Source organism: Dasypus novemcinctus, chromosome 29 (assembly GCF_030445035.2).
Source record: "Dasypus novemcinctus isolate mDasNov1 chromosome 29, mDasNov1.1.hap2, whole genome shotgun sequence".
In the NCBI taxonomy this organism is placed as follows: Eukaryota; Metazoa; Chordata; class Mammalia; order Cingulata; family Dasypodidae; genus Dasypus; species Dasypus novemcinctus.
Window position 1 is genome coordinate 24,123,256 of NC_080701.1, and position 144,179 is coordinate 24,267,434.

General features: G+C 39.8%; 2 protein-coding genes, 1 long non-coding RNA gene and 2 pseudogenes across 4 annotated transcripts; 4 read left to right on the top strand and 1 right to left on the bottom strand.

Moving 5' to 3' along the window:
* Positions 1-16,056: 16,056 nt before the first annotated feature.
* On the top strand, positions 16,057-32,791 carry LOC101435095 (indoleamine 2,3-dioxygenase 1). The gene is made up of 10 exons (XM_058289927.2): positions 16,057-16,203; positions 18,671-18,766; positions 18,885-19,004; positions 22,059-22,177; positions 23,341-23,355; positions 24,914-25,013; positions 25,534-25,651; positions 26,822-26,873; positions 27,305-27,450; positions 29,103-32,791. Exons 1-10 carry the CDS (start codon positions 16,105-16,107, stop codon positions 29,438-29,440), a joined length of 1,203 nt encoding a protein of 400 aa, XP_058145910.1. The 5' UTR covers positions 16,057-16,104; the 3' UTR covers positions 29,441-32,791.
* Positions 32,792-33,107: 316 nt separating this feature from the next.
* On the top strand, positions 33,108-34,232 carry LOC101435532 (serine/threonine-protein kinase PLK4-like; annotated as a pseudogene).
* A 905-nt stretch (positions 34,233-35,137) lies between these two features.
* On the top strand, positions 35,138-35,952 carry LOC139436161 (serine/threonine-protein kinase PLK4-like; annotated as a pseudogene).
* Positions 35,953-45,044: 9,092 nt separating this feature from the next.
* Positions 45,045-99,577, top strand: IDO2 (indoleamine 2,3-dioxygenase 2). 2 transcript variants are annotated; one of them, XM_004468687.5, is made up of 10 exons: positions 45,045-45,363; positions 66,556-66,651; positions 76,456-76,575; positions 78,644-78,762; positions 80,634-80,648; positions 82,019-82,118; positions 83,049-83,166; positions 87,416-87,467; positions 95,007-95,155; positions 96,311-99,577. In XM_004468687.5, the coding sequence occupies exons 1-10, from the start codon at positions 45,265-45,267 to the stop codon at positions 96,667-96,669; spliced, it is 1,227 nt and encodes a 408-aa protein (XP_004468744.2). In that variant the 5' UTR covers positions 45,045-45,264; the 3' UTR covers positions 96,670-99,577. The 2 variants fall into 2 exon arrangements, with proteins under 2 accessions (XP_004468744.2, XP_004468747.2); XM_004468690.5 differs by lacking the exon at positions 66,556-66,651.
* LOC131276579 (uncharacterized) lies at positions 47,957-117,934 on the bottom strand. Its single transcript, XR_011647756.1, has 3 exons — positions 116,377-117,934; positions 49,240-49,333; positions 47,957-48,459 (listed from the first exon to the last, which is right to left on the bottom strand). It is a non-coding gene; the product is annotated as an uncharacterized lncRNA (long non-coding RNA).
* Between the last annotated feature and the right edge of the window lie 26,245 nt (positions 117,935-144,179).

Genomic DNA, 144,179 nt, shown 5'->3' on the forward strand with positions numbered 1-144,179 from the left:
AGGAGATTGGCCGCCCAATTGGCCTCTCTCTCCCACCTTAACCAATTTAAGGGGCATAGGCCAGAGTCAAAACCCTGAAAAAAGCTCGAAATTACTAACCTGGAAGGATAAAGAAGGAAATCAGGGAACTATACAACCCCATGTGATATCGGGACTCCCCATTAATCTTTGGGGAAGGGATTTGCTTTCTCAAATAGGGCTTCTCATGTGTAGGCCCAACGATATAGTCACAGCTCAAATGCTCTTGCAAGGGTTTAAACCGGGAAAAGGTTTAGGAAAATCCGAATCAGGCATTGCTCAACCCCTATCTATAAAGGGACAAAATAGCAAAAGGGGCCTGGGAAATTTAGCCTAGGGGTCATTGATCTTCCTGTACCCCATGCAGACCAAATCACCTGGCTTTCAGACGAACCTGTATGGGTCGATCAATGGCCTTTATCCTCAGACAAGTTACAAGCTGCACAGCGGTTAGTACAGGAACAGCTAGCGGCAAGACATATCACAGAAAGTGACTCTCCCTGGAACATACCTATTTTTGTCATTAAAAAGAAATCTGGGAAATGGCATTTATTGCAGGACTTATGGGCAGTGAACAAAACCATGGTACATATGGGAGCTGTGCAACCTGGTCTTCCATCTCCTGTTGCTATTCCTTTTGGCTATTATAAAATCATTATAGATCTGAAAGATTGCTTTTTTACTATCCTATTACACCTGGCTGATCAAAAGCATTTTGTGTTTAGCCTCTCCTCTGTGAATTTCAAAGAACCTATGAGGAGATATCACTGGAAGGTCTTACCCCAAGGCATGACAAATAGCCCCACCTTATGGGCTTATGCCAAAAGTTTGTAGACATAGCCATACGAAATGTTAGGACTAAATGGAAAAATCTCTATATCATACATTATATGGATGACATTTTGATGGCTGGTAAAAATGGACAAGATGTCCTAAAATGTTACCATGATATGGAAAAAGCCTTAAAGGCACACGGGCTTCAAATTGCCCCTGATAAGGTACAGTTACAAGACCCTTACACCTACCTAGGCTTCCATATGGCAGGAAATAAAATAACTACTCAGAAGGCCAACCTCAGACTAGATAGACTAAAAACCCTAAATGACTTCCAAAAGCTCTTAGGTGACATAAATTGGCTCTGCCCCTACATAAAACTAACCACAGGAGACTTAAAACCCCTATTTAACATATTACAAGGAGACTCTAACCCCAACTCTCCTAGGAGTATTACTCAGGAAGGACTCCAAGCCCTTAAGATGGTTGAACAACCTATACAATCACAATTTGTCACTACCATGGACTATAGCCAACCCTTGTTTTTTGTCATATGTAAAACTTCTCTTACTCCCATGGCGGTATTCTGGCAAACAGCCCCCATAATGTGGGTGCATTTACCCGCGTCACTCGCTAAGGTAATTTATCCTTACTACCAAGCTATCGCAGATACTGTCTGCCTGGAGAGAGAACAAGGCAAATGTTATTTTGGTAAAGAACCCGATACCATTATTCAGCCATATACTAAGGAACAAATCAGCTGGCTGTTGCAGACAACTGACAGCTGGCCTATTGCTTGTGCATTTTATGCCAGACAAATAGACAACCATTACCCCAATGATAAGCTACTACAATTTTTGAGTACGCATGACTTCATTTTCCCCTTCACCACTTCTCTCCAACCCATCACTGGAGCCCTGTCAGTATTCACTGACGGGTCCTCCTCGGGAATGGCTGCTATGTCTTTAATGACAAAACTGTCCAGTTTCAAACTCATTCAAAATCTGCGCAGCTTACAGAACTACAAGCTGTCATAGCTGTGTTCTCTGCATTCTGAAGTGCCCCTTTTAACCTCTTCACGGATAGCGCTTATATAGCTCAGTCAGTCCGTTTACTTGAAACAGCCGCTCAAATAAAAAACATCTCAGAGGTGGCTATTTGGTTCACTCAACTACAATCTCTTATTCCTAAAAGGAATCACCCCTTTTTTATTGGTCACCTCAGAGCTCATTCCAATCTTCAGGGTCCCCTCACCCAAGGAAACCATTTGGCTGATCAGGCCACTCGGCTACTGTGCTATGTTAACCAGGGCATGCACGACAACTCGAGTAACCTTAACAAGGCTGTCAAAGCCCACCAGTTACATCACATTAATGCACATACTTTAAGGCTTATGCTCAGAATTACCAGAGAACAAGCTCGTCAGATTGTTAAAGGATGCCCTTCCTGTGTAACCCTTTTACCTACACCTCATTTAGGAGTAAACCCCCACGGTCTGATACCTAATGCCCTCTGGCAAATGGATGTAACTCATATTCCTGACTTTGGTAATCTGAAATATGTGCACGTCACAGTTGACACCTTTAGCGGCTTTATCTTGACCACCCCACAAACAGGGGAAGCAGGAAAAACGTTATCGCACATGTGTTAACTGCCATGTCAGTATTAGGAACCCCACAACAGATAAAGACAGATAATGGCCCCGGATATACTGGCCATGCATTCGCCACATTTTGCCAGCATCTAGGCATAAAACACACCACCGGCATTCCATATAACCCTCAAGGGCAAGGTATAGTCGAAAGAGCGCATCTGTCTCTAAAAAATACCATCGAAAAAATAAAAAAGGGGGAGTGGTATCCTGTCAGAGGATCCTCCAAAAATCTATTATCCCACTCTCTTTTCATTTTAAATTTTTTAAGCTTAGACCAAAAGGGACACTCTGCAGCTGAGCGCTTCTGGCACTCTAACACCGGCACTAACCATGCCACAGTTCTTTGGAAAGACCCAATGGATAATACCTGGCATGGACCCGATCCTGTCCTAATATGGGGCAGAGGATCAGTTTGCATCTATTCAAAAGAACTAGATGCAGCCAGGTGGCTGCTGGAACAATTGGTTAAACAAATGGATAATAACAATCTATCCAGGGTAGAGGACTCTCCCTGAGATGAATACTGCTTTCTTGCAGGACAGTAACCAACGCTAAAACCAATGCAGCTGTGCAGCCCCCCTGGAATCCTTCTATGCAGCTTCGTCACCATTGTTGGAGCCCTTCTGTTATACGCCAGCACTCCGAGTGACTGGACCACGCTGGACAGATCCCTTCTACTTACTTTCTTTGTAACGTATATTTGCCTTCTTCTCGCTATCGCCTATTGTGTATAACCCACCCACCATGTGCCTGAAAATCTGGGCGCTAAGCTGTCTTCTAGCTATCTCTCAGGGAGATTTTGGGCCTCCTCCCAACCATCAAATGCTAATAGAAGCCCTCTATGGTAAACCTTGTGATTTTGGAGGGGGCCAGGTTGCCGTTCCGCCCTCTGTGTATACACAAGAGGTGCACTGTGGCACTAAGGTAGCTTACTTAGAGGCTCCGGACAGTAGCACCGGAGGATACTAAAACCAACAGTGGGTCTGCAGAAATACCCCAAAGGTGATTCCCTCCATAGGTGGTCGTCCAGGACATTGCCCCTGTACGTCTATATACCCATCTATGCACAGCACTTGTTACACTGAGGTCCAAACATGCTCCATAAACAGTAAAACCTATTACACTGCCATCCTAGATCGGCAGAAGCACGGCATTGCTGGAGGAGATTGGAGCCTCAATCCAGTTGTCGTGGAGGACAGTAAATTAACCCAGTCCTCCTGCCAGGGCCAGGTAGGACAACCAGTTTGCTGGAATCAAGTCCCTCCTGTAGATGTATCTGACTGAGGGGGCCCACAAGACCAAGTCCGGCAGATAATGATCCATGAGAGAATCGAGGAAATCATAAAGAGCTCATTTCCACAAATTGAATATCATCCCTTAGCTTTACCTAAGACTGGAGACTTAAATATAGATGCTCAAACTTTGGATATCCTTGAAGGTACCTTTAAATTGCTCAATGATTCCCAACCTTATACTGCACAGGACTGCTGGCTATGCTTACATATAGGGACCCCTGTACCTCTAGCCTTAACTACAGCTAAGAATTCCTATCATCCTAATAATACCTGTACCATTATCTGCCCATTAGAGTACAACCTATCTTTACTTATGCTGACACTTGCCTGCACTCTCCGTCTACCAATGACAGTGGTGAGATTCACTTAGGACATCTCACTTTCGCCCAGTGTAACTCAACATCCATTACGTCTGACGCCCTTTGCGCAGGCAACAGCTCAGTGTTCGTTTGTGGCGGTAATCTTGCTTATACCTTCTTGCCGTCTGACTGGACGGGGACATGCACTCTTGCTATCCTCCTCCCCGATGTTAATGTTATTAACGGAACTGAACCTGTACCTATTCCCAACATGGACTATATTGCCGGCTGCTCTAGAAGGGCTGTGCAGTTGATCCCACTTTTTGTTACATTAGGCATTTCCGGAGCCCTGGCCACTGGTACAGCAGGGTTGGGAATTTCTCTTACTCAATATACAAAATTATCTAAGCAATTAATTGATGATGTCCAAGCTTTGTCGAGCACTATACAAGATATTCAAGATCAAATAGACTGTCTAGCTGAGGTAGTACTGCAGAACAGGAGAGGGTTAGATCTGCTTACAGCAGAACGTGGAGGAATATGCTTGGCTCTGCAGGAACAGTGCTGCTTTTATGCCAACAAGTCTGGCATTGTTCGAGGTAAAGTTAAGAAGCTTCAAGAAGACCTGGAGAAAAGAAGAAAGGAGCTGGCCAACAACCCCCTGTGGAGTGGGATGAATGGACTATTGCCCTATCTACTCCCTTTCTTGGGACCTTTGCTTGGTTTGATAATGCTTGTGTCACTAGGACCTATCCTATTTAACAAGGTTATGGCATTTTTAAAACAACAGCTGGAGGCCATAAGAATGCAGCCTCTCCAGGTCCATTACCACCGACTAGACATGGCCGATTGTGAAAATTATGATGAGCCTACTCAAAGGCCATAGCACAATCATCATAATAAAATCTAGGGGTGCTGGGCTGGCTAGTCAATGACAGGCAACTGGGCTGGTCAGTTAAGCAGACAAAAACCACCTAAGACAGAGACATGGCCTTCGCTGCCGATGAATTTCAATGACGGGTAAGGTGAAAAGCTGCTTTTCAGTCACCCGCCCTGACCTAAGACAGGCACAGCCCACTCCTAGTCCAGATACATTGTCAGTCGCTCGCCTCCTTGTAATAATATAAGGAAGGGAGAACTGTGGGAGGCCGCTTTTGGCACCAGTATCAGTTGCAGCCATCTCGTGAAATAACGCTTAACCCAGTTAAGTTTCTATTTCCCCACCCTCGCTGAAGTAATTAAGTTTCTATCCTCATGCCACTCCCCTGGGCTCCAATTGGGCACTTCCTAAAGCACACGAAAGTCTTTCCGCGGACATTGCCAAACAACCATCTGCACATGCGTGTGGTGCAAAAATCGAAAATCTAGTTACCCAATCATTTACTGACACATGCGCTGTCGTCAGTACGTACCACCTCCTTCATCCCTGGCTATAAATACCCCTGACTGACCCTCAATAAATGAGACTCAATCAGAATCCTGTCTTGTCTCCATTCTTTGTGTCTCTTGTCCCTTTCATTCCCGCTCCCTCCCTCAGTTCTTGGTTCGACTGACCCACGGGTTGGGTCACTAATTCTTTGAAAGTCATCCAATTTCAGATTACATTCTTGATTTTTAATACTATGCTATGAAGTTCTAGAACCTGTTGAAATCCTCTGGGGAATATTGATTTTTTTATTGTTCTGTGTTTAATGGAAAAACTGGTTGGGTTCTGTCTGCAAGTTCTATTTCATTTTTGGTGAGAAATAGTTCCAATGTCAGTTCACCATTCAAAGGATTTTCTATGGTGCTGGGGTTGACTGACACATGTACTAATCAAGGCTTAATCTGGGATTTGGACAGTCATTCATATCACAGTTCAGTTCTGGAAACATTTACTGCATTTTTTATTTTTCCCATGTATGCACATCTTCGTGTATAGCCCAGAACTTTTGTCAGTTCATACCAGAATTAGGGGATTCTTGAGCATCTCTGTGATTTCTCCCAAACTTCTGTGTTATGGCTCTTCTTTGACACTTGGTTTGTCATTATTTCTGAGCCAAAACTGTGTCAGGGATCCTCATATTTTTTGAATGTAACATTAAAAAAAAAATTTTTTTTAAATATTTAAAAAATTTATTTTACTGTTGGCTCCCCAAGGATGCACTTTCTTGACCTTCCCAGCAGATGGTGCTCTTTGGCTAACTGTGTCACACAGCGCTAAGAAGGCAGTGTGTTTTTAAACCTTTGCTGGCTCTGCCCCTGTCAGAGGCAGGGCCAAAACAATGACATGGCAGCCCCTGTCCAGGGCAGGCTAAAATAGTGGGACCAATAGTCCAGTTCACCGATCAGAGTCCAGATGGTCATTCAGCTGTGCTCCCCACCTCCATTCACAGGTAGAAGGGCTTCCACATCCCTCCCTTCACAGAAGCAAGCCGGGGATTGGATCTGAGGTTGCACGCCTCAGAGTGGGGAATGAGCTCCAGGAGCCACAGTGGGACTAGTCACGCACAGTTTTTCATGCAGCTTCTCCTCTTCACCCTGCTCTTCCCTGGTTACTACACAGTGCTCTCCTGGCCTCAGGAGCTCCAGAGATGTTGTTTTAGACAGTCTCTGCCTGTCCCCCAGCCATTGCCAGAAGAGGTGTGTTCCTGCTGCTCCCTATTCCTCTATCTTCCCAGAAGTGCCCCGTTTTCTTTTTGTTAATCCTGTTTAATAACCTTTTTGAAACACCTATTTTTATGTCTTCTCTTGGATTACTTAAGATATTTTATTAATGAGTTTTTGCCATCTATTGGGTTGTTGTTTATAAATGCACCATTTTCAAAATTATTTACTCTAAAGAATACAACAAACATCTGTGTTATGGACTGAATCATGTCCCCACAAAGACATCTAAGACATCTTCAAGTCCTAACACCCCATCTTGGGGATGTGAGCGCACTTGGATCCTCAAAGATCTGTTAAGATAAGGCCAAATGGAATCAGGATGGGTCTTAATCCAATATGACTGGAACCCTTATAAGCAGAGGAAATTTGGACACAGTAGAAGACAGTAGGAGACCATCAGGGAGAGAGATGGCCATGTGGCAGGCAGAGACTGGGTTATGGATTATCAGCAAGGCACCACCAGAATGCTGCAGGCTTCAGAGAAAGCATGGGCTATGGAGATGACAACTGGGTTTTGACTTCTAGCCTCAAAACCTATGAGACAATGGATTCCTGTTTATTAAGGCAACCAGACTGTGATATTTGTTACAGCAGACCTGGAAAACTAAAACATGTAACTTTTGAAAATCCTATATAAATTAGATCTTATTTCTCTGTCCAGAAATTTAACATCTGCAAGAAATTTAACATCATATATATTCCTCCTCAGTTTCATGCTATTGTTGTGATATATTTTCGTTCTATTTTCTATCTATCTATATCTATCTATCTATATCTACTTATCCTCTATTTGTTAACTATCTAAATAAAACTCTACAACTGCTTTTTATTATTGGAATTAATGTTATTATTTTATAGACATTCATTTAAATTCAACCAGTTAATTATCCCTTTCAGTGCTTTTCATTTGTTGCTACTTCTGCAATTATTTTCCCTCTTAAAAAAATAAAATAAAACTTAAAAGCTTTAATATTTCCTTGGCTTGTTGTTGGTGATAAATACTTAATTTTTGTTTGCTTAAAATACTTTTATTTTATCAATAATGTTGAATAGTATTTTCTATGAATATAAATTTCTTGTTTGCCTGCTATTTTTCTCAGCGCTTTTAAAATGTCATTTCATTGTTTTCAGGACTCAACTGCTTCTTTGAGATTTCAGCTGCCAGTCTATTATTCCTTTGAAAGTAAACTTTTATTTTTTTCTAGATATTTTTAATATGTTAAAGATTTTTTACTTTGATTTTAAACAGTTTTACTATATTAGATGTGATTTTCATTTCCTTTAACCCATTTGAAATATGTAGTGTTTTGTTTATTTGTGCCTTAGTGTCTTTCATCATGTTTTGAAATTTTTCAGCCCTTATTGCTTAATGTATTTCTTCATCCCACATTCTTCTCCTCCTCTGAGACTCAGATTACATTTATGTTAGATTTCCTTACAGCATACTCTGTGTCTCTTATTCTTTCCCTCCCCACATCTGTATTTTTCATCTTTTAAAAAAAATCACTTACTGGCTTTATTCTGTATTTTTTTTTCAGACAAATATGAAATTTCATGAATTCTCTCAATTATGCTAATCCCAGGATATCCATTTGCCCTGTTCTTCTTTACTTTTTTCTACTTTCTGCAAAATTTTCAAATCTTGTTCTTTATTTTTTTTAATATATTAAATAGACAAATTCTAAAGTCTGTATGATGTTTCTTTAATCTAATCCCCTGTGGTTCCATTTAATAGAATGTTGTTTTCCATTGTATCATATAATTTGACTATCATTTTAGTGACTGTTCAATGTATATAAAATCTGTAGAAGTACTTTGAAGTCTAAGATGATGCTTTCTTCCATAAGACTGCATTTAATTTTGTTTTGTGCAGGTAGTTAGAGAATCCTGAATGTTAGAAAATCCTGAATTACCCTAATTCTGCTTCAGGAATATCATGAAATTTTCCTCAAAGACAGTTATAAATATTAAATTAGTTACTATAAGCAAAGATTTTAGAAAATTCCTGACACTAGTTAAGTGCTCAGAAAAATTGTTGGATATTATTAATTTGTACATTAAAAAGTGGAAAACGTGATTACCAAAATATTAATAAATGTCAGTGAATGTTGGTATTTCAATGATTTGTTTCATTCTTTTTTGGTATGTTCTGTATCATTTATTTTTTAACTGATGTAACAGAAAGAAAGGGAATTGGATGCTTTGTACAGGATGCCATATTACAAGGGAAGAATTTTGTGTTTATCATGGCTCTGGATAAAAGTCCTTCTGAAAGACCCCTCATAATAGGAAATGAAAGAGGCTAACAAGATATACAGATGAAATGTTCACCAGGCATTGTAAATGTAGTCTATAGCTGTGAAGATAAGTCATCATAGAGAAGAGATGGTCCAAGCCATGAAAACAGGTGATACATACAAGGGAGATAGATTCATATATTCTTGGCTCTAGAAGGCTGTAAAACAAGACTCCATTATGGCCCTGAGGAGCTCTCTGTCATGATGACCTGGGCACAGGTAAAGAGCCAAAGAAGAAAATAAAGAATCTGTCCAAGGAGATGAGGGTGAAGACCACACATTTGAGGAAGAAAAGGAAGAAATGAGAGGAGTTGCAGAAAGTGGACCAGGTAAAAGAAAGAGACTATTTTCTAAAGAATTATGACGTAGGGTGTATGGATTTGGGAATGACAAGAATCCTTACACAAAGCCAGTAGATATTCTTGAAGACCTTGTTAAAGAGTTCATTCCTGAAATGACTCACAAGGCAATGTCAATAGGAAAGCAAGATCAAGTACAAGGTGAAGATCTGTCTCCTGCGCTCTTAAGAGCCCATGGAAGTTTGTTAGGGTTGAAGACTGACTTACTACGCATGAAGAACTGAAAAGAGCTAGAAAAGCATTTGATGATACAAACCATGATTTCAATACTTTTTGTACTTTCTGAAGCTTCCTTATCTTCTAGGACAAACCATATACAGTAACGGCATATTTCCTGTGGTAAGGTCTTGATATCTAACGAAGAAAATGAAAGTTGAAGAAACAGTTTGGAGTCTTTATTTTCATGTCTTTGATTTTTCTCAACTTTTTAGACCAAAGTAATCTGAGCGATTATTGAAATAGTTGAACCTGTTTGTTTTTCTCTTAAATAGAAAATGATATAGAAAATACAATTAAAAAATGTTTAGGTGTCTTAATAGGTGATTTGTTTTAATATTCTTCAGATAGCAAGAGTGGTATATATTTTTTCTTTCTTGAGAAACTGCAGTTTTCATGTAAATACCTCAGTTCTGGAAGGCTTCTTTTGATGTAAAGCCTTTGAGGCTTATGTGTACTGTTCTCAAATATTAGAACTATTTTCTCAGATCAGACTGAGGTTTATAAAAATAAATGCTTTAAGTAGCATGGATGGTATTTATACTTGACTAAAACCATATGTAGCCATGGAAATCACTTGTAGTTCAGGATATATAGATCATGTATGTGTATTTAGTTATATTGTATTAAATTATTATTGCATTTAAAATAAGCATTGATGTATTTAAAGGTATCACTGAAGGAAGCAGATGTGGCTCAAGTGATAGGGCTTCCGCCTACCATATGGGAGAAACTGGGTTTGATCCCTGGGGCCTACAGCTGAAACAGAAGAAGAAAAAGTGTGCCTGTGCAGTGAGGCAGTGCCTGTGTAGTGAATCAGCGCCCACGTGGCAAGCCAGTGCCCATGTTGTGAGCTGAGAGCCTGCACGGCAAGCTGAGTGCCCATGTGGTGAGCTAGTGACTACACAAGTGAGTCACGCAGCAAGATGTTGATACAACAAAAGAGAGATGAAGGGGAGAGTCAAGGAGAAATGCAGCAGAAACCAGGAACTGAGGTAGCAGAGCTGACAGGGAATCTCTCTCCACATCAGAGGTCCCCAGGGTAGAATCCCAGAGAATTCTAGAGGATTAAAAATAAGAAGAGAAGACCAAAAGAAAAGAAAAAAAAAAGAGAGAGAGAGAGAGTGGGAAGCAGCTGTGGCTCAATCAGTTGGGCTCCCATCTACCATATGGGAGGTCCTGGGTTTGCGTCCTGGGGCCTCCTTGTGAAGGCAGGCTCGCCTGCATCCTGTGGAGCACCGCCCAGCCTGCAATGTCATGGACAGCCAACTCAGCAAGGTGATGCAACAAAAAAGGGAGACAAGCAGAAACACAGACGAGTGTGCAGTGAATGGACACAGAGAGCAGACAGCATGCAAAAAGCCACAAAGGGGGGGGGGGCAGATAAAAAAAAGAGTGAGAATTAGATACAGAAGATCACACAGTGAATGGATACAGACAGCAAAGACAGCAGGGCAGGGGGCGGGGAATGGGGGAGGGGAAGGGGATGAGGAGAGGGGACAGGAGGGGAGGGGGAAAATAAACAAATAAAATAAAAAGGAACATACATTAAAAAAACAAAAGTTTCATTTAATGCTACTTCTGTGAAACTGCATGTTTTGCATGCTGATTTTTCAAGTTATCTATAAATCAGTACTTAGTAAAATTCTATTTTCTTAACCTATTGATGCAGGGAATAAAACATGAAAAATTAAACCAAAAATCTAATTTGTCTGAGACAGTAAGATGTTCCTCTGAAACCATGTGTTCACGGGTTTTCAAGGATATATGGTTATTGCTGAAGAAAACAAAATGAAAGAAGGCTAAGGATCAATTCAGAATGTAGTTTCGGAAATAGGAAAGGGGCAGAAGTATGAGGGAAGATTTTTTAAAAAGGTAGAGATGGAATTGGGCTAATAACACATTATTATTTTTGAAGTCAATGATAGAATAGATTTAGCAAGGTAACTGGATAAGCAGTCAAAAGAAAATTTTTTCAAGCCAGAATTTTTTTATTTCTTATAGAATCAATCCTGAGAGATTTTTCCAAGTCAGAATCATCTAAAACTTCATTACATGACTTTATTTTGACTCACTTGCATAAAAATTCAGGTGTAAAGAATATAAAATGGGAGGTCATCAGAGGGGTCACGCTTACACACGTCTCAGCAGAATCCCAGAGACAGCCAAAGTACATACAACCTCAGGCAGTGGTGCTCCTGAGTGCTATGGAGACACACAAGTTCTACGGTCATGGCAGATTGCTCTGGAGTTCGGTGCCTTGCCAGTGGGCCCTACTTTGGAGTTTGTGTTCCTGAGTGTGATGGAGTTGGACTCAGATGTGACCTTTCTACATGTGCCTCTTCTGTCACTTTTACTGAACCTGTGGTTGGCATGGGGGTTGGTATATACTCAGGAGATTTGAACCTCTGGTCTGTCCGTGTGCCATCTGGATCCTGAACCTCAGAAGAGTTGCAAAACCTACTCTCTGGTTTGTTGGACTTACCCAGGTCAGCTAACAAGGAGGTGAGATGGTCAACCACCACACCAAGGAACTGAGAGAGTCTACAACTGCAAGCAGGAGAATCCCATCCATCAGCTATGTGGGATCTGAGCTCCCTCTCAATTTAGAGGTGGAATTGGCATCACCATCCCAGGGTCTTCAGGATGGAGAAATAAAATATGGATTAGGGTGGACTTACTGGTATTCTACTATAGAATTATTGTGACTCTAGCAATGGAAAAAAGTATATCATTGATGTGGAGACAGTGGACAAGGAATTTGCTGAAGGCAGGGAGAGGGAAAAAGAGATGTGATATGGGGGCACTTTGGGGACTTGGAGTTGTCCTGAATGATATTGCAGGGACAGATGCAGGACATTACATATCCTGCCATAACCCACTGAATGGACTGGGAGAGAGTGTAAACTACAATGTAAACTATAATTGATGCTGTGTAGCAGTGCTCCAAAATGCATTCAGCAAATGCAATGAATGTACCACACTAATGAAAGAAGTTGTTGATGTGGGAAGAATGGGGGGTGTGGGAAGGGGGTATCTGGGAACCGCTTTTATTTTTTATTTTTTTTTAAGATTTATTTTATTTATTTCTCTCTCCTTCTCCCCCATTGTCTGTGCTCTGTGTCCATTCACTATGTGTTCTTCATCTGCTTGCATTATCTGGCGGCACTAGGAAACTGCATCTCTTTTGCGTTGCGTCATTTTGTTGTGTCAGCTCTCTGTGTGTGCAGTGCCACTCCTGGGCAGGCTGCACTTTATTCATGTGGGGCAGCTCTCTGTGCAGGGCACATTCCTTGCATGTGGGGCACCCCTACACAGGGGCATCTCTGCATGGCAGGGCACTCCTTGCATGTGTCAGCACTGAGCATGGGCCAGCTCACCATGCTGGTCAGGAGGCCCTGAGGATCAAACTCTGGACCCCCCATATGGTAGGTGAATGCTCGATCAGTTGAGCCATGTCTGCTTCCCTCTTTTATTTTTTAATGTAACATTGCATGTGATCTATGTAACTTTTAAAAAAAAGAAAGATAATTAAAAAACACACACATAAAAAAAGAATATTAAATGATAGGACCACCCATGGATCTTCTAATACTCAATACTTTTTTTTTTTGGTACTTTTCGACTTCAATATAGATATTGTGGGCCTTCATAATATTTTTATTTCTTTTCCCTTATGTATTGTTCCAAAATACCAGCACTATGATTCACTGTTTGAAAAGAATCATAGATATTTTATTATGATTGCTGTGTGATTTTGGTTTCAGTTTCTCATATCCTTACTGTAAAACTATGTGTTTCAAAAAAGAAGAGGGAGAGAAGGAGAGAGAAAGAACATAATGTGATAGAAAGGAACAATCTTTGAGTTAATTTAAAATATAGCCAAAGCCATGTGCTATTAAAGTTAATTTATTTCAAGTATGGATAAGCTACATGACATACTCTATTGTGGTTTTTGTTTGTTTGAACAATTTATTTATTTTTAATTCTTTTAAATTCTTTTATTTATTCTCCCCCCTTGTTGTTTGCACTTGCTGTCTGCCGTCATCTCTCCACAGTGACGTGGGCCAACTTGCCTTTATGGTAAATGGGAACTCAGTCATCCAAGCATTGTTTTTGATGTACTGAAAACTAACTCTTTCTCTTTTATTCTTTTGATCAAAAGGAAATATTTTGCTTCTGCTTTTGCTTCCGCTATATTAGTAAGGTTGAACAATGCCTCTGCACGACCATATAGCTGTATGCACCTGTATTAGTCTGCCTAAGGGGTGCCAATGCAAAGCACCAGATACCTGTTGGCTTTTATAAATGGTATTGATTTGGGGTAAAAACTTACAGTCCCAAGGCTGTGGAAAGTCAACACAAAGCACCATAAGAGGTACTTTCTCACCAAAGTCAACTTTGTTGAAGCAAGATGGCGGTCGATCTCTGCCTGGTAGCTCCTTCCCGTCTGAGCCTCTTCCTCTAGAGTTCTGTGGGCCCAGCCTCTTGAGGCTTCCTGCTTAAGTGATCCTAAAGTCCTCTCTCTCCTGGCATAAGGCTTATTTCTTTCGAGGCCTTCTATATCAGTCCAGTTGTTCTGCTCGCTTCTCCATTTCAGCAGTAAGCTATCAGGCAAAATGGCCCATCTCTCCCTGGGGCCTCAGCTATTTGAGCTTTCTCCTTTCTGTCAGGATAAAAAATGGCAGAGCTCTTTCTTCCTGTGTGTCTGTCTTTGTGAGTGTCTATTTACATCAGACCCAGCAAGGGGGTGGGGACTCAACCTGGGTCCTGCCTTACTGGCTTAGTCAAATCAAAAAAATCCCTAAAAGTAATCTTAACAGATAACCTAATCAAAGGCCCCTCTACTGACTTTAATCCAATCAAAGGTATCATACCCAGAGGAACAGATAAGTTTACACAAATAATCTTTCTCTCAAACTGCCACAGCACCTGAAAATCATTAATCAAATGCAGTCTTCCTTCCCATTTTGAGAGAAACACATTTTCAAGTTATTTTATCCTTTGCTTCAACTTTTAGTATATTACAAAGTTTCCAAATGTGCAATATTATTGCTTCATCAATTCCTGGCTGTCAGTTATGGTAGAGATAAAGGAAAATTTTTCCAGAAGTTACCTATTGTGAATAGGAAGAGGAGAGAATAGTACCACTGTGAAGACAGATAAAAGTCTTCTTAAGAAAAATGGAGAAATGAAGATGTATCATTGTTCAAAATTCTTCACGATTTCCTTTTTTTTTCTATTTTAGAGCCATTGAATAACTTCAGGGTCATTTGGTGGTTTGAAACTGTGTGCATCCCAGAAAGACATATTCTGAAAGTTAATCCACTCCTGTGGGTGTGAACCCATCGTAAGCCTTTTCATGAGGCTGCTTCAGTTGAGACCCATCTCATTCAGGATAGGTCTTAATCCTCTTACCGCAGTCCTTTTAAGAGGAATGGAGAGAGAGAGAGAGAGAAACAGAAAGAACTAGTCATGGAGGCAAGAAGCTGAAATCAGTGAAATGGGAAGAGATGGGAGAGACCAGCAGATGTGCCTGGTCATGTGGCAGAGAAGTCAAGGATCACCAGCTACCAGCCTTCAGAAAGCAACATTGTCTTGATGATGACTTGATTTGGACATTTTTGTGGCCTCAAAGTGCAAGTTAATAATTTCCGATCATTTAGGCTAAACTATTTCATGATATTTGCAGCCAAGGAAATTAAAACAGTGTACCAGAGGTTGTATCTCATGCCTGCTGAAACAAGACACTAATAGTTTCAAAGAAACTTAAATGTTTAAACAAAAGCCAATGACAACAATAATTAAAGGGTAATTTGGGACTTCAGACCTGGTCAAATTCTTCATTTAAATTCCTTTTTTTTTTCAAGATTAATTGATTGGTTGATTGATTCTGCCTCCTTGTGGCTTGTTTTTTTTGTTTTGTTTTGTTTTTCCTAAGTTCTAGAGTTCCTTAGAGTTCCTAAGTTCTCTAAGACCATTTGCTGCATTTTTTCTGTTTTTGCTTATCTCCTTTTTCTGCATCATCTTGCTGGATCAGCTCTCAGTGGCACACGGGCCATCACAAGGAGGCCCTGGGACACGAACCCAGAGCCTCCCATAGGGTAGACGAGATCCCAGCTAATTGAGCCACAGCCACTTCCCCATCATTTAAATTCAAAGTTCTAAAGTTTCCATAAAAAGTTCTTCTCTGGACACAAGTTTTCATGTACTCTTTCTGTTTTGTTTTGTTTTGTTTTTGTTTTTGTTTTTCCCATCAAGCCCTTTCTGGTTTCCCGTTTGGCAGTAAGCAAATGGTCTTCCTAGTAATAATTATTTGATATGGAATAACTACTTTCAGTTCTTCATATGATGAATAGAGATGCTTTTGTGGTTTCATTATTACCAAATTACACATAAAGAAAGTAGAAAATGAAACCATTCCAAAAGTGGAAGTCATTCCTTACTGCCTACGTGCAATGTTGTGGTCATTGGACATAGCAACCATCATATAAAAAGAGATGCTCTGAAACTTTGCAGGGACCGGAGGAGCAGACTCCAGAAATGGCCTGTGACCAAGCATCTCCTATGGAAAGTCCTTGGCGAATCCGTGAGGAATTCCACATCAATGAAGATGTGGGCTTTGCTCTGCCTGATCCCCTGGTAAGAGAGGGCACTGAAATATGAGCATAGGTATTTTCTTCTTATTGCTTATTTATACAAGTTAACTTCTCCTGAATCAATGTGGCTCAGTAACTTTTAACAAACAATGGATAAAGCTCTGCCGAAATTAGAAATGGAATTTGAATAACCTGGATCTCACCTTTTAAAAAAATTTCTCCCTGGATATTTAGTCAGAGATGTACTTCCAATTGACCTTACACAGAAATGGAGAGTGCAGAGGTAAGTAAACTATAAAGAGCATTTTAACTCTACAAAAGAATCGTCCTATAGAAATCAAAATTTTATTTAATCCAAATGCATTTTCAGAAAGCATTTTGAAAAAGCCAAAGATATAAATAGCCTATTAGTCAAAGGGAAACCCCTGTGCCTGCTGATATAATTTAAATTGGGCAAAGCATTGTTCCTAATGTGTTTAGATTTCTAAGATGGCACATCAAACTATTGCTGTGTTGTATTTATATTACTTGTTTACTGAGCATAAGATTCAAGAGAGAGTCTGAGCTACATTGTTTTGCATTAATTTTAGCTAAATAAATACAAACGAAGTATGGTAAATATGTCTGAAATTACATTTCCCTAATTTGTCTTTGAAAGTATACCATGTAAACCAACTTATCTTCAATATTTCAATTCTCAAACATGTATATATAGCATTTTTCTAAGCAACTTACAAATATCAACCCATTCCATTCTCATAACCATCCTAAAAGGTAAGTGTGTTATTTTTCCTCCTTTTCCTGATGAGAAAGAAATGGCATGCAGAATTTAGTTAATGGAGCACAGGATTTGTGTGGACAAGGAGAAAAGTTCACAGCAAATAAGAAAGGCAGCTAATCTAGTGAGGAGGCTGCCTGGGTTTTCATTAAAATCAGTCTGACCTGATTAAGACTGGGCAGTAGCATACAGAAGTAGAGCAGGTTTGGTTTTACATTACACTTTTCTTCCTGTTTTATAGCTTACTTATAACCTTAACTTAGTTTTGAAGCTTAAAACTTTCCCCACCTTGGTTTGAGTTAATCTCTTCGTTGGTCCTCAGTCCCCGCAGTTCAGCATTTAGGGCTAGAGGCTTACCAAGAAGCAGCTTGACAAGGAGGAGAGGGAGAGGGTGTAGAGGAAGTTGTTTAGGGACCTGTATCTCATTTCAGGGAATTTCCTAGCCCTTTTTTTTTTTTTTTTTAAGATTTATTTTCATTTATTTAATTCCCCTCTCCTCCCCCGGTTGTCTGTTTTCTGTGTCTTTTTGCTGCGTCTTGTTTCTTTGTCCGCTTCTGTTGTCGTCAGCGGCACAAGAAGTGTGGGCGGCGCCTTTCCTAGGCAGGCTGAATTTTCCTTCGCGCTGGGCGGCTCTCCTTACGGGGCGCACTCGTTGCGTGTGGGGCTCCCCTACGCGGGGGACACCCCTGCGTGGCACGGCACTCCTTGCGCGCATCAGCACTGCGCATGGGCCAGCTCCACACGGGTCAAGGAGGCCCAGGGTTTGAACTGCGGACCTCCCATGTGGTAGACGGACGCCCTAACCACTGCGCCAAAGTCCGTTTCCTCCTAGCCCTTTTGTTTTTGTTTCCCCTGGAGATGAGATCATAAATATGATTGAATCTCAGCAGACACTTTTAAATTTAGATTTCCTTTGCATTTACTGGGGAAAAGATAAGACTATAATAAAACCAAAGCTTGTATATCTACAGCTTCTCCTATATGTCCAGTTCTGTGACAGGTTCAGGGAGAGATCCAGAATTAAAATGCAGTTCTTTCCCTCAGGTGGTGAGATGGGTAAAAAGGCCCTGGGTTTTGACAGCAGGAAACAATCTTTTTGAATTCCAATAAACTATACATGCCAAACAAGTTATATAAACTCTCCTCCAAGCCTGTTTCCCTATCTGTGATATGTGACATTTTGCTATGTGTGACATAAAAATCAGTGTTGTTTTTTTTTTTAGTTTTTTAAGAATTAAATGGGAAATATATGTGAAATCATTGAGCAAATTGCCTAGTCCACTACTGACTTTCAAGAAATCTCATTTTTCTTGCATTCAAATAACTGAAAACGTAGCTGGGAAGGGAAAAAAAAAAAACAGATAAAAACAAATTACTTACCAATGTGCAAAAGCCTAATCCAAAGGAGTCACGACACGGTGTGCATGTGTGTAGAGGGCTGTATAATGGTGCAGTCAGGAAGGATTGTTTTAGTGGAGAGTTGGAGGTGAAATTTGAAAAAGAGACAGATGAGAGTATGTGAACAGAAGGGTAGGGCAGGTGGTAGTGCAGCCTTCCGCCCTGCGTCTAGACTCGCCATGGGTGGGCTGGCCTTACCTGGGGAGTAGGTGTGTGCCGGGACAGAGCTGCCCAGAACGCACTTAGAGGCAAGGCGGGCTACTCGTGGGAAGCCAATCTTATTGTACAGTAACAGACACTAATGAATAAAAAGTCCCTTTTTTTTTTTTTCTAGGAGGAGTTGCCTAAGAAATATGCCGACTGGATGTTCATTGCTCAAAACTTGCCTGACCTGATTAAGACTGGCAAGTTACGCGAGGAAGTCGAAAAGGTTTGATTTATGTCCTACCCTGGTCTTCTCCTTTTACAGTGTCTCCACAGCATTCTTCACGTGTTTTGAAGCCTGGAATTCACCCATGTTGATTGACTGTCTCTCCATTTGTCCTCAGTTGCCAGAGCTCAGCATTGATGACCTCGAAGGACACAAACTGCAGCGCCTGGCCCACCTGGTCTTGGGGTACATCACCATGGCCTACGTGTGGGATCGAGGTGACCAAGATGTCCGTAAGGTCGGAGATCGGCTCAACTCTCTTGTGCTGTAGGACAGGCGTTCTGGTTTACAGTGAACGTGAAACATTCTCCAAGTATTATAACTGCATTTGGCAAAGTTTGGGTAACAGGAAAAAAAAAAGGAAAATGATAGTCACTCACTGACTTAACATGTCAACGGTTATCATTGTAATTTTAGTCTTTTGCTCTATCTTATGGTACCGTTGTGTTATACTGCATTCTCATATATACCCTGCCTCTTTCCCTTGAGTAATGCTGTAAGCAATTGTCAGTTACTACATCAGACTTCCTAGTTATTCTATGAAGTGGCTCTTTAATTATTCTTTGAGTTCCTGAAATTTAGTCTACTTACTCAATTCTCTGTTGATAAATACTTTTTTTAAATATTTTACTGTTATAAATACACTACAGGGAAAGTCTGTGAACATGAAACATTTTTCTCTATATATGATTTTTGGGAGGTATGACTATTTTATGGCTTTTCTTATGTAATGCTAATGTGCTATCTTATATCTGTCAATACAGAAAAATATATTGATTACATTGTATTCTCATCAGCATTGGATAACTGAAGATTAAATAATGTCTTCTTAGCACTTAGTTGGATGTTAGTCATAGTTTTATTTGTATATAAAGGTAACATGTATGAATAGATAGCCATTACAAATTAGTCCTTGATAACAATTTCACTCTAAGACCACCTGAAATAACCTCTTCCCAGGAAATATTATAGGGCAGGTGAATGGAGGAGATCCAATGATGTTTATCAACTGCCTGCCTCTGTTCATTCTCTACGAGGCAGTGCATCTGAAATCCATGTCTTCTCATTCTATGTAGGGTTGCCACATTTGCAAGTAAAAACATAGGAGGCCCAGTTAAATTTGAATTTCAGATAAACAATGAATATATTTCCATGCATGTATGACGATGCAATATGCAAACTTACCCAGGCATTCTATATTTTATCTGGCAATCCTAATCCTTTGAAAACAGTACAGACTGAAATGCTTACTCTTCAAATTAGACACAAAGAAATAAAATAGATTCCAGAAACATCTTTTCATTTAGTGAAAGTTTTATTTTCTCTGTTGATAAAGGTTATCAGTCTTTCCGGGTTATTTTTCCTTCTGCACCCTGTTTAAAAACAGATCAACAGAATCTACCTCTGTGATGAGTCATCTCCTGATATGCAGAGAAGAGGAAGGAGTTGCTATGTATCATCATGGGAACACACTGTACTTTCTTACCATCATTAAACTTCTCATGTCTAGTGCATTATGCTAAATTCTGGGATGACACAAAAAAATTCCAGTCATACAATCTAACTTAAAATTCAGCTGAGTGCAGTCTCACTAGCCTTCTAGAACTTAAAAGTCTAGCTAAGTATGTAGCAACTGTATGTTAAGAGTGTCAATAATGAAGGGCAGCATATGCTAGGTAGAAAAGAGTAAGAGTGAATTTAGAGAATCCCAATAGTTGGGATGACCATGAAATGCTTCTAGGAGGAAGTGGGACTTGGATTGCTTCTTCAAAGATGGATAGAACTTATGCCAGAAGGGAGGAGCAGAACAGAAAGCATTAGCATTAGCAGAAAATGTGGAGACCAGAGTGTACATGGCATAATTGGAAGGTAATAAATTTACCAGACTTGAGAATGAAACTCTAAAAAGGAAGCATAAAAATGTACTTCTAATTTACTTAGTTTTTGTATACCACATCATTTTATAAAAGATATGGAGAACTGGCAGTAAAAAATACAAGATAGGGGAGCATATGTAGCTCAAGTGACGGAGTTCCTGCTTCCTATGTACAAGGTTCCAGGTTTGATACACTGTATCTCCTAAAAACAAAACAAACAAATGGGGGGGAAAAAAAAACAATTCTCATTGAGGAGCAGATGTAGCTCAGTGGTTGAGTACCTTTTTCCCATGTATGAGGTCCTGGGTTCTATTCCTGATACTACCTTAAAAAAAAAAAGAAAGAAATAAAACCTTTAAGTGAGGAAATTGTAGGAAAGAGAAAATGGGTAAAAAATGAGTCAATATAAGGCACATTTTATTTGATAATGGGCAAGTAATTAGCATCTGAATTTCTTAGCAGTTGCATATTTTGTCTATAAAACATAAAGATGTGTTTGACCATTTCCTTTCTCTAAGTTGTATCAAGTTAATGATTAAATTAATTTTCTTCCACTTCATTTTATTTATTTATTTATTTATTTATTTATTTTTTATTGTATTTTTTTGCAGAAAAATAGATCACAAAAAATGTTACATTCAAACATGTAAGAGGTTCCCATATACCCCACATCCCACCTCCCTCCCCCCCCCCCCCCACTTTCTTCCACTTTAATTCCTCTTTGGTCTTTTCTCTAAATCAAAGAGAGCAAAATGTCTTTGCTTTTGAAACTTGTAAATAATTTGCAAATACTTCCATTCCCAGAGGCATAAGTTCAACCACAGGAAGCAACTAACTATTTAGGTGGGACTTCAACACAAGGCCAAGCACCAATGTCACTTTAAGTAAAGCTTTTTATAAAATGTGCAGGCAAGAGAGTTTCCTTCTGTACTGTGCTGCAAAGCACTTTATTCACACTTCTAATGTGCATCAAAACCTAATAGGATTTTGAATCATATTCAAAGGTCTTAATTGCAATTGACTTTGAGCTTCTTTGAGACAATTGATTTATCTTTGTATGGCCAGTAGCTACTGTGCTGCTATGCATAGAGCAGTTGCTTAATAAATATTCGTAGGATAGCAGATGAATGAATGAGTGCAAGGCCACTAGAAAGTCAGGGGTGCAGGCTATGTATGTTCTTGCCTTCTATCTCTTTGTTCTCTCTGTAGTCAGATTATATCCACATCAATGGAGATCCAAAACATGAGAATTTAACAATGACTAGCCTTAAGTTCTGAAATGAAGAAGAGAAAAAAAGTACGTGCTTGGTTTCAAAGTGTCATTTTATAGAAGAGCTAATTTTTTGTCACCCAGGAGGTGGAAGAAAAGCTAAGACACTTCCAAGATGAATCCTAAATATGATGTTCTTAATTAGGTCCTGCCAAGAAATATTGCCATTCCTTACTGCCGAATCTCGGAGATGCTGAAACTGCCTCCTATTCTGTCGTATGCAGATTGTGTCTTGGCAAACTGGAAGAAAAAGGACCCCAGTGGGTAAGTAAAGTGTGATTAAAATAGGGTTTGAAAGAGCCCATGCTGTTTAAATCCAGAAGGAGTTAGGTATTTGTTTAATCTTTGCCAGCACAGCTTTCCTATCTGCAGTTGGGTATAGTTTCTTTGACTACTCTATCTATAACTACAAATGTATTGTATATATATATGAGAGAGGCATATAATTAACATATATGAGAGAAATGTACAAATCTTAGGTGCTCACTTTGATGACTATTCTATACAAATGTGTGACAATCACCCCCAAACAAGATATAGAAAATTTCTCTCACCTCAGAAAATTCCTTTGTGCATCTTTCTTTTCAGTTCCCCTGTGTCTCCAGGCAAATGTGTTCTGATTTGTCTCTCCAAAAATTACCTTCGTTTGTTAATGGTCTTCACATGAATGAAATTGTAGGGTATATTCTCTTTTGTGTCTGATGTTTTTTTGATTAATAATGCTTTTGAGATTCTAGAAATTTAATTTTTTTTTAAATTTTATTTTATTAATAAAAAACAAAACCAAATATTCAAACAATGAGCCACATTGGCTTCCCTGAGTTGGTTTTATCGTTTGTTTTGCTTGTTGTCTTGCTTTTTTTGTTGTTTGTTTTTTCAGGAGGCACTGGGAACTGAACCCAGAGACTCTCATGTGGGAGGTGGGAATGCAATGGCTTGAGCCACATCTGTTCCAAAGAAATTTAATTTTTAAGTAGCTAGTTGAGTTTAAGAGTTAACAACAGAAGTGATGATTTCAGGGCTCTCAGAGCAGAAATGAAAAGCCTGCTCAGAGTTAGGCTCCTCTTAACCATTTGGTGATAGGATCTGCTATAGTACAGGAACAAGAGAATCTGGACATGAGAATACCACAAAATGAAAGTGTTTGATTTAAATAATATCCTTATTTGTTACAAGTAGTTTTTTAAAAATCATATCCAAATTATCCATCCATGATCCTTGCATGTTTAATTTTTATTTCACTTATAAAATCCTAATTTATGTGTTTGTAATGCCTACTTAAAGGAAAAAAATAAACATATTTTTCCACCTTGCTATGTCTTACTTATGGTAAAATCTAAAAAGAGTAACTCAAAACTATTGGATTTTTAAGTTGTTTTTTTTTTCTCTCTTCCAATTGGCACATTGCTTCGTGGCTGCTTCCTAAGGCCCATGACTTATGAGTAAGTATTTGCTTCTTATTTTATTCAAAGAACTATTAGTTATGCAAAGTGAATGTAGGCTTATCAACATCCCCCAAATAGATTTTTTTAAATTCAGCCAATAAGCAATTCTAGTAATTATTTAAAGAACAAATAATCCCAGTCAAGGACTGTCATGTAGATACATATCACTGCATCTATACAAAGGCATGAATATGTTTGTTTGGCATTATAGGTAGGTATATAATGTAATTAAGATGCATAAATACAAAATGCTCATATATCTGTATATCTATGACTTAATAATCTCTGTGAACAAAATCAGTTACCAGAGTAAGTAATTAACCATACACAAACCTATTCCTTTTGATCCATTCCTTACTCTGTTTCTGACTTTTGAGCTAAGGTTCTGAACTCAGAGATGACTTAACCTCCACAAAATTCATATCATATATACATAGAAACTTGTTCCAATAGGGAGGAAAGATAATATATGAAAATTATATAAATTGTTATATGATGAAGAGAAGGGGTAAAAAGATAAATACCTTATTAAACAAATAAAATGGGTGAAGGGAGACATTTCTGAGGCGAGTTATGTAAGCCCAGCCCTGAAGAGTGAGAAGGAAAAGACGTGAACTATTCCTACTGGAGAGAAAGATGTAGAGTGTTCCTAGTGGAGAGAAGAACAACCATGAAAACCTCAAGGTGACAAAAATCTTGTCTCATCACCAGAACTGCCAAGGATGACTAGTGTAGAAAATGAATGATGAAAAGAGGAGCATGCGAAGAGACAAAGAAAAAAACATGTAGGATTCTGTCACCTGTGATAAGGAGTCTGAAGAACACCTTAAAGGAGACTCTAAGGAAGCATTTTAAGCAGGAGGATGATATATAATTAGTCTCATTTTACAGAAGAGAACAGAGGCGGAGACAGGTGGGATAGCTTGCTCAAGGTCGCACAGCAAGGAAGCTGGAGAGGTGATCTGATTTCAGAGATTACTTTAACCATCATGAAACTCATAATATAAGGTCACTGACACCATGTTTGCACAGATGCCAAAACATCAACTGAACAGACAAATGGGGTCTAACCAGTCATTTGACTTTACCACAGTCAATTTCTTTATAGAGCAGATAAGCCATTGAGAAATGGAGTCAGCTACACAGATTAAAATATGACTATACTTACTTATTTAGAGAAAAAGACTACCTCTTAAAACTATACTTCATAGATCTCACTATAAACATTGATTATCTATGGTAAGTGTGCATATGTTTACATGTAAATAATTAATGGGGTAATGCAACTAGAACTAGTCTTGGAGTCATGAGAATGGAATTTTAAGTCTCAGCTTAACCTACCATAAATTATATGATCTCAGACAACTAACCTACCATAGCTGGGTCTTCACATTCCCAACAATATAATGGAGAAAATACAACCTGTTATACTTACCCCATAAAAATATTTTGAAAATAAAATAGGATAAATAAAAATGCTTCAAATGGACAAAGTATTCTACAGATATGCAGAGATATTATGTTAAATCCCTTCTCTCTCTACTAATATTCTTAGGAACATGGAAATCCTGTTCTCTTTCCCTGGTGGGGACTGCGGAAAAGGTTTCTTCCTGGTGTCACTACTTGTGGAAATAGCAGCTGCTTCTGCTATCAAAGTATGTCCATCCAAACTGGAAAATGAGCCTCTCGATTTACTGTAGGAGAACAAACATTTAACAACAGAAACATATTAAGCATGAATTAACTTAACCCTGACTAAATCTAGCATTTGATCGTTTAATCATGGATAGCAGAACATCTGATACAAATAAATATATATTTATTTCTGTGACAACTCAAAATACAAAATGTAGGAGCCATATATTTAGAATCAACTTTGAAACCCCAAAAGAGAAAAAAAGTTTTCAGTGTATTTGGCACTAGAGCTATACTACATAGTGATATAAATCCAATAGTTTGACTATTAGGGCTATCAATATATATATAGAAAAATATTAAGAAAGATCTATATAATATATCTCTAGATGCTAAATCAATAAAGTCAAATCCAAACATGTTTAAGTGTGAAGAAACCAGCCAAATTTAATTTAAGGATTAAGACTTAGGAGACTTTTATTCTATGCTAATGTTAAATGCTGGGAAATCTTAAGGGTTTGCCTTTTTCTTTTTTTTAAGGAAATTCCCATCGTAATCAATGCTATACAACATCAGGACCAAGCAACTGTGAAAACAGAACTGGAAAAAATAACTGGCTGCCTGAAGGAAGCCTTGGAAGTATTTAACCAAATTCACAGTAAGTGGTGTGGGTAGGACAACATTCTAGACTAGCAGTCAGAGGTTTTTGATTATTCGAGGTATAAAGATATTGAGGATAAAGAAGTAAGAGTTACTATCACTTAGGGCCTTTCCCTTTACTTTTTTGGTGTGTGTTTTTTTGAGGTACCGGGTCAGAGATTGAACTCAAGACCTCTTCCTTGGGAAGCTGCACTCCACCCTTGGGCCACTGCAGCTCCCCTCTCTTTCCGTATTTTATCTTACCTAATCATTGCCCTTTCTGTGAGGTAGATGTTGTTATCTCCATTTTACTGATAAGGGAAGCTAAATACCCATAGATAAGAAAATAACCTAGGATTATACAAGTCATCAAACAGTCATGCTAGGATTCTACACCAGGTCTATTTAACTCTGAGGAACTTTGCTCCCTTCCCCTTAAAAACCCTGGAGGAACTTGCCAAAAGTGCAGGCCGTTTTACATTCTGAAAAACTTAGTTGCTCCTTGAAAGGAGCTTCTGCTTATTCTATGGTTTTACACTTAAGCTAGAAGCCTCATAGTAAAACCACTGCGATCAAAAGTAATCAAAAAATTTAAGAGTGGAAGATAGCAGTAAGGGGGTGGGGATGGGGGATGAGTTCATAAGCAAGGATTTGCAAAAGGAAACAAAAGGCAATGTGCCCTACGAGGCAGCAGCCTTAACAGATATGTGACTGTTTATTCCTGGGCTTTGAGTAATTGCTGACTTGTCCTTGGTGAGGAAATTGAATGCCAAACAAAAACCCTTAGCCGGATTTGGGAAGGAATAAACAGCGATGTGCTTCATCCATAAGGCAGCTGTTATTTTTGTATTTTTGTGTTTTATGTAACTCTTTTATCGGCCCTGTCATTAAGCACAAAGGGTACCGCTACAGGAATGGTGACAGCTTAATTGTTTGGTCTCCTAATGATAAGGAGAGGTAGGCCAAGGCTCTTAGTTTTGAGTTTGGGTCATATGATAGACCTCGTGGAGACTGTGAGAGAGGATTATCTGGAACTCGGAGGTAAACGAAGGCTAGTCCACAGGCACTGTGTAGCACAAAGAGTAACTCAAAGCCTTTTCTGTAGCCTGGGTAGTAGTCCAAGATTAGTTGATAACCACATCTTGCTTTGCCCCTACAAGTCAGCTAAACACATTCCATCTTTTTACAGAATACGTGGACCCAAATGACTTTTTCAATATTCTTCGCATCTACTTATCTGGGTATGTAGTCTTATGGGTGAATTTGCTTCCTCCTAAAAAAAAAAATTAATGTAGAGAACACACCAACTTTCCTTTGATGGTCCCTACCATCCATCAGGGTTAGGTCATTTATATCCTAAAATGCATGTGACTTGGGCACAGATGCAGTGGAGGGGGAAAAGAAATCAAGTCATTTCAGGGAGTGTGGAATGACTTGGGCTCGTGGCAAATTTCAAGTTCCCTTCTGAGAATACCGTTGTCAAATTTCCTCAGAGCCATGTTGCTATTTATTATTCTAATATATGAAAATTAGGAGGGTGGGTCGGGAGTGTGGAAGAAAAGTCCTGAAATCGATCCCATGCTACCTTCCATTCATCTTCTGTTGCAAGATTTTACATCTGAAAATTGACAACTAATTCAAAGAACTATTTTTTCTTTCCTTCCTGGTCTAGTTGGAAAAACAGCTCCAAGCTGCCAGAAGGCCTGCTGTATGAGGGGGTCTGGGACACCCCGAAGCAATTTGCGGGGGGCAGTGCAGGCCAGAGCAGCACCTTTCAGTGCTTTGATATTCTGCTGGGCATCCGACAGATTGCTGGAGGTTAGTGGAACATGACAAATAATAGTCATCTGTCGGGTTCCTCGAATAGGATTTTAATATTTTAAGGTGCCTCCACACCAGTTTCCCCTCTGAGCTTATCTGATCCTTTTAGAAGAATCAGTGAAGTAAGGACTTGATTGCCATCATTGCCTTGCACAGATGAAGAAGCAGAAGCTTAAAGACGATTAGTGGCTGGCTCCCAGTCAACCCACTGCGAGGCAGCACAGGCAGAATGCAAACACTAGTCCATCACAGGCTCCATCTTGAGATCTGAACAGGTAGTTAAGGGCATAATTGACTCTGGTGAAGTCAATATCACTTGTAAGATTCAAACAGAAAAAGCCAACTGCACATAAGACAAGACAGGGAGTAGAAGTTGGGGAGTGGGAGACCTGAGGGTCCAGGACAGATTTAGCATGGTTCTTTTCCAGCCATTCTGTTATCCCAGTGGACCCAAGGACTATGTCTGCACCCAAGTGTGATGATGTGTCACCTTCATTCATTCCTTTTCACCTTCATTCGTTCCTTTTTGCCATTTACCAAGGGGAGAGGAAGAAGCTCCAGGAAGAACTTCTTTCTACTTTTCTCCATGTCTTAGTGTGCTAAAGGCTGCTGAGGCAAAATACCAGACATGGGTTGGCTTTTATAATGGGAATTTATTAGATTGAAACCTTACAGTTCTGAGGCTGTGAAAATATACCAATGAAGGCGTCATCAGAGATGCTGTTTCACTGAAGGTCAGCTGCTGGGGACCCTGGACTCCTACCACACCGCAAGGCAAAAGGGCAGCTGGTCTCTGCCTTCTCCTCAGGCTTGCTTTCTCCCTGAGCTTAGTGATCAGGTGCATGGCAGTGTCTGCTGCTCTCTCCCTCCCCTCCAAGTCTCATTGCTTCAGCTTCGGCTGCTCCACTGACTCCAGCCTCCTGCTTCTCTCTCAGCCTCTTGGGGTTTCTCTTTCTTTCTTCACCTGAGATCCTGGGGTCCTCTCTCATGTGGCAGGGTAAAATAGTGCTCTCTTTATCTGCGTGTCTTTGCATGATTCTCCCATTTATAAAGGGGTTGAGATCTACCCTGGGTCATGTGTCACAGAAGTACTCCAGGCAAAGCTTCCAACTGCATTCAATCCAATCAGAAGGTTCCACACCCACAGCAATGGACCAATTTAAGAACATAATATTCTGGGTCCACATAAAGGACTCAGACCAACACATGCTGTTTCCCTAAACTTGTATTTAACAGGAGAAAGGAAAAACATTGGGTTGGGAGAAAAGCTTTTTTTTTTTTTTCTTGGTCACTTATTTAAACATGATCTCTTAAAGTCTCTTGGGCTTGGTGTCATGTTATCTGCCATCGGCAGATTATGTATGCTCTACCTATATCATCGGCTTCTTAGAAGGGTCAAACATGATGACAAAGGGAGAAAAAAGCACTAAACAAAGTTTTTATTATGAAACAATGAGTTTTGCTAATCTGGTTTTCAGAAATAATATTTTGTAATAATAACTTTGCTAGTAGTAAGACTAATAGCCGATTTGCCTTCAAATTGGGCAGCTGTAACCTCACTGCCTATTCTAACCTCGGTGCTCTGTCCTCCTCTGGACTGGGGGATGCTTTGGCCTTCCTACGACCTCACATTTCTCTTGTTCTTTTAGGACAAGAGGCTGAGTTCCTCCAGGAAATGAGAACATACATGCCACCAGCTCACCAGGCCTTTCTTCGCTCATTAGAGTCAGCCCCATCCGTCCGCAAGTTTGTCCAGTCCAGTGGAGATCCTGGCCTGCTTGCAGCTTATGATGAGTGTGTGAATGCTATGGTCTCCCTGAGGGACTACCATCTGCAGATAGTGGCTAAGTACATTGTGATACCTAATAAGACCTCTGAAGGTCCCTCGGAAACGGAAAACAAAGGAACTGGAGGGTCCGCCAATGTCGTGCATTTCCTAAAGACTATTAGAAACACAACCAAGACATTCCTTTTGAAGGAAGGTTGACATAACGCAAACTAGGGTCCATGTTGTCATGGGGCAGACCTCTAGTATATATTCCAGGCACTGCCCTGTATAAATTACAAACTGGAATGCTTTGCAAATTGCACAGTATAAGAAATTTCAATCTGAATTTTTTTCTGATATCTATCCCAGAATTCCTCATACATATATATCCCCAACAACAAAAAATTTAAAAAGAATGGAAAAGAATACTTAAAAAACAATAATGAAGGAATGTGTATATTGAAATATAATCATAAATTTAATAAATAAAACTAATATAAGATAGAATATGTAAAAGCTTGCTTTATTCATGAGTATAATTAAAACTTCCTCTGGAATTTTTTATGGAGACATACCCCATATGTCTACCTTTGAATTACCCCTTTACTTCCCTTCTGGTAATATCATATGCTTTCACAAGTATGCTCACTTGTCTGAATTCTGATTAGATGATAAACTTCATTTCCTTTAGATCATAAGCTATAGGAATTCTGTATTTTTGCCACACCCATGCATCCTCAATTCTTAGTATATAGTAGATACTTAGCAAATATCAATTGAATGAATATACAAAATAATGAGAGAATGTATAGAATAAATTTATATAGCCCAAAAAGAAAAGGTCATCTTTGAAATACAATTTCTTCTGGGAGATAAGGGTTATCAGGCACTCACACTCAGGCATGAATTTATTTCATAATGGAATCCTAGAAAGTTCTGTAACTTAAAATATCCAAGCCAAACTCTTTCTTTTAAAGATGACGGAGTTGAGGCTCAGAAGGGTGAAGTTACTCACTTAAGGTCATGCAATGAGAGATATTAAATTTTTTGATGATTCATCTTTTTTTTTTTTTCTACTCAACTTGGAACAGAACAAGTTAGACAGGAAAGGGATTTTGGAAGGGTGAAGGGAGGAAATAAGATCACTTGCAAAGATCTTATTCTTATGAGAGAGTAAACGGTTAGCCAAAAATCAGCCTTGCAATGGAAGATGAGAGGAAAACAAAGGTGCAATGTCCAGATGGATGTGGGATGAGCAAATACTTTCAATTTATGAAACCCCAGCTTTGAGGATATGGGAAAATCCCAGTGAACACACATCATGTAGCCTTGAAGAGGGAAACATAGCCTATATGCTAAGGAATTCACGGGCTTACATAAGAAGCCATCTCCCAGCCCTCCACACCCCCTCCCATCCCCATCCACCAACAGAAACCGGTAACAAGTAGTCCCCTATGCTAATCAGGCATGGATTCTCAGGGACAGACCCCCCTCCAGGATGGATAAATATCACACTCAAGCAATATAGATTTGTCTCTTTTCTCCAATGTAGAGTATGCAGAGTGTCATTTACTGATCTTGACCCGTGCAGTTTTGGCCACCCCAAGAAATTGACCTCAATAGGATCCCTTCCTCGGCTCTTTTGGGTCCTTTGTCCTGTCTAAGTAATAAAGTGGTCAGAACATCACATATATTCTGTCTCCAGAGGAGGGAAAGGAGGTAGAAAGGAAGCAAAGTGCATTGGCACTGACATTGTAGCCAGTAGGTGATGGAAGGACTGAAACATGGGTTTCAAGTTCTCTACAGGGGGTTTGGACACCCACTCCACAAGAGTCTATTCTCTTCTATCCAGACAAATATAGAAACCAAGATTCCTGATTTTCCTCTAATTAAATCATCTCTGGACTGGGTGAGGCACAACAAAATTCTGGTTATTTTTCTAAAAAAGTACTGCCACTTCCCCCATCCCATTCCATGTTGTCTCTGTTCATCACAGAGATGGCTCAGAACCTCAATCTCTGGTGGGGGGTCATTGGGCAGCAAAGACAGGCTCCTGTAGGGGAAGGCTTAACCCCAGATGTAATAAATTCTTACTGACATGGATCCTATTAAATTTAAATTGGATTAAGGATTATTCCATCCCAGTATATTCCTAGTAAAACCAGAAATTCGTAATGCTATATTCTTCTGCATGGTGTTCTCCATGAGTAAGGGGAATTTAGGTTAAATTATTTATCTTTTTCATATTAAAGATTCAGAAGATTAAATATTCATAAGTCCTGACTTCTAGAATTAGTTTTACACATTAAACAGCTGATGAAATTTCTTAAATATTATATATGTTATTTTTCCCTCATTCTAAGATGTTAAACATAATATTGCATGGTATGGAGAACAATTTTTGTCAATTCACCTGATTCTCAACTTCTCATCACCTTTTATACAAAGACTTAGACACTTGATATTGGTCAGTCTTGACCTCAAAATAGAAATGTATTCATTTCCACAAAATTGTTTCACATGGCAGTAAACAACAGAATTGTTTTAAATTCAGAGAGGTCGAAAACTTAGAAACATGCACTTGATGGGCTCTGCGGTCCTTGCCAACTCTAAGGCAGTGGTGGCTCACACAATGCATGGCCCCCCTCTTCAATGTTTCTGGCAATTTTAGCAAACATTTATTTAGGGCTTATGCCACAAATTACTTCTCCAACTGGGCTTGATACTTTAACTCATTTAGTCTGTAGAGCAAGTCTATGAAGTAGACATTACTCTCCCCATTTTACAGGTAAGGAAAATGAGGTGAAAAAGGGTCAAGAAATTTGTTCAAGAATACACAATAAGTAAGCGGCAAAATCAGATATAAACCCAGGCAATAGGGCTCCAAAGATTGAGCTCTCAGTCACCACAGAAAAAGAAATTAGCCAGGCTTTGATGGGAATATATTTAGAAAAAGGAAATCTTAATACACATGTAGCTTGAATCACTTTTGTATAGGTACTGTTCTAGAAGCTTGGGATTTAAAAACATAATAAATTACATTCCTTCATCTCAACCAATACATGTTCTGACAGAAAAGACATCATATTTTGATTCTGTTGGCTGATTACCTTTATAATTGTTAGATGAATAGCAAAAATAATATGTTTTGAAGGCACAGAATGGATGATTCATCCTGCCTGGGAGAGCTGAGGAAAGTTTCATACAGGAAGTAAACATTTGATACTTACCTTTAAAGATGAATTGCTTGTTAAAGAAAATTTTCTATGGAATTTCTGTTTTTAAATAAACAAGCAAACACCTAACTTTGATGATATTACTTTGCACTTTGATCCAGGCTCATACAATTCAAGAAGTAAGTTAAACTATGTGAATTCTACAAATGAGCACCAGAATTATCTAATATATGGGATCTTTTGATATTTTCTAAATATGTATAAGCTTTCCTAATTATCTATAAGCTATTAGCAATCATTAATGCTTAATTCGTCTATGTACTTGTGACTGTTCAAAAATTTCACATGTATTAATTCATTTCATTATTACAATAAACTTATGATTTAAGTACTATTATCAGCACTTTTTCATATAAGGAAATTGAGACCCAGGGGAGGCTTTCAAAATTTATACAGGTAGTTTATGGCAAAGCAACAGGTTGAACCCAAGAAATCTGATTCCAGAATGTCAAACTGCTACATGGCCCAGCCTTCCTTTAAGGAAAGATTTCCCTTGCAAGGGAACTCTGTTCCTTTTGTCCTTTGCTATCAAGATGTTACATACTTGATAGATGGTTGTCCCTTCTCCAAATTCCCAACTCGTATCTGACTTTTGATTAGTCAGAAAGGGGATGGTGGTGAGAAGACTTATTTTTGTCCCAGTTAATACCATGTGGGACAATCAGCCAGAGTTTTTCAAAATAGGAGCTTGGAGGCACCTCTTTGAATTTAGAAAGTGCCCTGGAGACCTTTCCAATGGCTGTACTTTTGTCTTTAGGAACCGCAGTTCAGAGCAAGACCAAGTAGCAGAAGAGGCTGGGGCCCAAGTGTAACAACCAGCATTAGAGAGAAGTTGGAAAATTTTAAAGCTGGAAATCTGCTCAGTAAACGCTCATTTGCTGGTGTCTACAGGACTTAGTCCATTATGTAAACGCACTTGAAATTATTCAAATTATGTAAATGGGTTTGAAAGTTGTACTCCAAGTGACAGAGTAGAAAGCTGGAATGATACAGAGTCGAAAATGAGGTGAAAATACATACACTGCCAATTGAAACATTCTTCCACCTCAGCACTTTATAACTATGTTGAAGATTAAAGTATGTATACCTGCTTTTAGTAATGTGCAATCAGGGGAATGAACAGGTATCTAAAGAACAGAATAAAATCCTCAGAAAGCAAAACTTGACACTTCAAGCACCAGATTGTCACTGGGATACTGCATCTTCATTATCATGGAGTTTTAAGCTGGGAACTCACACTTTCTGACCTCTTGTGTATAAAATGAACATCAAGAATGCCAATTTGGGGCCAGCAACTCAATGGAAAACACCATATTAAAAATCACTATACTTTATGTGGAACTCCTAATTACATTTCCCCAGAAATTGCAAATCAAAGTGCACTCAGACTTGAGTCTAATTTTTGGCCAGGGATAGTATTTTGTCCATGGACTATATGTTTTATGTAATAGTTACTGAAACACAACCTTTTAATATTGACACAGTCAGAAACACATCAAGTAAAGTAATATTGGCAGTTTATGAAACGTCAACTTTTTGGTCTAAAGAGACAAGGACCTTCTTCATCAGTTGCTTCATGGAAATCCAGCAGATCATTTAAGTTTGTCTTTAGTATTTTATTATCATTTCATGTGCAAAGTTCTTCAATAAAAATTTAAGATTTAGTAGCTGTAAAAGACTCAACTGATAGAGAACATGCCGCAATTTCTATTATAATCACAGCTTCTTCCAGTGTTAACATAAGCAGTAGTTTATTTGATAGGTTTTTTTCTTAACATAAAGTCTTTTACTTAAGGCCTAAATTTTTTGTTGTTGTTGTTTTAGTTTTCTCCCTCCCCTGCCCTGCTCTTTGTTGCTGTCTGTGTCTATTTGCTGTGTGATCTTCTGCATCTATTTCTCTTTTTGTCTTCTTGTCACTCTCCTCTAGGATTCACGGGGTTTCAATCCTGGGGACCTCTGATGTGGAGAGAGGTTCCCTGTCAATTGCGCCACCTCAGTTCCTGGTCTCTGCTGTGCTTCACCTTGACTTTTCCTTCCCTTCAACCCTCTTTTGTTGTGTCATTATCTTGCTATGTGACACTTGCGCAGGCACTGGCTCACTGCGCAGGCACTCGGTTTGCTGCACGGGCATTGGCTCACCATGTGGGCACTGGCTCATCATGTGGGCACTGGCTCACCACGCAGGCACTTGACTCACCATGCATGCACTCACACAGGCACTTGGCTCACTGTGTAGACACTGGTTTGCCACTCAGGCACTAGCTCACCATGCAGACAGTCACATGGGTTCTTGGGCTCACCATGTGGGCACTCACACAGGCATTCGGCTTACCACATGGGTACTCGGCTCACCATACAGGCACTCAGCCTATCCTGTGGGCACTCACATGGGCACTCGGCTCACTACATGGGCACTCAGCTCTCTGCACGGGCACCCATGTGGGCACTTGGCTCACTGAGTGGGCATTTGGTTCACCTTGCAGGCACTTGGCTCGCCAAATGTGCACTGGCTCATTGAGCAGACATGCTTTCTCTTCTCCTTTTTCACCAGGAGGTGATAGGATTTTTGATTGCCCAACCACTCACAATAAAATGACTATATTTCCAAACGATAAAATTTCAAGTAATTTTTCTTCTCAAGAAATGGAAGTGGATAAATAAAAATCAAGTGTATAAATAAATGGATCATTTAAGAGAACTTTCTGAACACAGCACCATTAGCCCAGAGATTTCCAAAATCATCCATATCTGTAGGACACATCGAGAAACATATGGTCTTATATAAGAACTAAAAAGAACTCTGCCAAAGTACGTATTCTAAAACTGCTGAAAACCATGAAATATATGACTAGAATTCACAGTAAACCTGATCTACTCTTTGGCTTAAATCCTCTTTCTGAACAGAGGACGACTGTGAATATGGAGCCTTCATTGGGTTATCAGAAATATACCTTATAATGCATTAGATCTTTAATCTTTCAAAGGCTAAAATCAATGAGACTGAAAAATCAAAACATCAGTGGTGAACATCCTTGATTCAGAGGATGTATGTGTGTGAAGGATTTAAAAGAGAATGTAAAATATGTGAAAGAAAATATTTCACAATATGCCAAAGAAAAAAATATCTGAAAGAAGTTCTTCAAATATCTGATGATGGAAATATTATTACTACTTATTATCCAACAAATGGAAGAGGTTCTCTCTTGCTGATAGACCATACCCATAAACTGACAATATCTGAAGATATAGCTTTGAAATTTAACAGAAAATTACTAAAGGAAACATCAGTATGCTTCCATATTTGTTCAGGTTCTAAGATCTCCAAAAGTCACCCATTATACAAAATAGTCTAAGTTTGTTTTGATGGAAAATTTCCCTGATGCTGATTTTGAGGTTTGGTTTTATGATGTAGAAAAAAAAAAAATCCCAAAAATGAAAACTAAAACTAAAACAACAGAAAGAAAACCTATAGGATTTTTAATAGACTTATTTTGAAGAGTTCTGCTTCTCTAAACAAGTACCATTTTGTAATTATTCTATTAATCTGTTATGAAGAATCTAGCCTCATAGCTACAGCTACTGGACAATCATCTCTTCTAGTAGTCTAAAAGATTGCTATCCAAAATTAGCACAAAATTTGGTTCAGTTTAATGATGGATCTCAGTTTATCACACAGGTAAGATATCTCCTATCATTTATACTTCACTGTCCCAGTTAGTCTTTTGTGGATCTCAGAAAATTATGTTCTTAAGTTAACCCATCCCTGTGCACATAAACACAGTGTAGATGGGACCCTTTGATAGCTTCAGTTAAGGGACTATGATTAGATGACTTTTGACTGGACTACATCAGTGAGGCATAACACAAGTTGGGTCCCTGTCTTCTTGCTGGGTCTTATATAAAATGAGGACACACAGAGAGACACAGAGAAAGGAAACCACCATTTTTACACTGCCATATGAGAGAGGATTCGAGGGTCACTAGCAGCTGAAGCTGAGCAGGAAGTCCCCAAGAGGCTGGATCCGTGGAGGAGCTCAAGACTGAAGGGCCAAACCATTTACTTGATTGCCCAAAGCTGAGCTCTGGGAGATGATGAGCCTTGAGGAGAAGGCTCAGCCCCATCATGCTTCACCATGCAGCAGGACACCAGGATCACAGTAGCTGACTGGTGAGAAAACATCTCTGATGGTGCCTTGATTTGGACATATTCACAACCTCTGAGCTGTATGCTTTTATCCTAATAAAGTTCGCATTATAAAAGCCAACACATTTCTGGTACTTTGCATTGGCAGCCCTATAACAAATTAAGACACTTACCAAAAGATCAAATAACTACATGTGGAGAAAACAAAACAAATTGCCAGTACACATCAAACAAAATTACACTTTTTTCTATCCTTTCAGTGTGTTCTAATCTAAACCCTAGTTTTCATTGACTGGGGTCATGCTTATGCAAGTCTTAGTAGGACCTCATTGACAGCCAAAGTAGATACAACCCCAGGTACTGGTGCTCCTGAGGACTATGGAGACACCCAGCTCCTATGGTCATGGCAGATGACTCTGGAGTTCAGTCCTTGCCAGTGGGTCCTACTTTGGAATTTGTGCTCTGGAGTGTGATAGACTTGGACTCAGATGTGACCTCTCTACACATACCTCTTCTGTTACTTTTATTGAACCTGTGGTTGGAGCTGGGGTTGGTGTATGTCCAGGTGACTTGAATCTCTGGGTTGTCCATGTGTCAGCTGGGCCCTGAGCTTCAGCAATGTTGCAGTACCTACTTTCCAGTTTGTTGGACTTACCTAAGTCAACTGTCAAGGAGGTGAAGATGGACAACTATTACACCAAAGAACCAAGAAAGTCTACAGTTGTGGGCATTAAATTCCCATCCACCAGCCATGTGGGAATGAAGGCCCCTTTCAATTGAGAGGTGGAGTGGACATCACCATCCCAGGGTCCTCAGGATGGAGGAATAGAATATGGATTAGAGTGGACTTGCTGGTTTTCTACTATAGAATTACTGTGACTCTAGCAACAGAAGAAATTGTATCATTGATGTGGAGACAGTGGCCACAAGAGTTGCTGAAGGCAGGGAGAGGGAAAAGGAGTGTGATATGGGGGCATTTTAGGGACTTGGAGTTGTCCTGAATGATATTGCAGGGATAGATGCAGGAGATTATATATCCTGCCATAATCTACTGAATGGACTAGGGGAGAGTGTAAACTACAATATAAACTGTAATCCATGCTGTGTAGCAGTGCTCCAAAATATATTCATCAGATGCAATGAATATACCACACAAATTAAAGAAGTTGCTGATGTGGGAAAAGTGGGGGATGTGGGGCATGGGGCATATGGGAACCTCCTATATTTTTTAATGTAACATTTTGTGTGATCTATGTATCTTATAAAAATAAATTAAAAAAATATTTTTTAAAATCCCATTTAGTTATTTAAGTTTCCTAAGTGAATTTTTGTTGGCTTTCAAGTGAAGTGGCTTTTTAATTTTATATAACTTTATTTCAGGAAGCCATTCTACTAAAGACAAATTTAATCCATACTGTAACAGCTATATTCCAATAAGGGAACAAAGCACAAGGGAGCTTGCATCCCACATTGAATAAAATAGCCAAAAAGTAAAATAGCTAGGTTACATAACTTTGCTCTTAGATCATGCCCCAAGTGTATTATATTCATATATTTGTAATGAGCAAAAATATAAAGAACATGTGCTATATTTGTTCTATTATTTTTCCCCTACTTTTCAGATATGCTGAGAATCATGAAAAAAGATGCTGGAGTTTGTGAATATGTAAATAATTTGTATTTACATTACAAGTGACATTGTACTTTTAATATTTATTTTTTGTACTGGCAATTTCTGATGAAACATTTCTGCCAATGCATTTTACAAAAAATGAAACAAAATGCCAATGTGAGTTACTTTATCCCTTGATTTATTTCATTAAATTATTACTTTAAAATAAGTTATAATGAACTCATTTTAAAAAACTGCTCAGTGACCCTAGATAATTCACTTAAACTCTGTGGTCCTTTATTGCTCATATAAAATGTTCAGAGAGAAATTAATGATTCTTAAGGTGCCTTTCAATTCTGTGAATCAATCATATACATAATCTTCGTATATTATATATGATGAAAATTAGTTGATATGCTAGGTGAATCATAATGAAACATTTAAACAACAAAAAGCCAACATGTATTCCTAAATGGAATAATGCTTAGATTTCTATAAGGACAATGAGTTTGATATAACAATAAATATTTTTATAGATTTACATGTTTTAAAAGTTAAAAAGTATTTTCATTCAATTTCATTGTTTCCTATCTACAGTGCTATCAAGAAGCCAGATTGGGAGTTATTCTCCTTATTTTACAGTGACTTCCGAAGATGTTAGAGGCAGGGTGTCTTCATTTTCCAGGCATCTATGACAAATACCACACAACAAGTTGCCTTCAACAATGGGAATTTATTGTCTCATGGTTTCAGATGTAGAGGCTTGCTTCCTTCCAGTTGGTTACATCCTGGTGGGCTGGCAATCCTTGGGTTCCTTGACTTTCCTGCCATACAGTAATGCTCTCTCCTTTCTGTCTCGAGCCTGGCTTCCATCTCCTTCCTGTGACTATCTCTCTGCATGTCTGAATTTCTTCTGCTTATAAAGGACTCTAGTAGTGTGGATGAAGGGGCACCTTAACTAACATCTTCAAGGGATGACTTGACTACACAATTCAATCCACCATACAGAGTGAATAAGGAAAGGAGAAAGGCAGAATTACTTGAGTGTCTTTTGTAGAATGTACAGGTCCTTTAACTCTCCAAGGTTTAGTAGAGACTCCAGGCCCTGGGAAGATCTCCAATGATCATGCTGCTACAACCACCTCCTACTCACCCATTTCTATATGAGAACCACTATTCTAGGTCATTTTCTAGTACAAACTGAAGAACTAACTTATAGGGGATTCTCTCTCAACTCTGTCTCCAAAGATTTTTTTTTTTAACTTGCTTTCAATACATGTTGCTTTTGCTCTGATATAGTTAGAATTGAAAACTGATTCAAATAAGACTATCACAATGTTAGTTTTCCAATTCTGTAAAAATATTTAGCTTTTACAGTTTATAATCTGACATTACCACCAGCACCATTTATAAAGAGCAACTTTGCAGCAGTATATTTGAAGCACTTTTTAACAACATAAAACTGCAAGTATAAACCATATTTAAAAGCTCATTTTGTTATATTTTTATGTACTTTTTAGGGCTAGTTTTTAAAGTTTAGATTATATGTCCACCTATCTTAAGTGTACAGTTAATAATTACCTTATTGATGATTGCCTGATGCTTTACAGACCAGGAGCCCTTAAAGCAGACTAAGGGGAAATAGAGGGAGGCTGGATCTACAAAGTGGAGTGGCAGGAAGAAGGGGAGGGTTGGAAAGGGTGTATGGCAAGACTAAGTCTTCCTAGATGAGGTCACATGTGAACTCAGCTTTAAAGGATCATTAGCATATGTGTTAGTGAAAAGAAAAGTTGGAAAATTCCAAGCATAGAGAGAAGGGTGTGAAAAAGATAGATTTAGAAGCACAGTCTATTTGAGGACATGTACATAATAGTTGTATAGCTAAAACATAGAAGAATAAGAAGAGTGAGTGGGGTGGTAGATCCAAACCCTGACTGTCTCCCAGAGCCATGCAATGGACTAGTTAAATTTATCCTAAAAACAAAGAGAAAGATTTTAAGCAGAGGAATGACTTTTATATTAGTATATTTAAATTATCTTTCGGGCAGTAGTTGGAAAGAAAAATTGCAGGGCAGTATAACATGAAGAGTAACAGTAAAGGCAGGACCACCAGTGAGGAGGCTCTAAAAGCAGTCCAGGTCCAAAATCGAGGGAAAGAAGAGTGGGATTAGATTTGAGGCGGAGAGACCAGTCAGGAGTTTCTTGCAATGTAATATTCCAATAGTAATTGGCAAGGGACTGAAAATGGCAGCAGTAGGACTAGAGATAAAAGGAAACAGGAGAAATATGAAGGCAACAAGACTGACAAAGTTAACGTTCTGTTGGACATGACCCTGCTGAAGAGGTGGCTTCTAGGTCTCTAAGTGTTTGCAGACCTAGGACTGAAGTCACAGGCATTCAGCTCGTGCTCAGAAAGGACCATTGACCATGAGGTGCAGCAGTGCTCAGAGATGTATTCACCAAGCGCAATGAATGTCTCATGATGATGGAGGAGGTTGTTGTTATGGGGGGAGGAGTGGGGTGAGGGTGGTGGGGGGTATATTGGGACCTCATATTTTTTGAATGTAACATTAAAAAATAAATAAAGACAAAAAAATAGTACTAAAAAAAAAAAAAAAGAGGAGAGTTAAAAAAAAAATGGAAGTATGCTGATTGCCAGATGCCTGAACATTCAAACAAAGAGGGGAACAGAAAGTTCCTTGAACTTTGAAACAAAGAAGCAATTAATGAGCTGGACAATAACAATTGATGATCCAGAATTGCTTGCACAAGTGTTTTGCCATTTAGATTTAGGACTTCAGCAATTTTGAAACTGAAACAAGGTTTATCTGATGGCATTATCAGTAAATACATAAACAATGTCATAACAATTTCAAGTGTGAATATTTTCTTTTTTTTTCCTAAAAATCCTTGGTCCATTTCAATAAGGCCCTAAAACTACAGCCTAGAGGGAGAAACTGAAGCCTAAGAGAAACTACAGCCTAAGAGAAACTGAAGTATCAGTTGTTAGTCTGATACTATTGTATTTTATGAAAAAAACTGATTATTATAGAATCCAGCCCTGATGCTGTTTCTGGGTACAATTATATCTAACCCACTTCCTTTTGGTAAACAGGAAAGATGCTGATAGGACTTCATGGAGGGTTTGGCTCCTGTGTTCCTTACCACAAGGTAAATCTCTGGGGGCCTAAAGTGGGGCAAAAGACATCGCTAGCATTCAAAGCTGAAACACAAAGCCCCCAAGAGGCTGGGCCCAAGGAGCACCTCAAGGCTGAAGAAAGGAGCCAGACTCTTGATAGCTCACAGGTGAACTTGGGAAGAAAGCAGAGCAGCCAAGACTGAGAGAAGTGACCCAGAAAAAGACAAGTCCTATTCTACTTGGCATTGTCCAGACCCTCATTCTGAAAGTATGTGATTCACAATAAGACTGAGAGACCATCCATTTAACAAACATTTGCTGAGTGCTAGCCAATGAGCTAGCAACTAAAGAAAATACAAACTTGGTTTAGATGTACGTTCTGTTCTCAAGTTGCTCACAACCTAACAAGAACGAGGAGATGAATATGTTCATAATAAGCAAGGTAGCACTTGAAAAGTGATGTGAAAGAAGACATAGTGATTGTAGAATTTTCTAGCAAGAGAGAATTCGCATTTTAGGGAAATTCAAGCAAGTATTGGTATTTGAGATGAGTCTTAGAAGAAAGTGGACATTAGATGTGTGGAGAAGGTCAAGAAAATATTTTGGAAAGAGGAGATATAAAATATTCAGGATAAAGGGACAATGGTACAGGAGTGCTAGTTGTCTCAGGAGCCCCAAATCATTTTTGGAGTCCGGAGCATAGGTCTTGGGTATGACTGGAAAGGTGCTTAGGAGTCAGAGGTACATCCTGAATGCCAGGCCATGGAATTTGAACTGAACTTCACTTACTCTGAGGAGCTCTTGGAAGTTTTTGTGGCAGGACCTGAGGTGCTCACTGATCCACGAGCAACAGGGGCCTGGACCTTGGAGCAAGAAAAGTCAAGACTGAATACACGGAGTGACAGTTTGAGGTTATTTTAGGAATCCCCCCAAAATTATGTTCTTGAAGTACTCCATTCCTGTGGGTGTGGGGCCCTTTTGATTGGACTATGTCAGTGAGACATGACTTGGGTGGGGTCTCCACCTACTTACTGGAGCTTTACATAAATGGAGACCACCAAAGGGGGTGGGTGGAAGCTGCCATTTTGACCCTGCCACGTGAGAGGACTCGAGGATCGCTGAAAGCACAAAACCCCCCAAGAGACTGGGCCCATGGACCAACTCAGCTGATACCTGATTGCCCACAGCTGAACTCAGGAAGAAAGCAGAGCAGCCAAGATTGAAGGAGGTGACCTGAAAACAGACAAGCCCTATGGCTGGTCACCCACAGCTGAGCTCCAGGAGACAGTAGATTCTGGAGGGGAAGGCAGGGATCTCGGCCAAGATTGGCCTCCATTTTGCTTCACCTCATGGCAGGACACCAGGATCACCAGTAGCTGACTTTGGTGAGAGAAAGCATCTCAGATGGTGTTTGATTTGAACATTTCACAGCCTCTGGACTGTAAGCCTTTAGTCTAAAGAAAATTCCCATTATAAAAGCCAACCCTTTTCTGGTACTTTGTATTGGCAGCCCTATGGCAAACTAAGTCACACAGACTTGGAAACCTAAGGATAGAATTGATAGCTAGGAACTTAAAGAAATAGATGAGAACACTGAAGGGGCGAGTATAGCTAAAGACATGGTCACAGTGACACCGTACATATATAGTTAGGGTTGAAACAGAAAAAGGAATCCAAATCTGTTTTAGTTTCCTTGGCTGCCAAACCAAATACCATCCAAAGGGTCAGCTTAAACAATGGGGATTTATTTGCTCACAGTTTGAGGCAGGAAAGAGACCAAATAAAGGTGTCATTAAGGAAATGATCAAGTTTTCTTGAAGACCGCGGTGTTCTGAAGCTGGCTGCTGGTCATCCTCGATCCTTAGCTTGACGTGTGGCTAGGGCATGGTAGAGTCTTCTGGTCTCTTCCTTCTTTTCTGGGTTCTCTTGATGTTCAGCTTCTGGCTGCTCCTCTGTGGCTCTTTCCCTCCCTCTGTCTGAATTTCATTCTGCTTATAAAGGACTTCAGTAATAGGAGTAAGACCCATCCTGATCGAGGTGGGCCACACCCTAACTGAAGTAGCCTCATCAAAAGGTCCTACCTACAAAGGGATTCACACCCACAAAAATTGATTAGGTTTACTTAAGAACATGTTATTCTGAGATATAGACAGCTCCAAACCACCACAATATCTGAAACAGAAAAGGTAGAGTCAGAGATAGAAAGTATGATATTAGGAAAGGGTTTCTTTCCAGAAGGACAGAAGAAGAGTGTGAGGAAAAATAACATTTATTGTTATATGGTAGGTGCTCCCCTCATGGTTTCTCAGTTATTCACAAAATTTCCCTGGGATAAATATTGCTATTTCTTGCAGGTGTTGAAAGAAGCTCAGCATTTTAAGCCACTTATTGGAGCCCACATAGCTAATAGTTGGTAGAGATGAACACTCAGGAAGGTCTGACATGAGTTAAAGAGGGAAACCCTTGGACTGAATGATAGCAAGTCAGGATTCTCGTCCAATACAAATGCCAACTCCCTGGATGAAATCTGATAAGTTATTTCACTCTCATAAATCTTAGGTGTCCCATAGGCTTGATGAATTAGATTGTTGAATTAGATTGTTTATTATATAATGTTCCTTTCAGTTCTGGTAGTTTATGATTCTATTGTTTTGTAATGTTACAATGAAGTCTTAAGTGGGAGTAAAGGGAATGGATAAAAAAATAACATACCCAGCATAAAAAATTAACTAAGCTATCTTTTTATCTGAGGCTAAAGGACAAAACAGGGAAGATGATTGAACAGAGTTTGAGGCATGAGAAACTGAACTTCGAAACTGTTGGATATTGGATTGAGGGGAAGTAGATAATTAAGGGTGACACTTGGGTGTCTCATGATAAAATATAAATCAGTTAAGCTGCTTTGGGCACACAGCCTTCAAGATTGAAACCTCCATGGGAGCAGTTAAATGAATTAGCAGGACACTTCCGGCTCTTAATTTTTCTATTAATTTTAGACTATGTGGAGGAAGGAGATGTGTTTTGGTGACTTTAGTTTCATAATAGATCTCTTTACAATCTGCTGCCCTACGTTCAGGGTCAATTGGGTAAATGACAGCATCTTTAGAATTTCCTTAGTGCAGACGTATGGCCTGGACTTTATCTTGCTGGATTCCATATTAAAGTGAATTCAAATCTTAGTCTCATTTTTTTGTAGGCAACATGGCAGCCTTATCTAGTGAACAGAACAACGGCTTGGAAATCAAGATACATTAGTCCTAATTCTACTTATAATTAGTGGAGTGGCATTGGATATGATTATTCACATGCATGTGCCCCACTTTACTGATTTATAAAATGGAGTTGACATTACCTACTTCATAGGAATAGTAAAAATCTCCTGCTTATGTGGTAGGTCCTCCAATGTGGCTTAATAAAAGATTGTTGAATCAAATGAGTCATCCTGCCCACACCATTTACCACCTGAAATAACTGTAAAGGTTAATTTCTAGTTTTAATGATCTACTCCTTTGGGAGAAGAACCCAACAAATCAAAGTTCATCATGGACCATGAAAGGAAGTCTGGCTCATTTCCCCCCTTTTGGAAAAATTTTGTCTCTGGGTTTAAAAAATCAGTATTCCCATATCACAGGTGAATGAAAGGGAAGGAGGACTTTCCTCTGAGGTAGTTTTGTCTGCCTGTTTGTTTTAACCAGCAGTCTTTAACTGTTTACTCAGTCTTGCTCAGAAAGAGTCTATGGCAATCTGGAATTCAACCTCAGACCAAGGTTCTCCCCCATTGCTGAGACACCACACAACCAACTGCACAACTCACAGAAGCCGTTTTGAAGCGCTCTTAACCTGGAAATTTAATGTATTTAGAGCAGCTGTTTCTTCAGGAGGAGTATCACTGCACATACTTCAAGCCAAAGTATGGAGCCTCAAAATCAGAATCTGAAGACAACACTGCCACTGTCTTTAGGAAGATTTCACATTTCTGAAGATTATGGCTTTCTTCTTCCAAATCCTCTGGTAAGAATGGAGCCGTGTACCAGGTTGGAATGGGTTTCTTGAGATGCTGGTTTGTAATGTTTTTTGTTTTTGTTTTTGTTTTTACGTTTATGTGGTTGTTCAAGGGGATGAATGTAACTATCAATTCATTGAACTCAGAAAGACGCTACAAATGAAACAAAATGTAATTGCCCTCAAAAGAGAACTGACAGCCACAGCAGAGGATACTTCGAATGGAATGCTTTGTGCCAGTTTATTTAAAAAGATTGCCATGTAAGCCAGGAAGCCAATAAGCAAATCTGTGTTTATCAACAAAATGACAGAAGTTAGATGTAGATAAATGATGTGGGCAAGTGTGAGTCTCAGCTATCGCGGTATTTCCATGTACCAAGTTCTACCACATCTTGTAAGGTGCCAACGAAGAATAAAGGGAATTCCTCTATTACAGATTCAATCCTTTTTGTTATATACATGTGTGCAATGCAATTACCTCCAGGAGGAACGGCTTATAAACTGTGCTAAGTCACTACTACTAATAACTTGCTGTGAATTAGTTTATCCTGACTTGCAAGTGGGAGAGAAAAGAATGTATGTGAGTGCTTAGGTATTTTGGGCATTGGTAGATTTGTAAAGCGTTAAGAACCGCTGGTTAAAACAAAACCACCTCAGAGAAAAGTCCTCCTTCCCTGACATTTCTGAGGAGAGGAAGGAAACCTTGAGAATAAACAATACTTATTTCTTACTTCTACTTAGCAGTAATGCAATTCTGTTCTGCAACTTGTAATGCAATTCTGTTTTGTCAGATAACCCTTATCAAGGTTGTTTTTCTCTTTGAATGTGGTCTGAGGTCTAGAAACTCAAAACTTCTAAGACATAACCTTAAAAGCCATCTGGTCTCAGTCCCCTCCTTTCACATTTGGGCTAGGTTAAGTCCAGAAGAAGTGATTTACCCAAAGACCTATCAGTGGTAAAAATGGAACTAAAACTCGGGACACTTGACATCCTTTTTCTACTATACCATAAATCACAGGCAAGAGCCCTCAGTTAGAAAGTTAGTTCTAATACAATGTTGCAATGACTCCAAACATTGAATTCTTTGATTTTTAACTGAGGGCTCTTGCCTGTGATTTATCAAAAATTCAATGTTTGGAGTCATTGCAACATTGTATTAGAACTAACTTTCTTTTCCCCACATGTCTAATGTTTAATTTGTCATTTAACTGCGATTAAAGAATGTTCTGGAATTCAGTGAGGTGGAATTCAGTGATGCTTGTTTTCTTCTAAGTGTAATTAGAAAGATTGTAAATGAAGATAAGATCTACACCCTGCTGTCAAAAGCTCTTTGTGGTAAGAACTATTACTTGTAAAAGCAAGTCACAGATCTGCAAGGAACCTGAGCAGTAAACACAACCACAATTTTGTAAATGTTCAGCAAACTTTACTGTCTTTGTCAGAAAATCATATTTGGGAGTCCTACTAGTATTGCCTGGTATCTGAAAAAAATATCAAATAGTACCCAGACATGAGTTCTTTCCAAATTTGAAAAATAAATTAATAAAAAATTGTATTACATGAAGTTTAAAATGCAGATTTGAGGAAAAAGGTTTCCTTTATTCCAGAACATTCTTTACTAGTCATTACTTGGAAAGAAGATACTTAATTTAGGGGGTGACTAAGATTGTAGAGATTACTGGCTTTCAATTGTGAGAAAACTTAAAAATCTGTTTACGTGAAATAAGCAGCAAAAGAAGAGTTAGTTCTAATTATTGTAGCTTCTGTTAATATTAAGTATTTTGAGTCTGTTTTACCTCAATTTGAACCAGTAAAGGAAGTTTACTGCATGCTGGACATGCTTGACTATGCACAAATAGCCTATGAATAATGACTGCTGATTTTAGGGATATGGACCTCAGAGTTACTCTGGAACTCTAAAGTCCTAAATCATATTTTTATAAATACATAAGGCCTTTTGAGTACTGGGCTTGTGAGACGGAAAAAATGTAGGGCTTTCTGTAGAAATCACTGACTGTTCATTTCAGGTGAATGGACTAACTCTAGCCTTTGGGCATGAATTTGAAAATACGGGAGTAGAAAACAACCAAGAATAGAATGGACTCAAACGAAACAATGAAAGAACATTTATCATATGTCCCTTGAAAGTAGAATTTGGTTTTAATTTCCCAATTCACCTAGCAAACATGACCGTTAAAATGGTGTATTTGAATATATAGTATGGGTTAGGAATTCCACTTTATCATTTTCCTATTCTAAGTTGAAATAATGCATTTGGTAGTTTTGGGAATGGCGGAGCATTGCATTTAATTGGAGTTGTCAGGCACGAGTCCCACAGAAATTCAAAAATTGTCTGGCTTGAAAGAGATCTGGTTTTTAGCTCTTGGATATCCTTGCCACTTCAATTTCTAATAATTATTGAAGTTAGTGTACTTTGAAATTAGAATTGTCGATGCCTGAATCTTTGAGGTGAGTTTCTTAGAAATAGGTCTTACTTGTAAATTTTTCTTTAAAAACGTGTATTAGATGTTAATCTTTACAGTTCTGAGCCCTGTGAACAATACCTTGAGAGTATTTTGAGAGATCAACGAAAAGCTAAACCTTCTAAATTGAACACAAAGACACCTCTTTATGAGTCAGAAAATAAAACCACAGTTTGCAAAGTAAAAAAAAAAAAAAGTAAGCACAAGGAGGTTTTATGCAGAGTCATTTTGCTAAAGACGGGGGGATCGTGTTCTCTGACGCTGACCCTGGGGTGACCGGCCGCCTCCGCTCCTCCTGGATGAAGGGGGGTCCGGGGTCACGAGACTTGCGGTGCTGACTTGGGATAATCCTGGCCAAACCGCAACGAGTCCTTCACCGTCACTTGCATTTTTCTTAGCTCTTGGCATCTTGAATGAATCACAAGCATGGTCTGAGCTTCAGTTTCACATTTGTTGAAAGGCCATCTGGTGCCAGCCCCTGGGATCCAGGAAGCATGAATGTGACGCGCTTTGATGTGTGCAGCGTGGGCAGCAGATGCCTGTTCTCCTGCCTCTGCGTCCAGGGCTCTTTGACAACTGCATTCTCTGTGCATAAATGTTTTTGGGAATATCTCCATCCTCCCTAGTTCACGAGGAAAAAAATGTCAGTAAGACAACATGTTATGGGCATTAAATATACACACTGATCTGGCCACTGTAGCCAAAGATTGGAGAGTCCCCCCCCTCGCCCCCGCTTCCTCGTCACTGTTTCTGCTTTTTATAAATAAGGGAACCAGATAAGAAACAATAGCCACATTAACTGCTTGGGACTTTTGGAGCCAGAATGCATCTCTGTTCTCAGTGGTTTGGATGATGGATATCCCTTAGGAAAAAAATTTCCATTCCTGAGCTCATAGAAAAATTTCCCTGGCATGCTGTGTCCACTCCCTCGTGGTCACGTTCGCCCGGCCTCTCTCAAGCGGTAATTCCTTGTTTCAGTTTTAATTTCCTCGTGTATGATTTTAAACGACTCTGTTTCCGAGAAGAGGTGGAGGAAGAAAGCTTTCATTAGAATCTGCTACAGGTTGCCCACAACAGGTCAGGGGAGGCTCGGTCACTAACCGCACGAGGCAGCAGTTTTGCAACTAATCGTGGTGTGGCAAATATTTGTTACTGACTCCGCAAGGACGCGAGCATTGCGTCCCTTTCATTTGAAGGCGAGCGGTGGGAGGGCTGCCCCCTTGTCCAGAGCCACAGAGATGCTCTTTTGGCAGGCTTGGTTGTTTCCAGTAAAGGGTGCTTATTAGAAAGTCTCTCCATAATGAACGGAATCAAGCTAATGAATAAGCAGAGGTTTTGAATTTTAGGGAGTGAGGGCGGACTTGGTTTCAAATATTCTATCCCACTGTGTCAATAAACTCACCTTTATTTCCACGTTCCAGTGCTTCGGAATGGACACCTCCCAGCCTGTTTTGGTTTCCTCAGGCTGCTGTGACAAAGCACCACAACCTGCGTGCCTGAAAAAAGCAGGAATATCTTGTGTCACAGTAGTGGAGGTTAGATGTGTGAGATCTAAGGGCTGGAAGGGCCCTGCTGCCTCGAAAGCAGATAGGGGAGAATCTGTTCCACGGTGCTCTCCTGGTGTTGGCCAGCCATCTTCAGAGGCCGTGTGCTCTCTGCCTGTGCCTCCCTTCCCTTCTTATAAGGACATAAACCATGTTGGAGTAGGTCTGCCCTACTCCAGTGTGAACTTATTGTAAATTGCCTCATTCCCTCTCTAAGGACCCTATTTCCAAGCGAAGTCACATTCTGAGAAACTGGAGATTAGGATTTCAGCATGCCTTTGGGGGGTGGGGGGTATAATCCAATTTATAAACCCAAATTCCAATGCATAAATATACCATGAAAATCCTTTGCTAGATCATGTGTGTATGTGTGTGTGTGTGTGTGTGTGTGTGTGTGATGGGTCGGGTGGGAAGTAAATTTCTCCTTAGACATAAAGAGTGCAAGGAAATTAGCCTGACAGGAAAGGAGAGGTCAAGGTATTTTAGAACAGAACAAAAGGGCCTGGAACATTCGGCTCAGGAATATGGATTTTACTCATCTGGTAGATGAGATGATGCAATTGGCATTGTAATATTTTTCCATCAGAGTGTTAAGGGTAAGGTGGGTGAGAACAATTTCCTAGGTTGTGTGTTAAAATCACTGGAGGAGCTTAAAAAGCCTGAGAGTTTAATCAGAACCTCTAGCCTAGTTGGTCTCAGTACCTGAAATCCCGTTTGCACAATATAACGCTGAAATTTAAATAACGTTGAACACTTTGGTTGCATTCAATATTCTCTCAGTTTAAATAAAACCTATCTATAAAACTCTTAAAGTTTTAATTCAAACCAAACTGTTTGCACAAACATTCCCCTGCTTGTTCTAAAAACTAACCTACAATCAATCACTAGCTAATTTTGAGGGCAATTGTTTTTTCCATTCTCCATTGTAACATCTTATGACTGTTTCTCTCTAGTTTCTTATTAATGACGCTCTCCAGATTTACTATCCTCTTGGCATTTTTGTGGCCATTTTATTCATTCTTTGAACTTAGTAAATATTTAGTCACTATTTTCTATATTGAAGGGAACAATCTAGATTCTTAGATTTTGAGTAGGGAGACAAATGTGAAATCTGTGCTCCTGGACCTAATATTGCATTTCCCCAAATTGTGGTATAAAATGATACCTTGTCATGATTCCATACATTTTTGGTTGGTTTAAATCCTGCCTGTTTCACCAAGCTCAGTGCTCCTCCTCTTTTTAGCTACAGACTCCCTGTTTAATCTACCAGTTCTATAAAAAGGCCTTGCTTTTTTGCCAAGTGCCCACATAGGTTAATCAGAAGCCTTACTTTCAATGTAGGGAAGAAGATTTTAATAGAGAATATGAGGGCCAGAATAAAATATGTGGCCACCCTTGATAAACCAATGATTAAAAATTATATTATTGAACATTTGTCCTCTGTTTATTTTGAGGAAATCTCATTCTAGGTGACAGGGGTGACAGAGAAGGTAGATGACTGATTGTAGCTACTATCCATAGCTACTCAGCTTCAGTCCCAAGTCTATTTACCCACCCCTCAGGAAAAAAAGAAGAGAGAAGAAAAGAAAAAAGGGTAGGGAAGTGTCTATTCTCACTTGAAGTATAAATGTGTTGGGGAAAACTATCTTAAATTTGGAAATAAAGCAAAAGGATGGCTTTGTGTTCTTTTAATAGCATCGTGGAACATTGTCTAACAGTCTCACCTTAGAATTATTTAATAATCTGGATATTCCTTTATCTAACTTGCTATTTACTATTGCTTAGGGGCTAGTCTCTGAAGTTACATGGTAACTTTTAAATTTGGTACAAAAGAGATGCAAATGGCTCTTGCTGAACAGATTATATAACCTGCAAGCTTATGATTGTACCGCCCTCTTGGACATTAGCCAACCACTTGTGTATTTAACCCAGCAAAATTCTTTCATCATTCTTTTTTCAAAACTCTATAAACACTTGGCTTATCAAAAAAATTTTAAACCAATCTGACCATCATACTGATTTCTTCCTTAATGAATTAAATATATATTTGACACACATTCTTTACTTCTATGAGTCATGTTTTTAACTTTTGGCAGATGTAAAAACCTAATAAAAATATAAAAAGGGACTTTTTTTGTAAAGAAAGAAAAGATGAAGATTTAAAAATTTTTTATCCATCCCATTTCTGGGTTTTCTAATTATTGGAATGAGGGGGAAAAAAGCATTTAAAGTTTCTTTCAGTTTCCTATCTTTGTGCACCAACCCTCCACCCCACCATCCTCCACATGTTTACTCTAAAGAAAACTGGAAAGGTCACTGAAATTTGAATCAGAAGAGATTTAGCCTGGCCACCAAACAGATGTGAAACCTCAGGAAAGGTCATCTAACCTTTCCGGGCGTTAGCTTCCCCTGCTACAAAACGAAAATAATGAGATCATTCTGTCCTAACTCATATCATATTGAAAACAAATGCAGATGGATTTAAAACTTAAGTATTAAAAATAGAATCAGAAATATTCTAAAGTAAATGATTTGGGGATAGGAAAACCTTTCTGAGTGTGTTAGTCAGCCAAAGGGGTGTTGATGCAAAGTACCAGAAATCTGTTGATTTTATAAAGGTATTTATTTGAGGTAAAAGCTTACAGTTACAAGGCCCTAAAGAATTCAACTCAAGGTTAGTTCCGTGTGTTGTAGCAAGATGGCGGGCAACATCTGCGAGGGTTCAGCCTTCCTCTTCCCCTTAAGGGTCCATGGGCCCAGCTTCTTCCGATCTCAGCTGTAGACTGGAGGGTTCATTTCTTCTTGGGCCTGCTCACCTGCTCATGGCTCTGGTCTCCTCAGCTGCAAACTCTCTGGAAGCCCCAAGATCAAGTTCTCTCCTCTGCTGTGTCTATGGAGCTCTCTCTATACCCATGTATCTTCTATCTATTTCTATGTATCTACTCTGTCTTCTTGATTGAGCATTCGTTTATATAGCCCACAAAGGGGGACAGGGACTCAAACTGAGTCACCCTAATGACGTGGTCAAATTAAAGCCCTAATCTTGACTTAATCAAATAAACATAAAGCCTTTGAATTTAAATCAATCAAAGGGTATCATGCCTACAGGAACAGAGAAGTTTGCAAACATAATCAATATTTCTTTTTGGAATTCATAAATAATATCAAACTGCCACATTGGGTATGATTTGAAACCCAGTAGCAGAAATGAAAATATTGGCTCATTTGACTGCCCTACTATGTATGGTCATTTCTGAAGCATCTGGAAAGAATTTCAACTCATTAATCACCCAAGAAATGTAAATTTAAATAAGAGAATGCTATCAAATCAATAATGACACAAATGGTTTATGTATAAACTCTTCCACTATAAATTATGTGTTTATAATGTCTTGTCATAAGCATTTATTTTATTGCCTTTTAATCATCATGAATAAAAAAAGTATATTTGTTGGAGGGTTGTTTTAATAAGTTTAGTAAATAAAAATAATTTTATAATTCTAATGCAAGTAATACAAGACAAATTATACCTTGAAAACAACAAAAAAAGATCAATTTCAAAGTTGCCGGAAGCATAGATGAACTGGCACTCCCATTAAAAATCACACACTCTATATGGTGTTATAATTTGACATAATTTTTTTTTTGTGAAGAAATCAAGAAGTAGTTGTCAAAATTTTAAATGAGCAGAATCTTTATTCCAGTAGCATATTCCCTTTTAGAAGTTTCTCCTAAGGAAATCATTGGAAAATGTCTAAAAATATATGTGTAAAGATGATTCTTTCAAATATATTAGTGAAAACTGATAAACAATTGGTAATTCTTATCAATAGACTATTGGGTTATCATACAGGTTTTAAAACAGATGTGGGAGATAAATATGAATTGTCACCAAAAGACCTCTTATTTAGTGAGAAAGCCTGTCAACTGATCCTGTCTCCCACACAGTAGCTTTCAAAGAAGTAGTCTGGTGATCACAAAGCAATTAACATAATTCAATACATTCTTCAGTTTCTAGAAGAAAAGTCAAAAAAAAAAAAAAAAGAGTATGTTCTACTAGACTTGAAAATATCTTTAAGATCCCTTCCCCCTTTCTTGATCACTTGCAAGAACACCACATCAGTGGTTCTCTAACCTCAGGGGGTATCAGCATCACCTGGAGAGCTTATTAAACACAGTGGATAGGGTGTCCATCTACCACATGGGAGTCCGCGGTTCAAACCCCAGGCCTCCTTGACCCGTGTGGAGCTGGCCCGTGGCAGCACTGATGCGCGCAAGGAGTGCCCTGCCACGCAGGGGTGTCCCCCGTGTAGGGGAGCCCCATGCGTAAGGAGTGCGCCCCGTAAGGAGAGCCGCCCAGTGTGAAAGAAAGTTCAGCCTGCCCAGGAATGGCACTGCACACATGGAGAGCTGAGGCAGCAAGATGACGCAACAAAAAGAGACATAGATTCCCATGCCGCTGACAACAACAGAGGCAGACAAAGAAGAACACGCAGCAAATAGACACAGAGAACAGACAATGGGGGGGGAGGGGGGAAGGGGAGAGAAATGAATAAAAATAAATCTTAAAAAAACAAAACAAAACAATAATGCTGGTCCCCATACCAGAATTACTAATTCAGCATGTCTGGGGTGTGGGCTCAGAATTTGCATCTCTAAAATCTTCCAGAGTAAGGCTATTACTGTTGTGCTGGAGACCACAATTTAGGAGCTTCGAGCTCATGATTTCCTTGTGTTTGTGGTTGCCTGTAAAACTTAGAGCTCCTTTCAAAAGTGAGAGGATCAAAAGGAGGCAGAAGAGAAAGAGATAGAGGAAACTTTGGGAATGCATGATTTAAGTATTTCCAGGTAAGCCAGGAAGTAGAATTCCAAGATGCTTCTGTTTAATTCTCAGAAAGTGATGGCTTTTCTAGACATCGCAGAAGGAAGCAGAGAGGTGATTATTTAGCTACAACTGATTTTCTTAAAACCCACTTCAAGGGGGCTATCTGAATACTGTGATTCTGTGTCCATGATTTTTTGTTATAGAGCTATTTTTAAATATTCTGTTTTATCACCACTGCAATTGCAAGCAACTTCTGTTCCCCAAAATAAGCATTATATAGATAAGACTAAAAACCAATCTCCAGTTCACAGCCAATTTACCATGTATCTTCCTGTACATATTCTTGATGGCATTCTCAACTCTGCCACCTCTCAGTAAACCCCTAATCTTGGGTCAATTTGGTGATCAACATTCTTTGATTTTGCAGTTATTCCTACAGCTGAGCATTGCCAGAAGAAATTATACCACCGTGCTTATAAACTTTATTCCTCAATAGAAAGTTACATGACCTTCCTGGCATGTTACATGGCTGCTCTCTGGAAGAAAACAGGAAAGTCACCCATGAACCTTCAAATCTATAGTAAAAATACAAAAAGTATTATCTGCTTGGTATCATTTCATTAGTGGTGAGCACTAGCAAAGGGTCAGAATCTGGGTGCCCAGTGTATTCTGAATTGATTCGGGGTCAAAGACAGAAAAGTCCAAGAGTAAATAAAGCTGTAAGTGTCAATGACTGTGGCTAGGATATTGGATACACCCAGGTTATGAATTAAGAGTTTGAACCTCCGTTTATCTTAGGTTCTGGACCTCCAAGTGACTTTTGGGCAACTTGTAGATTTATGGCCATCCAAATTCATGGTGTTCAAATTCTCCTGGGTCCTTGGTGTAACCTGATGTAATATATTATTTTTTTGTTTCTTTTGTTTAGTTTCCTGTTGTAAATTTCCCCTCTAAAAATTAACGCCAACCCTTCTCCTCAAGTCACATAACCTGATTTTCACTCCTATATGCTGAGAAATTGAAGCTATGAGCTCCCTCAAACTCCAGAGCCTTCACCTTCTACCACTTCAAGTCCAGACCCTCCGCATGGCTCTTATTTTCCCCCATGACCTTTTGCCATTGCTCTCCTCTCTCCTTTATCTTCAATCTCATTCTCTTACAATAGTAGACTATAAAATGTTCAATTTCTCATTGTTAAATGGAGATAGCACTCAAACAGAAATCCCTTGCTAACACATATGGCTATCCTTTACTTTTTAGAAAGCCTTTAGAAAAAAAAAAAAGAATCTACATTTTCTATTTCCTTACTTTCTCAAGACATTAAAATTTGAGCCCTAAAGAGACCCATGGGAGTTATGGTCATGGCCGATGGGGTTAACTACCAGGTCAGATGACCCCTCTTTGGAAATGGTGTTTATGTGTGATGAATCTGGACTCAGATGGGATCTCCCTTCATAAGACTTTCATGCTAATGTGCTGGAGGTGCAGTTAGTGTTGGGGTTTAAGATATATTTAGGGGATTTGAATCTCTGGACTGATAATGTGATAGCCAGGTCCTGAGCCTCAACAGACTCCAGCACCTACAATCTGATTTATTGGACTTACCACACTCAGCTAAGATGGAGTTGAAGAAGGACAACCACCACACCATGGAGCCTAGAGTGATTACAACTGAAAGTGGGAGGATTGCATCCAGCATCCAGGTGGAATCTGAGCCTCCTCTTGACATAGAGGTGCAATGGACACAACCAATCCAATGTCCACATAGAAGAGGTGGCATTGGATTGGGAAAAGTGGACATGGTGGCTGATGGGTATGGGGAAAGGCAGGAAGAGATGAGAGGTGAAGGCATCTTTGGGACATGGAGCTGCCCTGGATGGTGCTTCAGAGGTAATCACCAGACATTGTAAATCCTCACAGGGCCCACTGGATGGAATGGAGGAGAGTATGGGCCATGATGTGGACGATTGACTATGAGGTGCAGAGGTGCCCAAAGATGTACTTACCAAATCCAATGGATGTGTCATGATGATGGGAACGAGTGTTGCTGGGGGGGGGGGGAGAGGTGGGGTGGGGGGTGGGGTTGAATGGGACCTCACATATATATTTTTAATGTAATATTATTACAAAGTCAATAAAAAAAAAATTTGAGCCCTGCTTTCATGACTCAGACCTAAATCTCTACTTTGTGTAAATATAAAAAACGGATATATTTTTAGTGACTTCCTAGTTCTTTTTTTTTTTTTCCCAAAAAAACTTTCAAATGGTGCATTTGACCTTCTGATGATTTTCTACTTCTGTAAAATCCTATAATATCTTCGATGGGATCATTCTCTTTCAGTTCACTGAAGCTCTGTACAAGTCCCTTTGACCTTTAGGGTTGATTCAATTCCTCAGCTTGCCTTGTAAATTTCCCAGTGACCTAGGCCTTCTTTGCATTTTGCTTTATATCCTCTCCCGAATGAATTCATACCCTCTCATGGTTTTAACCACAACATGGGATTTTTACTACAGTTATACTTCCCAGTTGCATATGTACAATCTGAATTATCTCCTGAACTTCAAGTTATATATCCAATTGCCCAGTACACAACCATATCTTTACACTCCATAGATACTTCAAGCTCAACATATCTCAAAGTAAATTCAATTTCTTTATACCTACTCTTTGACTTCTACCTGCATTTCTGTTTCAATGTGTGTTCCCACCTATTCATTCAGTCACCTGGTTCATATGCATGGACATCAGTCTCACCTCCTCTTCTTAACTTGGAGGTACAACATCCAGGTGTTCAGATTGTACACAGGAGAAGGTGGCCCAGACCATGGGGATAGATCTGGGGTTGGCAAGCTTTTCCTGTAAAGCACCAAATGGCTCTGTGGGCCCTAAGATCTCTGCTGCAACTAGTCAACTCTGTTTTTGTAGTGCCAAAGCAGCCAGAGACAAAACAAAGAGTGTGGCTGTGTGCCAATAGAACTTTATATGCAAAATCTTATGTAGTTCGCCATCCACGTGGGGTAGATGTTGGTATCTAGCTTATGTTCTCTCTCCTTGGTTAAACCATGGTGGTGCATCAGCTCAGAATGTGCCCACATACAAATGGTGCCATGTGGGCTAAGGATAGCCTTGCCTTAATCCCTGCCTCCAAATTTAATCATCACACCTGTTGGGAATTGAGTTATACCCCCCATAAAATACATGTTCAGGGCTGAGTTCCTGGTCTTGTGAATGGGGACTCATTTGTAAATAGGATTTTTGAAAATGTTAAAGTGAATGAGGGTAGGTTTTAAGCCAATGTGGTTGAAGTCTTTGTAAGCAAAGAAAATTGGACATGGAAAAAGATGCCATGTGGAGCAGAAGGAAGCTGGAAGTTAATGGAACCTGAAATAGAAAGAAGAATATGCCACTATGTGTATAGCCATGTGAAAGAAAAGCCAAGGACCAAAGATGGCTGATAGCTAATGCCAGACTATGACAATCTTTGGGGAGAAAATATTGTCTTGCTGACACTTTGACTTTTTACATTTTAATTTAAGTTTTAAATTAAATTAAATTAAATTAAATTTTATTTTTAAAGAAGCTTTAGATTATATAAATATTACATAAAAATACAGGAAATTCCCTTTCTCCCTTCCACACTTTCCCACATTGACAATTACCTTCATCAGTATGGTACACTTGTTAAAATTGATGAACACATATTGAAGCATTGCTACTAACTGTGAACTATAGTTTACATTATAGTTTACAGTCTATCCTGCACAATTTTGCAGGTTATGACAAAATATACAATGGCCTGTATCTGTCATTGCGAAGTCATGCAGGACATTTCCAATGTCCTGAAAATACCCCCTTATTACACTTATTATTCTCTCTCCTTCCACCCAGAACCTCTGTTGACCATCATCTTTATATCAATGATAAAAGTTTTTCCATTGTCAGAATAACAATAAATCTACTTTAGTCCATTGTTCATTTCCCAGTCTTGAGGATTTTGAGATGGTGATGCCTACTCTGTTTCTCATTGAGAGGGTGCCTAGGTCTCATGGGGCAGATGGATGGAACTATCTTGTTTACAGTTGCAGACACTCTCTGTTCCTTGGGATGGACATTTTCCATCATCATCTTATTATTAGTTGTCCTGGGTGAATCCAATGAACTGGAGAGTAAGTGTTACAACTCTGCTGCAATTCAGGACTCAACAAGCATATGAAGAGCCTAAAGATTTATGTCTCTGGGACATACATTCAACAAGTATAGTGCTAATTATAGGTTCAAGTAAAAGGGGCAAAAGAGCCAGGTATAGGGAAACTCTAAATTAGTCTAAGTCTGTTACACTGGGGAGCATAAGTTCCAGAGTAAGTCACATTGACAGGGTACCAAATTCCTGAGATTGTCCTGCTTACAGTGTCTGGATGTCTCTAGAGCCTTCAGGAGCCCCACTGTTTGAGGCACTGTTTATTGTAGCAGTCAATGGGATCCTGCTGAGACATGCATAAGGGTAACATCTGGAATGACATCCCGACTCATATTAAAATCTCTTAGGAAATTGCAAAAGAAATCAGTAGCTACCTTGAAATGAATGAAAATGACAACACAACATATCAAAACCTGTGGGATACAGGAAAAGCAGTCCTGAGGGAAATTTATAGCCATAAAGCCTATATTAAAAAAGAAGAAAGAGCTTAAATCAAGGACCTAACAGCATTAGAAAAGGAACAACAAACTAATCCCAAAGCAAATAGAAAGGATGAAATAAAGATTAGAGCAGAGCTAAATGAAATTGAAAATAACAAAGTACTAGAAAAATTAACAAAACAAAAAGCTAGTTCTTTGAGGAGATTAATAAAATTGACAAACCCTTAGCTAGACTAACAAAGAAAAAGAGAAAGAATATACAAATACAGAAAATTAGAAATGAGGAAGGGGATAGCACCACTGATCCCATATATATAGTGTCATAAGAGGATACTTTTAAAATTGTATGCCAACAAGATGGATAATTTACAGGAAATAGACAAATTTCTAGAAACACACAAGCAGTCTACATTGATGAATGAAGAAATTGATGAACTCAACAGACCAATCACAAGTAATGAGATTGAATTAGTCCTCTAAAACCTCCCAACTAAGAAGACCCCAGCACCTGATGGCATCACAGATGAATTCTATCAGTCATTCTGGAAAGATCTGACACCGATCCTGTTTAAACTCTTTAAAAAAATAGAAGTGGAGAGAACACGGCCTAACTCATTCTATGACGCCAACATCACCCTAATACCAAAGCCACATAAAGACATCACATGAAAGGAAAACTACACACCAATTTCTCCAATGAAACATGATGCCAAAATCCTCAACAAAATACTTGCTAAGCATACTCAACAACATATCAAATGAATTTTACATATAATCAAGTGGGTTCCATCCCTGGTATGCAAGGACAGTTCAACATAAGAAAATCAATCAATGTAATATACCACATTAACAGATTGAAAGAAAAAAAATCACATGATAAACTCTATTGATGCAGAAAAAGTATTTGACAAAATACAGCATCCTTTTTTGATAAAAATACTTCAAAAGATAGGACTAGAAGGAAACTTCCTCAACATGATAAAGGGTATATATGAAAAACCCATAGCTCACATTGTATTCAGTGGTAAAATGTAAAGGCTTTCTCTCTAAGATTTGGAACAAGACAAGGATGCCCAATGTCACCAATCTTATTTAATATCATGTTAAAAGTACTTGCTCAAATACTTATGCAAGAAAAAGATTAAAAAGGCATCCAAATTTGAAAGGAAGAAGTAAAAATTTCACTATTTGCAGATGATATGATCCTATGCATAGAAAACCCTAAGAAATCTACAACAAAGCTTCTAGAGCTCATAAATGAGTTCAGTAAAGTGGCAGGTTATGAGATCAACACACAAAAATTAGTAGCATTTCTGTACACCGTAATGAGCAATCTGAGGAGGAAATCAAGAAAAAAATCCATTTACAATAACAACTAAAAGAATCAAATACCTAGGAATAAATTTAACTAAAGAGGTAAAGGATTTGTATGCAGAAAACTACACAACATTGCTAAGGGAAATCAAAGAAGACTTAAATAAATGAAGTTCCCTGTTAATGGACCAGAAGACAAAACATCATTAAGATGTCTGCCCTCTGACACCTGCATGGGTGAAATCTATGATAAGCGGGAGATAAGTATTTGTACAAGGAAGGGATAAAATGGGGGCATAGGGTTACCTTTGGGTGGGGCTTTGCAGGCTTGAGGGGGGCTAGGGATGGGAGGATGGGTAATATTGCCCAAGAAATTGGAGGGAGGGTGGGGGCACATACAAACATAGGAGATTGTCAGGTATTTGGTTGAGAGTATAATGCTGAGAAAACTTTTTCAAAAATATAACAAGGAAGGTTACCTGTTTAAGATGCTTAAAGGGGATAATCTGATGAAAGACAGGCTTCTAGGGAGTTTGTGAGTGCTCATTTTGCCATAGTGGGTTATATCATTGGATAGAGACCCATATAATGAGAGTGAAGGTATACCCACATCCTGGCGAAGACTGATGTTCTCAAATAGAGGGAATTGTATCTCTTGAGAGAAATGGTGGCTCCCAATTCATTAGGGCAGTTGATCATGACAAGCCCTCAACGCTGTTGCAAGTATCTCTGAACATGGCCTTCAAGCAATGAGGATTGACTGTCACTGTGGGCCCTGAAGGGAGGGGGAGAGAGGTATTGAATAGATGGAATCAATGTAACTGTGTGGGCAATAGAAGTGTTCCACAAGATTATGCAAGGATGGATATAAGACATGTTAAATTACACCAAAAATGTATAAGGGTTTATAGGCTAAAATGTAAATCATAATGTAAAACATAAGATAACTAAATATTTAGAAAATTGGATAGTCTAAAATATAAACCAAAATGTAAACCCAAATGTTTCCTTGTTTGAAAGGTATTGTCTCAATATCTGTACATCAGTTTCAGTAAATATAGTATAAACATGTAAAAAGGTTATTGCTGTGGAAGGGAAAAGGGTTTTATGTTGGATATGTGGGACTACTGTATATTGTATATATGAATTACTGTGATCTAAAACTTTTGTGAAGATAAGCTTAATAATTAGGGGGAAAAAAAGAAAAAGATAGGATGTAGACACTGAGGAAAAGATGGAAGAAGTTGCCTTGCCAATCTGCATACAGGGCAATGCTTATTGCAGTGATGGAAGGCAAAACATCAAAAACAAAGCTTTTGCATTTTTAAATTTTTTGATACCCCAATTTAGTTTTACCTTAATTTTTCTAAATTAATATGTATTCTATATCTAACCTTTAAACTCATCACAATATCCCATTTTACTATTAATGGAACCTGGCAATATATTGGACTTCATTTTTGAAGAAGTTTTGGATCACAGAGAGGTTCAACAATGGCAGGGGAGGAATACTGGTGTGGGATGTTACTGACAGGGGACAATGGTTGGCAGGGAGTTCCCCAGGGCATATATCCAGGGTACATAAAAATGTTTGGATATTTTCATAGTGGTTACAATTAAAAACAACAACTGAGGGAGTGCTGAGTTCCTAGCCAGGGGAGTTTTATCACAGTCCCTAAAGGAACAGCAACAATCCCCCAAGTGCAATGGTAAAGACCAAAAATGAAGGAAGGTCCAACAATGACCCCTTGATACTAATAACTATGCTTGTAAGCCTGTGCACCTGAAATAAGAACAAGGCCTAGAGCTGTGGGGTGCCTAAGAGTTACCTCCTGAAAGCCTCCATGTTGCTCAAATGTGCCCAGTCTCAAAGCCAAACTCAGCATGTAAATGTGTTGCCTTCCCCCCAACATGGGACATGACTCCTGGGGATAAGCGTCCCTGGCACCGAGAGATTACTACCAAGTACCAGCTGATGATGTAACTAGAAAATGACCTTGAATAAAAGGGTCAACTCAGACCAGCAGAATATCTCAGTCTACATATAATACCAAGAGATAAAAATGCTTTTTGACCTGAATAAAAGGGGGAAATGAAAAAGACAAATGAGTTTATATGGCTATGAGTCTCCAAAAAGAGCCAGGAGGTTATCAAAGGGGTTGCCCTTATGCACACCTCAGCAGAGTACCAGAGAAAGATAAAGTAGATACAACCCCGGGTATTGGTTCTTCTGAGGGCTACAGAGACCCACAGTTTCTGTGGTCATGGCAGATGGATTTCAGTGTCGTGCCAGTTGGTCCTACTTTGGAGTTTGTGTTTCTGTGTGATGGAGCTGGACTCAGATGTGATCTTTGTCCACAAGCCTCTCCTGTTACTTTTAACAGATCTGTAGTTGGTGCTGAGGTTTAGTGTGTACCCAGAGGACCTGAATCTCTGGACTGACGATGTGATAGCCTGAGCCTCAACAGACTTGTAACTCCTAAACTCTGGTTAATTGGACTTACCCCACTCAGCTAACATGGAGGTGAAGAAGGTCAACCACCACATCAGGGAGCCAAGAGTGCCTACAACTGAAAGCAGGAGAATTGCATCCAGCATCCATGTGGAAACTAAGCCCCCTCTTGATATAGATGTGGAATGGACACAACCATTCTAAGGTCCACAGGATGGAGGAATAGAGTATGGATTAGAGAGGACTTACTGATATTCTATTCATGAACTATTGTGATTAGTAATCAAAGAAAATGTGGCATTGGTGTGGAGAAAGTGGCCATGGTGGCTGCTGGGGGTTGGGAGTGGAAGGAAGAGATGTGATGTAGGGCATTTTCAGGGGTTGGAGTTGTCCTGGGTGGTGCTGCAGGGACAGTTACTGGACATTGTATGTCCTCCCATGGCCCACTGGGTAGACTGTGGGAGAGTGTGGGCTATGGTGTGGACAATTTACCACGAGGTGCAGCAGTGCTCAGAGATGTATTCACCAAGTGCAATGAATGTCTCATGATGATGGAGGACGTTGTTGTTATGGGGGGAGGAGTGGGGGCAGGGAGTTCGGGGGTATATGGGGACCTCGTATTTTTTTAATGTAACATTAAAAAAATAAATAAAGACAAAAAAAAGATCAAACTTGAAAGGCAAGTGTCTTAGCCTGGACTAGAGCTGCAGGCAGAAAAAAAAATAATAATAAAATAAAGAAATAAGGAAGACAGACACAGCAAATTCAAACCACAAGGGGATGGGGAGAAATAAATAATTAAATTAAATTTTAAAAGAAAAAAGAAGACATCTGCCCTACCCAAATCGATTTATAGATTTAATGCAATCCCAATAAAAATTACAACAGAATTTTTTTACTGAATTGGAAAAGCTAAGTATTAAATTTATATGGAAGGGCAAGGGGCCCCTAATAGCCAAAGACATATTGAAAAAGAAAAACAAAATTGGAAGAATCACACTACTTGACTTTAAAATATACTACAAATTTACAGTGGTCAAAACTGCACGGTGTTGGTACAAGAATAGTTATACTGACCAATGGAACAGAATTGAATGTGCTGACTTTGCTCCTCACATAGATGGTCAAGTGATATTGAACAAGGCCACAAAGCCCATTCAACAGGGTAAGAATGACCTTTTCAACAAATGGTGCTTAGAGAACTGGATATCCATATCCAAAAGAAAGAAAGAGGATCACCATTTCACACCCTATATGAAAATTAACTCAAGATGGATCAAAGATCCATATATGACAGCCAAGACCATAAAGCTCCTAAAAGCTAATGTAAGGACGCATCTACAAGATCTTGTAGTAGGAAATGGTTTCATAAACTTTACACCCAAAGCACAAGCAATGAAAGAAAAAATAGATACAGGGAATTGCCTCAAAATTAAAAACTTTTGCACTGCAAAGGAGTTTGTCAAGAAAGTGAAAAGGGAGCCTACTCAATGGTAGAAAATATTTGGTAACCATCTATCTGATAAGGGCCTAATATCCAGTATATATAAAGAATCCTACATCTCAAAAATAGTAAGAGAAACAACCCATTTAATAAATGGACAAGAGATTTGAATAGATACTTCTCCAAAGAATTACAAGTAGCTAAAAAGCACATGAGAAGATGCTCAACATCACTAGCTATTAGGAAAATGCAAATAAAAATTACAATGAGATATCATCTTACACCCATTAGGCTGGCAGTTATTAGAAAAACAGAGCATTGGAGAGGATGTGGAGGAATGGGAACCCTTATCCACTGCTGGTGGAAATGTAGAATGGTACAGCAATTGTGGAGGACAGTTTGGTGGTTTCTGAGGAAGCTAACTATAGAAATGCCATATCATCTGGCAATCCCACTGCTGGGTATAAACCCAGAAGAATTGAAAGCAAGGACAGAAACAGATTGTTGCAGTTTGAAATGGTGATGAATTCCAAAAATAGGTATTGGATTATATTTGTAAACTGGTTTGTATCTGGGGGTGATTAAGTTATGATTAGGGCTTTGATTGGGTCACATCATTGGGGTGTTGAGTTCCTGCCCCTTGGTGGGTGGTGACTCACAGATAAAAGGCATGGCAAAGGACAGAGTTGAGGGTTTTTGATGGTGGGAGTTTGATGCTGAACACTTAAGCTGGAGCCCTGGGAAGTAAGGTCACAGAGGAAACAGGAGCAAGCCCCAGGAAGAGAGGAACCCAGGAAGCCTAAACCCTCGCAGATGTCGGCAGCCATCTTGCTCCAACATATGAAAATAGACTTTGGTGAGGGAAGTAACTTATGCTTGTAGCCTGTTATCTGTATGCTCCTACCCCAAATAAATAACCTTTATAAAAACTAACCAGTTTCTGGTATTTTGCATTAGCACCCCTTTTGGCTGACTAATACACAGATATATGCACATCAATATTCATAGCAGAATTATTTAATATTGCCAAAAGTTGAAAACAACCCAAAAGTCCATCAAGAGTTGAATGGGTAAGTAAACTGTGGTATATACATACAATGGAATATTACTCAGCTGTAAGAAGGAATGCAGTATTAACAAGGATGAATCTTGTAGACCTTATGTTAAGTGAAGTAAGTCAGGCACTGAAGGGCAAATATTTCATGACTTCACTGATATGACTTAAACAAATTGAGGAGACTCACAGAACACCATGATTTTAGACTCCTCCAACTTCCAAACTGTGCCTGATAAATTCCCATTGTTTAACCAACCCATTGCATAATATTCGTTTTATCAGTTGGGAAACTAAAACAACACCATTTCAATTTTACTTTCAAAATAAATATTGAATACATGCTCTCTCCTCTCCAAATTCATCGCCTTGGCCTAAGCTTACTCCTTAAACAGTATGTCATGATACCAACAACTGTACATTTTGTCAAAAACTATAAAATTGTGCAGGGCAAAGTGTAAAATATAATGTAAACTATATTCCACCATGGTTAGTAGCAATGCTTCAAAATATATTCTCCTATATCCTAAAATCCTACAGCCAAAATCATCTTCCTAAAATTCAAATCATACCATGCCCCCAACTTACATAAAATGAAAAGTCTTTTATATTCCATAGAAAATACTTTTTAAAAACAATAATGATACCATTTATTGACTCTTCACTAACATGACAATCATAACTCTCCAAGTTAGATATTATTTTTTCACAATTCTATGTTGTTGTTGTTGTTGGGTTTTTTTTTTTTTTGGTTTGGTTTTTATTCTTGTAACATATACACAACCTAAAATTTTCCATTTGAGCCACTTTCAAATTTACAGTTCAGTGGTGTTCAACACATTTGCAATGCTACTGTCATCACTATTCATTACTAAAACTTTTCCAACACCCCAAATAGTAATTCTGTACAGAGTGCTTTTTGATCTAACTTTCTAGCCTCATCTTCTATCACTCTTTCTCTTGTGCTTTATTTTCTAGCCACACTGAATCATTCTTAGTCCTAAGAAGCACAACTGTTTGCTGCTCCCTCTGCCTTTACTTCCTTCCCTCCTCTAACTTTCCACCTAGAAAAGTCATTTTCAGACTCTAAAACTGGGCTTACTTCCCTTCAAATCCCCACAATTGCTGACAGACATACCCACCTCCTCCTCTTTACCAGTTCCTAACCTTACACTCACATACACGCACATCAGTAATTGCACATATCAACATAAATATGACAACATGCGTTTCTCGCTCACTCGGCCATGTGTTCCTTAAGGATAAGGAATGTATTTTAACCACCTGTGTATCTGCAGTACCTAGCATCGGGCCTAACATCAGTGAGTTCCCAATCAATGTTTGCTGAACTGAATTAATATGAATTATGTCTGAAGACTAACATTTGAAAGCAGCAAGCCCTGAAAAGAGGTCTAAAATACTGAGATATTCCTATTTTGAATGCAGAAAGAACTTCCAGATCATTATAGGCCTTGGATGGAAATTGCTAACAATCTTTCTCACTTGATTGAGAGACACCAGCTTCGAGCTCTTGTGAACAAGGTATAACTTTTTTTATTCTTCTCTTTCACCCCTTCTCACCATCCTCATTTTCAACCTCATGCCGCTTCCCTTTCTAGCTGTTGTGTAAGCGGTGGCAAATCGATCATTAACTTTGCTTATTAGCAATGCTATCTCACACTTCCTGGGTTGAAGATGGCCCCACTTTCATATGTTACTGGTGTTTCCTTAAGGTTTGCACAGCCAACCTGCACAGAAAGATAGCCTGTTACATATTAAACATTCAACTAACTTCCTTCCTTTAAAGAAGGAGGACAATCCTTAAATATCTGCTATGTGAAAAGCACAGGTTAGACACACTGTAAAAGATGGACAAGTGACAGATTTTTCTATCTGTGATGATAATTATCTTAGGAAGATAACAGTTCCTTTTCTTGTTGCATACAATTTTTCATTGATATGAACAATGAAATACAAAAAGAAGAGCAAATAATAATATAATGTCTATAGGTGCAGGAAAAACTCCTGCCAAAGATGGAATAAATTTTTTAAAAGAATTTTTGGACCATATTAATCATATTGTATCAGATCACACGTCAGTCTATCATGCCCTTGTCAAGCACTCAACTAAAGGAAAAGAAACCCTATTTGTTCTTCATCTCAGAAAAACAGGGAATGGGAGCAAAAGTTTGTCTGGGACAGTTGGCAGGAGGGCAGATTTAAAGGAGTTCAATTTGTGAGCTACGCAGTCTTCAGCTTTTCCAAGGCTTGATTTGATTAAGCTGCCATCAGTGAAACCGAAGACCTGTTGACTGTCATGCACACAGGGAGTTATGTGGAAGATAATTCAGGAGAATGTTGGAAATGTGATAAGGAAAGTCATACTAGTTACTAATCCAGAAACTGACCCCTATTCATAATGTGACTAGATAACCCAAAATCACCAAACAAGAGATAATGAACAACTTAAAAAGAGGGCACCACTGGGCATTCAGAGTCAATGGCCTCCAGGAAATAGCAAAAGATGACATTAATGCTATTAAAATTCTAGAAAGTGTCTCCAGAAATTTTACTTTATAAAATAAGTGGTCTTCTTTGTAAAAGGAACTAATAAAATGCAAACAAATAAGCAAAAAAAATTACTCAACTCAAATCCAATAAAGTCAGTGAAACATTGTAGAAACATACATTGATTTATCGAGACATTCTTATAAAACATAATGTAAAGGCTAAAGAAATGCCAACCATGAGAAAAATAGAAAATATATGAAAAAAAGAAATACAGACAATCCAAATTCTATATATATATATATGTATATATTTATATATATATATGTATATTTTAAAGATTTATTTCTCCCCCCTTCCCCTATCCCACCCCGGTTGTCTGTTCTCTGTGTCTATTTGCTGCATCTTCTTTGTCCGCTTCCATTGTTGTCAGTGGCACGGGAATCTGTGTTTCTTTTTGTTGAAGCTTCATCTTGATGCATTAACTCTCCGTGTGTGCGGCGCCATTCTTGGGCAGGCTGCACTTTCTTTGGCGCTGGGCGGCTCTCCTTACGGGGTGCACTCCTTGCGTCTGGGGCTCCCCTATGCGGGGGACACCCCTGTGTGGCAGGGCACTCCTTGCGCGCATCAGCACTGCACATGGGCCAGCTCCACACAGGTGAAGGAGGCCCGGGGTTTGAACAGCGGACCTCCCATGTGGTAGACAGATGCCCTAACCACTGGGCCAAGTCCACCGCCCAAATTCTATATTGAGTCCCACAAATAGTCATGTGGATGGAGGAGAAGCAAAAATTCAAGCATGTAAGAATAAAACTTCAAGTCTTAAAATTTGAGTCTTTGTATCAGAAATATTATGCGGGAAAACACACTTAGATATTAGATGAAATTTAAACATTTCTAGAATAATATTAAAAATTTTCAAGTTCTCAATCAGAAATCAATAAAAACCAAAACTAGATTGCTTACAGAGTAAGTGAAAGAGAGCTATTTATCTATAATGCTAAGTATTAAAACACTATTTAAAACCTATCTGAGTGATTGAAATGCAAAAATCTAGCAATGCCTAATATTGGCAAGGCTGTGCAGCAAAAGAGATTGCCATTTTCATTGCTGGTGTGAAAGCAAAATAGGACAGCCGCGTAGGAAGAGAGCTTGGCAGAGTCCTATAAAGTAAAATGAAGACATACCGTATGAATCAGTGATCACGATTGTAATATTTACATTTTCCTAGGCATTGAAAATGTATGTTCACAGGAAAAAATCTGCATGAGAATATTTATAGCAGTATTGTCATAATCACCCCAAACTGCTAGCAGCGATGATGCCCCTTGACAGGGGAATGCATAAACAAACTGCATTACATTCATTCAATGGAATGCTCTTCAGTGATAAAAATGAATAGGCTATTAATAGGTACAATAACATGGATGAACCTTAAATATATTTTAATAAATAAATGATGTCAGACTCAAATGGCTACATATCACGATTCCATTCCCAGGACATCCGGAAAAGGCAAAACTATAAAGCAAGGAAACAGAGCGGCAGGGATCTGAGAGAAGGGCGTGGTCAACTAGGAAAGTTACAGAAGGAGGACTTTTAGGATGACACAACAAAAAGCAAACTTACATGTATGCAAATTAAAAGGAATTAACCAGAATGTTTTGGGATCCCAGGATGGAATGAAGATGGCCACAAATGAATCTAATTGTATTACAGATATCTAACCACACTCCCTAAATGGAATGGGGGAAAGAGGGCTGTTAAGTTACTTTGAAAACAATATTTTGACTGGAATCTGTAAGACTAAAGACAAAAAGGAACTGCACTTAATCACTATACTTTAATTAGGAAATTTGTTTTTAATGGGGTACAGTTTAACATTTCTGAAGCTTTACATATATACTGGGATTGAATAAATAAATCAATGGATGATGGATGACATCTCCTGTTGGAGAGAGAAGTTTTAAATTAGCAAGGGGGTGGGGACTAGAATCAACCCAGCATGAAGTCGTATTTAATTTAATGTATATATGGATCCATATACATTCTCTGCATATGTATATATGTGCACAAACATGTACTTCCTAGCCCAGTCCACTATGAGGATCTGAAACAGTGACACCCAGTAACAATGAGCAAACCCAGTGTTCAGAACAATACTCATTTCCAATAAAAGGAACAAAAACCCAGTGAGAATCAGAGTTTAAACCTTGGGCAGGGGAAATACAAGATGACCCTAGAATATCTTGTACTGCCAAAACTAAGGAGGTGCTTAAAAAACAAAAAGATGAGGACATGTAACAGAGGAGTTCAGGACAGCCAACAACTGGTCTTCAGGGAGAAAGCATCACCTAAGGATACCTTGATTTGGAAATTTCTCTCAGCCTCAGAACTGCAAGCTTGCAAGCTAATAAACCCCATTGTAAAAGCCAAAAAAGAAAAAAGATGGGCACATGTCAAGTGGGTCGTCAAAGCTGGAACAATGTGAGCAATCACATTTTGAGATTACAACCCAAATCATTAAATGAATACACATCTGTCCATATTGATAGTAAAGGAAAAAAGGACAATATTCGCATAGTTATAAAGTTTTAGAAAAAAGTACTTAGAACCTAGAATTTTATTGTTCATCTGTGATGACAAAAGAAACTAAATTATCAACCAATTCAAGAAGTGAGAAAGCATACCATCCAAGTATTTCTCTCAATTGCTCATGAATTATTCCAGCAAAGTAAGCATAAATCACAAAAAAGAACTCAGAAAGGGAAGTATGTTTTAGCTTCCTTGTTGCTAAAGCAAATACCATGCAATGAGTTGGCTTAAACAATGGGGATTTATCGGCTACCGGTTTTGAGGTTAGAAGTCCAGGTCAACGTGCCATGAAGGTAATGCTCTCTTTCTGAAGACTGGTGTTCTAGAGCTGGCTGCCAGTGATCCTTGGTCCGGGCCTCCTCTGTCACATGGCAATGCACATGGCAGCCTCTCCTGGCCCCTCCTTCTTTTCCAGGGTCCATTGACTTTCAGCTTCAGTCTGCTGCCTTTGTGGCTTTCTCTCTATTTGTCTGATTTTCATCCTACTTATAAAGGTCCAGTAAAAGGATTAAGAGCCATCCTTATCAAAGGGTCTATCCTCCTCAAAAGGTCCTATGTACAATGGGTTCATACTCACAGGAATGGATTAAGTTTAAGAACATGTTTCTCTGAAGTACACAGAGCTCCAAACCGCCATATCTCACCCTCTGAACTCCAAAGAGGCATGTCCTTTCTACGTGCAAAATACATTCATTCCTTCACAAATCTCAAAAGCTTCAAGTCATTTCAGAAACAATGTTAGGTACAAATCAAAATCGGTTATGGTTGTGGTCTGTTAGGGGGCAAAATTCTCCTCTGTCTGTGGACCCGAGAAATCTTGAGAATGAGTTATCTACTTCCAGTATACAATGGAAGGCTAAGTATAGAATAGATCTCATTCCAGAAGGGAGGAATTAGAAGGAAAATTAGGGCATGGGTGCCAGACAATTTCCAATACTCAGCAGGGCAAACTCCACTTGATTTCAAAGTCTGAGAGTCCTCTATACATAGATGTTGTATCCTCTGTGCCTAATGGATCAGGCGCCCCATCCTACCTAGTGCTTGCACGCAGCCGCGCTCTCCTTGAACCCTGGGGGGTCTGCCCCACCCTCTCTAGCATCTGGATGGCAGCCAGGTTCCTTGCAAACCGGGGAGCACAGACCCCACCCTCTCTAAGTACTAGGTGTGATTTTTGTGTGAAAACATTGTTTACCACAGCAAAAAAAAAAACCATGAGGCAGCTGTGAAAATGAATGCATTGCAGCTGCATGCAAGAATGTGGTTGAATCACAAAACTCCAGTGTTGAAGGAGAACAGCAACTCACAAACATAATATATGCAGTATGCCTCTATATAAAATTTAAAATCATGCAAACTAAATAATATATTTAGTGTTGATATATACGTGAATTTTAAATGATATATAAAGAGCAAGGAACTACACAAGCAAATAGCAGGAAACCAACTCAGTGAGAGGCACCCAGAGGGCTGCAAAGGGTTTTGGTAAAGTGCGATTTCTTAAGCTGGGTGATAGGTAAATAAGTGTTGGTTTATTTATAATTTTTAAGCCATAAATAGAAATTGCATGCATATAAATATGTGTGTATGATATAATCCACAAAATAATTTCAATAAATAAAAATGATGAAATGCACTAAAACTGTACAGTGGAAAATATAGTGCAAACATGTACTTCTGCATCATGTTCTAGATTCTAAAGAAATGTTCACATCCTTTCTGAGAATCTGCTCGTTTTTCCTTTAAAAAGAAAAAACTACATACTTGCCTTGTTCTCCCAACCTTTCAGAGTCCAGAAACTGTCAAAATGGTAGTTGAATACCATCAAGGAAGATAAGTGAACAATCAGTAGAAAGTTTTTCCATTGTGCTGGAAACCCACTAATTAGTACTTATGTCTTTAGTCTCATCTCATCTACACTAAAATGAGTTGATAATAACCCTATCAAAAGGGACAAATGATTATGTGTTTACATGCCCCAAATCATCCACATTTCAGAACAACTTAGCTTAGAAATGCAATGTGGTTAATCAATTTGTATTTGTGAAAAAAGCATTAATAATAATAATTCTCTAAGAATACACCTATGCAGTGTGTCTAACTACAACATAAACAATACTTTAAATAATGTTCAAAATGAATTATAGAAAAGCAAATGATAAATTAGGGAACTAATTTGGAGCATATATGTCAGACAAAAATCAAGATCCATAATCCAAAATCTGTTCTACCAAACCAACAAGATGAGCGATCAATTGGAAAAGTTGGACAAAGGATCTGAATAGGCAAGTTACAGAAAGAGATCTTTGAATTGAAATCAAACATGCAAAAATGCTGGATCTCAAGAATAAAAACAAAAATTAACTTAAAATAATGAAGTCAGATTGGCAAAAAATTACCAAAAAAAGCCACTACCATAGTGTTAGTCAAGAGGTGAAAGAGCTAACACTCAAAGACTGAGAACAGGAGAACAATGTGGTACCTTTCTGGCAAGAAATTTGACAATATTCATGAAAACCAAATATGCATATATTTTGATCCAGCAATTCCACTTTTACAAATTTATCTTGCAGAAATACTAGCTCAAAAGGGCAAGGTGATTAAGCAAGTATGTGTTTTATAGCAATATAATAGTAAAACAAAAAGGAAAAGAAAAAAATATAATTCCCTAAATAATCATTAATAGATCTGTGATTATGCAGCGATTAAATGACAATATGTGTATACACGTATCTTTCTCTCTTTACTATATATATGCTTGCTATATTGTTTAATGAAAAGAGAAAAACGAATAACAGTGTATATATACTGTGATTCCATAATTGTTTAAAATATGCAGATATTTATTTAAACATATACATGTATAAATACAGAGAGAGAAACTGAGGAAGAGAGAGATCTAGAAGCTGAGACACTGAACTTTTAATGACAATTACTTCAGGGGAGCAATATTCAGGCTTCTTACTTTATGCATATATCTGTATTTGATATATTTTACAAAAACTTCTATTACTTTTATAATTTTAAATATATATATATATATTTTAAAAGACATCATGCTTCTTCTCCAGAAGCTCACAGGTTTATTGAGGACAAATCATGGAAATACTGACTCTTGATCTTGCATTACAGTACCCTCAGTGCAATCTCCTTCGTGTTTGCATTAAGGGAAACTACAATAACATTAAGAAAATTAGGAAATATGTCAAAAAGAAAACTATTTTATGTTAAGCTGAAATTAAACTAAACCGTTTCTATAAAGTACTCCTTTTCCACCTATGATGTATAATAAATCAAAAATATGAATTCAAGTAGATTACCTAAATCAAGGGGCATATTTAGTTTATGACTCATTCTCTCCCTAACTGTTGCATGTTTTTATAGGAAGAAAAAGTTCCAGGACAAAGGTTTCCTGTTATCCTTTTGCTTGTTTTTTATTGCCTATAGGTTTGCTTGGAGGAGAGAGTTCAGGGATTCTGGAACATACAAGAAAGTTTCAGAAAAACCTTTCTCTCTAACCAAAGGAACATTCCCACTGTGACGCTTACTCCTTTACCTTAAGGTAGCCAGTAGCCACTTGAGTGCAGTACTTGAACTGAGACTAGGAAAATTTTATTTTTAAAGATTTATTTCTCTTCCCCTCCTCTCCCCAGTTGTCTGCTCTCTGTGTCTATTTGCTGTGTGTTCTTCTGTGACGGCTTCTATCCTTATCAGCCGCAGTGGGAATCTGTGTTTCTCTTTTTGTTGCGTCATCTTGTTGGATCAGCTCTCCGTGTGTGCAGTGCCATTCCTAGGCAGGCTGCACTTTCTTTCCTGCTGGGCGGCTCTCCTTACGGGGCGCACTCCTTGCGCGTGGGGCTCCCCTATGGGCATTCCCTGCATGCATCAGCACTGCGCATGAGCCAGCTCCACACAGGTCAAGGAGGCTTGGGGACCTCCCATGTGGTAGGCGGATGCCCTATCCATTGGGCCAAGTCCCCTTCGCAGGGAAACTTAAGATATAAAATACTGAATTTGGAAGCCACATGGGAAAGGATCATAAAATATCTCAACATTTTTGTATTGATGGCATGTTGATAATATTTTGGATATATTCGTTTAAATAGATTACATTATTAAAATTAATTTCACCTGTTTCTTTTTACTTTTTACATGGGGCTACTAAAATATGAAAAAGTACACATGTGGCTTGCATATTTCTATCAATAGAGCTAATTTAAGGAGAGAACAGGACTTGGTCTCCAGACCTGAAGTAAGTCCCTGCTCAGGTCTCCCTGCTCTGTGACCCTGGCAAATATCAGGTAACCAATCTGAGTCTCAGTTTTGCCCTCTGGATTTTCAGGAAGACGGAATAGCGTCATGCATGGGAAAGTTTTAGCATCCTGTCTAGAAAAATAAAAGCCTTGTAGTAAGTCCTTAATAAAAAACTACCATTATACTTAGCAGGTTGGTTCCTGTTAAAACGCAACCTCTCAATACTCCCCTACCCCCACCACACACACATACAAACACACACACACACACACAAGCACGATTCTGGGGCACATTAAGTTTGCAGCTCTGAGAACTCAGTTCTGAAAGGAGACAGACAGGCTGGAGCCCTGTGGACAGATGCAGAACGGCTGCCCCCTGGTGGACAACAGAAGAAGGACTCCGACGCGGAGGCTGATGCTTAAGCGCCAAGTGTCCTCACCTGGACAGATCTGCGCCCCATTTGGCGGCCCCTGGACCTTAAAGAGAGACCAAAGACGTCACCCAGGGGGAGGCACCTGGGCAGGTTTAGATCAGGTGTCTAGAGCTGAGGAAGGAGTAGAGGGGACGGTTGTTTGGAAGCTGGAGTTCAGAGATCGCCTGGTGTCAACCAATATAGGCAGGGAGCCTAGGGGCAAAACTGGGAAACTGGTGATAATCGTTTTGGCAGGAGCTCCCATAATGACTAACTCCTGTACAGGGTGTTGCTTTTAATGACGATATCATGTTTAAATTTAGCAATGATGAGCTGGTTATATCCATTTTCATTTTGACAACAAGGAAATAAGGCGTGGAGAGGTGAAGACCTAGCAGTGTCTGGCAGTGTTTAAAGAAGGGCGCAACCCACCTCAGCAAATTCCCTGTCAGGATGTGGTGAAATTCCTGTCTCAATTGAACCTCGTTTTACTTATCTATTAAATGGCCATAGTAACACCCACATGACAGGGTTATTACTAAGCTTACGTGATACCAAGCAAGAAGAAATGCTTTGGTAAGATAGGGTGGAGAAATTTGTCATGGGAGAACCCTCTGAAACAAATGATCTCCATCTTGGGCATTGGTTATTCGACAACACTCCACGCAGGCAGTAGTTTCAGTGAGTACCAATGTCCAGTGCAGCCATGGGGGCAGTTTGGGGACCTGGTAGTCTGGAGGGGCACTTAGGTGCTTCTTGAACATTATCATATGGGCCACCTCCTTTACATCGATGTCCTAGCATCTAGAAATGAGTGGGTGTCTGTGAAGACTCTCAGGTCCTTCACAGAAATACAACTGTTTCCCTTACCCCCAGGTGACCCTCCAGTCATCGAACCCCCATCCACACAGTCACGGTTTTCTAGAAATATAAACATATGCACATGAAAAATGTTGTATGTGTACATGTGAATGTATGTAAATATTAACAAGTCAGTGTCGAATGTGTGTAAATACTGAGAGATTTATTATAGGAATTAGCTCACATGATCTTGGGGATTGGCAAGGACAAATTCAATAGGGCAGGCCACAAGTTGGAAACTCCAGTGAAGGTGAGGTTGAACTCACCAGGAGGAACTGGTCAGTAGGGACAGGGATTCTCCATTCTGATTTCCGAAATTCTGTTCTTGCTTTAAGATCTCCACCTGACTAGATGAGGAGACTTCTCTCATTCTCTCATTGCTTTGTTGATTATAGACACAACCTGCCCAACTGCAGATGCAATCAACTGACTCTAGATGCAAATCCATCTATGAATTACCCTCATAGTAACAATCAGGACGGTACTTGCTTGACCAAACAACTGGATACCATCATCTAACCAAATTGACCTCTGAAGTTAATCATCACACTTATCTCACTTGATTATCTTTGAAACTTGTTTGAACAGACGTCACTCCTATACTTATCACTCCCATTATCTCAATTGATAATCTTTGGAACTTGTTTTGAACAGATGCACTCCTAAACTTACCTCTCTCATTATCTCATTTGATAAACTTTGAAACTTGTCTTGAACAGATGCCCCTCCTAAACTGTCAGCTCCTAAAGGATTACCGCGAACAACGCCTGGCCCACCTGATCCTGAGCTTTATCACCATGGGATACGTCTGGCAGGAAGGAGAGACACAAGCCTCACAGGTAAGGTCCAAACCAGCGCCAGCCACATCCCTAGCAGGTCCCCTGCACCTGGAATCTGTCCTTTGTTTGGTCCTAGCAAAGGGGCCCATTCTTGTTCTTTGATTTGTATGTTGGTTACAGAAAGGGTGAAGGGCCCGTGTAAATGAAAGACATTTTTTTTCCTGATTAGGAAGCTCATTTCCTTTGAAACTAGGAGTCATTTCTCCCTTTTATTATCCTTCTGAATCTATTTTCTCACCCACTTCCAAGAATGTTTGAAGAGCCTCATTGGAAATGCAGGTTCTGATAACTTACAAGAAACTTAATCTAACTTACATTTTACAGTACTTTGTATTCCCATTCATATCAGTTGTCTTGGTTGATTTTTCACAACTCCATAAAGTAAATAGGGCTACCCTGTTCACATTTTATAGACAACTGAGGACCACAGAATTTAAATTACTTGATCAAGGTCATATAGCAAGTTAGTGGAAGAGCCAGGGCCACAGCCCAGATCTGATTTCATTAGCGTAGCCTTCTTTCCCGTGAGGGAGACATCGGTATTTATATCACTAATCCTTATTTTTTAATATTGTTTACTGCCTAACCAATTGTAGGTCTGTTTATGAATAATTCACACAAAGCTCTTCTCGTTTTTATCTGGTCCAGATTTTGGGGTATCAAATCCCAGAACTCCACTATCCAGACTGTGAATCACTGCTCCATTCATTTCTTATAAATGTCCCTTTTCCAGAATCAGGGAGTTATTCTTGTTCTAGTATTCCATGGCTTGATAAGCAGACCATGCCTCTGTTGTTTGCCTGGTTGTTCTGTTTTTTTGTCTCTCTTGGATTATCACAGGAGACTGAGAGAAAAGGAAAGTGTACAGCTTCTTTACACTTTTTATATGACTGCACTTTTCATTAAAAAAAACAAACTATCACATCTGCTGCGGGAAAGTGTGATATTAAATCCACAAGAAAGCATACCAAAGTGTCTCCAAGTCCCATCAGCTTCCCAAACCACCATTCTAAACTGGAGGAGAAGGGGTAGTGGAGAGGGTGTCAGTGAAGGAAATCTAACTTTGGCATGTCCCTGTCCTCCCAGGTACCAGTGAGCCCTCTCCCTGCCTTGGTTTATCTCTTAACTTTCTTCTTTTCTCCATCCTCGACTTTCCAGCTAACTAGGCACTTGGTTTCTCCATTGCCTTCCCCACCCTCCACCTCCTGAGAAGAAGTTACCTTAGTTTGAATTTCAAAATTCTTGAAAGTTCTTTATAGTCTTCTACCTAGGAAAGGGTCATGCTGCAAGCTTATTCAAGAATCTGATGGAAAACAAAGGCAGAAGAAAGTCTTCTTTAATAGTTACGTCTACCTTTAAGAAAAATGAAAAGAAGAAATAGGGGATGGGGAGCATAAGAATATTTTTATGGCTCTAGACTACTTTGGCTTTTCCAGGGATGGAGACACCCACGGGTGTGAGTAGCTTTTCTGAACTTGTGGGCAAATAAAGCTCAGCAGAGAGGTCCTCAGAGAATTCAGGGGTTGAGGAGGGTGTGACTTGAAGTGACTTGCCTGAAGTTATTGAGGGTGTGAATTGACTGACAGAGCCTTTTTCCATACAAGATGGAGCGATCTAGCTCCCATTCCCCTCTAGGGCATTTTGGCCTCCCTGAAAGATAGGTGGCTCATGTGTTCATATTTATCTATTGATATAAATATATATATACACATATATATATACATACACATATATAAACATATACCTACAAATACTAAGTTTTATGCACATATGTGTGTACTTACCTACATACACACATATATATATTTTATTTTCCCCTCTGTTTAAAGGATTTTTTTGCCTTACGTAGGCAGTGTTTAGAGGTTCTATTATGTATGAATTTCAATTTAATAATTTTTATGCATATCGCAGTTTTTACTCATATGCAGTATTTCCACAGGACTGTTGACAGACAAGGTAAGTGTGACGTTTGTGTGCCCAGACCACTCAGATAATTCAAGTTTCGTCCTCACTTCCTCCACTGTATTCTTTCTACAATATGCTAATTGTCTGGGTTTATACCCCTAAGGTCCTGCCAAGAAGCCTTGCCCTTCCCTTTGTTGAAGTCTCCAGGAACTTGGGGCTCCCTCCCATCCTGGTGCACTCAGATTTGGTGCTGACAAACTGGACTAAAAGAGACCCGGAAGGGTAAGTACAGTACGGGTCGGGGGCTTTGGAGCTGCACAGACGGAGAGTGTTGAAGTGAGGGAGAGGGGCAAAGAGATACACTACAGGGGCAATTTCAGGACTTGGAGTTGTCCTGCATGACATTGCAATGACAGATACAGGCCATTATATCTCCTGCTGTAACCTACAGAATGGGGTGGGAGAGAGTGTAAACCACAATGGAAACTATAATCCCTGCTTAGTGGCAATGCTCCAAAATGTGTTCATCAATTGCAGTGAATGTACCACACTAATGCAATCAGTTGTTAATGTGTGGAAATTGGGAGGTGTAGGGAGTGGGACATTTGGGGATCCCTTACATTTTTTTATGTAACATTTTATGTAGACTAAGTAGGTTTTAAAAATAAATAAAAAATATACCAAAAAAATAAATGAACAGACTGAGACTCCTTAGGAGATAGCCTTTTAACTTTTGCTTCCCCCATGGGAGAAGGTCCAGCATTTTCAGCTACTCTGTGATCACAGATGCTCATAGATATTGTTTTCTTGAAGGTTCCAAGGAAAGGGGTAAACTTGAACACAAGTTCAAAAATTAGAGACCCAAAAATATCCCTGTCAACTCACTCTAATTATATTGGCCCAGACCACTTTTTCTCACTAACTTGCACATCAAATCTGAATTTTTTTTTAACCTAACCTTCAAGCTCCTGTATAATCAGACTCATCCATCCTTTCCAAAAAAATTCTTTTAAATGATCCTTAATATATGTCCTCCTTTCACATCAAGTTAGGGGCAAGGACATCAATAAGTGGTCATTGTATGGTGAAAGAATTAAGAAGTGAATATGAATGAATGAACAACAGATGCCAGGGAGGTGAAAGGATTCTCCCCTATAGGATTAAACATGCAATACACAGCTTAGTTCTTTGGCCCTATTGATATGCCCCTTGGAAGTAGCAAGATGGGGCCAGCTCATCTCTCTAAGGACCTCTTTGCTCTACAATTATTAATTACAATCTTTGACTAACTCTGCTTTAATGACCAAATTTCTGAACCTATATTTGCATGGAAAGTTGCTGAATCTGGCTCAGAATTTTGATGGAGACAATAAGGAATAAATGTATGTGCAGATATTATTCTTCTCAAGGCATTGGGTATTGAATAAGATGGAATTCTGACTCAAAGAGAAAAAGAGAAGAGGGGAAGTTTGAAAGGAAATATGTCTGTTCCAGGAGGGTAGAGTGAAAAATACAACAACCAAAAAGCTGGTTTCCTACTCAGTCAGAGTGTAAAGTCAAGTCCACCCCAGAGATACAGGCATGGAGTTCTGGGTTGCACTGGGTGTTCTTGGTAATTATTATTTTGAAATCTTTAATATGCCTAGGAACAAGCTAGTTGCAATGAAGAAATGGAATGAATAAAGGCAAAGTATACCCAAAGTGACTAAGCAACAGTACAAAACTGTACGTGATAAAGGTCAGAGTGAGACAAACAATGAAATTACATCAATGAAGGCTTTAAAAATTGGGAAGAAACTTGAGGGGGTGGAACCTGATCCACAAGTCCTAAATGATGAATAAGAGTAGAATAGTGTGGCATAGAGTATGGGTTTGTGATCATTATAAAAATATAAAAGGACATTTATCAAGATAGCCTCGAGTCAAATGTTCTGGGACTGCTCTTTGAGCTGAGATCGGGCTCACTTTTTATCATACAGTGGCCCAGACTGAATCACAATCTGTGAATTGTGGACAGTGCATCCATACTGCAAGGAAAGTGTGTGTGTACGCATGTGTACATGTGACCTGAGCAGGCAAATCTGATTTACGAACTGAATTGTTCTTTTCTTTTTCTTTTCCTCTGGGGCTGCCAAAAATTGAAATGTGATTAGACCTCTGGAGATCAGGTAAATTCTCAGAAATCCTTTACTCTCTTTGGGATCCATGCCAATGTTAAAAGCTTACAATAAGACAAAAAGAAAACATGCCAAATTTTATGTATAATGAGAAATTCAACGGTGCAAAAATGCATGAAAAAAGACTAGAAGGCAATGTGCCGAAAGTTAAGTAATCAAAAGTTAACAGCAATTGTATCCATTTGGCAGAGATTAGGGAATTAATTTTCTTTATTGTGTTTTCCAATCTCTACACAATAAAATAAGTAAAAGGTAATTCCGGAAAAATAAGATCCATCAACTCTCTGTGGCCCTTTGAAATCTAATAGTCTGAAAATGATCTCTTTTCTTATCAGAACTTTTGTGAAAGACCCTATGGCAAGTAGAGGTTGCTATAGCTTCAGAAGAATCCTTTGGAAATATCCTGTTATTCCAGGCATCTGGAGATCTTGTAGAGAGAGTCTAGTCCAACAATCTTTAGGCTCCACTTTCCCTGGAGAGAAGCGTTAACCTCTAGGTCGATATCCCCTTTCCCATTACCAAACATTCTCAGCTCAAAAAAGGAGTTTAGTATAAAAGCTACAGCTCAGGAGATGGGAGAAGGGCAAGGTGAAGCCACCACTTTCCACACTAATGTAACTGTGCTGAAACAATGGAATTCCTGACTCTTTTTTGTTTTGTTTTTAACTCTTCTCATGCTTAACACTTGAGAAGCAGCAGTGATCTCTAGGGTGACGTTTTAGGTTGTGTAGGCTGTATCTTCATCTTTTCTCTTTGAATCCACATGATGGCAGGTCCTGTAAAACTGATCTTTACAGTCTTTTGTTCTCCAGCTTCTCAGCATTTGGTAAAAAAGGTAATGAATGGGTGAGAAAGGGCACGGACCTTAGTTAGGAAACCATCCTGGACCTGGTCGTGTGCCTAACCAACTATTTGACCTTGGGTAAGCTGTTTAGATTTCTCTGGGCCATAGTTGCTTATCTGTAAAGAGGGAGCATGGAATTAGTTATTGCCTTGTTGTCACTTTGACTCTAAGACTCCGTGGTCCCTGGCGGGAAGGTTGTAGGACTGACCTACGCTATACCTGTTGCTAAGATCTGCCCATCCCTGCTTCAGCTGGCTCTTCCACTGTGGGAAACACCTCAGTCTAGGGCCATCAGAGTCATGCTAGACTTTGGAACTCCTCAGGTCAGGTGAACTTGGACTTGCATTGGCCTGTTCTCTTTCTTCTCCAGATATTGCTGTAGGTAGATGTTCATTGCTGGGGTTTAACTGAGAAGAGAAAGTTGCTCACAGATTTCAGTATGCAGTTCTCTAACTTGTTGGGGACATGTGGTCTGTGAATATTCACAGTGCAGGCTCTGAACTTCTCTTTCCCAAAGGAACCTGGAAATCATCATCTCATTTCCTGGGGGAGAAAGTCTGCGTGGTTTTATACTGGTGACTGTTTTGGTGGAAAAGGCAGCAGTGCCTGGGATTAAGGTACCTTCCCACTCCACAGCACTTGATAATTATTATTATTTCAATGAGAACTCAGTTGGAGCGTTCTCTCTCACCCAGTCCCTTTCCCTGTGGTAGACTTCTCAATACACATGAGTAAAGGGAAAGTTTCGTGAAGGAACAGGCCCTTGAGCTCTGCTCTAAATAAGATATTTTGTAAGACAGAGCTCCCTGATTCAAAATGCAAAAGTAGAAATGATCATAATGTGTGATGAGTCCAGGCAAAGAAAGGAAGCAATGGAATAAAGTTCAGAGCCCTGAGAGATGGAAGAAGGGGCAGTCAGTAGAATGATCCAGAATAGCCTAACCAGAGAGGGTGGACCCTGGTTCCCAGCCTGGCCCTGCAGTGGGTTTGCTTTAAGAGATGAGAGGTGGAGGCGTCTTTGGGACATGGAGCTGCCCTGGATGGTGCTTCAGGGGCAATCACCAGACATTGTAAATCCTCACAGGGCCCACTGGATGGAATGGGGGAGAGTATGGGCCATGATGTGGACCCTTGACCATGAGGTGCAGAGGTGCCCAAAGATGTACTTACCAAATGCAATGGATGTGTCATGATGATGGGAATGAGTGTTGCTGGGGGGGAGAGGTGGAGTGGGGGTGGTGGGGTTGAATGGGACCTCATATATATATATTTTTAATGTAATATTATTACAAAGTCAATAAATTTAAAAAAAGAAGCAAAAAAAACAAACAAAAACATTGTGTGTTATTAATTATTGAAAAACAACTGCTAAAATGTGTATTTCGAATTTAAATATACGTCTAATACCTAAAAAAAAAAAAAAAAAGAGAGTACTAGGGAGCTCTCCTAAACAGTGGGGCAGTCAGAAGGTGCCCCTCCCCTGGGCCCCCACATTTTGGGGGCTTACAATGGATGCTGATAACCTGAGTCAATGCCTCTCACCCCAGGCACTGGTTCAGGCACGGAATGCCATCCTCCAGCCCAGCCCGGGCTCCTTGCTCTCTGCTCTGCAGCAGCTCAGATGCTCCATTCAGGACATGACCAGAGCCTTGGAACAAATGCACGGTAAGGAGCTGTTGGCTGACGGCCCCCCAGAGGGCGGGACCCCTGGTGGGGGGAAAAGGACCTGGAGATTGGGTACATACTAACTGGGCAGTGATATGTTTCTTCAAGGAATGACCCTGATGGATTACCTTTGTTGTAAGGTAAAAATGCTACCGTTCATACTATCACAGAATGATTTCTCAGCTTGCAGAGGTACTTTCTGAGTTTTTGTCCTAATTTACATTCTCTTGAGATTAGGATAGTTTCCTTTTTCCTCTCTTTGGTGGTCCAATATTTCTTTGGCATGCTGAGGTCTTGCATGAAGGTAGGGGACACACAATAACACAGGCTGTACCTGTGCCATCCCCAATATCCCACTACTGCAGGCAGAATTGTGATGATGGAGTTTGTCTTGAAACTCTCTAGGGCCCCTTAACTCTTTTCTCTAGGTTGGTTCCCAAGATATCTGACTTGGGCTTTAGGCCCTTGCCAATGAATGGACTTTCTTTCCAGGGTACCTTTTCTGTGGCTATCACAGGGGTGAGTGGTTAAAGGTGTGGCCAGTTAAGTAGCCCACACTCCCTGGGGTTGTTTACATTTTATGCTGGTGATTCCATCTCCCCTAAGTGAGAGGCTTTTCAACTTCCTCTAGCAAAGGAATAAAACAAATGCACCTGCTCTGGCTCTGTATTTAAAGAAGGCTGCGGTTTGTGTGGGTGTGATCACTTAACAAGGGAAAACCCTTTAAGTATCAGTTTCCCGGAATCTTGCTTCTCTGAAAGAATGAGGGATCCTGGAAAAGAGAGTGTTTACAGGAAACAGAATAGGAGAGAGAGAGAAAAAGACTAAGTGATGACAAGCTTTACTTGACAGATTTCACTTGTCCTTACAGACGCCCTGCACCAGTATAAATCCATCTGAAGCTCCAAGGTTATGTATTATTTCCATTCGATTTCCCTGTGCATTTTATTGGTACATTTTTTTCTCCCATTTCCCTGAATTTCAATTTTAAAGCCTCCCTGATCACCTCAGTAGGTCTCTTGCCAAACAAGGGCTCCCCAAACTTAGTGAGTTTATGACTCAGGATCTTTAGGGATACCTCCCAGCTGTGTTCAGATCATACAGATGAGCGTAAGTAGGTCACTGGAGGAGGGTTGTGAAGCCTTCCTCACCGTGTCACAGCACATGTTGCAATGAGATGGCACACCTGGCATCTCTCACAGTCTTCCCTAGCACTGATACTCAGAGTCTCTTCTTAAGCCCAGATCATACCCCTGTGCTTTCTTGATTATTTTCTGCAGCAGGTCGGATGGTCTGAAACTTGTTTGCCATTCTTTTGCTTGGAGTCTTTTCCTTTTCTCCTCAGAGTACAGTTTTCCCAGGGCTGTCTCCTTTATTTCCCCCAAAGGCAAAATTTTCCATGCAGACATAATTTTTTAAAAGGCTTTACTATAGGTCACTAAAGTTTAATAGATGAATGTATCAGTGTGTAGTCTTCAAAAATGGCCATAACCATACCTTTCACCTCATATGCTCCTCTACAGTGGAACCATGGCGTTCCTCTCATCCCAAACTTGAGTCTGTGTCCCTGCTTGTGACATAGGTGGGCTTGTGGTATGCTTATACTCAATACAAATCAGCAGAAGTGACACTGCCCGGCTTCCAAGGCAAGGCTGGAAAAGGCAATGTATCTTCCACCTTCTATGTGGACCCATCGTGTAAGAAATCCAAAGACTCTCAGGCCTCCATCCCATGAGAAAGCCAAACCACTTAGCGAGAGAGAGCCCATGTGTTGTCCTTCAGCTGGACCCTGGAATGGGAGTAAATGAACCTTCAGGGGTTTCTAAACCTCTGCCTTCAAGTTGTCCTCAGTCTTCCCAGCTAGGGCCCCAAACATCGTGGAGGAAAGACCAGCCTTTCCTGCTGTGTCTTGTCCCAATTCCTGATCCACGGAATCCACGAGTATAAACACATGGTTGTTTTATGCCACCAAATTTGGAGCGGCTTGTTTCACAGCGATGGTAACCAGAAAAATGCAGTTATTCCAAGTATAGTCCTAGAAACTGCCAGGTTTAAGGCCTCACACAAGTTTTTAACTATTGCCCCTGGTTTATAATTCTTAACACCCTTCTGAAGATAAATAGAAGCTCAGTTGACATTTTCCTTCTGCTTCTGTTCCCAAGAATGGAGCTTACTAAATGTTTCCTTCTCTCTGAGCCCATCTTTATCAAAAGTATTGTGCGCTGGAACCTTCCTCTGTCCATACTTCTTTTCCAGGCAGAGTAGATGCTGCCTTTTGTTTTAAGGCTGCAGTGGGCCTTAACTATCACAATTGGCTTGTGACATGCTTGTCATCAATAAAATGCAGCAGAAATGACCACTTTTTTCCAAAGCAAGGCTGGAAAAACCAGTGACACTTCTGCCTTGGGTGTTGTGACCTAAGTCATGAGGTGTTGTACAGACCACACACTACTTCCACTTCCACTTTACAGTCTTACACCGTTCTCACTGTGGACGGGCAAATCAAATCGCAATACTTCATTTTTCCCATTTTGACTCCCCATAAGAAGTCCATAATGGTACTAAACACACGAGCTGCTTTCAGTTCCTAAAAAGAATCATTTTTTTCTTCCACTTCAAGGCCTGAATACCCGCTATTGCCTCTGCTTCAAGCATTCTCTCCTAATCACCTTCAGCCTGCTTAACTTCTATTTCTCCGTCAGATTTCAGCCTAAACGTTACTTTCTCAGGAAGAGCCCTGATCTCATGCAGGGACATATCTGCTTAAATTCTGCCAGCTCTGCCACCAAAGGCAAGAAGAGGGGAGAGGAGTGGAGAAGTGACAGAGAGCAGAAGATTTGAACACAAAACATGATGGGAAAAGATGAGGATTGACAGAGCCTAGGTGGGGTCAGAGGCAGAGGAGGTGTCGAAGGTGCATCCACGATCTCAGCGCTGGTGAGAATACATCATGATGCCTCTGACAAAGAGCTGTCGTGTGGTAGATTGAACCAGGTTTTAAATGGTTGGTCAGTGTTTAAAGTAGATAAGGAATAAGGGGAAGGATCATGAATTTGCTTTGAGACATGTCACATTTCAGGTGATGATGAGACAGTCAGTGGAAATGCATGGCATGGCTTTAGATGGGAATTACATGAAAGAGACAGAGTTTTGTGTTCATGCCCCCAAAATGTAGAGCTAAATCCACCAGTAGATTACACTTCTAAAATGTTTTGTTTCACCTGGCAACAGTGCTTTGGCTGCATTTCTTCCCTGAGCATGGTCATAACTCATGCTAATAATATACCGTGAAAACACGGCAGTGATTCTGGATGTGTGGTCGTCCAGCATTGATCCAAAGGGGCTTTGTTAGAGAAAAGCAGAGCACATCAGTAAGCCCTGAAGCTGAGTGAAGATATGGGTCACCTGCGCCCAGTGGGTTTCAGAGACCGTAAGGAGCAGGCAGGGGACAGTGAGCCTGGAGCCTGGCTATGTCATCTAAAAGAGATGTTGCTTAGTCTCTCAGAAACAAAGGGACATAGAAAGGAGCCTGCATAAGATAAATGTACACCAGGTCACAGAATTCTGAAGGTCCCACGTAGAAGAAAAGGGAACAACCTTCAAAATTTGATGAAAAGTGGTTGAGTACAAATGAGAAGCTGTGCTTCATTGCGTAAAAGGTAATAAGCCAATAAATGAATGGAAAAGGTATCCCCAAGAATGGGCACAAATCAGGAAAGAGCTGCACGGATTAGGGAATGCAGCTAAACAGGGAGCTAAAGGAGCTTGTATCTGACCTGGTGCAAAAGCCCCCAGGAAGGGACACTCCTCTGTGGTCTCTGTTGATGAAACAGAAGTTCCCTGGTGCATTGAGTTTTCCTCTGTTGTGAAAGCCTTGGCAGAGGTGAGGCTTTCTCTCTGCTCCTCTCCTCTCTACTTCCCACATTCTCTGAAGCATCAGGTCTGTTTAAAATATTAAAATTTTAAACATGGACCTGATCTCTTTTTCGTGGTTGTTGTGGAGTACAAAAGGGAAGTACTACAAATAGAAAAGGGCAACATCTGGGATAGTTTAAAAGTTCAGTCAGCACCAGTGGGGGGGGCCTACAGAAGAGAACATTCCACCCCCCTTCTGCTGCTGCTTCCATTCCAGGTCTCCGAACAGAATCAGATAGAGGAGGCAGCCCCAGGAAAGCAGCAGGGTCCCTGCACATGTAACCAATTGCTTTTTCTGCCTGTGGTAAAGTTCACATTTTGATTGCTCCTCCAGATTATGTAGATCCAGACATATTTTATGCAGTCATCCGGATCTTTCTCTCTGGGTAAGTACAGCCCAAGTGTTTTCCTGCATGAGGCCTCTACAGCATGTTCCAAACTTATGAGACAGGCAGAAGCTTCCTAAAGTAAGAAACACACCAAATTAACTTTGCTAATAGCAAAGTAATCACCTGCAGCCACTCTTGGATGTAAGAAGTGGGATACCAGCTGCATGACAAATTAACTTGAGGGTTGCATGTTTCTGTTCAGAGTGACTGCCCTTAAGCCATCATGTTAGAGCCATTTGTATTCGACTTGCTTAGTATCCCACCTTGATGACAGCCACCACCCCCTGCCCCTTTCAAGAACAAAACCAAGATGCCCCACACGTAGCTCTGTCTCTTATGGCCATTCTCTCCCTTTGTGATGAAGGCAGATGGATTGATAGACATTTGCATGAAAGCACTAACTACTCTACCAGTCCTGGAAGAGCTGCCCCAAAGCATTTTTCAAATTCCTGGGAGTTCTTGGCACACAGTCAGAAATGTATCCAGAAAGAGAACTATACTCTAAGCTATATTTCTTTACTCACAGCCATATTCAGTCCTACTTTGACATGTTTCATTCGAGTTGCTCTTCTAGTCACTTATGTGTGGGAAATGGAGTCTTCTCTTTTTAAGTGATGAAAACTGAAAGTGGAAGCAGTGGAAGGGTTAGGTGGAAAATGTAAAAGAGATACTGCCTAGTGTGTCATCTTGAAAACTAGGAAGTGCCTGAAGTGCTTTCAGTAAAAGGACTCGGAAGCTGTGTTAGAGCAGGTATGCCAAATGCCAAAATCTATTAGGAATGTATTCCACTGGTGCACAAAAGGAGTCATAATATGTACTGAGCACTTCCTCTAGGTTGGACAGGTCCTGAATGTGAGTCACAGTAAAAGGGCCAGCCTGCGTGGGTGATCCTCACTGTTAGAGCCAAAGACGAGCAGAGTTTTAGGAGTACCAAATCCTAAAAGTAGAGAGTGACTTGAGTGTAATGGGTGCCTGGTATATTTGGAAAAGAGAGAGAAAAAAAGGGGAGGGGCACAGAAATGAGGTTAAGAGTGTGCCTCAGACTTCAGGCTTTCCTGCACACCTTGTATGCTTTCAGCCCTTTGTCCTGATATATTCCTCAAAGATAGGCTCTCCTCCTTGGACATCTTCCTTGTATGTAGTCAGGCCCAAGATGAAAATCTGATTGTAGAAAAAAGAATCTATTAACAAATATTAAGTAAGACGTGCAGATGTGCTTTGGTAGGATGAGACAAAAGACAAAAAGTGCCTTTGTAAAACTAAGTTCATGATACCACACAGCAAGTTTATAGTAGATGCAGAAGTAGACTGAGATTAAGAAGCAACTGATCCTGGGATATCTCTTTGTGCTTTGCTTTGCTATGTAAATACAAATATTGTTACATACAAATTTAGAAGCTTATAACAACACATTTATTATCTCACATTTCTTTAGGTCGAAAGTCTAGGTGAGGGAGGGAATGTGGCTCAAGCAGTTGAGTGCCTGCTTTCCCACATGGGAGGTCCCAGGTTTGGTTCCCGGTGCCTCCTAAAAACAAAAACACAAACAACAGCAATGAAAAACAAATGATAAACCCTACTCAGGGGAGCCAATGTGGCTCAATGGTTGAGCACTGACTTCCCACATACGAGATTCCAGGTTCAATCCCCCTGCCTGGTACCTCAAAAAAAAAAAAAGTGTAGGTGAGCTCAACTGGGTTCTCTGCTTAGAATCTGACAAGGCTGAAGTCACGGCATCCTTTGGGCTGGGCTCTTATCTGGAGGATCTGGGGAAGAATTCACTTTCAAACTTATTCAGGCTCTCACACTCCAGGCCCAAGTCTTTGTGGTGCAGGACTGAAGTTTCTGTTTCCTTGCAGGATGTCAGGCAGTAGCCACCTTCAACTTCTAGAATCTGCCAGCATTCTTTGTCATGTGGCCTCTTCCATCTCAGCCATGGCATTTTGGAACCTTCTAGGATTTTGAATCTCTTTGACTTGTCTTGCTGCTGCTAGCCAGAGAAAAACTCTTTGCTTTTAACAATCTCATGTGATTCAATTTTGTTTATCTAGATCATCTTGAATAACTCCTTATCTTAAGGTCAACTGATTAGTAACTTTAGTTACATCTAAAAAGTCCCTTTGCCCTTTGTCATACCATATTCATGAGTGTGATATCTGATAATATTAACAGTCCTGGGAATTAGGGAAGGAAATCATAGGAGATCATTTTTAGAATTCTATCTATCACAGTATCCTTTAAGGGAATAAATAAATTCTGCTTCTTCCTTATATTGAAAACATCTAATAAGGAAGAAAGGTATATTCTGAATGTCTCAGGATTAGATGGGCACCAAAAGGTAACTTTGTTTTCATTAAAATAAATTCTAGGTCATTGATGCTTTTTGTCTGTGATCTGGATGACAGATTCTTCCGTTTTGTTTCTAATCCTCAAAAATGCATTTCCCATGTAGCGAAACTAAGTGGCCAGTACCAAATCCTGAAACTATTGGTAAGTGCAGATGGCCAAAAATATCTGAATTGTTGAAAATTTCCAAAAGGGCTCTCTTCACAAATCTAAACTTGTTCTTATATTCTTTATTTGTCCTATGTTTGGCCTGTTATTTTTGTTTATAAATTTTTTCAAACATTTTTATGTAGATATGTAGAGGAGTTGAGAGACTTCATCAGTAGATGACATTTATTCCTTTTGGTTCCCACTCACATTAAATTTCTCAAGGAAGTTATCAATCCCTGAGAAAAAAGTCATTTTGTGGGTTGTTTTTTTTTTTCCCCCCTTCTGTATAAACTTCCCCTTTGCTTGGGGTTGCTAGAAATATGCTTCAAGAAAGACTAAAAATAGCCTTGTCTACTGAGGTTTGAAAGGAAAATAGTTCTTTGCCTTCAGAAACAGCAACTTAGGCTGAGAGTACCTGGGAGTGATTCACAGGCTGCTCGGAGAAGCCTGATTTCCTTTCCTTAAACTATCTTATGATGGCAGAAAAGTATAGGTTTTGACAGCATGTGCCCATCTTTGGTATTTTGGGGCTCTTATCCTGGGGTTTTCTCCATCCACTTTGATGTGGCCTCAACATATCCTCTTTAAGTTGGGACACTAAAAGGACATCAAATGATGCCTTTTGGCCCTTTGAGACATCTGATGGCTCTTTTAAGCTGGCCAGGTCCTTTTTAGAAATGACACTTGGGTCTGTATACTCTGGATATATAATGCACCCTTATAGATGGTCATCATCCATTCATTGATTTATTCAGCAAAAATTTAGTGAGTTCATTCCACACAACAGACACAATTCTAGGTGCTGGGAATAGAACAGTGGGAGAAAGCAACTGCACCCCTGAGAAGCTTACATTTTAATGATGAGACAAGCAGTGAATAAATTAAGAAGTAACTATAATAACAAAAATTATACAACATATGTCACAGCAATAGCAATACAGACACATGTAAAGTAGGATCCAGAGTATTAGAAAAGCATTAAGGGAGGTGGCAGAAGTTTCTTATTTAGTATTGTGGTATAGGAAGACACTCGCTAAGGTGACATTTTAGCACGTACCTGAAGGAAGTGAGGGAGTAAGCCACCCAGATGACTTTTCCAATCAAAAGGAACAGAATTGCAATGATGCAGAGGTGCATGTTTGTTTTCATGGAAGAGTGTCAAGGGTCAGCAGGATTGGCATGAAGTAAGTGAAGGGATAATGGTACAAGATGAACCCAGAGCCATCGTGGAGACCAGATCATGGAAGGGCTTGTTGACTTCTTTTCTGGGTGAGATGGGCAAGTTTCGAGAAGAGGAATGCCATGATCTGTCTTGCGTTTCAAATCCTCACTCTCCCTGCAGGGTGGAATATAGACTATTTGAGAACAAGGTTGGAAGCAAGGAAGGTATTTGCAAGACTATTACAACCATCCAGCATGGTGGCTTACGTTAGGATGGCAGCAGTGGATGCTGAGAAGTGGTCACTTTCTATATGTATGTATTGGGAAGATAATGCTGGCAGGATTTTCTATGGGCTTGGATGTGGAATGCAAGGCTAAGAGATCGCTCAAAGATGAGTCTAAGGTTTTCGCCTGATCCACTGAAAGATTTGTACTTGCAGTCACTCTGATATAGAAGGGTCCAGGAGGGACAAGTTTGGCAACTGGGTGGGGGGGGGCAACAATCAGGAAGTCAGATTAGGATGTGTTGCTTCTTGTGAAGATATAAAGTAGTAAGTTGGATACATAAGTCTAGGACCTAGGAGAGAGGTCCAGGTTATAGTTACAATTTGTGAATGGTCAAAATACAGTTGGCATTTAAGTCCATGAGACCAGATAAGATCACTTGCAGGTGAGCACAGTAAGACTTCAACATTTAGAAGTCACTGAAATGGAAAGGACCTGGTGAAGGAGACTGAAATGACCATATGAAAACACAAACAAGTGTGCCTACGTGTATTTGGTCAAGCTAATAGAAATCACATCAGTATTTCTTTCCCGTAAAATGTTGCTCAGCAATTTTACTGGGCCAGTGTCCATACCTTTGACAAGCCACAGAACCTCTCTGAAGTCCATTTAATTCTCCCAGCAGCTTTAGGAAGTGAACACAGTTTGGGGAAACTAGGATTTAGAGAGATTTGCTCAAAGTTACAAAATAATAAGAGAGGGAGCTGGGGTTCCCTCTCCCTCTGAATAATGTGATAAAATAGCTAATGCTTATTGAATGCGCAATAGCTTGCAGGCCCTGAGCAAGTATTATTCTAATTAGTTCTCACAACAACCCGACAAGGTACATACTGTTATTACTTCTATTTTACAAAAAAATGAGTGTCAGAGAGGTTAATTAACTAAGTCTTGGCCCACAGTTAGTAAACATCAAAAGCTGAGATTAAATCCCATATCTTTCTGGCTCCTAACAGCTACCTAACACAGCCTGTTGTGACCTTAGATTGAAAGTTCTCCTTTGTTTTTCCCACTTGATGCCCTGCCTTGCTTTCTATGCCTCATCTCTCTTTCCAGAGTAATATTGCCCCAACTGCAAAGGACTCTGCTGTTTAATCAGTGAAAACCACAGAATGACTAACCAAAATAGCGCTAGAAGAAAACAACCCAGCTGCTTAGAGCATTTCCTACATCAGGGAAATATTTGAAAAAGGCCTAGATAGCAAGCAGAGCAGTAGACTGCCTACTGCTTTCATATGTGTGTGTGGTATGTGTACTTTTCTCTTGAGCAAACTTACTTTTAGAATTCCAGGAAGAAGGTGAAACATCAATGTAAGACTATGATTTAAACAGAGATGGTAGCTTGTTACTAGTAAGAAGAGGAAAAGATTCTTTTCCTTCATAAAAGTAGAAATCCACAGGTAAGGTTCTTGGGGAAATGAAAAGAAAGAATTACATACAGGTTTAGGGTTCAATTTCTGATTCCCCCATTCTCTAACAATGGGACCTTGGAGACTTAAGCCCTTTGAGTCTTTGCATCTGTCAAATGAAGTTAAAACTGCTTGCCCTGAGACCAATGAGAAAATGAATGTGAAGTGCTTTATAAATAAAGCACTGAAAATACAGTGTAGCAACATGTTCTTATTGCAATTATTATCTCATTATGGACTCACCCACATACACTCTGATTATTCAAGACTCTATAAAATGTCAGTCACAGGGAAAGGAGTTTGACCAAAAGGGAAAAAGGGTAAAGACAAATGAGTTTTTATGGCTAAGAGATTTCAGAGTTGGGAGGTCATTCCAGAGGTTAGGCTTATGCACGTCTCAGCAGGATCTCATTGACTGCCAAAGTAAATATTGCCATAAACAGAAGGGCTCTTGAGGGCTCTGAAGACATCCAGACACTATAGTCAGGGCAGATAGTTTAGGGGTTTGGTGCCCTGCCAGTGGGCCCTACTTTGAAATTTATGCTCCCCCATGTGATAGAGGTGGACTCAGTTGTGGTTTCCCTACACATGGCTCTTCTGCCCCTTACATGTAAACCTATAGTTAGTACTAGAGTTGATAGATGTATGCCCAAGAGAATTAAATCTTTGGGCTGTCCATGTGCCAGTCGGGCCCTGAATTTCAACAGAGCTGCAACACCTACTCTCCAGTTCACTGGACTCACCAGGACAACTAACAAGAAGATGATGATGGACAATGACCATCCCAAGGAACTAAGAGAGTCTACAACTGCAAGCAAGATAGCCCCATCCATCTGCCCCATGGGATTTAAGCCCCTTCTCAATTAGAGGTGGAGTGGGTATCACCATCACAGAATCCTCAGGATTGGGGAGTGAACAATGGACTAGAGTAGACTTACTGTTATTGTACTATAGACTTATTGGGATTTTAGCAATGGAAGAACTTTTGTCATTGATGTGGATGCAGTGACCACCGGAGATTCTGAGGGGAGGGAGAGGGAAAAACAGGTATAATATGGGGGCATTTTCAGGACATTGGAATTGTCCTGAATGACGTTTCAATGACAGATATAGGCCATTTATATATCTTGTCATAACTTACAAAATTGTGCAGAAGAGAGTTTAAACTATAATGTAAACTCTAGTCTACCATTAGCAATGCTCCAAATTATGTTCGTCAATTGTAACAAACATACTGCACTAAGGAAGGATGTTGATGTTGTTAATTTGGGAAAGTGTGGGAGGGGGAGGGAGAGGGGCATATGGGAATCCCCTGCATTATTTATGCATCATTTATTTAATCTATGTAACTTTAAAAAGTAAAATTTAAAAAGTCATTTTAAAAAAAAGGAAATGGAGGCAGAAAGCTTGAGACACAGAGACCAAAAAATAAAGGGAATAAGAGAGACAGCTGAAGAGAGGAGAATACAGGACGGGAGAGGATAGAAGAGAGAAAAAAGAGACGAGAGAAGAACCCCCTTTTTCTAATTTAAACAGGAAAAGGCCTTAGAAGTGTCCTGACTGTGGCTTTGGACCACCTGGAGCATGGCCTTGGTTTCTTGTGTTCTCTTTCTTGCCACACGTATTCTTCCTCCATGATCATCAATATCTGTGAGCAGCAAAGTATTCGATCGAGTCATTCCCACAAAATCAAGTATTTAGAACTGATGTGCTTAATAGAACTCCTGTTCCAGTTGTCAGTGTTGTTTTAGGGAGAGGCAAAGTTGTGTGTGTGTGTGTGTAAGAGAGAGGAACTCTACTTGTGGGCTTGCAGCCATCAGGTCCTCAAGGTTGAGTTTAGCAGAAGGAGTGAAGAAGATTGTTCCAGGGCCCCTAACTTGTTTTTGTAGATCCAACTTGACTTTGTTTACTTTACGCTCTTCGCTGCTCTGGTCACAGCTCTTGAAGAGTCCTTTAAAGGAAGAAGAGCAGGGCTGGATTATATGACCATTTATAATGATGGGGTCAGGATGACTCGTAAGTACACAGTACATGTCCTACAAAGATATCCAGTTCCTCGCTCTAAATTTACCACCAAAATGATGTTTACCTTCCTGCTCATGCTCCGTTGTTTTGCTCTGTTTTGTATCAAAAACATGCTCTGACCTCCTGGGACCCCTTCTTCTCTCTGACTTTCACTCTTGCTTAGATGGAAGGATAACCCAGCAATGCCTGTGGGGTTGATATATGAAGGAGTCTCCAAAGAGCCCCTGCCCTACTCTGGTGGGAGTGCAGCTCAGAGCACCGTGCTTCATGCCTTCGATGAGCTCCTAGGCATCCGTCATAGCAAGCAAAGTGGTAAGCCAGGCATTTTTCTTTTTCTTTTATTCCATATGAGGGAGATAACCCAGAGCTGTATTTACCAATTGATAAAACCGAGGGTAAATTTAAAAAGTAACCAAGTCTGCATTTCTCCATTCAACCACGAAACTGTGTGTCTGCCATTTGTTATTGTGCCAAGTTAATTAATATCCGATCCCAGCAGGATCTTGGGTTTCATTTCCAAATCTTAAAGCATAGCTTTATTTCAAGCCTTTCACTGTGATTTTGGTTTGGATCCTTAGGAAGTAGCGTTCTTTCTTTAAAATGGGGGAGATGCCTGGAGTTTGCAGGTTGTGGCATTAGGCTGATGAGTCAGCGCCAGCTGGTGATGGATTTAAGCTCCTTCACTAAAGCCCTTCCCCATAATAATGGGGCAAACCTGAACCAAATCAATTTATGCCAGAAGAGGGGTCTATCTCTTTGTAAGTTTGAATATTCTCACTCCCCTACCAGCCAAATCTTCAGGAACTGCAAAAAGACACTTCATGCTGAAGAATTTTCAAGTTGGGTTTGGAAAATACAACTACAACTTGTAGTCATATGGAGTTCAGTCTCATCCACAAAAGAATTCTGCCAATTCTTCCTGGAATTTTGCTTTTGATGTTAGTGTTTGATTTACCATGCAAAACACTGAACACATGTTTCCTATAAATATCTATTGATTTGATTTTTAAACTGCTTTACTACAAGATACGGTTACTTAAGCCAAGGTCATTTTTTAACTTGGTGCCCTTATAAACTTGATAATTTTCTTCTTCTCCTCAAAAATAAAGTTCTTAGGGAACAGAATTCACCATTTAGTTAAGCAATTTGAGGAATTATGCCTTACATTGTTGGATATCCCTCACAGTGGCTCGTAAGATTCTTCAGTCACATTTGGTGAGTGATAAATATTTATAGATTGATAGATAAAGTTCCAATTCACCTATACAAGATGGGCTTGTTTCTTTTCCCCTTCCCCATCTCCTGTCAATAGTCAGGAATATGCATTTGAGTATGTGAGGTCTACAACAAGACCTGACAGCTCGACAACAGTCACAGTTTCTACAGCACTGATGTCTGGAAAAGCAGGCAGGGCTTTCCTCTATTTGCCTTTGGAGCTATGACATTGTTCTGGATTGTTTCTTTCAGCTGACTTTCTGCACAGAATGAGGGACTACATGCCTCCTTCCCATAAGGCCTTCATTGAAGAAATCGGCTCAGCTCCTTGGCTGAGGGAGTACATCCTGTCATCTGGAAATTGCCAACTGGCAACAGCCTACAACCAGTGCACGGAGGCCCTGGCACAGCTTCGCAGCTATCACATTACTGTGGTGACCAAATACCTCATCACAGCTGCAGCCAAAGCAAAGGGCAGGGCTCCCAGCCCTCTGCCAAGGCCACCTCAGGCTTTAGAAGAGAGGGGCACAGGTGGAACTGCAGTTCTGAGCTTCCTGAAGAGTGTCAGGGATAAGACTTTAGAGGCCATCCTCCCTCACAGTGGTAATTAAGAGAGCACCTTTTCCCAGGATTTCAGAACACATGTTACCCTTGTCCTCTACCCAATGGAACTGCAGGCAGGTCTGGAGAATGAGGACCAGGATTCCCCTTGGAATAATCCAGAAAGGATCTCAGCTCCTTCATGTTCCTGCTCCACAGACCATAATACTCTCCTTTGTTGAGAGCTGCTAGCCTTCACAGGGGAGAATTTACATTGCAGGAAACTTTCACTGCTGGATAGCAAACAGTTTTGGAGATGTCCTCATTCATATCCCCATAGAGGAGCAAGTGTATCCCACTCTGTTTGCAAAATAAGAGAAACCCAATCTAAACTTCAAAAGCCAAGTAGAGCTGCCTGCAGACAGCTCGCCTTGTTGATTTCTTTGAAAACCAAATTAAATATTCACTCACTTAACAATTTATTAAATTCCTACAGTCTTCTGGTTTAAGGATTAGAATAGAGATTTGGTGGCCCCAGTCCAGCTCCTTTCTTTCTGCATGTGTTGAATTTGGTGGCAGAAGGCTGGAAATGCTGGAGTGGAAATATGGAGAGAAGAGAAGGACGACAATAAAGATTTGGAAGACTCTATTGTGAAAATGAATAGTTAATGATATGGGAATGGAAAAGATGTTTCCGCGTGGTGCATAAATTTGCAAATTCTATTTTGATCTCATTCTTCGGTTTTAGAAGAATCATTCTCTTTCATCACCCTGAAAGTTTGTATTTATAAAATGAATTGACCTTTTTCATGGCAATGAGCAAAATAACCTAGTGCAGTGGGAATAATTGTAAATCTTGGTGTGCAAATGTACCTGTTTTATTGACTTAGTTTCTAACTCAAGGTCTTGTACCACCCGACAACAGAAAACTTGAAAACTGGAAAGCTTAATCTTGCCAATTTAGGGTAAACTCCATTAATTTAGAGTTTCCACTCACTATTCACCCGGGGTAGTACCTAAATTCCAGAGGGATTATCTAGTATCACGGCACCAGGAGGAGGCACCTAAGCAGTGTTCAGCCACTGCCCATGCCAGCGTCTGCTCTGAAGACCTTATCTGCATTTAGGTACCAGTCAAATGCATCTTGCTGCTTCTTTTACCCTATTCAAAAGAATGTTCGAGTATTTCACTCCTCAAGGTTCTATCATAACACTTGGAAAAACACTGGCTTAACCTCTTACCTCCCCTGGGAGCATTAGGAGGCTACAGCTGGTTCAGAGCCATCTGTCAGCATCCACAACAACAAACTCCACTCTCCAGTGCCAGGGTGGGAAAGCAAATTCTGGACTCTGGTCAACTCTCAGTGGCAATGGTAAGAAGCCATGGACCAGAAGCCTCCACAATGGGTCCTGGGCAGGCAGGGGTGGGGAGGTGGGGCACGAGAGGACCAAGAGCTTCTTCTTAGGCACCGTCTTGTCTGAGTCTATCTATGCTCCTCCTTCTCAAGCCCAAAGGGAGAGAATCTTTTTCTAGTCAGAACACTGGGTCTGACAGTTTCTTCCCTGCCTATTTTTCAGTTGACTCAGCTCAGGAGACCCAGGTTCCCATAACTCCAAAGGTCTTTGTTGACACATGCTGTCTCTGGCTTGAGTTGGAGAAGTTCATTTTGAAACGCAGACATGGGCATGGCTGTATTTATTTCTGTTGGCTTTGCTTTTCTAACTGCCCTACCTTGGGGTCAATCAACTCGGACTATCGCAACAGCCCAGCCTCTGTGCTGTGGTCCAAGAAAGAGGACTGGGTAGGGGAATAGAACAGAAGGACACTGGTGAATAATTCAAAACAGTCCTTCTCACTATCACTCTCGCAGCTTCCCACCTGAAAAGAACGTGAACTTTTGAGTAAGATCTGTGTTTGAATTCTGGTGGTGATTTTAAAATTTATAATTAATTAATTATTTTAATTACTTAATTGATTTTTAATTAATTAATAAACACGTTTTAAAAAGTAAATATCACTCATACATAAGCAATTTCTTTTTTGCAATGGGGTTTGTCACCAATTTCTGAACATCACTAATCCTCAGCTCACAATTTCTTATAAAATGGGAATGTTTGGGGTTGTCTCGTGGGTAGATAGAGATAGCAGAAAGGACAGTGCCTAGCGTGGGAGGAAAGTTCAATAAACCTTTATTTGGTTGTGAGGCGGGGTTCGGAGTGTGGCGTGGACACTAGTTCAAGAGATAATGTTGTATCCCCAAAGCTTGTTGGGTTCACAGAGCCTGTGTAAGTGATAAAATAACCACTTAGAGTCATCATTTGAGAATGCTAGCAGGGAGTTTGAATTCCATGCTTGACCCTTATTTTATAAATGACAGATAAGTTGTTTCATCTGTCAGGGGCACAGTTGACTCATAAAAGAAGAAACTTCATAACAACTGTGTGGAACTCATGTATGAAGTAATTCAATGGAGGTTATTATACTCTGACTTCTATCTATCCGTCCTCGAACTGGAGAGAGAACCAGGTCTAGGTGTGAGGAACCTGAAGAGAATTTGGAAGTAGGAGCCTATCTCCCTGTATTTGGTGAAGAAAATCATTAACATGACCCCAAAACAAGGAAAGCAAGTGAGACAAATTTGACCTGAATTTTTCTTGTGGCATTAAGAAAGGATGCCCTAGTCACTTCAGGTTTTGAATCTAGGCCTGTAACAAACTGAGCTCTCAGAGTGACAGAAATAATGAAGACTCATCTTCTTAATAATTGGATCAACTGATCCGTGTCTACTCAAAGAGATTATAGAGCCTGGCACAGAACAGGCTTCAAATAATGCTGAATATATTGAATATCATGTAGACTAAATGGGATTTGAAGGGAAGCTTACGAAAGTTTGTGTTTCAAAGCCTTCAGAATATGTTTTGTTGCCAAGAGGCCTTATACATAAGATTGGAATACATGGAAATAAAAGTCTGTATTTTATTTGCTGGCCAACTGAATCCTAGTTCACGTGTCGAGATATGCTATCTTATGGGGAAGGGCTCAGTTTTCAGCCCTATGGTACAGTGGTGAGAGGGAATCTTATGGTACAGAAAAAGAACATATTTTTCTAGGGACAAAGGATATGCTCATTGCATCAGGTTTCCACCAGAAAAACAGAACCAGTATATACACACACATACACCATAGCAAGAGATTTATTACAAAGAATTGGCTTATGCGATTGTGGGGGCTGGCTAGGAGAGTGAGAAATCCACAGGGGAGGTTGGCAGGAAGGGTGGGCTAGAAACTCTTGGGCAGGAACTGAAGCTGCTGTCCACTGATGGAATTTGTTCTTTCTCAGGGAAGCCTCAGTTCTGCTCTTAAGGAGTTTTCAACTGCTTGGTTCAGGCCCACCTAGATTATGAAGGATAATCTCTTTTAATTTAGTCACCTGCTTGAACATGCCAAACGTCATCACCAAAACACCTTCAGAGCAATGCTTTGATTAGTGTTTGATGGAAGACTTGGGCGATGCAGCTTAGGTGAGTTGACACATGAAACTGCCCATCACATGCTTCAATGAAAATACTATCTAGTTCTTATTATCCTTATATCATTTTATTATTATGTAGGGATGCTACTGCAAGTTTGATGGGCTTAACTTGGGTTTGAATCCTCATTCTGCCATTTACTCACAATATAAACTTGTTCAGCCTGCTTAACATTCCTGAGTCATAGCAACTGGTAACACTACCTTGTGGTGTTCTCTTCAAAAGTAAAGCTATTAAACCTTTGTCATGTAACGGGCTCTGCGTAAATGGAAATACAGTGATGATGCTGTATGCTCCCCAAAGAACCCCTTGATATGGATAATAAAACAAAGTCAATGGAAAAAAAAGTCTAAGGATGTAGGAAGCTTGAGCTCTCCCACCCTGTAAATTCCGAAGAGGATGGAGAAGATGCCCAAGATGTGTGGAATCAATGAGTGCTGCAGAAACCACTTTCTTGGAATCATGCATGTGCTTATTTAGGTAGAATAAGCAGAATTTATAACTGAGAAAAAAAGAGTCTGCTAAGTCAGTCCAGGGCCAAACAGCACATCCCGCTTTAGGACTTGCAAATTTTTTCTCATAATGCTAAGAACCAAGAAGCATGTTGTCATGAGATTATACTTTAAATTCACCCAGAAGTGATCAAAACCAGTTACAGTGTTTAAACAGAGGAGCTTGTCAGTCATTGTAGAATAAACAAACACCAGGTTGGATGGGATAGAGGGGAGGGCAACAAGTTCTCGCCTTAGGAAAATGATTTCCTGCAGGATGTTGAGCTTTACTGCCAAGGACCAAGTGGAGGTGGAAGAAAATGCATATTCCTCCTATTGTAAGGAGATTACATGTTTTATTTTTGTTTTTATTAATTTATTTTTAGTGTTACATTAAAAAAAATATGAGGTCCCCATATACCTCCCACCCCCTTCACCCCACTCCTCCCATAACCACAAACTCTCCATCATCATGGGACATTCATTGCACTTGGTGAATACATCTCTGAGCACTGCTGCACCTCATGGTCAATGGTCCACATTACGGTTTACACTCTCCCCTAGTCCACTCAGCGGGCCATGGGAGGACATACAATGTCCAAAAACTGTCCCTGCAGCACCACCCAGGACAGCTCCAAGTCCTGAAAATGCCCCCACATCACATCTCTTCTTCCTATCCCCACCCTCAGCAGCTACCATGTCCACTTTCTTCATCTCAGTGTTACAGTTACTTCCACTACTAATCACATTAGTTCCAGAATAGAGTATCAGTAAGTCCACTCTAATCCTTACTCTATTCCTCCGTTCTGTGGACCCTGGGATGGCTATGTCCACTCCACCCTTCTATCGAGAGGGTGCCTCGACTCCACTTGGATGATGGATGCAATTCTCCTGTTTGCAGTTGTAGGCACTCTTGGCTCCCTTTACATGGTTTATCATAGTACAAGATCAGTCCCACAACTTGATGGAGTAGGTACTCTTTATTTGTTCTTCAAATTTATGGACTTGTAAACATTTGAGATTCCGTAACTGGCTCTCCTTGAGGAAAACCTGAAATAGAATAAGTCATGATGATATCTCCCTGGGAAGATATCCCTCCACTCTCTATTAGAGAAAATAGTCTTTAATGATTGCAACAAGTCAAAATGATGTGGAGGTAGCAAATCCCAGAGATGCCAGCAGAGGGTGCTGGAGTCGACTGGAGAGAAGCCTCTGAGAAGTACCTGAGGAAGGGAGCCTCAAACAAACCAGGCCTACTTTACAACCAAAGGCTCTCATGTGAAATGAAGCCCTTGTTTCCCTTAAGAAAAAATAAAAACCCTGATGTTGGGAATGGAGGATCAGCCTTTACCCGGGAAGGCATGACCAGGGAAACTTGCATTAAGAGTGCTCTTTACCTCAGCCGCCCCTCACAGCTTACCACAGCTGACAACAAGGGCACACTGAATCCTTTCCAATTCTGTGCCTGAGTCCAGTTGGGGTTAATTTGGTCAAGACTCAGGGGATTTTAAAAACAAACAAAAATCTTAAAGGAAATAACATGTAGAAAATGTGTCTAAATATAATGTTTGCTCTGAGGTGCTCACAGAGATTGTTTTTTTACCCTGACTCTTGGGCTACCTCTGGGGGAAAGGACCCCTCAAATCTGGAAAGAGATCTCTCAACTTTCGGACTGTGAAGTTAAGGCTTCGCAGCAAGCTCCTCTTCCCTTATTGTTCGTCTGAAATAATTTTTTTGTTTTCTTTAAACCAGTATTAAAGTCAAAATAAAATTAACCAAAAAAAAAAAAAAAAAAGAAATTCTCAAAACCTGTGAGAGACTTCCCAATTTAAAATCTGGACTGATAAACTGTCTGTATCTACAAGGCAGTTATTCCATCTGTAAGAATGAATTCCTTCCACCAAATTTAGTCTTGAATTTTCTTGTGCACAGATGTCTGATTTGCTTTGTTATTGGAAGAAATACTCTTCTCTTCCATATTCACTAAACAGTAAACTTAATAAAGAAGTCGGATAGCATTGCTTTCTGAAACGCAGTTGCTAGTTCATTTTCACAGTTTAGCATCTGCTTCCAAGTAATATCAAAAAAACTTAGTTCTTGAGAGTAAGCATCATCAAAAATAAATAATTTTTTTTTGCAGAGTGATTTCCTTTATAAACGCGTAAATCTATTGGACCACATGTTTCTGTGGCAGCTGTATAGATTTCAAACCAAACTATATTATCCATTTGCCTTTGATTGCCTATAAACATTTTCTTGGCCTTTCTAAAGGTACATTGAGAGATTTTTGCTTCATTCTGTGTTGAGAGCCAATCTGCAGCAGATCCTTTGTTCCCACTCTGGCTCTTCTTGAGCCTTCCCCACAAGGCAAGACATTCGTCCAAAGGAGCTTGCCCTTACGATCATTAACATTTTAGAGAGCCAATTGGGAGCACAGCCACATTAGATAAAAGAAATAATAATAGTAACATCATATATAGGAGATAAAGAAACATACATTACGTTATAAAAATATGAAAAATAAGTGCTGGTTTGAAATTTTCTGTATTACTTTTCTGATATAAGGAAGCTATCATTTAAACAAGACAACAAATAAGCCAGTGAATAGTGGCAATTAGTAGCAATTAATAGTAGGACTAATGAAATTATAATTGCCATTTTATTTGAACTCTTAGAAGGAGCTCAGGAAACAAGATCACAATAGTTAGGTAAAAAATCAAACTGGCAAGGGTGGGTGGGTGGGTCGATGAAACTGGCACCATCTCCCTACAAAGTCAATCCACAGGCAGAGTCAAAGGCAGACCGTTAGTGCTCAACACACTGGAGTCGCACGCTTTAGTTGTATTAATATAGCCTGGGCATAAATTCAAACTTATTTTATATCCGAATATGCCTAGAAAGCCAAGTGAGAAGTAGAAGCTCTATAGGCTTTGGATATTCAGGGAGGAGGCAAGCCAAATGTGTCAAGCTTACCTGGAATGTGGGGATGTGTGTTAATTCAAGCTTACCTAGAGGAAATAACCTATCTAATACTCAGATAAAACACTTGAAAAAACTAAGAAAAAGCCCTTTCGTATACAAGCACCATTTGACCCCCCACTCTCATATCCTCTGTATAAAAGGGACCCAAAAATTCTAATCAGGGCTCAGTTTTTATCAGGACAAGAGTCTTCTGAGTCTGGCCGGTCAAAATAAAACTTCCTTCTCAGAATTCTTGTTTCCTGGCCTTCAATACCACGTACACCTGACTTCTCTCTGCTACTGCAGTATCACTCTGAGAGAGCAGCAATGGATGGCCCATTATTGTGAGCCATAAATCATGTTCGCCTATGCCAGTGACGGGGGGAAATTCAGTTGCATTGAGTTCAGAAAATGGATTATCTAGGCCACATCCATTTAAATGGATCTAAATGAAAGGATGTTCTTTTTTTTATTTTTAAAGAGTTAATTAATTAATTAATTTATTTATTTATTTCTCTCCCCTCCCCCCACCTCAGTTGTCTGTTCTCTGTGTCTATTTGCTCTGTCTTCTTCTTTGTCCACTTCTGTTGTTGTCAGCAGCATGGGAATCTGTGTTTCTCTTTGTTGCGTCATCTTGCTGCATCAGCTCTCCGTGTGTGCTGCACCATTCCTGGGTAGGCTGCACTTCCTTTCACGCTGGACAGCTCTCCTTACGGGGTGCACTCCTTGTGCATAGGGCTCCCCTATGTGGGGGACACCCCTGCATGGCAGGGCACTCCTTGTGTGCATCAGCACTGCGCGTGGGCCAGCTCCACACAGGTCAAGGAGGCCCAGGGTTTGAACTGCGGACCTCCCATGTGGTAGACGGATGCCCTAACCACTGGACCAAGTCTGCTTCCTTTTTCTTTTTTCTTTGGATGTTCTTTTTAACTGTTTTTCTTTGGCAGTGTGGCAGCTTGAGGCTTTTACTGATCCCAGAAAAATCGTGGCCTTAGAGCTAATCCATTCCTGTGTGTGCGTGAACCTATTGTAGATGGGGCCTTTTGATCAGGTTACTTCATTAAGGCATGACTCAGGGTAGGGCTTAATCCTCTTTTCTGAGTCTTTTATTATTGGGATGAAAACAAAGAAACAGAGAAAGTCAGAGGAAGGGAGACGTTGAAGCCATGAAACATGGAGAAGAGAAACCAGCAGATGGCGCCATGTGCCTTGACACAGGAGGACTTGTCCAAGATTGCCAGCAGCTGGTCCTGGGGAGAAAAGCCTCACCTGAAGAAGCCTTGATTTGAATATTTTCACAGCCTAAGACCTGTAGGCTTGTAAGTGAACGGATCCCCATTGTAAAAGCCAGCCCATTTCTGGTATATGGCATGTCAGTGCAGCAGACTGCAACGGATTTTGGTATCAGCAGCCCAGCACACTAGAACAGATTTTGGTGCCAGGAAAGCGGGGTACTGAGATGACAAATACCACAAATGTGGGAACAGCTTTATAAACTTGTAAGGGAAAGATTTTGGAAGAACTGTGAGATACATGATAGAAAAGGCCTAGATTGCTTTGAAGAGGCTGTTAGTAGAAATTTGGACACCGAAGGTACTTCTGACCAGGCCTTAGACAGAAAAGATGAATGCACCATTGAAAACTGGAAGAAAGGCCATTCTTGTTTTAAAGTGGCAGAGGACTTGTAAAATTGTGCTCTGATGTTGGATGGAAGGTAGAATTTGAAAGTGATGAGTTTGGATATTTAGCTAAGGAAACTTCCAAACTAAATGAGGAAAATGTGGCCTGGCTTCTCCTTGCAGCTTATAGTAAAATACGAGAGGAAAGGGAGAAGTTGACAACGGAACTCCTGGGCACAAAGAAACCAGGAATTGATGGTTTGCAAAATTCTGAGCTTCTGGAAAGCAAGTCCCCAGAGAATAGTGCCCCATTAGAGGATTTAACCCGTCATTGAACCCAGTCTGCCATTTCCTTGCAACTCATGATTGGAAATGTAGTTACCCAAAGAGTATTGGTGGAAAGTCCTAGGGTCTGATGGTTGCTGCATACGAAACCAACAAGTTTTTCTGTGAGTTCTGTATGCAAGGAGCCACTGTCAGCTTGGACTAAAAGGGACAGAAAAGGGACAGAATGAAGGACTTCAAAGACAGAACCATGAAAACTGAGGTCTGGAATGAAGACATCTTGAGCCAAGGGAGTGGGACTCACTCGTGTATGGAAAGGTGAATACGTCCTGGCACTTGACCCAAGTGGAGCTTCCACCCATTGTTCGGTGGGAAGTGCTGCCACCCCAGGCTTCAGAGAGTGGAGCACATTCCCGGGGATTGGGGAGAGTGTGATCTCTACACCACTGCTCTAAGGAGGTTGAACCTGTGCCTTGGATATTGGGGAGAGTCTGGCCATCACCGCAGTGATCTCTGAGGATGGGGATCGAGTTTGGCTACTATCCAGATGCTTGATGAGGGTGGCGCCAAATGCTTGGCCATCACCCCAGTGCTTGGAGATGTTGGAGCCCTCACCCCAGTGTTTGGGGGAGCAGAGCCATGCAAGCCCTTGTAAAGGGTGGGGCTGCTGCTTCTTCAGGACAAGGAATTGTTCTATAGATGATTCTTAGACCTTGAAATATAATGGAACATGCCCTGCTGGACTTCGGAATTGTTTGGAACCTGTAACCCCTGTTTTCCTTCTAATTTCTCCTTACGGCAATGGGAATGTGTGTCCTATGATTGCCCCTCCTTTGTATATTGGAAGCAGATAACTTGTTTTCTAAGTTTCACAGGTCCACAACCAGAGAGGAATTTGCCCCAAGACAGACCATACCTGTAACTGATTCTGATGACACTTTGTAATATTGCTACTGAAATGATTCAAGGTTCTTTTGCAGTATTATGGTGGATTGAATGTATTTGCATATGGAAGGAATATGGCTCTTTGTGTCCCAGAAGGTAGAGTGTGGTTTAAGGCTTTTCTGGACCCCAGAAAAATCATGTCCTTAGAACTAATCCATTCCTAAGTATGTTAACCTATTGTACAGGGGATCTTTGGTTAGGTCACTTCAGTAAGGGCCTTTTGATTAGATTAATTCAGTAAAGCATGACTCAGGGTGGGGCATAATCCTCTTTCTGGAGTCCTTTATAAATGGGAAGAATAAGGAGAGATACAGAAAGCCAGAGGAAGCAAAAAGCTGAAGCAGCGATACTCGGAAGAGATGGGAGTCTAGCAGATGCCACCATGTGCCTTGCCCTATGACAGACGAGTCCAGGATCAGCAACAGCCAGTCTTCAGGGAGAAAAGGATCTCCTGATGATGAAGCCTTGATTTGGACCTTTTCATGGCCTCAGACCTATAAGCTTATGAGTTAATAAATCCCCATTGTAAAAGGCAACGCTTTTGTGATATATTACAGTCCAAAAGCGACTTAACAAACTAAAACAGGCTGCTATATGGGTTTTGCACTTTTCCTTCAAATTTTTGCATGCATTGTCCAAAACTGGGAGTCTTAGTATCTCAATGAAGAGTTTCGCAGGATGTGAGAATTTCAGGGTTTAAACTGGGACAATTCTAGAGAAAAGAGGTTGGTCACCCTAACTGCCTTCCAAGAGCCCACGCCACCCATACCCCCAACCCCCCCCCCCTCTACCCCCTCTGGGTATCAGAAACCCCAGAACTCATTGTCCAAATGGTCCCAAGCCTGCTTCTGGAACCTGCACGGTCCTCTCCCATGGGTTTGCTCCTGATTGTGCCTTTCCTAGTCCTTCTCCTAGGCCCGCGGTGAGGAGGTGGAGAGGAGGGCCTCTTTGATGATGTGCATCTGGAGCTCAGCTGAACGAGCTGGGGTGTCCGCGTGCCTGCTGGAGCAGCCCCTGGAAGCATGAAACTGGGTGGGGATGGAAGAATGAGGCCGGTTCTGAGACCTTCTTGGCTCCATGGCTCCATGTTTGGCATGGAATTCTAAAGAGTCTGAGAATTTTAATTTGAACCGGGGCTTCCAGGTCATTATGAAGGTCTATTTTTCAAGGTGGGGCCAGAGAATATCTTTTATTTAATAATTTGCTAACTTGGCATATAATTTTAAAATATGTATAGAAATGGTATGTTGACCTCCATTTGTATTCTTACCCCTGGACCCGGCAAGAAGCGTTAGTATGGAGACCTTGCCCATTTGACAATTTGAGTTGCTTTTAAAGAGATCATTTCAACTTTGCTTGTAGGTTTGGGCAATGACCACCAGAGGGCAACAGCAAGCTACAATATTAAAAGCCAACCTCCAGGCTGTGTGTGTGTGTGTGTGTGTGTGTGTGTGTGTGTGTGTGTGGTTTTCCCAGGGGACAGCACAGGTGAAAAGGCTTCCCTGTTTCTTCAGAAGTGTGTTCTTTGTCCCTAGCAGGGCTGGGGGGAATTTTGAGAGCTTATCTCACACTAAGTTCTGCCTCCAATCAGAACGACACTAAATTAATCAGATGGATAAACCTCTTTTGGGGTTCAAAAGCAAATAATCATTTATTCATATATAAAAATTAGTAGTGGCACCCTGGATAATTTTTATTCCTTTTTATACTTTTTTTTTTTTTTGCTGTTGTTTAAAAGAAAAACCCGAATGAACATTTTGTTTTGTTTTGTTTCTTTAGGTTGGAGAGGAATTCTTCACTTTACCTTGGTGACCACTGTTGTCAGTGAATCTCTACGGCCAGGGAAGCTCAAATGGAGCCAAAATCGTGAAAAGAAGATTAGTCATGGGACTAAACATTGAGAAAAGAGATCACATAAATAATGCAAACAGGAAGAGCCAAATCACTGCTCCGGGCTTTGGAAGATATTAGTTGGATATTAAAAGAAAAATGTCATCATTGAAATTAAGTGTCTCTCTCCTTGTTGCCCCCAACTGTGCCGCACTCAACCACGTGAGGCCCCAGGAGACCCCCCCCCACAACCTCTCAGTGTCGTGGAGTCTGCACATGCAAATGGAAGTCCACTTAAAAATACCCGAGTTTGACAATTATTGAAATTGTATTCAAACTCTGGATTACAGCAACATATCTAGCTAATCTTCTCATTTGTCACCAAGTCCAACCTTGAAATGCAAAACGAGCAGGCCAGAGATAAGAACAAAAGTTTTCATATGAAACTAATGAAACGACAGATTTAGACTCTAGGCTGCTCAATCCCCTATGGACGCACAGTAAACATAAATTTGGAATTAGTGATCTGAACACTGAATGTGAAGCCCACAAATCTTTTAGTTACAGTACTCTTCCTATCTATGCCATTTTTCTGGGAACAAATTCCAGTATGTCCATTTAATGCATTTTGGAAAAATTTCTTTTTTTTCAATTTTAATTTTTAAAGAAGCTTTAGATTACATAAATGTTACATAAAAATATAGGGGATTCCCATAATCCCACCACGCCCCTCCCACACTTTCCCACATTAACATCCCTCATTAGTGTGGTACATTTGTTACAATTAATGAAAACATATTGACGCACTGCTACTAACCATGGACTATAGTTTTACATTATAGTTTACACTCTGTCCCACGCAATTTTGTCCCACACATAACATAGGTTATGACACACATAGACCTATAACAGTCACTGCAATGTCATGCAGTACAATTCCAATGTCCCGAAAATGTCCCCGCATTACACCCATTCTTCCCTCTCCCATCCCTCCAGTTCGATGGGTTTTGACAAATATGTAATGGTGTGTGCCCATTATTTTTGTGTGAGATTTTAAAGTGTCAGCAGTTTTTGAAAAGTCCGTGGCAATCCAGCAAAGCCTGTCTAAGGACTATAGCTGTACTGCAGGACATCACTTTGTGATCTCTCTCTTGGACTGCCACTTCTTTGCATGGGATGACATAAATGTGCAATACAAATATTTAAAAAAGATGTTCTTGGTTCATTTGGAAATACCCCTATTTGTTAAAAAGATGACAGTAATGAAAGTTGGTCTGTAAGTGGTTAGCCTTTATTTACCTTTTAACTGGTCTGATTATTTGTGCTTGAAAACAGACCTGGGAGGTCGACTCTGTAAGAACTTCTCCAACCCCACACCTAAGTACTAAATGATATGCAATATCTACTTTTAAAATGAAGCTAAATTCATGTCAGTTTTGTAGTGGGACCTTACAACACTCTTTGAGAAAACTGGATAGGCTAGAGAGTTTGGAAAAACCAGAATGAGGACTGCAGAGCTCATAAGACTATGCGGGGTAGGTTGGGAAGCTAATTTTCTTCATGAAGGGATGCCATATCCTACTGCCTGGCAGGATTAGAAAAACCGTAAAGTATGGGAAGTTTAGCTCCCATACTTCTAACTTCTCCTTTCCGTGCTACTGACCCACAATTTGGCAGCATCTCTTCTATCTGTTAAGACTAGGTTGGGCTTCATATAATCAAAAAATCCCAAGGGTCGAAGTTTGTTTCTCTCTCATGTTTTAGAATTTCCGGGACTGGAATGGTGACTTCGTAGTGTCATCAATGAGACAGGCTGTTCTCTTTCTGCCCTGAAATCCTCAGGAGGTTTCTTCCACTTCATGTTCTAAACTGGCTGCTCAAGCTCCTGCCCTCTACGTCTGCCTTCCAGGCCAAAGGCCTGGGCAAAGATGGGCAGCCTTCTCCTTTTTGAGGAGACTCCCAAGAACCTCCTTAGATACTCTTTGCTTTCTGTTGACTATATCTTAGTCTCCTAACTTTCCTAGCTGCAGTGAAGACCGGCAAATGTAGTCCTTTTACACAGGTATATATTCATAAACAACAACAAAAAAGTGTTCTATTAAAAAGGAAGAAGGGGATAAATACATGCTGAAATAGGCAACAAAACCCATTTCTATTACACCTTCCTTAAATGGTCCTTTATGTTTCTCAAAACTTTTCCTCAGAAAGGAATCTAAAACTCACTCCCTTGAATAAGAGATTGATGAAGGATGAAAGCATCAACCCTACCTAAAGTACTTGCATTTTAATAGGATTAAAGCATTAAGTATAGTTATTAAACTGTAGTAGTATAACTCTACGGGAGGGAGAGGAGGAATAAAGAGAGGAGAGGGGGTGTTTGACAGGAATCAAGGGTGAAATTGCAGCACATATACCATTTTTACGTCCCCTTAGGTAAAATAGCTTGCCTGTAATGCCATCTTCAACTTGTAGCTTCTCTGATGCAAAAAATGCCCAGCTTGTGTAAAATAGTTGTTCTCAAGTGGAAAGAAACTACCTATTCTCATGGTCTCCAGAGTAAATTAAGTGGGCTGCATTCTTCAGTTTATAGTAGTGATTCTCAAACTTCAGCCTTGTACCAGAATTGCCTGGAGATCTTGTTAAAACACCGATTGCTGGGCAAATCCCCAGAGTTTCTGATTTGAGGGCTCTGGGCTTCAGACTGAGAATGTGCTTTTCAAACCCAATGAGGTCCCTGCAACCTAACGTTCAAGAAGGAGCAGTTTATGGCGTTTCTCTCTTTTTCTTAGGTAACTCATAAACTTTTAATGAAAGAGAGCTTTGCTTTCTGCAGGGGGAGACTTAAGATTTGTATAATCATCTGGATGGAACATAGAGTCCCCAGGTTGTTTTGATAGTACACAGATACTTCCCTGCCCCAAAACTTGTCACCATGCCCTATTAGAGTTTCTACTGCTCTGGCTTTTAGTTTCAGAAAAATATTCACATATATTATAAAGGAAAATATTCATTCGTATCGCACTCTTGTACTGTTAAATTGAAGCATTTTATTTCAGAAAGAGTACACATTCAAGTTTCAGGAGAAGGCAATAGTATTGTTCAATGAAGGACAATAAATATTCTACGTCTTTTTGGGCCAAAAGACACAGGAAAAGAGATGGATGGTTTCCTTAAAATGGCAACATTCCCAAGCAAATGTTGGCTATGATTTTATCAGAGGAAAGACAGATTCTGGGATTTGAATTATAACTCATTTGGAATGTTTATTAAGTGATGCTAAAATTAGTGGATAAAATACCCCTTCAAAAACTGGTAAAAGAAATAAAATAAAAAATAAAAACAGAAAGAAAAGGAAGAATAGAAAGGGCTGGAAAATATTTAATAATAATCAGGACTCTTCTGGAAATAAATACTAATAATGCAGAGCTAATTTGACTTTTTTTACTGGGAGACATTAAGACAATATATGTACGTTAGTTCCTTGTGGGGGGAAAAGGGGTTTCAATAGGAATCATATTGTGTCTGCTTATTTTATTTGAAATGTTTTGTTTTGAGTACTCATCACTGGATTTATAAAATGATCCACTAGCTTACAAAAGTTTTATGTGATAGATATATTGACTTAATGCTATTATTTTTTTGTTTGTGTTTAGTTCAAGAACATTGCTGTAGTTTTTGAGATTCAATTGGCATATCAATTTGTACAGACTATTTATAAATATTTACAGGGTTACTGTTGGTTTGAAAGAATATCTTTCAACAAATATTAGCCCACAATGTTAGGACTAGAAAGTAACATAAAGTAGAGCCTTTGTCCTCAAAAGCACTTCTCTGTAGCAGAGACACAAGATATATGTAAAGCAGCATGTGATTGTCAAGTGAGATAAAGAGATGCCTTTTTTCAAAAGACAAGAAGCCTCAGGGGCAGCTAGAATGACCATGGTGAGCTCATGTCCAGGATTGAACTGGAACTCTGGCTCGGGGCAGGGGTAGGCAGAGAGCAGAAATGACTAATTCGACAACACAGCCTTGGGGACGCTGCCTCCCTCCTAGAGCCTCAGTCTCTTCCTCTGTGAAATGGGTGCCTTGGACTGGAGGGTCTCTAAGGACCTTCTCTTCTCTAACATTCAGTCATTCTGGGGTGAGTGTGCAAGAGACAGTTTTGTGCTAAGGGCACAGGGAATTGGTTCTGGCCGTCGTGTCAACCGGGAATTATTCCAGGTCCCCATTCGTTCCTTGCCGTTTAGGCTGGATTCTGTGTGTTGGCATTAAAGACAATGTGTATGGCAAATAGGACATAAAGCATAGAGCAATTATTCATATTCTGACAAAGAAATTTATCCAAAAATCACTTTTTCTCCCCTAACCGAACACCCCTCCCTGGTCCCATCACACACAGGCACACCGGTCACCGAGGAGGCCCCCTTTCCCTCTCTAACCAGCATCACAGAAGAGTTGACATGGTAACTGTACTAGTCAGCCAAGGGGGTGCTGATGCAAAATACCAGAAATCGGTTGGTTTTTAGAAGGGTATTTATTTGGGGTAGGAGCTTACAGACACCAGGCCATAAGCATAAGTGACTTCCCTCACCAAAGTCTATTTTCACATGTTGGAGCACGATGGCTGCCGACATCTGTGAGAATTCAGGCTTCCTGGGTTCCTATGTTCCTGGGGCTTGCTTTTCTCTGGGTTCAAGATTCTTTCCTTCCTGGGGCTGGCTTCTCTTTCCTCTGTGAGCTTGCTTGCTGGGGCTCCAGCTTAAGTCTTCAGCGTCAAACTCTAACATCAAGACTCCAACATCAGAAAACCCCAACTCTGTTCTTCTCCATGCCTTTTATGGTAGGTGGGGACTCAGCATCCTAATCATAACTCAGTCATGCCCAGGTACAGATTACAGGCATCATTTAGTATTTCTTTGTGGAATTCATCAATAGTATTAAACTGCTACAGTAACTCCTGCTATTTTTAATCAGGTTACCTTGACTGCTCATAATTCAGGCTGGTTACATGAGTAAATCGACTCCATGCAGGGAGAGCTCTGCTCCCTCCCCTCTGCCTTTTCCTAAGTGGCTCCCCAAATCCCTGCAGACTCAGTTCAGACATTACCCCTGGGACCCTCCTGACACCCCGACCCCCCAGCCTGGGGGCTTGCTCACACCTTCCCCTACCAGGGAACAGGAGTCGAGTTATCACTAGAGAATCCGCAAATCCCACTGCATCCTTCCCTCATCACACTTCGGCACCGGTAAAGTCTTAGTTAAATGTACATCAGGTGAAGCCTGAGGACTGGCTCCAAGGGACTTCTCAGGGTATTCATAATCATATTTGATGTGTGGAAATGACCAAATGCGTTCACAAATAGGATTTCACGCAAATTTTAGCATGGACTGGCCAGTTGGGTGCTATTATTACCCCGTTTTGCAGGTGAAGAATCTATAGCTCAAGGGAGTAAGGGGACCTGCCCACACTCAAGAGCTTTGTAAGTGGTAGACCGAGAACTCAGTGAAAAACTTTTTTGGCTCCTAACTGAAGTGTGCTTTCTCCATACAGTTGTCAGAGGACAGGCGATTCCACAAAATGGATGCAGGTTTTTTGGTGGGGGGGTGAGGGGCAGTATCTCTCCACATCCCCCTTTGCCTTAACTGCATTCTGTTCTTTCACCACCGGGAAGGTGGCCCTGTGCTTTTTTGTTGTTGTTGTTGTTTTTATCTCTCTCCCCTTCCCACTCTCTCCCTCCCAGTTGTCTGCTCTCTGTGTCCATTCACTGTGTGTTTTTCTGTGTTCGCTTGCATTCTTGTCAGCCCCACCCGGAATCTATCTCTTTTTGTTGTATCATCTTGCTGCATCAGCTCTTTGCGTGTGTGCGGCGCCATTCTTGGGCAAACTGCACTTTTTTCGTGCTGGGCCGCTCTCCTTGCGGGGCACACTCCTTGTGCATGGGGCTCCCCTACCCAGGGGACACCCCTGTGTGGCAGGGCACTCCTTGCACGCATCAGCACTGCACATGGACCAGCTCCTCACATGGGCCAGGAGGCCCTGGGTTTGAACCCTGGACCTCCCATGTGGTAGGCAGGTGCTCTATCCATTTAGCCAAATCCACTTCCCATATTGTTGTTGTTGTAAAGATTTACTTATTTACTTCCCCCCCCCTTCCCTTCTTCCTACCCTGTTGTTTTTGCTGTCTGTGTTGTCTCCTTTTTCATTTTCTCTATTTCAAGATTCACTGGGATTCGATCCTGGAGACCTCTGATGGGGAGAGAGGTTCCCTGTCAATTGTGCCACCTCAGTTGCTGGTTTCTGTTGTGCTTCACCTTGTCATTATCTTGCTGCGTGACTCACTTTTGCAGGGCACTGGCTCACCATGTGGGCACTCGCACAGGCACTGGCTTGCTGCACGGGCACACTTTCTCTTCTTTTTCACCAGGAGGCCCCAGGGGTTGAACCCGGGTCCTCCCATATGGTAGGCGGAAGCTCTATCACTTGAGCCACATGTGCGTCCCTGGTCCCCGTGTTTTGTCTCTGAGCTTCTGTGTTGCTCTAGCAGCAGAAACTCAGATACACTCGATCTCAAAGTGATGGCCCTGGTGGGTGACCCTGCACTCAGGGACTTGGGCAGAGACTGGCCTTGCAGTGCATCAGCCAGTTATCTTTAATTCATACCTCATAAACAGTTCCATTGACTTCAGAAGTCCTTAATTTAAAAGCCAGGGCCAGTGGGCAAAAGCCATTACAAGAGGTCCCCTCACAGAGAGAAAGGAGAGAGGAAAAAAAAACCCGATGTCCCTTTCAATCCTCAAGAGAAGCGAGCATTACGGTGGCATCTTCTCCTCCAGCCCCTCCTCTGCGATAACTTCCAGGACTCTCAAATAGGAGAGGGTGAGGAATCCCAAGGGTGCTTGTAAACTGCCCGCAGCTCTCTGAGATGGACCAAGACACATCACCTTAACTCACCGTTCATTGCAGGAGCGGTGAAGGAATTCCACAGGTGTGTCTTTCCAGGGTGGAGAGAACGCTGGGATTTGTGATCTGGTGCTTCTTTAGTGCCTTCGCGAGCCCCTAACGATACTGCAGAGCCATATGCACCTGGCTTTCTTTTGTGTTCAAAGCAGAAAGGAAAGTTGGATTTAAAATGTTCCAGATGTAGAGGAATTGATCTTGGATGGAAGTTCTCAGAGCACTGGGAAAGTGCTGGACGATGTTGGCTTGTGATACTTACAGCCAAGAGGCTGCATCATAATCAGCAGACTAGCTGTCATAGGTAACATACTAAAATCATTTGGGGATTTTAGAAAGAGGTGAAAATAATAGAGACTATGTTTTATGCATCCCCAAACAAGCTCATACTTCAGATGCTTGATCCTCACCACACTCATCTGTAGACCATTAAATGATCTTTTTTTTTTTTTTTTTTGGAGCACCTCTTATATACCAGACACTAGATAAGGAATATACATACACATATAACCCATGATCTCAAGACTGGCCTCAAAGAGCTGTCAGTCTGTGCAGAAAGCCAGGTAAAGTGAGCTTCTTGTCATTAGCTTGCAAAATGCCAGCACTAACTGTACCTTGTTTGATGTCTCTAGAGCATGAACGTGGGGCATAAAATGATTCTAATATTCTAATAGAACTTGCCAGATGATCTATTTTTTCTTTCATATGCTATTGCATGCAAGGTTTTGGGGGTGCCTAAAAGCTCTTCCAGGGTCCCAAGATTTTCAGCTGGTTTACTTCCACTCTTGAGGAGGGAACACGGGCTGTCCTGCCACAATGTGTCTTTCATTTCTTTCTCGCTCCACAGAAGCAAAGCCTGGGAGTAACTAAAGTCCAGAGACAGCCTGGCCTGGCGGCAGGGGAATTCAGACCTCCCACTGCTCTGCCTTTGACCTTTTGTGTCGCCACCCGAGTTCGAGCTCGGTATCTCTGCTAAACTCGTTCCGCGTGTGCCTCCTCCCACTCGCCGCTGACCGAAGGCTGAGGTCAGTGCTTGGTTTTGTTCCTTCCTTCCTCTGCCGCGGGACCCCCGCCCGCTGCGCGTTCCCGTGGATGCGATCCTCTCCAACACCTGATGCTTCCACACTCAACTCCCGCCCCCTCCTGCCCAGCTCTACCTTACCTGCGGGGGCACCTGCTGCTCTCGTCAGGGCTCCAGGAGCGAGGTGGAAATGGCTTTTTTCCATTTCCTGTGGGGCCAGCTTCACGTCCCCCGGCCTCCGATGCGGCCCTGCCGCTTGACGGGCCAGAGAACCGCCTGTCTCCCCGCCACAGGCCTCGGCGTGGGGCCGAACCACGGCGCCAGCCTCTTGCCTGCGTTGATATCCAGGTGCTCAGAGGCGGTCTGCAAATACAGGTTTCAGTCTTGCTGTGGAAAAAGCCTCCCTGAGAACAAAGACAACAGGAAGAGGCAGAGTTGAGGGGGTGGGGGTAGGGAGTGGAGGAAGAGGGGGAGAAAGGGGGATTCAAAGAGAGAGGGAGGTGGGTAGCAGATGTGGTGTAGGCAGTTGGGTGCGCACCTCCCATGTGGGGGGGTCCCAGGTTCGGTTCCAGTGCCTCCTAAAGAAGATGAGTGGGTGGCAATGAGCAGATGGCAACAAGCAGATGCAGTGAGCAGATAATGAGCAGATACAACGAGCAGAGAGCAAGCAGACACAGAGAGTGGACAGAAGAGCAGACACAATGAGCAGACAATGAGTAGAAATGAGTAGACAGATGAGGGAGCCATCTTGGGGAGGGGGGGAGAGAAAGAAACAGACTGACAGAAAGAGGGAGTCAAGGAGGAGGAGGAGACTAAGGGGGAGAGGGCTAGAGAGAAGAGAGCTTAGAAAACATTTTCCAAACCATGGTGACCGAAGTCAGATCTGCCCTTGGACTTTCCAGTAAACTAAACCAATAAATTACATTTTATTTTTCTTTAAAAAAAAAAAGGCTTAGACACAATGAGCTGTCCATATCTATTTTTCCTCACTATGTACCTGCCCTGGCTTCTGTAGCTTGCTTCCTTGTTAACTCTGCCAGATATGACCTCAAAGTTATTAATAGACGTTCAGCCTTGTTGATTCCCGAGTAGGTTTCATATGCCCTCCAGCTACCATGCCCGTGACTCTGTTTCTGCTTTATAAACAAGTATTTTAGGCTTTTGCTCCTGCTTGCAGCTACCCCAGCCCTTTCGACTCCATCACACGCTTTTCCCACTCCATCTCATCCCTTCCCTGGTTTTCTTTGCTGTTCCCAATTTGGTCTGAAAGCACGTAGCACCTTAACCCACATCCACAGCTGAGATTGGACCCCCATTCAGAATATCAGCTAGCTCTTGGAAAGAAAATATCTTAATTAACTGAAACACACATAAATACCCGCATTAGTACTTCAGCTCTACCCCTGCATTTCCAAACAGAAGACGTGCCGACTAGAAGGGAATAGGAGATATTTCAAGCTGTGTGACAGGTCAGTGGGGTTTGAAACCCGCCCAGCATTCTTCAAGCAAAGCTGCAGTTGTGATAGCGATCATTTCCTGTTCTGCTCGCATTCCCCGCTGCCTAAATGGTCACATTTTGTACGGCCCAACTTTGTCCTCTCAGGATCCAGGGTCAAGTAAATGATAGTAGAAGAGACAGAGAGCAGCATATGCATTGCTAAGCATTTGACTCACACTGAAGGAGGAACACCATAAAACTACAAAGAAATGAAAAAAAAAAAAACCAGACCAAAAAAAACTACAAAGAAAGTCCACAAATAACCACTTTGACTAAAAAAAATAGAGTTTGAACTTCCTGATTTTGAATATTCATGAAAGTGCATTTCCCAGACCTCTGTACTTGGAAGATATAACATATTCCCTCACTGAGCTCCTGGCGCTTGAATTAGCCCAGTCTCTGCCCCTTGCAACCAAACCAGATAGGTCTAATAAATGCTATGAAGCTGTAGTTCACTTTTACCAACTTAGCAGGATGACTCTCATCCTCCCAACAGGTAAAAGGGAGGAGGGTGTGAATAGTGTAATTGTGTTCAACGGAAAGGAGAACACAAGTCAAATTTAGCATAACCTGACTTAGACCTAAGAGAGGAAAGAGAAAGGTAATTCTAAATCTTATTACTTTTTTCCAGTGCCTATCTTCTAGAAGCTCTTCTTTATTCTTTCAAGAATGAGATGAATCACTTCCATAAAAGTTGCAGCTCAGTTGATATCATTGAGAGGAAAGCAAGACCTGCCATATAAGGCAAAAAACAGGGGAAGGGGAGCTATTGGAAGGATATTGGGAATTTATAGAAGCAAAGGAAGGCTATAGAACCAGCTTTTAAAAAAATTGTTTTTAAATACAGATTCACAAGACGTTGCAAAGATAATACAGAGTTATGGAGAGGTCCTGTGAACCATTCACCAAATTTTCTCAATGGTTATAACTTAACATAGCTACAGTATGATATGTATGAAAATTTATATTGGTACATTGGTGTGTGTGTACATTTTTGCCATTTTATCAACTGTTTAGATTTGTGTAACTACCACTGTAATTAAGATACCAAATTATCCTGTCACTATAAAGATATCTTTTCTACCCTTTTGAAGTGATATGCATGCCCTTTCCCCACCGTTTTGCACTATACCATTTCCTGTAATCATGGATTTAGCTGTTTCCCACCAATTTGATATATTGTATTTTCATATTCAATCAGTCAATATATATATTTTGTTTCCCTTGAGACTTCCTCTTTGACCCATGGATTATTTTAAAATGTTTAGTTTTGTTCCCAGTTGTTTGGAGAAGCCCCTGTTTTCTTTGTTATTGAATTCTAGTTGAGTCCATTGTGGTTAGAGAACATACTCTATGATTTAAATTCTTTTAAATTTGTTGAGGTTTGTTTTACGATCCAGTATAGAGTTTATCTGGAATATGTTCTTTGGGTGCTTGAAAGAATGTGCATTCTGTGGTTGAGTGGAATGTGCTATAAATGTCAGCTTATCTCCTGTCAGTTGATGTTATTGTTAAGTTCTATACAATTGTTGATTTTCTGTCCAGCTGTTCTATCAATTGTTGAGAGAGGGGTGTTGAAGTCTCTAACTACAATTGTGACTTTATCTATTTCTCATTTCACTTTGTCAATTTTTCTTCACATATTTTGCAGCTCGCTCTTTTTAGTGCATACACATTCAAATTGCTATGTCTTTTTGGTGGATTGACCCATTTATTGTTATATGCTCTTGTTCTCTATTCCTGATAATTTTCTTTGATATGAAGTCTACCTTATCTAATACTAATAGAACCATTCCTGCTTTCTTTTGATTAATGTTTGCAGGGTATATTTGTTTCTATCCTTTTACTTTAAACTTATCTATATTTTATATGTAATGTGAGTTTCTTATAGACAGCTTATAGTTAGGTCGTGCTTTTTAAAAATATACTTTATTGATTTCTGTTTTAAATTGGAGTATTTAGACCACTGACATTTAATGTAATCATTGATATGCTTGGGCATCAATCTATCATTTATTTATTTCTTTTTTGCTTTCTGTATTTAATTTCTGTTTTCCTTTCTCCCGTCTTTCTGTGTATTACATGAACATTTTTAGAATTTCATTTTGATTTACATGTGGTGTTTTTGAGTGTATCTCTTTTATAGCATTGCTCTATGTATCATATTAAATATGCATAGGTTATCAAAGTATACAGGTAACAGTATCATACCAGTTCAAATGAAGTATACAAACTTACCTCTCAATTTTTTGTTTCAAATATTAAACAATTTATAAAACTTAAGAGTAGAAGGAAAGTCTATGTAAATTTATGTATATTTTCACTCTTTTCAATGCTCTTTCTTCTCTACTGATGTTCCAAGTTTTCTTCTTTTATTTTTTCCTTTCTACTTAAGGAACTTCTTTTAGCCATTCTTTTAGACTTTGTGGGCCGGTGACAAATACTTCTAGTTTTCCTTCATCTCGGAATGAAGAAGTCATTCCTCTTCATTCCTAGGTAATATTTTCATTGGGATAAAATTCTGGCTTGACATTCCTTTTTATAGTCCTTGAAAAAATGATTTATCATTTCCTTCTGGTCTTCATAGATACTGATGATCCATCTGATGACTTTCAAATTGTTTTCCCCTATAATTAAAGTATAATTTCTCTCTTGCTGCTTCCACTAGTGTTCTTAATCATTAATATTCAAAAGTTTTACTATGGTGTGTTTTGGTTCTAATTATTTGGAGTTCACCCTGTTTGAGCTTAGCTCAGTTTTCTGAATGCATAAGTTTGTGTCTTTTACCAAATTTGAAAAATTTTTGCCTATAATTCTTCAAACACATTTTCAGCTTCTTTGTTCTCTCCCTCTGTGATCCTAATGACACAAACATTAGATATTTTTTATTGTCCTTCAGGTTTCTGAAGTTCTCTTCTTTTCTTTTTTTGTTGTTATTTCTCTTTCTTTTAATTTTTTTAGAATGGTAATTTCTATAGTTCTATCTTCAAGTTTACTTTCTCTTTCTTTTCTCCTCTCCATTTTGCTGTTGAGCCCATCCAATGAGACTTTTTTATAAATTAATTTTTTTAAAGATTTATTTTATTTTATTTTATTCCCCACCCCCTCCCCGTTGTCTGTTCTCTGTGTCTATTTGCTGCATGTTCTTCTTTGTCTGCTTCTTTGTCATCAGTGGCATGGGAATCTGTGTTTATTTTTGTTGCATCATGTTGTTGTGTCAGCTCACTGTGTGTGCAGCGCCATTCTTGGGCAGGCTGAAATTTCTTTTGCACTGGGCGGCTCTCCTTACAGAGCACACTCCTTGCGTGTTGGGCTCCCCTATGCGGGGCACACCCCTGCGTGGCACAGCATTCCTTGTGCACATCAGCACTGCGCGTGGGCCAGCTCCAAATGGGTCAAGGAGGCCCAAGGTTTGAACTGCGGACTCCCATGTGGGAGACAGATGCCCTAACCACTGGGCCAAGTCTGCTTCCCATAAATTAATTTTTAATTTTAAGATTTTTACTAATGTGCTGTTCAGGTCTAAAATTTCAGAGTTGGGTCCTTTTTATTTCTTCTATTTGTTTGCTGAATCTTTATTTTTCATTTGTTTAAGTTTGTTTTTAATTGCTTGTTGAAGCATTTATTTTAATGATAACTGCCTCGAAATCCTTGCCAGATAATGCAAACACCTCCTTGTTTGTTTGTGTTGATTGTCTTTCTTCATTCAGTGTGAGATTTTCTTGGTCTTAGTATGACAAGTGATTTGTAATGGAAACATGGACATTTCAGGTCTTTTATTATGATACTCTTGACCTTATTTAAACTTTCTGTTGTAATGGGCCTTCTTTGACACCACTTTAGCAGGGAAGGAGACACACAATTCTGATATTGTCAGATAGGGCTGGAAGTCCAGATTCTCTACTCAGCCTCCATCGATACCTCCACTGAGGTAGCTCAGAAGATGGAAGTGCTCCCAGAGAACTCACCTTCATGGCATTCCTTTGGTCCTGAGGTACTACTTTACTTACCATCTTCTCTATAGCTTTCAGGGTCTTATATCTTTTCCAGGTTTATTAGCTGTACTTAATGGTGGGGGGGGAGGTAGGGAAAATTATGTCTATCCATCTTTGTGTAATTACAAGTCCTTATAACCAGATTTTGGGGGCGGGGAGAGGAGTGGGGAAGAAGCAAAGCAGCTCAGCAGGGTGCTAAGAAGCAGAAACTCCAGGATTTATCTCAATCAGGGTGAGTTGCCAGTACAAATTGCCTGTACTAGGGTGAATAATCTCCAACTGTTAAAAATAATGAGAAACAAAGACAATCTATTGGCCAACCTTACCTACCCCTTGATAAAAGAAGTGAGAGGTAGAGTCACGTTAGCCCTTATAGCTTTCACTGTTTTAATCAGGCTTTGAAATTTCCTGTCCTACCAGGAATACAAATTTTCCACAATGGAAAATAGGATGGTTTGGGGAAGAGGGAATGGATACTGAGAAAAATGTAATCCATCCAATATCCATTCAATGTATACTGCAGGTCATAGTTTTTGTCCAATGCTTATATGTGTTTTTCCATTTGCTGTACTTTCAAAAACACCCCCCATATCTAATATAGTACAACTAATTCATATATAATAAAATTATGTGACTCAAAATCTTGTAAGTTATTTCTCTACCTCCAAGATGGAGAACTCTATTTAATGACCATTTCCCCTCCATTAGTTCTGCTGTGATTTCAGTTCTATTTTCTATAACATAACCACCAATGACATATGATTATTCATAGGTAAGGAAAAGGAAAAGGAATAAAATAAAATAATTGAAATATATAATCACTTGTTGAAATAGATAGACAAAACAACAATTAATGGATAAAGATAGGGTCTATGGACCTTATTTCTGTAGCTGGTTGTGGGGCCATAACATGTGTTTCCCTCTGCCTTTTTCACATACATATACTATGTTCCTCTTGCCATCTCCAAACAGTAAATTGGTCAGGAGATTGCTTGACAAAGTGACCAAAAGCTTTTTGCCTTCCTAAGGGACCCGAGTCCTTAACAGTCTCTCCATTAAGGACTTCATTTAACCATTACTACCAGACTGGGTTGTACAAGGAAGTCCCAAAGGGAATAACTTGGGATTCGTCAATATTCTTCTCTGCCAAAATGTGTATGGAGTTTCCCACATAACTAAAATCATAGCATTCTTTTTCATATGTTCACCCAGTGACATAGGAAACCCCAAGTTCCCATGGAAATGAGCATTAAAATCCTTAGATTTCCAAGTCCTAAGAATAGGAAACTATAATGCTATAGATGGCAAGTATGTGTATACTCTTGTGAAGCACCAAATTTATTTCCATTTCTGTGTTCTCAGACCCATGCACACTAGCTGAGGGTGAAATGGCATCCTATTTTGGGTCATTGCTTCATAGAATTTATTACATTTTTTGGGATAACAAACACAATCTGGAAAGGTTTTATATCCTCACTGTGGCACAACTGTTTCACCAATAACCTAGTTGCCTCATGGTGATGGGTTCCAGGATAGGGCCAGGGAATTCATTAGCACTGGATCACTGCTTTACTTATTTGACAATGATATCATCAAGTTATGGAATCATGATGTTGCATAAAGACTTCTACAAGGTCATGATACTAGTGCTGGCAAGAACATGAGAGGCAGGAAACACAGATATAAATCCAGAAAAAGTGGTTATGACAGTGGAACCCAATCTCTGTTCATGTCATAATGAAAGGGACCTAATATGAACATCCTACCACCGAGAAGTGGAATTCTCTTATCAGAAAATGGTGAAATACTGGGTGCTCAGCAATGGGGGCCAAATGCATATTCTGCAGTGGTTAGTTCCATACCAACCTTGCCAAATGTCCTTGCGGCTGATCACATGCAAAGCCTCAGTTGTGCTGTCTTAGTTTGCCAGTGTTGCTGTAAGAAAGCATCACAGACTAGTAGGCTCAAACCCAGAAATGTATTGTCTCATGGTTCTGGAGGCTGTAAGTCCAAAATCAAGGTGCTGGCAGGGCCACACTTTCTCTGAAGTCTGTAGGGTTCTGGCTTGGCTAGTGGTATAACTCGATCTTTGTTCTATCATCTCTCTCTCTCTCTCTCTTTCCCTCCACTCCCCCCCCCATCCAATTTCTACCGCTTATAGGGTCACAGTCATATTGGATTATGGCATATTAGGGCATAACTTAATCTAGTTTGGATTTATCATAACTAATAACTTCTTCAAAATCCCCTTTCCAAATAGAATCAATTTCATGGGACTAGACTTGGGCTTATTTTTGGGGAGAACACAATGCAATTCATAATACCCGGTACCATGTCTTTTTAGTTCATGAGTGTATTGTGCGAAATCTGGGTTGATCAGTAAGAGAACTTATTAGCATCCACAGGCAGGCTGTTCTGTCCACCAGATTATTTAGATCTCCTCTGCATCAGGCCTTTTGGTGAGAATTTAATAGAATAGGATTGTTTTCACCTTCTGGGCCTGTGGATGATGTACCAGTTATTCTCAAATGTCCGTTCTCTGCTTTATCTTTAGTAAGAGAATGCTGACTTAATTTAGGGTGTAAAACAATCTAGTTAAACAGTTATCATTTTCAGACACTTCAGCCTTATTGTTGTTATGGAGCTAAATTGGGGTCAGTGGGAAGTAAATGGAAATATTATGTACAGTTTCCAGGAAGCTTGCTTAAAGGAAGTTGCCACTTTTTGCTTTTCTCCCCTTCCTCCTCTTTGATGTCTATGAAATTATTGACTGGATTTCCAGCTCACGTCTTGGACCATGAAGTAATCTTAAGGATGGAAGCCACATGACAGGATAGTGGCAGAAAAATAGAGGAGTCTAAGTCCTTGATGACCATGGAATGTTATAACAGTCCTGAAAACCCACCCACAATTTATTTATTTGAGAGCAAAATCCATGACAAAAAAATACAAAACGAAGTGGCTTTTGATCTTGTTTGATTACTGTTTTTGTAGGGTTTGCTATAGCATTAAACTGAAACTAATCCTAAATATTATATGCTCTTTAAGATGCATCCATAGTGGACACCTGGGCTGTACTTCCTCATCACCACTCACCCTTCCAGGATTCTTCCAAGATTATCACCATCTGACAATCACCACTGCCCATGGATTATAGAGGATCTTATCTGAGACCATCTCTCCTTTTAAGCAAAGTGGACAAGATATATACTTTTTGGATTTAAGCCCATGAATGGATTTTCTTTCTCCATTATGCTTCAGGTCCATTTCTGTAAAGCTATAATAATTTGGGAATCACAAGACTGATATCACAGCAGAAAAAGGTCGATGAGGAAGTCAACAGGGAGATAAATACTGTTCAATGATGTCTTCATTATCTCCATCAGACAATTAAGATTCAAGTTCCTAAAACAAAGTATTCCAATGGTCAAATTTATGTCATTTGCCACATCTTATCCACAATGAGTTGGGGAAACATAAAATCTTGTCCACTTTACCTTTTTTAGTGAATGGTAGGAACATGGATTTACTGTCCCAACTACCCTATACACAATGAGGGGAGATAGTTGCTCCATGGCCACGCCCACCCCACCACTGTGAAAACAAGCAAATGCAAAATCAAGGTGTTGAGAAGAAGAGTGTATGTTATACAGACAAACACTGATAAATATCCCTTACAGGTCCTCTGGCAATTTCTACCTTATTAGATATAGTAGAATATATAGGGGATCTGATAAGTCTTTAGAGTAGACAGAACTGCTTTAAGTTCCAGTTCTATTACATACTTGCTGGTCATATAGGGCAAGTCACATTATCTTCCAGAGCTTAAGTTTTTCATCTATATAAAGGGACAGTAGAACTTAATTTATAAAGTACACAGCCTATATATAAAATAAGATGACTTACGTATATAATACACTTAGCATAGCATTTGATGATAGCTGTGATTATTCCAAGTCCCAGTTTTCAAACAATGGCCATAATTTTAGCCTATTGTAAAGTATTTCTGAATGCATATGAATAAAGTAATTAAGAGGATTTTGAGTCAAACAGACCCAAATTTGAAACTCTGCCCTGCTATTTACTAAAGCTATACATATTTTTAAAGGTTTATTTATTTTCACCTTCCCCCTGCCCCACCTTGCTGTTTTTGCTGTCTGTGTTCATTCTCTGTGTGACCTTCTGTATCTATTTCTCTTTTTGTTTTTTCATGTTTTTTCTCCTCTAGAATTCACCTGGATTTGATCCTGGGGGACCTCTGATGTAGAGAGTGGTTCTCTGTCAATTGCACTACCTCAGTTCCTGGTTTCTGCTGCACTTCACCTTGACTCTTCCCTTCATCTCTCTTTTGTTGCATCATCATCTTGCTGCATGACTCACTTGTTCAGGCACTGCGTCACCACACAGGTACTCGGCTCACCGTATGGGCACTGGCTTGCCCCACAGGTAATCACGTGGGCACTCGCACAGGCACTCAGCTTGCCATGCAGGCACTTGGCTTACCATGCAGGCACTGGCTTGCCATGCAGGCACACTTTGTCTTCTTCTTTTTTTGCCTGGAGGCCCCGGAGATCGAACCCGGGTCCTCCCATATGGTAGGCAGAAGCCCTGTCACTTAAGCCACATCCACTTCCCTAATCGCTATATGATTTTGGTCAAATTGGTTACCTTTCTAAATTTTTATTTCCTCACATGTAAACTGAAGATAATAATAAATGTTTCAAAACCTTAATCTAAGGAATAAATAATATTGTGCATATAAAACATTTAATACAGACAGTACCACATAATAAATGCTCAAAAATGGCAGCTGCTCTCATTATCATTATTATTAAATATAAGGAATGCTGGCTTAAGGTAACCTATCTGTAAAACTTCTTGCAATATTCAGTGCCAGCATAGCAGAGGGGAAGGCAAAATGCCTCAAATCTGCAATATCATTATAAGGTAAAGAAAGGAAACTGCATTTTATATAGCGTTCTGAAACAGTTTTAGCTGAGTGAAGATAACAATGAATGATTGTACCTATTACTCAATTATGGTTTTAATAATGTATTAGGTGTGACAGATAGCACAGTGTGTTATAGATAACAGTTAGTACTTTTGCTCAGGGACTAACTGCCTGCACTTACACCACAGACAGACTCTTATTCAGTTAGGGGCTCCGTCCAGAACCCAGCTAAAACCTTGGTCCTGCCCATTTTCTAGCCCTGCGTAGATGCCTCAAAAATGAATACAAAGCAGGATAAGGGTAAAGGGTGTATGGAGACTTGGAAAACCTGACTGAAACGGTATTTTACCAATCTCGGCAGTGCAAACTGTCACAAGAAACACTTATGAAGCAACACCCCCTCAGTGGGTACAACGTAAAACCCCATCAGCAGCAAGATGGGGGTGTTCCCGTGGGCCTCCACCGTGATTTATTCTAGCAAAGCCCTTTCAGGCACGTTATTGATCATTTGACTCACATTCTTTGAGTACCCACTTTGCACAGAGCTAATTACCCGGGAAATCTATTCATCGTATAAGCCTCAACCCTTCAAGCTAGAAGAATTATTCATACATTCATTAATTCATTGATGCAAGTACCCAAGGATTCAACAAATATTTAATGAGCATCTGTGAAGTGCCAGACACGGTACATAGGAATAGGATGCAAAGCTAAATAAGACAAAATATTACCAAGATATCTGAAATTTGATCAAGTATCACCCCCTGCTTATGAAACACAGCTGCCTCTTTGCGCTTGTAATTTCTCCCTGGGAAGGTAGAGTGGAGCACTTATCAATGTAAGGAAGTTGGGATGAAGAAAGCAGTAAGTTGGTGCCCAGCGGGTGCCAAGCAGGTACTCGCCTTCGTTCCCAGAGAAAGGTGACAGGTGGAGATTTTGTGGTGGAGATGGCACTGTCATGAATCACTACATTGACCTTTGGGTTTCAGAGAAATGCCCGTTGAACAAACAACTGTTTCAGCAACCCTGGGAGAACTGGTTTCAGAAACCAGTTGTGAAATAGTTGACAAAGGGCATTTGGTGTGCTGCTCATTTGTCTTTTGCTGTGTGGGTAGGTTTTCTTCCATGCCTGCCCCATCCTTTTTAGCTCACTCTCTAAAGTGAAATGTGTATGCCTGGAAGCTGATGCTCTGTTGGGCTGCTGGCTCTGACTGCCTCAGCTAATGGTGTGGACACAGCCATGGTTGTTTGCAGCTTCCGTCCTCCCCTTAGGGATTCCAGTCAGTAATTCCAACCAGTTCTGATAAACAAAGGACAGAAAGAACTGGCACAAAGTTTGGAAATTGCATGCTCTGTGCCAGTCGCCAGCCTGCCATGGGTCATGCCCTGAGGGTGCCAGCCTAGCTATAGGAACTCCCTGGTGAGAAGAGCAGTGATCCCCAAGCCTGACATTTGACAAACAAGTTTACCCCAGAGTTGAGCGAGTGCCTCCTCAGGAATGAGAAGGTCCTCACGAGATCATCTCCTGAGGAGGCAGGTGAGCAACATGGTGGCGAGGGACTATTTTGCAAGGACACGGACTTAGCGTAGAGAGAAATCCCTGTGCTTTTCTGAGTCCTTAATTGCTACGAATCTATCAGTTCTTAGTTTGGTTTTTCCCAAAAGAAGACCCCAAGGCAAAGACTGAGATGCTGGTCATTTGCGAACCAATTTCTGTTGGCACAAATGAGTGAAAGGGGAGGAAGAGAGCCATCGAAGGGTGTGCTCTTGTGTGGGTTAGCCTCTGTGGGCAACCGGGGCTCAATTCTGGCAGGGACTCTCCAAGAAACCACATGCAGCACATCTCAGAATTGTCTCACCACAGGGTGAGGACATCTGGTCATTTACCCAGCAACACCCATCCCCACAGTTGTTCCCAAAGACGTTAACTCCCTACACATACTTCCAGGTCACACGCATGTGCAGAAAGGGAGCTCCTAAGGTACTGAAGAAAACTTTCATGCAGAGAAGGCAGTTGAGGTGGGGTGCTCTTGGCATTCTGGAAGCTTCCTACCATGGCCACAGGTGAACTCAGAGGCGGGCTCTGAGGATATGGGTGTGTGTGGGGGGAACCAATAGATTCTGACACAGCCAGCAGAAAGAAAGTGTAACACATGCAAAAAATTTCCATCTGGAAGGAAAGAAGAGAGAAGATACCTAGAGACGAAGTCTTTACATGAAACAGAAAGCTAAGATAGGTGGTGCTGTGTTGTAAACAAAGGCTATAACAAATGATGACCCCCCACTTTCTGTGTGGCCTGTTACTTTAACTATCTTGACCTTGATTTCCACATGTGTAAAATGAAAACCATCATATCGGCTCACTGTTCCTCACAGAATTCTTATGAGAACTAAATGAGAAAGTGCTTGTGTAGATAAGTGTATAAAACTAAAATTATTATACACTGAATTATTCAACCAATACTATTGAATGCCTGCCTATGATATTCCAGGAACTCTGCAAAGCTTTATGGATAGAACAGTAAATAAGACCAATAAAGCCCCTATCATCGCTGAACTTAGAGTCTTGTGAGTGGTCACTATTTGTTAAACAGGCAGGTTTAATAAAGTGTGATATGTGCTGCGATGGAAGTACAGGGTACTGAAGGAACACATAATAGAAGCCTCCTACCCGGACTCTGGGGACTCAAGAAAAGCTTTCTGGGAGAGAGTGATATACAATTTGAGTATTGAAGGATGATGAAGAGTTAGCCAGGGAATGGGGAGAGAGAAGTGTTTCAACAAGGGCTGATAGAGTGGGATGTAGGGGAGAGGGGGTTTAAAATATCTGAAAGCCCAGAGGTCTGAAAAAATATGATATATGTAAAATCTGAAAACAATTCAGTAGGGCTCTTGCCCAGAGAGTGAGGAGTGGGAAAAACAGTAAAAGTTGTGGGAACTGAGAAGTTGGTAGGGTTCAAATTAAGTCCTTAGAGGTGTGTTAGAGTGTTAACTTTATCTGGAGGGCAATAAAGAGTCAATAAATTTTTTAGAAAGGGGAAAGGTGTGGCCATGTTTGTATTACAGAAAAATAACCCTGCCTGCTACAGAAAGAAAGGGTAATCATAAGTTGTGACTATTATAGCACCACATTTTGTCCCCAGACCATCACCAGAAGGGGAGAGCCCATCCTTCCCAGAGGGTCTTCCTTGACATTTTATTCCTTTCCCCACCATCTCCTCACAGTCCTGCACACCAACCAACCAAGACCCTTGCCTTTGCCGCATGAATCAAACGTTTTATCTATTGCCATCCGTTACTTTAGATAACTTTACACAAGCACACCTTTCTTCTTTTCTATTAGAGAATATGGACAATGTGGCAGTAGGTAAAATTCTCTGCTTTTTTGGGGTATTCATCAAAGTCCCCGGAAATGTTTGCCTAGCAGGTGGCAGGGAACAGTGGAGAGTGTAGGCTCTGCAACCAGACCTGGGTTCAAATTCTAACACTTTCACTTATCAACTGTGGAAAATTAAGCAAATTGTTTCATTTTCATAGGACCTACTGACTCTTAGGGAGATTACAACTAATCTTGCAGCTGGTTCTATGCATTAGTAATTCATAACCTGTCATATATCCAGAGCCTGTCGGGAATCCAGCACATGAAAAATGAACATGATGTTGGTTGTTATTATTGTAGGGAATTTCTAAGCTATTTTGAATGCATAAGTGTGTGAGTGAGCAAAGGAGTAACTGGAGTGGTTGGAAAATAACAGGCTTGAATCATTGGGGAAATTTTACCCCCTGCCTTGAGGCAGGGAAAACACTGCTGAGGCGGGAATCTCCCATCCCACTATGTTCACCTCAGAGAGAGGTCCTACACGATGCCTCTCCACTACGGTTACCAACGTCACGTCTGAGATCTGGACAGGGAGCCAGGGTAGTGAGGAGAGGTAAGAAAAGAGGAAGCTTCTCTGTGTCCTGTCACAATCCAGTAACACCTGGAGAAGGATTTTCATCTCCCGTGTGGAGTAGTTTTGTTCCTCAGCTAGGACCCATCTCCTTCACCCCCATGACACACAGATTTGTTCTCTAACTTCTAACTTTGATTATATTCTAATCATAATTTCTCCTTTCCATTTTGCAAGCTGCCTCTAGTGTCTTGTGGAATGAAGCACAACATAAAGGATAGTGTTTACCATCCTATTGGGATGGCAAAATGTGACATACGATTTTAATTAGAGAGGGACATTCTGTAAAGCCAACGCTATTTTTAAAATATTTCCCACTTCTAGAAAATATTATCCTTATTTCTGTCCATATTTGATGGAACCTGAAGTCACTGTAATATGGTCAAAATATGTGTGGATGATGAAATTTCTTGTAACGTTATCACACTTCAGTACAAGATAAGAAACAAATTGAGGCAGGTATTGAACTACTCACAGGAAATGACTTCATAAGACACACACATTTGGCTCCTTCCTCACTCATATTTTAAAGTAAAAAAAGTCAAAGTCATAGCCCCCCTATCCAGAAGTAAGTCTACCAGGAACGGTAACAGGTCATTAGAGAGTGTTTAGTCCAAGTTGTGATTTCTCCATAGATTCTGGAGCAAACAGTCTCCAAAACAAACATCAACCAGTCCTGCAAATAAAGGCATTTGTCTACCAGACATTTCCTTTTAGAAAGTGCTAATCACCAGGTGACTCAGTCTGGTGACTCTTGGCAAATGAACGCCTTTAGCTTTGGGAAGGGCTGACTTGGAGTGACTAGTTCTGAGCTGCCCTGTAATTCTTATTCCTAGACATCAATGGAAGGACATGAAAGGAAGAAAATACAGGTCAGAGAGCTTCCTCAGTAGTCTCAATTATGCAAATTGTTCCTTCTCTTGAAATTCCCTCTTGCCAGCAGGGAATGGCAACGCACTGCTTTAATAGGGACCATTGTCCTAAGACAAGGTGGCTTCAGCCTCTTGGAGAGGGAAAGGTGAGAAAAAGTGAAGGATGGTAATTTTTAGAAATCATCCCCTCCCTTTTCTATATTCTGGATGGGACTCCTTTCAGCAGCAGGTGTAGCAAATCATATGACAGAGGATGATTATTTCCCCTTCTGTTTTAGCCTTTTAAAGAAGTTTATTCAGTGTATATTGTGTGTGTGTGTGTGTAATGCTGGGCAAGACCTGAAAGTAGAACAGTAGAATGTGTCCCAAGATCAAGAGTTAAGCTTTTTTAAGTCAAAGTACTCTGAGTTCAAATCCCACCAGGGAATTTACCTTTCTAATATTCAGTTTTCTCATCTGGGGACAGATCCTATGGTAAATATTTTACTCATTTTTGAGACAAGGACTTAGAAAACAATAACATCTACCATAGTAATTAATGCAGAGTTAACTGAAATAAATGAATGTAATATATATAAAATGACTGGTACCCCTTTATTTATTCTTTTATTTTGACATTTATTTGGCTACAAGTATTTGTTAAGTGTATAATATATTTTAGGTACTGCATATATATAACAATGAACAAAGTAGACCTTATTCCTAATGAATGAAACTGATGTTTTAAATATCAAACAAATACACATGATTGTTCATTGTGCCAAGTACAATGAAGAAGGAGTACAGGGTACAGTGAGATAAAATAAAAGGGGGGTGATTTACAGTTTGGCAGGTCAAATGCCACTCTTTCTTTCCCACTCCACATTCAAGAGTATTAGTTAATATTAATAGGATTTACTATGTGCTAGGCACGGTTGTGTTTTGCATACAATCTTTACCAAAAAAAGTAATGAACTAAGTCATTTTTACCTCCATTGTACTGATAGGGAAGCTGAAATAAAGAAGTTGTCATTTTTACAATGCCATAGAGTTAGCCCAAGAAGAGCTTTCAAATGCAAGAATACTGGCTCCAGAGTCTATTGTTGTAACTCCACTCTACACTGCCGAGGTTACTGCAAGAAGCTCTAATTTAATCTCTAGAATCTACTGTTTTCCCCACAGTATAATTTCCACACAGCATGGAGAATTATTCCCTTTAATTCAGAGTAAACTCACTTCACTCTTCTGCTTAAAAATGTTCGTATGGTTTACTCTACCACAAATAAAAGCAAGCAACTTTACCAGAATCTACAAGGCCCTATTAATCTGGCCCCTAAAGTTTGCAGAGCCTGGGGCCTTTTAAGGAGGTCCACAAAACATTTTACTAAATATTAAACTTATAATTACAACTTACTTAAATAAAGGTGACTATTTAGTCTTTTCTTTCAAATATAAGAAAACCTTGCTAAATGTTTGTTTGCTAACCTTTCTGAAAGTAAAACTATTTAATGTTCATCTAATTGCCAGGGTAAGTAACTCTTCGTCCAATTTACATCTAACCTGCCATAGACACCAATTTAAGAGTGATATACATGGTTTACTGGAACAGAATGTTCCTCAGTACACTTCTCATGTGTACCCCATTCCATGTTTATTTGTACGCAACTCTGCAACAACTAATTGGAATGCAAAAGAATGAAGAAAATGGCACTAGATACTTCTGGGAAATGGTGAGAACCTACTGTACTCTAAGAGGTGGGATTTGACGAGTTAAATAATAATTTGTTCTTTCTTTTCTCTAAGCTCTTCAAACACTCGAACCCACCCTGCAGTTCAAAGTTGTGTCCTTTCCTGATGTCAGCAATGGCACAATTCTCAAATTTTCATAGAATTTGGATACAATTGCCTTTTCTTTCAAATGTATAGGGCAAAAGATGTGAAAGCGTTTCCTTGAGTAGCATTAGTCACAAGAGCAGATGTTGGCAGTTACAAGGAGTACTGTTCCAGAGCTGAGGGTGGGATCCCAAAGGACAGACGTGCCATGAGGATTTTAATACATCTCACATCATTTTTGCTGAACTTGTGATATGAGGGGCCCTCTAAAACATGGCGTCGAGGCTAGCGATCGTTCTTGCCTGGCTCTAAGGGCAGAAACGGACCCTTGGATAATTCTCAGACAGAATCTTTTGCCCTGGATTACTCCACTCAGAATTTCCTCAGATCAAATTGGCTTGATTACCCTCGTATTCAGTTTAAATCTCTGCCTTCTAGCTTTCTTCCAAAACTTTCCAAGAAGTTTGCACTATCTGGTCAGTTCTTTCATGCTTTTAAAGAGGTTTTGAAAGTATTTTATCCTACATTTTTAGCTGCTTTTGTTGGGAAACCTGATCTCAATAATTTTTGTTCAGTATACAGTTTGGATTATTTCCAATTTGTCTTCCCTAATCCCACTTTTGATGCCTCATTTCTCTGTTAAGGTATTTATGGCAAAGATTAGTAAAACTTTCATTTCACCAATCCAACAGATATTTTATTAGACTGTTCATCTCTGGTTTTTTTTCTACTTTGCCAAATAGTCCTTCTCAATACTATTTGCCAGTTTCCTCTACTTTACATAATCTGAATTTCCTCAGAGCTAAGCCCTTAACTTTTTCTCCTGTTTCTCTACTCTTTATATGTGAGCTTATGAATTCCTTTGGCTTTACAGTTCATTTCTATACCAATGTATTACAAAATTTTTACCTTCGAAATTAACCTCATTCACTATATTAAATTACCAAGAAAATTCATTTGATTGTCTCAAGAAATGTGGGAAAAGCATTTGATAAATTTCAACATTCTTTTGTGATATAACTCTCAAATTGGAGTAGAAGGAAAATTTCTTAATTTATATAAAATCTGTAGCAACATTGTACATGCTTAGTGCTGAAACAGTGAGAAACTATCTTTTGAAAATGAGCAAGTTAAGTATGTCTGCTATAACTGCTTCTAGTCAGTGTTCTATTGGGAGAATTAGATGGAGTACAGAATTAAAAATTATAAGGATTGTAAAAGAAACTGTAAAGTATTTACACAGAGATAATATAATTCCATATGTGTAAAACATAGTGATTCTATCAATAAAATTATTAAAATTAAGAATTTTTAGTATGGTAACAATATTGAAGCACTATAAAACAACACATTTTATTCCTATATTTTAGCAACTAGTAAATATTTAGAAACTATAAAATTTAGAAAATGTAATTTAAAAAATACACCTATACAATATGAAGTAGCTAAGAAAAATCCAACAAAATGCATGAAACACTTCAGTGGAGAAACTGTGAGACCTTAAATATCATTGTGAAACATTGTAGAAGAAAATCTAAGTGGAGGAAGAAATATATTTTATTGAGGGATTGGAAGACCCAATGTTAAAAGATCCAAAGCCATCTCAATCAACAACCTAGCATTTCATTTCTTAATTTTATAATTTGAGGAGTTTGTTATAAAAATAATGTGGAAATGTCAAGCCAAGAAACTATTAAAGAACAATAATTTGTTGGGAGAACTAGCTCTACAACATATCAAGTCTACAATTACAAAGCTTCTAATTTAAACAGCTTTGTTTTTGCACTGGGGTAGACAAGTAGATCAATGGACTGGAACAGAGAACACTGGCACAGCCCATGCACATGCAGATGTTTGATATATGACAGTTATCACTTTTTAAATATATGATTCTGGAACAGTTGGTTCTCCTTGTGTACAAAAACTGTCCCCTGCTATATATCATACGTAAAACCTTAGGTCCAAGTGGATTAACTAAGTATAAAAGGCAAACTATAAAAATTTTAGATATATAAGATATATATATTTATGACCTAGATAGGGGAATGTTTATTAAAGGAGATTCCCAAAACAATTTCCATAAATTAATGATTGACAAATTCCGTTTCACTGAAATCAAGCAATTTTGTTAATGAAAAGACAGCATTCAGATGCAAAAAGGCAAGCCACTGTGGGATCCTCATATTTTTTTAATGTAACATTAAAAAAATAAATAAAGACAAAAAAAAAGAGAAGATACTTATAATACATATAACTGGCTAAAAACCACTATCCAAAATATATAAAGAACTCCTACAAAAATCTATATGAGGGAAGCAGACTTGGCCCAATGGATAGGGTGTCTGCCTACCACATGGGAGGTCCGCAGTTCAAACCCCAGGCCTCTTTGACCCATGTGGAGCTGGCCTATGCACAGTGCTGATGCGAGCAAGGAGAACCTTGCCACGCAGGGGTGTCCCCCGTGTAGGGGAGCCCCACGCGCAAGGAGTGCGCCCGGTAAGGAGAGCCGCCCAGTGCGAAAGAAAGTGCAGCCTGCCCAAGAATGGTGCCACACACAGAGAGCTGACACAACAAGATGAAGCCACAAAAAGAAACACAGATTCTCGGTGCCGCTGATAAGTGGTCACAGAAGAACACACAGCGAATGGACACAGAGAGCAGACAACTGGGGGGTGGGGGAGGGGGGAAGGGGAGAGAAATAAAAAAATTTTTTTTAAACTTATATGAAAAATGCAGATATCCTGAAAGAAAAATGGTCAAAAAACATAAATAGGCTCTTCACAAAAGTAGAAATCAAAATGGCTAATAGTGTATTCAGCACAGTCAAAAATATGTTGATAAAACTACAATGAGATACTACTATACACCTACCAGATGCACTAAAATGAAGCGTTCTGGCAATCCCTAATGGTAGCAATATGTAGAGCAGTAGGAAATCTTATACTCTTTGATGTAAGTATAAATTGGTACAATAGTTATGGAAAGTTTTTAATATATTTTTAAAAGTCAAAGATTTCTCCATCTTCTGGTATAACATCATGGGTATGTACATCAGGACATACATACAAGTACACTCCTAGCAGAAAAATAATAATAGCAAAAAACTGGAAAAAATAATGTGTATCAGCATTGGAATGAATACATGGATACTGCTTTGCAGCAATACAAATAAATAACTACAGTTGCCTGCAGTAACATAGATGAGGAGTCAGCAAACTGCAGTCCAGAGACCAAACAAATCTGCCCATGACTTGTATTTTTGTAGACTCTGAGGTATAAATGCTTTTTACGTTTTTAAGAGTTTTCAAACAAACGATATGCTTCAGAGTCTGCAAATAGAAAATATTTATGACCTGGTTCTTTACAGAAAAAGTTTGCTGTATGTTTTTAAACATACATGTGTTAGTCAGTCAAAGGGGTGCTGATGCAAAATACCAGAAACTGATTGGTTTCTATAAAGGGTATTTATTTGGGGTAGGAGCTTACAGATACCAGGCCATAAAGCGTAAGTTACTTCCCTCACCAAAGCCTATTTGGAGCAAGATGGCTGCCGATGTCTGCGAGAGTTCAGGCTTCCTGGGTTCCTATGTTCCTGGGGCTTGCTTTTCTCTGTGTTCAAGGTTCCTTTCTTCCTGGGGCTGGCTTCTCTTTCTTTTGGAAGCTTACTTCCCGGGGCTCCAGCTTAAGTCTTCAGCATCAAACTCCAACACCAGAAAACCCCCAACTCTGTTCTTCTTCATGCCTTTTATCTATGAGTTCCCATCCACCAAGAGGTGTGGACTCAACGCCCTAATCATAACTCAGTCATGCCCAGGTACAAATCAGATTACAGGCATAATCCAATATTTCTCTTTGGAATTCATCAATTATACCAAATTGCTACAATACTCTTTTTATTTTTATTTGTTTATTTATTTATTTATTTTTGGCGGCCACTGCCACTGCCCAGAAGCAGAAGTAGAGTAAATGCTGCCTTTGCATGTATCACGATGATGGGAAAGAGTGTTGCTGTGGGGGGAGTGGGTGGCGGGGGCGGTGGGGTTGAATGGGACCTCATATATTTTTTTTAATGTAATTAAAAATAATAATAATAAATAAATATTTTAAAAAAATGCTGCCTTTGCATCCATGCCATGGAAAAACGTTGAGGGCAAATATGTCTTCTACTGATCTCATTTTGATGTATCAATCAACAAATTAACAATCAACGAACAAATATTTACTTTGCAAAATATTCTCAGTATACAAAGAAATGTAATATATAATATAATGGAACAGAGTTAAATTCCTTGAAAGTCACTCCAATTCAGGTTTTCTCAGCTTTGGCACTATTGACATTTTTGGGGGGCCAGATAATTTCTTTTTATATTAGAAAAAATGTAGGTTTAGAGAAAAATCATGTATAAAATATGGAGTTCCCATTGACCACCCTACTATTGACACCTTGTATTAGTGTGGGATGTTTGTTACAATTCATGAAAGAGCATTTTTATAATTGTACTAACAATGCTTGTCCATCATTTACAATAGAGTTCACTATTTGTGTTATACATTGTTAGGTCAAACAAAGTCTTGACCAAAAGAAGTAAGACATAAGAATGCCTACAGAATTATTCCTGCCATATAAAGTTCAAGACTGAAGAAAAGTAAACTCTTGCTTCATCATGAATGCACATAGTACAACTAGGAAAAAGCAAGAAAACATCTATCACTGATTTCAAATCATACTTGCTACTAAAGGAGTGGAAGAGGATTAACAAGGACATCCGTGGTGCTGTTTTCTTGACTGCAGATGTTCACTTTACTATTATTTAATAGAACAGTGTACACACACATGCACACACATTGAGGGCATTTTTTTTAGGAGGTACCTGGGATTGAACCTGCGACCGCATACATGGGAAGCAGGCGCTCGACCACTGAGCTACACCCCCACCCCTAGGGCAATTTCCATACACATGTTTTATTTTAGAAAACATCTTTTGAAGAGCAATTTGGACTTTGGTTCTTGCAACATGGAATATCGAGATTGGTGACTACCTCTTTGCAACACATACATAGAAATGCTTGGTAATATGCAATCCAAGATATTTTCATCTATATTTGACCTATTAAAGAAAGAAGGCAACTTTCCAGGATTCCAGAAACAAAGAGGGATCTTAGAGTTTGAGAGGAAAGCTCATGAAGGGATGCTATGCTGGTCCAGAAGGAAATTGGATCCCAATGTAAGTCTTAATTGTTGGGTCTAGGAAAATGATGCTTGAGAACAAGAAGCCCACGTGGTTAGGCTGTTTGGAAAAGCAATCTGTTTTTCAGACTCCCGCAGAAAGCCCTGAACTGGGGAGGTTTACTTTCTGAATAAAGGGAAAACAAACGCATTTATCCACTAGCTCAAGGAATAGAAGAGTCTTCATTTCTCCTTAGATAGAGGGATGGAAATCCTCAATTGAATTGTACTTAATGGTCAAAGATTAAAGATTCCCTCTAAAGTGAGAAAGAGATAAGGGTGCCTACTATCAGCACTTTGCTTCAGAATTGTACTCATAGTCTTAGCCAGCCCGATAAGACAGGAAAGTGTAAAAGATAATGTAATTTGGAGGAAACAAAAGAGCATTAATCAAACATGACATGGTTGTCTACAGAGCAAAGAAAGAAAATGCACAAATTATTAGAATCAATAAAAGTGCATCATCATGACTGGATATACTATCAAATATATAAAATAAAATGTTCTTTTGATCAACAATAAAGCTTTAGAAAATATAATACAGCAAAATCGTATCCACAATAGGAACAAGAGCACTTAGAAATACATTTTAGAAAAGTGGGAATAAACTTTATGGAAAAAATCTCAAACTCCATTGAAGGAAATTTTAAAAAGACTGAAATAACTGGTGATATAAGCCAAGTTCATAAATGGGGAGACTCAATATTTTCAATGCAATTCTAACCACTACCCCAACAGTGGATATTTTTGTTTGCTTATTTGTTGTTTTATTTCAAAGAATGCAATAGATAGACATTAACATTCGCTTGAAAAACAAAAGGGCCAAGGAGTTCCAAGAAAGCTCTAAAGAGGAAAAAGAGAGTAGACCTACCATCTGTGATAGCATGATGTTTTTTATAAACATCTTGCTAATTAGGAGGGTGATGAAGATGCAGGAAGAGATGATTAGGCCAACTGAAGAGAAGAGAGAGAGCATAAGAGACATGTGTGTCGGTTATGGAGACTTACCATATGATGAGGGGTTATCTCATGAATTTTGTTGGAGTAATTATCCATTCATAATAAATTAAATGAGATCTCTACCTCACATGCTAATAACAACAACAACAACTAAGTTGTCTTGTTGAGTGACTCCTACATGCCAGGGGCTCTTCAAGAAATGCTTTGCATATGTTAATTCATTTAACCCTCTTTACATGACAATGAGATAGTATACAGATGAATCAACTGATTCTCAGAAAGAGACAGAATTTGCTCACAGTCATAAAGCAAGTAAGTAGCAGAACCCTGATTTGTACACCTGTTTGCAGTCAAGCTCCAGTCCTTGCTATTAAATATACTGTACACTATCACATCACAATAAAAGTGAAATTCTCTGTAAGTCAAGGTCCCAAAGGGAAAAGAAAACTTTAAAATCTTAAGAAGCAATTTTAAGACATAGGATACCGGGTTAGGAAAGAAATTCTACATATGTATTTAGTAAAGTTATAAACATAAGCAGGGGAATGTGATATAACATCCTGAAAATAATGGCTACATCTTAGAAGGAAGACGTAGGAATGGGATAAGAGAGAACATTTTTAACTTTTGGTGATATTTTTAAACAATGATCTGTGAAAAATATGGAAAATTATAATATTTGTTACATCTGGTTGGTGAATACATGTATACCTATTTGTTTTTCTATATATTTATATACCAAATATTTGCATTTTAAAAAAATAAACAGGAAGTATAATTTTTTAAGGGATACATTGTAGATGAGAAAGTTGAGTCCGTCAGTATAGAGCACTCTTAAGACATACATTCGTGTATTTTTTTAATAGGCTGCCAGAGATTGAGAGCTAGATAAAGTTGCTTGGAACTCTCTTTCACAATCCTTCTTCTAAGTAAACACTAATATGGCCGCTAATGTGATAAAATTACCCAAAGCAGTCCCAGACATTTATATCAAATTCAGTTACCACCTGGGTATCTCCTGCTTCTTTCATTGGAGGTCCTCAGCAAATATTTGTTGATTGAGCCACTTACAATCTAGCATTAATATAAATTAAACCATATTAATAGTGTAAAGGCCCAACAGGTGGTCCTTTAGTACAATATTGATTTTCTGGGCGTAACGTTAAGAGAAGAGCTGGTGGCCTTGAATTCACTCCTCTCTGCTGCAAAACAGATTTAAAAATTTGTGCAAGCTGTGTTTTAAAAAAGCTTCCTTGGAAAGTCTCCAGGGTTTGTTGACTCTATAAGCATTTCCTTCTACTCGCAGACTGAGCTAATCTCTCCTTCAGTCAGCTTTGGCTAACCTCGGATGCCCTTTCCCCCTGCTTAGAATTCCACAAAGATAAATTTCCATTTCAAGCACAACCCATTGCTTCTGAAATTGTTCCCATGATTTGCAGCACTTTTCTCAACCTGATGGTGTTTCCATTTGTTCTCCTTGGGGCATTCTACAATCCCTTAAACCAGATTGCACAAAACACAGAAGTATCCATCCTATTTCTCTTTTTCACTTTTAATATTCAGGATTATTAGAAAATGCTTGGATATTAGATGCTTCCCAAGTTTTACAGTTTCTAATCTCATTTCCTAATACCAGGTTGAAAGGCTGTGCCAAGTGATTCAGACTTTCTCTGTTCATTGCTGTTGGTTTTCAGTAAAGCGATGAGAGGGTACTTCTGCCCAAACCTTCAAAAACAGGTCTACTTTAGGACTATTTGGCACAGTTATGATATCCATTAATATTTTTTGTTGTTTAGGTTTCCATTCCATTCCATTCCATTTATTTACTTGAGAAGTTATAGGTTTACAGAACAATTATGCATAAAACATGGAATTCCCATGTTCTACCTTATTATTAACATCTTGCATGATGTGGTACATTCATTACAACTGATGACTGCCCATGTTAATAATTGTACTATTAATTATAATCCATGGTTTAACTTAGGGTCCACTGTTTGTGTTGTGCAATTCTGTGGATATTTAAAAATGTTTTATTCTAGTTACATATATACAACCTAAAATTAACCTTTTTAACAACATTCAAATATATATATCAGTACTGGTGATTACATTCACAACATTGTGCTACCATCACCACCATCCATTAAAAAACGTTTCCATCTTCTCAAATACATATACTATTTCTATGCCACTGTGGCCGTCAGCTCTTTTTTTTTAACAAATCAATTTTATTGATACATATTAATAAAGCATAAATCCATCTGAAGTGTATCATCAATAGTATTTGGTATAATCATATAATTGTGCATTCATCACTTCAATCATTTTTAGAGAATTTTCATTATTTCAAATATAATAATAGTAATAAACAAACAAAATTTACCATCTCTCAGTCTATCTATGCTTCCCCTGCCATACACAGATACTATTCTGTTTATTTCTTTCTAGTGCATTTGTATTTATTTTTTGTAAAAAAAGTCTTATATATGCAATATCACCCATATTCATGTTTTGCATGAGGTTTCACTATGTTTTACAGTCCTATGTTACTTTTCTTGCTTTCCTTCTACTAATGTACATGACCTTAGACTTATCCTTTCAACCACTGTCATACCCCTTGCTTTGCTAGATACAAACACCATGATGTGCTTTCATCATTTCTATTCATTTCCAAAGATTTACAAACAACATTTTTACCAATTTTGCACAGATTAATCCTCAACTTTCCATTCTGTACTCCCATTCTATATTCTAGTGATGTATAATCTAATTATTAACTCCATGAGTTTACAAAATATATTTAATTAATAATAGCAGAGTCATATAGTATTTATCCTTTTGTGTGTGGCTTGCTTCATGCAACATAATGTCCTCCAGGTTCATCCATTTGTCATGTGCTTCACGACTTCATTTCTTCTTACTGCTGCATAATATTCCATCATGTGTATACTCCACAATTTGTTTATGCATTCATCAGTTGATGGACTCATGGGTTGTTTCCAACATTTGGCATCGTGAATAACACTGCTATGAACATTGGTGTGCAGATGTCTATTGTGTACAGCTCTCAGTTCTTCTGGGTATATACCTAGTAATGATATTGCTGGGTCACATGGCAAGTCTATAGTCAACTTTCTTAGGAACTGCTGAACAGTCCTCCAAAGTGGCTGTACCATTCTACATTCCCACCAACAGTAAGCTTTCTTATCTTCGCCAATATTTACAGTTTTCTTACTTTTAAATAGTGACCAGTTTAATAGGTGTGAAGTGAAATCTTATTGTAGTTCTGATTTGCATTTCCCTAATCTCTAGTGATGTTGAACATTTTTCTCATGTGTTTCTTCAAGATTTGTATTTCTTCTTTGGACGATTGTCTTTTCAAGTTGTGTACCCATTTTTTAGTTGGGTAGTTTGTCTTTTTATTGTTGAATTGTATGATCTCTTTATACATGATGGATATTAAACCTTACCAGATATGTGATTGCTAAATATTTTCTTTGTGTTCAATTTTTTGGAAGAGCCATCGAGCTGGCTACCTTTTCACATTTTGACCAAGTCCTTTGAGGTGCAAAAGAATTTAACTTTGAGCAGGTCTCATTAATGGTTTTTTGTTGTTGTTGTTGTTGATCATGCTTTGGGTATAAGATTTAAGAAACTACTGCCTACCACAAGATCCTGAAGATGTTTTCCTATATTTCCTTCTAGGAGTTTTATGGTGGTAGCCTTTTATTTTGTTTTTTTTTTGTTTTTGAATTTTTTATTGTCTTTTTTTTTTAAAGATACACAGATCACACAAAATGTGACATTAAAAAATATAGGGAAGCGGATATGGCTCAACAAATAGAGCATCTGCCTACCATGTAGGAGGTCCAAGGATTCGATACTCAGGGCCTCCTGGCTTGTGTGGTGAGCTGGCCCACATGCAATGCTGCTGCGTACAAGGGGTACGGGCCCATGCAAGGATGCCCCTGCATAAGGGTGCCCCCCATGCAAGGAGTGGCCCTTGCACAAGAACAGCCACCCTGCATGAAACTGCAACCCACCCAGGAGTGGTGCCACGTACAGAGAGCTGACACAGTAAGACAACACAGCAAAAAAAGAGACAGATTCCCAGTGCTGCCTGATGAGAATACAAGCGAACACAGAAGAATACATAGTGAATGGACACAGCGAGCAGATAATGGGGGGGAGGGGGAAATAAATAAAAAAATAGAGAAAAAATATATAAGAGCTTCCCATATACCCCCACTTCCCCATCCCCGCACTCCTCCCACATCAACAACCTCTCTCATCATTGAGGCACATTCGTTGCATTTGATGAATACATTTTGGAGCATTGCCACATAGCGTGGATTATAGTTTACATTGTGGTTTACACTCTCTCCCAATCCATTCACTGGGTTATGGAAGAATATTTAATGTCCTGCATCTGTCTCTGCAATATCATTCAGGACAACTTCAAATCCTGAAAATGCCCATGTATCACATATCTTCTTCCCTCTCCCTGCCCTCAGCAACTCCCATGGCCACTGTCGATCCTAGATCCATTTTGAGTTAATTTTTGCATAAGGTGTGAGACAGGTTTCTTCTTTCTTTCTTTTGGATATGGCTACCCAGTTCTCCCAGCACAATTTGTTGAATAGACTGTTCTCGCCCAGTTGGATGGGCTTAATAGC

Coding starts and splice junctions, on each gene's coding strand:
- IDO2 (XM_004468687.5), top strand. CDS start 45,265: ATGGAGCCTCAAAATCAGAATCTGAAGACAACACTGCCACTGTCTTTA. Junction 76,576..78,643: donor GAGAGACACAAGCCTCACAG/GTAAGGTCCAAA, acceptor TATACCCCTAAG/GTCCTGCCAAGAAGCCTTGC. Junction 95,156..96,310: donor CCGTCATAGCAAGCAAAGTG/GTAAGCCAGGCA, acceptor TGTTTCTTTCAG/CTGACTTTCTGCACAGAATG.
- LOC101435095 (XM_058289927.2), top strand. CDS start 16,105: ATGGCCTGTGACCAAGCATCTCCTATGGAAAGTCCTTGGCGAATCCGT. Junction 19,005..22,058: donor GTGACCAAGATGTCCGTAAG/GTCGGAGATCGG, acceptor GTTCTTAATTAG/GTCCTGCCAAGAAATATTGC. Junction 26,874..27,304: donor CTTCGCATCTACTTATCTGG/GTATGTAGTCTT, acceptor TTCCTGGTCTAG/TTGGAAAAACAGCTCCAAGC.